A 123,948-nucleotide genomic window follows, 5' to 3' on the forward strand; every position below is an offset into this window, starting at 1 on the left:
ATGTGTCTCTCTCACATCAACGTTTCTCTCTCTCTCCCTCTCCTTTCCACTCTCCCTAAAAATCAATGGAGTCCAACCAGCGTGGCTCCGTGGTTGAGCATCGACCTAGGAACCAGGAGGTCACGGTTCCATTCCCGGTCAGGGCACATGACCAGGTTGTGGGCTCGGTCCCCAGTAGGGGGCGTGCAGGAGGCAGTTGATGGATGATTCTCTCGCATCCTTTTTTTTAAAAAAAAAATATATTTTATTGATTTTTTTACAGAGAGGAAGGGAGAGGGATAGAGAGTTAGAAACATCGATGAGAGAGAAACATCGATCAGCTGCCTCCTGCACACCCCCCACTGGGGATGTGCCCGCAACCCAGGTCCATGCCCTTGACCGGAATCGAACCCGGGACCCTTCAGTCCCCAGGCCGACGCTCTATCCACTGAGCCAAACCGGTTTCGGCATCTCTCTCATCCTTGATGTTTTTCTCTCTCCCTTCCTCTCTGAAATCAATAAAAACATATTTTAAAATAAAAACAAATGGGACAATATTATCAGTTGTCGATTTAAACACACACACACACACACACACACACACACACACTCCAAACAAACAAGTGAGAGATCTCAGGAAACCCCCCTGGGAATGAGCAGGCCTGCCGTCTTTATGAGGAACATTTCCCCGTGGGGCCGGGCTCCGTGTATATTCGACTTTGTGGCCACGGGCCTGGTTATCTCCTCCTCGGATCTCCCTTCCTCCCCCGTCAACTCCGGCTGAGTTCTGAGGCTCAGAAGTTTCAGGGAAACCGACGCTGGATAATGAGACCATGAAGTAACCTCCCTTTTAATGTCTGTTTACCGCCCGGCTGCACGTAGCAACGTCTGATCGCCCTACACACCCCGGGGCACGGACAGACTCACGGCGTGGAGTCATGTTCTCAGGGGATGATTCATAAAAACTCCGCTCGGTGGCGTATGTGTGGGAAAGGGGCCCCCATGAATGCATTTTTTAAAAGTACACTAGAGGCCCCGATGCACGAAATTCGTGCCAGGGGCTCAGCCCTCCGCAGCCCAGGCTTCGTCCGGAAGGTCGTCCGGAAGGTCGTCTAGCTGTCCCGTCTAATTAGCATATTATGCTTTTATTAGTATAGATATATTTTTTTATTGATTTTTAGAGAGGAAGGGAGAGGGAGAGAGAGAGAGAGAGAAACATCAGGGATGAACGAGAATCGTGGATCGTCTGCCTCCTGCACGCCCCCCTCCTGGGGATCCAGCCCGAAGCCTGGGCATGTGCCCTGAAGGGGAGTTGAACCCGCCACCTCCTGGTTCACGGGTCGACGGCGCAACCACTGAGCCTCGCTTCTTTCGAAGCGAGTCCCTCAACGTCAGTAAGTTCATCTGTAAATAGTTCCCGGTCCTGGTCCTTATCCGTTGTTGCTGGACACAGCCATGGTCTCGGAGGTCCTGATTCATGGGGCTGACACCTTGGGCTGGGGCCTGCTGAATGCTTCTCCCGCAGGTTCTGTCTCTCTCTCTCTCTCTCTCTCTCTCTCTCTCTCTCTCTCTCTCTCTCTCTCTCGTGCGCGGGTGGAGTTCGCCGGTGACTTCCTTGGGGCTGGACCGTCTCTGATGGCCTCGCTCACGGTCTGACCGTGGGCCGGGAAGCCTCGGCCTCTGCTTTGGGCTAGCTGGGGCTTGCTTCCCGCTGGCAAGAGGGGGCAGGCCCTGAGGGGCAAGGGCTTTGCAAGCCTCCGCTCGTGTCTTCTTTGCTGACGTCCCGTTTGCCAGAACAAGTCCTGTACAGCCACGCCCGGGACCCATGTGGGAGGATGAGAGAGACGGATGAGGACTTCAAAACGGGGGGAATCGCCCGGCCCGGCCTGGCCCGCGTGGCTCCGTGGTGGAGCAGTCGACCTAGGAACCGGGAGGTCAGGGTTGGATTCCCGGTCAGGGGCACACGCCCGGGTTGTGGGCTCCATCCCCGGTGTGGGGCGTGCAGGAGGCGGCCGATCCATGATTCTCCCTCAGCATTGATGTCTCTCTCTCTCTCTCTCTCTCTCTCTCTCTCTCTTTGTCTCTCTCTCTCTCTCCCCCTTCCTCTCTGAAATCAATAAAAATATATATTTAAAAATAACCGAACACTGATGGAACCAGCACCCCTTAGAATCAGCCGTGGGCAAACTATGGCCCGCGGGCCGGATCCGGCTGTTCTATCCGGCCCGTTCTGCTGTTCTATCCGGTTCTCTTGCTCTCCCCTCCGCTCCTTTACTTTGAATTTATATTAGTTCCCACAAACACTCCATCCGTGCTTTTGTTCCGGCCCTCCGGTCCAGTTTAAGAACCCATGGTGGCCCTCGAGTCAAAAAGTTTGCCCACCCCTGGGTTAGATGCTGGGGGGCGGGGGGCGGGGGGTGGGGGGGCCACACAGGGAACAGCTCCAGGGAACCTGCAGTAACACATCCAGACACCAGAGGGAGCCAGACTGCAGGTTCCCAAAAAGGGAACACCCAGCAAATCACACACACACACACCCCGAGAGGATGCATCCTTACAAAATATATTTTTTATTTTTTAAAATATATTTTATTGATTTTTTACAGAGAGGAAGGGAGAGGGATAGAGAGTTAGAAACAGCCAAAACCGGTTTGGCTCAGTGGATAGAGCGTCGGCCTGCGGACTAAAGGGTCCCGGGTTCGATTCCGGTCAAGGGCATGTACCTGGGTTGCGGGCACATCCCCAGTGGGAGGTGTGCAGGAGGCAGCTGATCGATGTCTCTCTCTCATCGATGTTTCTGGCTCTCTATCCCTCTCCCTTCCTCTCTGTGAAATATCAATAAAATATATTAAAAATAATAAAAAAAAAAGAGTTAGAAACATCTATGAGAGAGAAACATCGATCAGCTGCCTCCTGCACACCTCCCACTGGGGATGTGCCCGCAACCAAGGTCCATGCCCTTGACCGGAATCGAACCCGGGACCCTTCAGTCCGCAGGCCGACGCTCTATCCGCTGAGCCACACCGGTTTCGGCGAGGTGACGTCTTTCAAATGCACAAAACACGACAGGAAAATAAGGAGGCACGTGAAGGAACCGGGAAAGATGACTCCGTCCAAGCGACAAAATAAGTCCCCAGAAACCGATCGTAAAGACAAACAAACAAACGAAAAAAACAAGAGACCTAGGAACGATCGGACAAAAATTCAAAATAATCACCGTCCACTCCAACGCAGAACCCGGGGAGGCAACGGCACTAAACCAGGGAAGTGAGGCACGAGCACGGGGAGAAGGTGGGCCAGGAGCAGGGCCACCTGTCTGCCGCCCCGTGACACGGCCTCGGCTCACTCTCCTGGTACAGGCGACGGTCCCCCCGCTTCCATTTAGGGGCTCAGCTCTGAGCCGGCTCTGCTGGCTGGCCGGCTGGCTGGCTGGCCTTTAATCCCCTGTGAGGTGGCTCCAAAATGCAGGACGCTTACGCCTGGGGATGGGCAAGAGTAATACCACTGCGGCCTCGGGGACAGAAGGGTCCCGGGTTCGATTCCGGTCAAGGGCACGTACCTCGGTGGCAGGCTCCATCCCCGGCTCGGGGCCGTGGTCGGGGCGTGTGCAGGAGGCAACCCATCGATGTGTTTCTCTCACATCGATGTTTCTCTCTCTGTGTCTCTCCTCTCTCTCTTCTCTCTCTAAAAAAATCTATGGAAAAAAATCTATGGAAAAAAATCTACGGAAAAAAATGTATGGAAAAAAAATCAGAAAACAATGACAACTGTGTTACAAAAGCCATATGCGCACACCAAGGACATGTGAGGAACAAATACGCATAAAACATAATTTTTATTTTATTATTTTTTTAAAAATATATTTTATTGATTTTTTTACAGAGAGGAAGGAAGAGGGAGAGTTGGAAACATTGATCAGCTGCCTCCTGCACACCTCCCACTGGGGATGTGCCCGCAACCAAGGCACATGCCCTTGACCGGAATCGAACCCGGGACCCTTCACTCCTCAGGCCGACGCTCTATCCACTGAGCCAAACCAGCTAGGGCTAAAACATAATTTTTAAAAAGCAAATATGCATGTATCACAGAAGCATGGCCAAAGAATTAAAAATGTATTAAGCCTTGCCCTGACTGGTTTGGCTCAGTGGATAGAGCGTCGGCCTGCGGACTGAAGGGTCCCGGGTTCGATTCCGGTCAAGGGCATGGACCTTGGTTGCGGGCACATCCCCAGTAGGAGGTGTGCAGGAGACGGCTGATCGATGTTTCTCTCTCATCGATGTTTCTGACTCTCTATCCCTCTCCCTTCCTCTCTGTAAAAAATCTTTAAAATATTTTTAAAAATTAAAAAAAAAATGTATTAAACCAGGCCAGCGTGGCTCAGTGGTTCAGCGTTGACCTATGAACCAGGAGGTCACGGTTCGATTCCCTGCAGGAGGCAGGCGATCCATGATTCTCTCTCATCATGGATGTTTCTCTCTCTCTCTCCCTCTCCCTTCTTCTCGGAAATCAATAAAAATATATCTAGTTCATCTCATCGCCGCCGAATCAACACTTGGGGGTCGTGTACACGTGATGGCGGGAGGAGGGAGCTGTGAGCCGAGGCCGGGCCTGGGTGCTGATTTGGGCCGGTGCTCATGTGGGTGCGGGGGGGGATGCCTCTTTGGATTCCCAAATCCCCCCCATTTGACCCCCCCCCCTCTGCAGCCACCGCTTTGCCAGGGGAGATTTGCTTTCCATTTGCTAAATCGGCGCCCTCTGCACCTCTGGGGGAGGAGGGATTACGGCTGACGACAGATGTTATAGAAGGACGGGAGTCGGGCGGGCCGGGCCAGTGCGACGCCTCACGGGCTGACCAGCTGCAGCCGGCCTGGCCCCAGGCCCTGGGGCATCCTTGTCCGGCGACCAGGGGGCTGCCCTGGCGGGGGGTCTGGCCCTGCCACCCAGGGGTGCAAGGAGACAGTCATGGTGCAGAGAAAGATGAGCAGCTCCTTCAAGCGGGGCTCGCTCAAGAGCTCCACGTCGGGGTCGCAGAAGGTGAGTGAGCCCCGGCCCGTGTGGCTCTGTGGGTAGAGCGTCGGCCTGCGGACCGTGGGGTCCCGGGTTCGATTCCGGTCAAGGGCACGTCCCTCGGTGGCAGGATCCTCCCGGCCCGGGCCCTGATCGGGGACTGGTGCAGGAGGCAATCCATTGACGATGTGTCTCTCTCACGTCGATGTTTCTCTCTGTCTCTCCCTCTCTCTTCCAAAAAATCAACGGAAAAATATCCTGGGGTGAGGATTAAAAAAAGGAGGAGAAGGTGACTGAGGGCAGAGGGACAGAACGCAGGGGGACCCTGGTGGGGAGGGGGTGTCCCGCCTTCAGAGCTGCTGCATCCGAACCCCTTCTCGGGGGGAGGTCCCCCTTTCCTGCCGTTATGACCAACCTCTGTGGTCTCTTGGCTGCTCCCACCCTCGCAGACGTGGCCCGTGGCCCTCACCGGATGCGTTTGGGGGCCACCTGGCCCCCCCACCCCCAGAAGTCCTGGGCTCGCCTGATCGCTTCTCCGATGAGGATTCTTCCCGCCCCCTGAGCTCTCTGCCACGGGACCCCTGGCCCCTTCTTTGGTCCCCATCACATGTTGCGGGGAAGCGCCATGCGGGGTCTGGGAGACCCTCAGCGAGGGTCAGGATCACCGCTGAGCCCCTGCGGAGGGTCAGGCAGCTCCCGGGACTCGGAGCAAATTGAAACGGGTGGCTGGTACCCCGCCTTGTGCCGTCGGCGGGGTCTGGGGGCAAAGAACGCAACAAGAGGAGAGCAGGGTCGGAGACTTCAACGTTGGTCAGGATTGCAAACCAGCCGGGCCGGCGTGGCTCAGGGGTTGAGCATCAGCCTAGGAACCAGGAGGTCAGGGTTCGATTCCCAGCGAGGGCACATGCCCCGGGGTTGTGGGCATGACTCCCCAGTAGGGGGGGGGGGGCGTGCAGGAGGCAGCTGATCAGTGCTTCTCTCTCATCATGGATGTTTCTCTCTCTCCCTCTCCCTTCCCCTCTGACATCAATAAAAATAGGCTTTTTAAAAAAGAGGTTTGGATCACAGAGGGGACGGGGAGGGAGAGCGAATGAGCTGATCCCCCGCTATCCCTGGCCCAGGACGGGGCGCGGCAGCTGGCGGGGCTAATGCTCCCTAATGTGTGTTCTCCTGTGATTAATGGCCCCGGATAAAACCTTGAACCCGGGGAAGCAGGCCCGGCCGCTAAGCCTCCAAGAGCCGCACTGTGGGTTATCCTGGGGGCCCGCGAGGCCTTTTAAGCGACTTACATTTTTAACGCGACCGTTTGGGGATAAGCCGTCCTTTTTAGAATCTGGGGGAGAATAATAAAGAGATGGGGAACCAGCCCGGCCGGCCTGGCTCAGGGGCTGAGGGTCGATCTAGGAACCAGGAGGTCACAGTTCGATTCCCGGTCAGGGCACATACCCGGGTTGTGGGCTCGATCTCCAGTGGGGGCGTGCAGGAGGCGGCCGATCCATGATTCTCTCTCAGCATGGATGTTTCTCTCTCTCTCTCTCTCTCTCTCTCTCCCCCCCTTCCTTCCACTCTCTCTAAAACTTGATGGGAAAATGTCCTCGAGTGAGGATCAACAACAATAACAAAAAACAAATAAGGCTCCACAGCCTCAATAAAATAAAACTAAATAGAAAGTGGAGCTTATCGGAAGCCTGAGAATCCACAACTGCGGCACCCTAAAATAAAATTAAATAAATAAGGCTGGGGAGTGTTGGGGAGGCGGGGAAAGAGATCAACCGAAGGACTGGTATGCATGCATATAAGCACAGCCGATGGACACAAGACACTGGGCGGGGGGTGGGATGAGGGCATGCGATGGGGGGTAGGGGAGGCTGGGGGAAGGTTAATGGGGGAGGGGGAGAAAGGAGATATATGTACTACTATGTGTAATACTTTAAACAATAAAAAATAATATAAAATAAAAAATAAATAAATAAATAAAATAAAAATAATATAAAATAAATAAATAAAAACAAAACAAATAAATAAATAAAATAAGTAAAAAACAAAATAGTGAAATAAGAGATGGAGAACAAAACTCCTGATGAGCCCGAAGAGGAAGACAGGAAGGAGATGGGCTGAGCCTGGTGTTGGGGTGTGAAAGCAGCTGGGGACCCCAACAGCCCTCTCACTACTACACATCCCCCCCCATCTCCCCTGCACTCACACTCCCTCCCTTCACCTCCTGGACCAGTCCAACTAGAGCAAACTCCAGCTGTGGCCAGGAGGGGGCAGCAGAGAGCTGAGCTGGCAGGGCCCCCGGCTCCCCAGAATGAGGGCCCTCCTGTCACATGGCCCCACCGGGCAGAGAGCTGAGCTGCAGAGCCGGGGACCCCTTAGTGGACAGAGCTGAGGGCCCGCCCAGGAGGGCGCTGTGGCTGGGCTGGGTTCTGCTGTGCGTGGCGGTCGGGCCAAATGGAAACTTGTTTCGACCCTCAGGAAAGCCGAGAGCGTCCAGTGGTGGTTGCCGGGTTTGGGGGTAAATGGGAGGGTGTACGGTGAGCAAGCTTGGTGGTTACAGTGATAGCTCTGTCCTGTACGCCTGAGGGTTGCTCAAGAGAATAGATCTTTTTAAAAAAAAATGTGTGTGTTTTTTATTTTTTATTTTTTATTTTTTATTTTTTTAAAAAACCTCTCCAGGACCCTCACACTTGAGCCCTTTTTTGCTTTTCTTTAATGTATTTTTATTGATTTCAGGGAGGAAAGGAGAGGGAGAGAGAGAGAGAGAAACATCAATGAAGAGAGAATCATGGATCGGCTGCCTCCTGCACACCATCCACTGGGAATCGAGCCCGCAACCGAGGCATGTGCCCTTGACCGGAATCGAACCTGGGACCCTTCAGTCCGCAGGCCGACGCTCTATCCACTGAGCCACACCGGTCTGGGTAGTGTGTGTGTGTTTTAAATTGATTTCAGACAGAAGGAGAGAAGAGAGAGAGAGAGAGAAGCATCCATGATGAGAGAGATTCACGGGTCGGCTGCCTCCTGCTCACCCCGTCCTGGGGACAGAGCCCACAACCTGGGCGTGTGGGAATCAAACCGGTGACCTCCGGGTTCGCCGGTCCATGCTCATCCAATGAGCCGTGCCAGCCGGGAAAGAACGCAGACACCTTAAAGCAGGCCTCCTCAAACTACGGCCCGCGGGCCACAGGCGGCCCGCCAAGGACATGGATCCGGCCCGCCGGGTGCCGCTGCCTGTCCTGCTTAGCAGCCGACGCGTCCCGGGCCCGCAGTGCGCATAGGAATTTGTTCATAGTTTTTTTTTTTAAACTATAGTCCGGCCCTCCAACAGTCTGAGGGACAGGGACCTGGCCCCCTGTTTAAAAAGTCTGAGGACCCCTGCCTTAAAGGAAGAAGGAGGGATAGAAGTAGGCGGTCGCCGTTCTGCAGCCCGAATGACCGTGCACACGGGGCACACGCAGCCCCCAGCGTGGCAGTGTGGGACGGCCGAGGATGCGGGTCCCACCGGCTGCTGCCGGGGGAGGGCTCAGTGGGGATGCTCTGCACCCGGCGGAGGACGAGAGTCAGGTGCATTCAGGGTGGCGCTCACCTTGACCTCTGACCCAGCCGTCATGAGGAACCGGATTATCCCGACGGTCTCAGTTATGCAAACCACACTGACCTTTTCAGCCAGGGGAGAGCGGGGGGGGGGGGGGGGGGGTCACTTCAAAGGGGATGTGCCCGCTCCTTCTTCTCTCCCGGGTCCCCAGGCAGTTTTCCTGGGTGCCACATGGGGCGGCCTGGGAGCGAGGGAGGTCACGGGGCCGCGGCCTTGCCGGGATCACGGGGACGGGACACAGGCGCTCACATGCCGCTCATGTGGACGCTCTTAAAGGGAGGGCACTCCGCAGCCAGCTTCCTGCCCCGGGAGGCCAGGCTGCACCCTCCCGGCTCCGCCACGGGCCCAGGTAAGCTCGGGGCGGCTCTGCTCGGCGAGGGCTGGGTCCCCAGCGGTCTCGAGCTCCTCTCCCGCAGAGGTGGGCTGCACAGGGGTCTGTGGGGGAGGCCAGGGGGACCCATGTACGGCCCAGGGGGTCCTGGATGATTCCCTGAGGGGACAAGCCCTGTGTCAGCCGGCCACCGCCTGGCTCCAACGAGCTGGCTGCTCAGAGAGGAAGGGAGAGGGAGAGAGAGACAGAGACATCCATGCTGAGAGAGAGTCATGGATCGGCTGCCTCTTGCATGCCCCACACTGGGGGTCGAGCCTGCGACCCGGACGTGTGCCCTTGACAGAAATCTAACCCGGGACCCTTCAGTCCACTGAACCAAACCGGCTAGGATGACTTTATTGATTTTCTATCACCAGCTGAGATCAGCTAGTTTACCTTAAGCTGATTAAATCCTGGAGGAGGTTAACGAGATTGAACTAAAGTGATTAAATCAACCGATGAGATCAGCTACATTGGATCAGCCTGTTTTACATCAGCAGGTGGGATTAGCTAGACTGGATCAGGCTGTTTAAATCGGTAGGTGGCTAGATTGAATTAGGTTAATTGAACCAGTGGGTAGGATTAGCTAGATTGGGTTAGGCTGGCTAAACCAGTAACTAGGGCTAGCTGGATTGGATCAGGCTGGCCAAACCAGTAACTAGGGCTAGCTAGATGGGATTAGAGCTGGCTAAACCAGTAACTAGGGCTAGCTAGATGGGATTAGAGCTGGCTAAACCAGTAACTAGGGCTAGCTAGATGGGATTAGAGCTGGCTAAACCAGTAACTAGGGCTAGCTAGATGGGATTAGAGCTGGCTAAACCAGTAACTAGGGCTAGCTAGATGGGATTAGAGCTGGCTAAACCAGTAACTAGGGAGAGCTAGATGGGATTAGGTTGATCAAATAGATATATGGGGTAAGACAGATCGGTTTAGGTTGATTGCATCTGTAGAGGAGATGAGATTTTTGCTGAGTCACGGTTTTGAATTTTTTGCTGAGAGACGCCATTGATTGGTTGCCTCCTGCACACACCCCAACCGGAGCCAGGGATCGAGCCTGCCACCCAGGTACCTGCCCTTGACCGGGAATTGAACCTGCCTCTCTTGGGGTGCCGGGGCAGACGCTCTAACCAGGGGTCCTCAAACTACGGCCCACGGGCCACATGCGGCCCGCCAAGGACATGGATCCGGCCCGCCGGGGGCCGCTGCCTGTCCTGCTTAGCAGCCGACGCGTCCCGGCCCTGCAGTGCGCATAGGAATTTGTTCATAGTTGTTTTTTTTTTTAACTATAGTCCGGCCCTCCAATGGTCTGAGGGACAGGGAACTGGCCCCCTGTTTAAAAAGTTTGAGGACCCCCCCCTGCTCTAACCACTGAGAAACACCGGCCAGGGCGGACGCTCTAACCCCTGAGCCGCACCGCGGATCCCGGGGCGGTGATTCTCTGTCTAAAAGGGTCAGACCAAGTCCACGTGTGGCCACCGGCGGCCGCAGGGTGACAGCGCGCTGGAAATAGACCCAGCAGGCCCGCGGCGTCTCCTGGCTAAACTGGTCCCCGGTCATTTGGCTGCGGGTGGGGTTTGCTGTTAATGTTGGCCCAGAGGCTCAGGGCACAGCAAACCAGGCCCCGCCTTGCAGAAGCCGCTTCCGAGGCTGCGAATGCCCAGGCCCCAGGCCACGTCCTGTGGTCCGGGCCCCGCCCCCCCCTCTGGGTCCCCCCCCACCACCACCCGGTCACTCCACCGCAGCCCCAGCCTTCCCCGCCCTCCCACACCCCTCACTGCAGGGTCGTCCCCACAGAGCGGGCGTGGTCCGGAATGTCAGATCCTCCTGACCCCCGGGACCGCGTCTCAGCTCCCCGTCCATGGGACGCCGCGCCCGGGCTCCGGGCTGGCTGTCCACCCACTCAGTTCCTGCCATCAGAATCCACATAAAAGCCATCTGGCCGGTGTGGCTCGGTGGTTGGGCGTTGACCTACGAGCCAGGAGGTCACGGTTCGATTCCCGGCCAGGGCACGTGCCCGGGTGGCCCGGGGGCAGCCGATCCGTGATTCTCTCTCGCCACTGATGTTTTTCTCTCTCTCTCCTTCTCTCGTCTCCTCTGCGATCAATAAAAATGTATTTAACAAGAGAAGCTCAGAGAACAACTGGACAGTGAGCATGTGGGTGATCGGTCATGTGTGTAGCAGATGTGTGTGTTTTTTCGTCTCTTCATGAAAAAAAAAAAGAAAGAAAAAAGATCTGGAAGCCCCAGTTCCTGTGGCTGTCAGCCCAGGGCCCTCTGACATCCCTGCACAGCCTGGCCAGGCCCCTCACGGATAGGTGGTCCTTGACCTTGCGTCTGTCCTCCGTGTCCCGGCCCTTCTCCCGCAGCCCCCGAGGCTCAGCTCTCGGCCGCGTTCACTTTTCCTTCACGGAGAGGGAGAGGGGGAGAGAGAGAGAGAGAGAGAAACATCCATGATGAGAGGGAATCCTGGATGAGCTCTGCCCCTGCACACACCCCCCCCCCCCCCGGGGGATCGAACCCAGGACCCTTTCTGTCCGCAGGCCGACGCTCTACCCGCAGAGCCACACCGGCCTGGTCTGCTCAGATGTTGTGGGCCGCCGTCCTGCGGGGGCAGGTGGACGTTACGAAAGGGAGAGGGTGGCTCGGGGAGACCTGGGCCTTGTGCCCACCTACCTCCTTGTCTTCCAGGGACAGAAGGCGTGGATTGAGAAAACCTTCTGCAGGCGGGAGTGTGTCTTCGTGGTCCCCAGCACCAAAGACCCCAGCAGGTAACCTGGGGGCCACAGGAAGCCAGACCCGCCCCGGGGCCCACCAGTCGCCTCCCCCGAGGATATTTTTTTCCCGTTGATGTTCAGACAGAGTGAAAGGGGGAGGCGGGGGAGAGAGAGAGAGAGAGAGAGAGAGAGAGAGAGAGAGAGAGAGAGAAACATCGATGTGAGAGAGACACATGGATTAGCTGCCTCCCACACCTGCCCCTACCGGGGCCTGGGATCCAACATGCCCTTGCCCCCCCCCCCCCCAAGGAAAGAAACACCAGGACAAGGTCATGCCAGGGACCCCCAGTCCTCACGTTGCTGCACCTCAACGTCCCTCCTTCACCGCAGGGGCGCCTGGGCCTCCTTCACGGACACCCTCGAGGGCGCCCGCACGGACACGTGGCTCAGCAGGAGGAGAAACGGGGGAAGCTTTGTGGGCTCACACACCGCCCCCCCCCCCCCGCCACTTCCATGAGTGCCGTGCCTGCTCGGACCACAGTCCGAATGAAAACCAGGGTGGGGCGTGCAGCAGGCAGCCGGCCCATGACTCTCTCATCATGGATATTTCTCTCTCTCTCTCTCTCTCTCTCTCCCCCTCTCCCTTCCTTCCTTCGAAATCCATAAAAACACCACAGGCCCGGTGCACGGAAATTAATTAGAGGAAATACGTTAGAGGCCGGGGAGGGTCCGGTCCGCGGGAGGGCTCCAGGGGCGAGTCCGGCCCATCTTGCCCAGTCCCCATCGGCCAGACCCCAGCCATAAGCTAACCTACCAGTCGGAGCGTCTGCCCCCTGGTGGTCAGTGCGCGTCATAGCGACTGGTCGAACGGTTGGAGACGTAGTGTGTTAGGCTTTTATGATATAGGATATTTAAAGAGAGAGCGCGCGCGAGAGAGCGAGAGCGAGAGAGAGAGAGAGAGAGAGAGAGAGAAGACTGTGTTTGCCTTTGTATTCAGGTGTTGCTGTGGCCAACTCATCAACCTACATATCCCGCCTCTGCCCAGCATGACATCCGCCAAAAATGGGGACGAGAGCAAAGAGCTGGAGGCTACCCCGGAGAAATGGTCCGTGGGCAGACACACCCAGGCCTACCCGACCGATGCCTACGGGACGCTGGAGTTCCAGGGCGGCGGATACTGCAACAAGGCCATGGTGAGACGGGCCTTCGGCGGGGGCGTCACCCAGCCCGCAGCCCCCGTCGTCGGAGGCCCGGCCTCCCAGACCCCCAGACGTGGGCACCTGGCTCTTCTTCCAGGGGCATCGCTCCGTCTTCCTAGATGGTCCCTGGCAAAGACAAGAAATAGACCTGGGTCCAGCCGGCGTGGCTCCGTGGTTGGGCGTCGACCTAGGAACCGGGAGGTCACGGTTCCATTCCCGGTCAAGGGTACAGGCCCGGGGTGCGGGCTCGATCCCCAGTGTGGGGCGTGCGGGAGGCAGCCGGTCCATGATTCTCTCTCATCATGGATGTTTCTCTCTCTCCCCCTCTCCCCGCCTCTCTGAAATCAATAAAAATATATTTTTGTAAAAAGAAATGTATCTGCATGCTCAGCATTTTAGCCATGAGATTTAAAAAAAGACTATTTATTTTATTTTTATTTTTTAAATATATTTTATTGATGTTTTACAGAGAGGAAGGGAGAGGGAGAGAGAGTTAGAAACATCGATGAGAGAGACATCGATCAGCTGCCTCCTGCACACCTCCCACTGGGGATGTGCCCGCAACCCAGCTACATGCCCCTGACCGGAATCGAACCCGGGACCTTTCAGTCTGCAGGCCGACGCTCTATCCACTGAGCCAAACCGGTCAGGGCAATACTACTTATTTTAGAGAGAGACATTCATTTGTTGTTCCACTTATTTAATGTTTTTATTTTATTTTTATTTTTATTTATTTATTTTTTTTTTAGGGAGAGGAGGAGAGAGGGAGGGAGAGAAGCGTCGATGTGAGAATGAAACATCGATTGGTTGCCTCCCGCACCTATTCCAACTGGGAAGCGAACCCCCGACCTGGGTGTGTGCCCTGACCGGGGGATCGGACCCACAACCCTGGCGTATCGGGACGACGCCCTAACGCCCTGAGCTCCCCAGGCCGGGGCTGAGCGTAGCCGTGTGGTTTAGACACGGGGTGCTGGGATACGGAACGTGCGGTGCCCCTTAAACCCGCACCCACACTGTGAACCCGCAGAGCGTGCTTTTGGCCCACACCCTGCACGCTGATGTCTCATCCCGTCCCCCCACAGGGGACGAGGGAGGGGTTACGGGATGTGTTGGTGGGGCTGTCTGGGTCGTGTTTTGCTCTGCTTTCTGGCCGGGGACCTCCCACCCTCCTGAGACGGGGGGGAGGGGCGTCTGGAAGCGATTTCCCTCTGAAGTCCGTCCACGGCCTCCCTGGCCAGCGCCCAGCTGGCCGAGGCCACCAGGACCTCTCCCCTGTTTGCATGTGACCCCGCCGCCGAGCCCCGCCAGAGAGGGGGGGGTGAAGCACAAGGCTCCCTTTCAGCCACGCCGACTAACTCCCACGTGCCCAGTCCGGCCATGTCTGCAAGCTCTTTTCTTCTTCTTTTTTTTTAAAAGAAAACCACAATGTACCACTTTATTATTATTAATATATTTTATTGATTTTTTTTTACAGAGAGGAAGGGAGAAGGAGAGAGAGTGAGAAACATCGATGAGAGAGAGACATCCATCAGCTGCCTCCTGCACACCTCCCACTGGGGATGTGCCCGCAACCAAGGTCCATGCCCTTGACCGGAATCGAACCTGGGACCCTTGAGTCTGCAGGCCGACGCTCTGTCCACTGAGCCAAACCGGTTAGGGCTATTATTATTATTATTATTTTTGTTGTTGTTGTTGTTGTTAACCCTCACCCTAGACAATTTTGCCTATTGATTTTTAGAGAGAGGGGAAGGGAGGGGGAGAGACACAGAGAGAGAAACATCGATGTGAGAGAGACACATTGACGGCTTGCCTCCCCCACAAGGACTGAGTCTGCCCCCGAGGTACGTGCCCTTGACCGGGAATCGGACCCGAGACCCTTTGGTTCACAGACCAACGCTCTATCCACGGAGCCGCACCGGCCAGGGCCCCCAAATATTTCCTGTTGCTCAGATCAAATTCAAATGTGACGGGGCGTCCTGCCGTTTACTGGCTCAATCTGGCAAACCACACCCCCCACCCCCACAAAGTTTCCCCCCATCTCTTGGCCAATTTTTTTTTAAATTGATCTCAGAGAGGAAGAGAGGGAGGGAGAGAGAGAGGAACATCAGTGAGAGAGAGAATCATGGATGGACTGCCTCCTGGACGCCCCCTATTGGGGATCGGGCCCACAACCCGGACATATGCCCTGACCGGGAATCGAACCCTGACCTCCTGGTTTAAAGGTCGATGCTCAACCATTGAACCACGCCGGACGGGCAGGAGGGCCCCTGCTTGGACATGAGCGACAGCCCCGGCCCCCGGCCCCGGGACGCACGCTCAGCGTCACGCCCTCTCTTGCAGTACATTCGCGTGTCCTACGACACCAAGCCGGACGCGCTGCTGCACCTCATGGTGAAGGACTGGCAGCTGGAGCTCCCCAAGCTCCTGATCTCGGTGCATGGCGGCCTCCAGAGCTTCCAGATGCAGCCCAAGCTGAAGCAGGTGTTCGGCAAGGGCCTGGTCAAGGCCGCCGTGACCACGGGCGCCTGGATCTTCACGGGGGGCGTCAGCACGGGTAAGCGCACGGCCCCTCCCCGGCCGCGGACACACCGACCCCGAGCTCATGGGCCCCAGGGAGCTTGCCGAGAAGGAAAAACCACATGTGGCCCTCACCGGTGTGGCTCAGTGGATAGAGCGTCCGCCTGCGGACTGACGGGTCCCAGGTTCGATTCCGGTCAAGGGCACGTACCTTGGTTGCGGGCACATCCCCAGTGTGAGGTGTGCAGGAGGCAGCTGATGGATGTTTCTCTCTCATTGATGTTTCTAGCTCTCTATCCCTCTCCCTTCCTCTCTGTAAAAAAAAAAAATCAATAAAATATATATTTTTTTTAAAAAAAAGAAAAACCACATATGTTGCACCCCGAGGTAGCTTTTTGTTTTTTATTTTTCAAAATATATTTTTAAGAAACAAAGAAAAAAAATATTTTTATTGCCCGAGCCGATTTGGCTCAGTGGCTAGAGCGTCAGCCGGTGGACAGAAGGGCCCCGGGTTCCATTCCGGTCAAGGGCACGTACCTCAGTGGCAGGCTCCTCCCCGGCCTGGGCCCTGGTCGGAGAGTGTGCAGGAGGCAACCCATCGATGTGTTTCTCTCACATCAATGTTTCTCTCTGTCTCTCCCTCTCTCGTCCACTCTCCCTAAAGATCAATGGAAAAATGTCTTCAGGTGAAGATGAATATATATATATATATATATATATATTATTGATTGCAAAAGGGGAGAGAGAGAGAGAGAGAAACATCCATGAGGAGAGAGAACCATGGATCGGCTGCCTCCTGCACGCCCCCCACTGGAGATGGAGCCCACAACCCGGGCCTGTGCCCTGACGGGGATGGAACCCTGACCTCCTGGTTCACAGGTCAAGGCTCAGCCACGGAGCCACGCCCCCAGAGCCGGGGTGCCTTCTTTCAGTGACGGAGATCCCCATGTCTCCACCTGTTCCCCAGGGAGCGGAGTGGCCCGGAGAAGGGGTCCCCCCGCCCTCCCCCTCGCCCCCTGCCCCCCGCCCCCCGTCCACAGCAGTGACGTGAGGGGAGGGAAGGGGCCTTCCTCACGGGCCTCCTGGGGCTGCCCGCAGGGGTCATCAGCCACGTCGGGGACGCCCTGAAGGAGCACTCCTCCAAGTCGCGGGGCCGGGTCTGCGCCATCGGCATCGCCCCCTGGGGCCTGGTGGAGAACAAGGAGGACCTGCTGGGGAAGGACGTGAGTGCCTACCCCCCCTACCCCCCCGACCCCCCCCCCCCCCCCGACCCCTCACACACCGGCCATTGGTCCCAGATCATCGTTGTCGTTTTCGGACGCCGGCGACTTACAAACAATCCAAGTCTTTCCTCTGAGCGGGTGGAGGGTCCCCCTGGGGTTGCACGGAAGGAGGAAGTGGGGCTCCCGTCTACCCCTTTTCCCTTTCTGCCGCCTCGCGAAGTGGACAGGACGTCACAACCGGGGCCTTTTTATTCCATGTGGTTATTTGCTTATTTATTTAATGTATTATTATAATTTTTTTTTTGAGAGAGAGATGAAAGGAGAGACATAGGGAGAGAGAAACATCCATGATGAGAGAGAACCATGGATCGGCTGCCTCCGGCACGCCCCCCCGCTGGGGATGGAGCCCGCAACCCCAGGCATGTGCCCTGGACCGGGAATCGAACCCTGACCTCCTGGTTCCTAGGTCGACGTTCAACCCGTGAGCCATGGAGCCGGGCTGCATATACGATTTTGTGTTAAGATGTGTTTTCATTTCTTGGCGTCAATGCCCAGGAGTGCAATGGCGGGATTGGCATTATCTAAAATAATTGATGTCTCAGCCCGGCCGGCGTGGCTCCGTGGCTGAGCGTCCACCTAGGAACCAGGAGGTCCTGGTTCGGTTCCCGGTCAAGGGCACGTGCCCGGGTTGCAGGCTCGATCCCGGTGTGGGGCGTGCAGGAGGCAGCCGGTCCATGATTCTCTCCCATCATCAACGTTTCTCTCTCTCTCTCTCCCTCTCCCTTCCTCTCTGAGATCAATAAAAAAACAATGTAACGTAGACATTTTCCAAAGAGAAAAGTCCATCGCGAGAACGGGTGGGAAAGGCACCGTGAGACGGAGCATTGCTACCGGCGCCCCCTGCGGGCGTGACCGCGTGCGGCTGCGGCTCTGACGGGGGCGGTGCCTTTCGTCAGGTGACGAGACTCTACCAGACCATGTCCAACCCCCTGAGCAAGCTCTCCGTGCTCAACAGCTCCCACACGCACTTCATCCTGGCCGACAACGGCACCCTCGGCCGGTACGGCGCCGAGGTGAAGCTGCGGCGGCACCTGGAGAAGCACATCTCCCTGCAGAAGATCAACACACGTGAGTGCTGGCCACGGCCACGCCACGGTCACGCCATGGTCACGCCATGGCCACCGCCATGCCACCGCCCCCGTGTGGAAAGCCTTAACCTTGCTCCTGTTAGATCCACAGAAGATGACTTGATTTGATCCTCTTCCTCCCTTCCTTCCTCCCTCCCTTCCTTCCTCCCTTCCTCTCTTCCTCCCTTCCTTCCTTCCTTCCTCCCTCCCTCCCTTCCTTCCTTTCTCCCTTCCTTCCTCCCTTCCTTCCTTCCTCCCTCCCTTCCTCCCTTCCTTCCTCCCTCCCTCCCTTCCTTCCTTCCTTCCCTCCTCCCTCCCTTCCTTCCTTTCTCTTTCTTTCTTCCTTCCTTCCTTCCTTCCTTCCTCCCTCCCTCCCTTCCTTTCTCTCTTCCTTCCCTTCCTTCCTTCCTCCCTCCCTCCCTTCCTTCCTCCCTTCCTTCCCTTCCTCCCTTCCTTTCTTCCTTCCTTCCTCCCTTCCTTCCTTCCTCCCTTCCTTCCTTCCTTTTCTTTCTTCCTTCCTTCCTTCCTCCCTTCCTTTCTTCCTTCCTTCCTCCCTCCCTTCCTTCCTTCTTTCTTTCTTTCTTCCTTCCTTTCTTCCTTTAAAAAATATTTTTTTATTTGATTTCCGAGAGGAAGGGAGAGGGAGAGAGAGAAACATCCATGATGAGAGAGAATCGTGGATGGGCTGCCTCCTGCACGCCCCCCACTGGGGATCGAGCCTGCAACCCGGGCACATGCCCTTGACCGGGAACCGAACCGTGACCTCCTGGCTCCTAGGTCGACGCCCAGCCACGGAGCCACGCCGGCCGGGCCCTGGTAGGGTTTCCGTGAAAGAACCTGGGAAATGAAGGACCGTCAGAGCGACAGTGCTCGGCGTGGGGGTGGCCGGCCGTGACAAGGGGCGGGTTTCCGGGAACCAGATCTCCGCGGGCAGCTGGCTGGCGACGGAACGGTTCCTTCTCCCGTGTTTGCATCCTCCCGGGCTCGCCCGTCTAGCGTCCGGCTCCGCGTGGCCCCGGGGCTGCTGGGCTTCCCTTTGTCATCCTTCGCCTCGGGCTCTGAGCGGGGCAGGGACAGCAAAGGGGCGCTCGGCTGTCCCCTCTCCCAGCGCGGAGCTTCGGGGGGCGGGAGGGGGGGTCCGGCTTAAACCACGAGGAATGGATCCCACCCTGTTGCTAGAGGAAGAAGGGGACGTGGTCACCAAATTCCGGCCAAGCCCATCTTGGGTTGAAGACTCAAAGGCAAAGTGGGGCCATGTCATCTGGGTCCATTTTTTAAAATATATATATATTTTTTATTTCAGAGAGGGAGGGAGAGGGGGGGAGAGAGAGAGAGAGAGAGAGAGAGAGAGAGAGAGAGAGAGAGAGAGAGAGAGAGAGAGAGAAACATCCGTGATGAGAGAGAATCATGGACCGGCTGCCTCCTGCACGCCCCACACTGGGGATGGAGCCCACAACCCTGGCCTGTGCCCTGAGGGAATTGAACCCTGACCTCCTGGTTCCTAGGTCGACGCTCAACCCCTGAGCCACCCTGGCCGGGCCATTCCCCCCCCCCACCCCAGTTTCTCTTAGCCAGGGCCCGGCCCAAAACAGACCCTCAGATGCACATTGGGCGAACGGAACCGAACTGAGATGATTCGGGTTAAGAGTCGGTCAACGTCTTTTAGAGTTCCTGACTGCAGAGACGCATCATGGGGGCCAACCGGAACCGCTCAGCCCTCCCTCTGGAAGTTCTCGGATCCCCTCACGTGTCCGGGGGGATTTCGTCCGAAGGAAGGCCTTCAGAACTCCGAGACCAAGGACATGCCTCCTACTTGGCGCGGGTTGATGTTAATCTAATGACTCCTGAGGTGGCCCTGGCCGGCGTGGCCCAGTGCTGGGCCTTCGACCCATGAACCAAGAGGTCGCCGGTTCGATTCCCGGTCGGGGCACGTGCCCTGTTTGCGGGCTCGATCTTCAGTGGGGCGGGGGGTGGGGGGCGTGCAGGAGGCAGCGGTCCATGATTCTTCCCCATCATGGATGTTTCTATCTCTCTCTCCCTCTCCCTTCCCCTCTGAAATCAATAAAAATATTTTTAAAAAATAAAATCAACACCCTGGCCGGTGTGGCTCAGTGGATAGAGCGTCGGCCTGCGGACTGAAAGGTCCCAGGTTCGATTCCGGTCAAGGGCACGTACCTTGGTTACGGGCACATCCCCAGTAGGAGGTGTGCAGGAGGCGGCTGATCGATGTTTCTCTCTCATCGATGTTTCTAGCTCTCTCTCCCTCTCCCTTCCTCTCTGTAAAACATCAATAAAATACATATAAAAAAATAAAAAATAAAATAAAATAAAATCAATGCCCTGACCGGTGTGCTCAGTGGCTAGAGCGTCGGCCTGCGGACTCAAGGGTCCCGGGTTCGATTCCGGTCAACGGCATGTACCTTGGTTGCGGGCACATCCCCAGTAGGAGGCGTGCAGGAGGCGGCTGATCGATGTTTCTAACTCTCTCTCCCTCTCCCTTCCTCTCTGTAAAAAAATCAATAAAATATAGTTTAAAAAAATAAATAAACAAATGAGCCCTGGCCAGTGTGGCTCAGTGGATAGAGCGCTGCCCCGCAGACGGCAGGGTCACAGGTTCCATTCGCAGTCAAGGACACGGCCCGTGGCTGGTGGCTGCAGGCTCGATCCCCTGGACACACCCATGGAGGTGTCTCCCTCACATCGATGTTTCTCTCTCTCCCTCCCCCTCCCTCCCCGTCTCCCTGACAACCGATGGGAGAAGACCCTCCAGGGGAGGAGGACTCAGCACCACGGACACGGGCACGGGGAGCGGGCGGTGCCGGGACGGCGCGGTGATGGGCGGCCGTCTGTGTTGCAGGGCTGGGCCAGGGCGTGCCCGTCGTGGGCCTGGTGGTGGAAGGAGGCCCCAACGTCTTCTCCGTCGTCCTGGAGTACCTCCGCGAAGAGCCCCCGGTCCCCGTGGTGGTGTGCGACGGCAGCGGGAGGGCCTCGGACATCCTGTCCTTCGCCCACAAATACTGTGGGGAAGGAGGGTAGGATTTCGGACGGGGGTGCGAGGGGTCGGGGCAGGGCACCTTGGTCAGGGCTAAAAAAAAAAAAAAGGTTCAGGAAGGAATGTGTTGTAAATGTATTTTCCTTGATGTCAGAGAGGAAGGGAGAGGGAGAGAGAGAGAGAGAGAGAGAAACATCCAGGAGGAGAGGGAATCAGGGATCGGCTGCCTCCTGTACCCTCCCCCCCCCAACTGGGGATGGAGCCCGCCACCCGGGCCTGTGCCCTGGACCGGGAATGGAACCGTGACCTCCTGGTTCCTAGGTCGGTCGATGCTCGGTCGCTGGGCCATGCTGGCCGGGCTCAAGAAGGAATCTGGACTGGGTTCTCCCGTCTCCCCAGGTCGGCATGGGAGGGAGCTGTGGAGACCGTGGGGTTGCTTCCAGAATTCTCCCCCTGGGGGGACACCCTCTCTCCCAGCTTCGTTTCCCCGTCTGACGGGTTTCAACAAGCCTAGGGCCGAGGACAGGGGTGAAGGCAGGTCCCCTTTCTTTCCGCTTCTATCCCGGGAGCTCCTCAAGGGAGAAAGTTTCCAACCAGAGATACCAGGTGGCCCGGGCTGGCCAGTGTGGCTCAATGGGTAGAGCATCATCCCCCCAGACTGAAGGGTCCCGGGTTCGATTCCGGTCAAAGGCGCATACCTGGGTGGCAGGCTCCTCCCCGGCCCGGACCCTGGTCGGGGTTCACGCAGGAGGCAGCCCATCGATGTGTCTCTCTCTCTCTCTCTCTCCCTCTCTCTGCCTCTCTCTCTAAAAATCAATGGGAAAATATCCTCGGGTGAGGATTCACAAACAAACAAACAAACAAAAAGATTCCAGGTGGGCCTGTGGCCGAGGTATCGATTCACAGGGACAGGCCTAAGCCGCAGGGGTCCTCAAACTTTTTAAACAGGGGGCCAGTTCACTGTCCCTCAGACCGTTGGAGGGCCGGAGTATAGTTTAAAAAAAGAAACTATGAACAAATTCCTATGCGCACTGCGGGCCCGGGACGCGTCGGCTGCTAAGCAGGACAGGCAGCGGCCCCCGGCGGGCCGGATCCATGTCCTCGGCGGGCCGCATGTGGCCCGCGGGCCGCAGTTTGAGGACGCCTGGCTAAGGCGAGCTGTTTCTCTTCTCTTCCGCGTCTCCCTTGAACAGGGTCATCAACGAGCCTCTCAGGGACCAGCTGCTGGTCACCGTCCAGAAAACCTTTAACTACAGCAGGACCCACGCACTGCAGCTGCTGGCAGTCCTCACCGAGTGCATGAAGAAGAAGGAGCTCGTGAGCGTCTGTGTGTTTTTTTTTGTGTGTTTTTTTTTTATTAATCCTCACCCGAGGATATTTTTTCCCCCAGTGATTTTTCAGAGAGGGTGAGAGAGAGCGGGAAAGGCAAAGAGAAACATCGATGTGAGAGAAACACATCGATGGGTTGCCTCCTGCACGCGCCCCGACCGGAGAGGAAACTGCAACCGAGGTACCGTGCCCTCGACCGGAATCGAACCCGGGACCCTTAGTCCCTGGGCCGACGCTCTAGCCACTGAGCCAAACCGGCTAGGGCTGAAATCAATATAAATGTAGTAAAATAATCGATATATATATATATATATATATATATATATATATATATATATATATGCCTAAGCAAGCCAACAACCTCTCAACCGGTCGCTATGACGCGCACTGACCACCAGGGGGCAGATGCTCAATGCAGGGGCAGTGCACACCCACAGCCAACCTCCCGTGGTCCCTCCCCGGGGCTGGCCCACCACCATCGGCCGGGAGATGCCCCGATCGCCCCGATCGCCGGCCAGGCCAAGGGACTCCACCTGTGCATGAATCCGTGCACCGGGCCTCTAGTAATATTAATGAAAATGAGATGGTTTTGCTCTCAGAATCACTGCACGGCGGACGTGTCGGTCTCTGTTGTCCTTTGTCAAAAAAAACCCCAAACCTCCCTCTTGCCTCCAACGTCCCTTGACCCGGTCTTTTCGCCGCAAACCCGCTTCCAGGTCACGGTGTTTAGGATGGGAGCCGAGGGCCAGCAGGACATGGAGATGGCGATTTTGACCGCCCTGCTGAAAGGTGAGCTCTGGGGAGGCGGCGACCTCCGGCCTCTTGGTGCTGGCCTGGCCTGGCCACCCTCTCCATCTCCTGCCGGGAACGGCATCTGGCGGTGACAGAGCCGCGAGCCAGCCAGCTGCCGGGCCGTCTCAGTATGCGCCAGGCTCTGTGGTTTGAGCGTCGACCTGTGAACCAGGAGGTCACGGTTCGATTCCAGGTCAGGGCACATGCCCGGGTTGCGGGCTCCATCCCCAGTGGTCGGGGGGGGGGGGGGGGAGTGGGCGTGCAGGAGGCAGCCGATCCATGATTCTCTCTCATCATGGATGTTTCTTTTCTTTTCTTTTTTTTTCATTGATTTTTTTATTTGAGAGAGTGGAAAGGAGGGGGAGAGACAGAGAGAGAGAAACATCGATGTGAGAGAGACACATCGCTTGGCCGCCGCCTGGCCAGGGATCGAGCCTGCAACCGAGGTACGTGCCTTTGACCGGAATCGAACCCGGGACCCTTCAGTCTGTGGGGCCGATGCTCTACCCACTGAGCCAAACCGGCCAGGGCGGATGTTTCTGTATCTCTCTCTCCCTCTCCCTTCCTCTCTCTGGAGTCAATAAAAATATATATTAAAAAAAAAAAAAAAGCCCTAACCGGTGTGGCTCAGTGGATAGAGCGTCAGCCTGCGGACTGAAGGGTCCCGGGTTCGATTCCGGTCAAGGGCATGTACCTTGGTTGTGGGCACATCCCCAGTAGGGGGCATGCAGGAGGCAGCTGATCGATGTTTCTCTCTCATCGGTGTTTCTGACTCTCTCTCCCTCTCCCTTCCTCTCTGTAAAAAATCAATAAAATATATATATTAAAACAAAAACAAACACAGGAAGAGGTTGCCTGCACGCTCCTCCCGGACAGCCCTGTGAGGAGATGGAGGTCTTAGCTGAGAGAAAAGGCAGCGACGCTTAGTTCGAGCCCCGTTGGCGGGGCGGGGGGGCCCAGCTCACCGCCCAGCACCCGCGGGCCCCGGCGGTCCAGGCCCGGAGAGAGCATCTCCTGCTCCCTTGCCTTCCCAGGAACCAACGCGTCCGCCCCGGACCAGCTGAGCCTGGCGCTGGCTTGGAACCGCGTGGACATAGCGCGGAGCCAGATCTTTGTCTTCGGGCCCCACTGGCCGGTGAGACTGTCTCCCGAGTCATCCCATCCCTCCCGACCTGGTCCAGACGACGCACAGTCGGCGCTCTCCCCCCCCGCCCCCCCCCCCGCCCCCCACCGTCAGGCGGTCCTCGGGGGGGATGGTCCGCCGCGAGATGGGCTGGGATCGGGAGGCATTGCTCTTCCACCTCAAGGAACTGGGGGGGGGGGGGGGAGGAGGAGCTCCCAGCACTGACCTCTCGGAGAAATGACCACTCGCTGTGTCTTTTCTTAAAATATATCTTCATTGAGCTCAGAGAGGAAGGGAGAGGGGGAGAGAGAGAGAGAGAAACGTCCATGATGAGAGGGAATCATGGATCGGCTGCCTCCTGCCCACTCGATATTGGAGCGTGGCCCGTGAAAAGGGGGGCTCACCCTTTTAAAGAAGAGGAACGAGAGCTCAGCCGGCGTGGCTCCGTGGCTGAGCGTCAACCTGTGAACCAGGAGGTCAGGATTCGATTCCCCATCAGGGCACAGGCCCGGGTGGTGGGCTCCATCCCCAGTCGGGGGGCGTGCAGGAGGCAGCCGGTCCATGGTTCCCTCTCCTTATGGGTGTTTCTCTCTCTCCCTCTCCCTGCCTCGCTGAGATCAATAAAAATATATTTTAGATTAAAAAAAAAAAAAAAGAGCCGAAACCGGTTTGGCTCAGTGCATAGAGCGTCAGCCTGTGGACTGAAGGGTCCCGGGTTCAATTCCGGTCAAGGGCATGTATCTTGGTTGCGGGCACATCCCCAGTAGGAGGTATGCAGGAGGCAGCTGATGGATGTTTCTCTCTCATCGATGTTTCTAACTCTCTATCCCACTCCCTTCCTCTCGGTAAAATATCAATAAAATATATTTTAAAAAAAAGAAAAAAGAAAGAAAGAAAATAGCTCCTTAAAAGGAAACACAGTGATTGTATTGAGAGCACTCGTTTTCAAGCTCCGTTCCATGGAACCCCGGAGGCCTAGAGAAACTGTGTGTGAGTGCGCACACATGTATGTGTACTCGTGTTCTCACGTGTGTGTGCGTACGTGCGTGTGCTAACGTGTACGTGGGTGCACATGGGTGCATGCGTGCAGAGGTCCTGCACGCCCCCTACTGGGGATGTGCCCGCAACCAAGGTACATGCCCTTGACCGGAATCGAACCCGGGGCCCTGCAGAGGGTCACCTCGGGACCGCCGGGTCTCACGTTTGCTTTCTCCCCGCCCCATTTCTGTGGACGGCAGCCCCTGGGGAGCCTGGCCCCCCCGACGGACAGCAAGGCCACCGAGAGGGAGAAGAAGCCGCCCACGGCCACCATCAAGGGCGGCCGGGGGAAAGGGAAAGGCAAGCGGAAGGGGAAGGGGAAGGAGGAGGTGGAGGAGGAGACCGACCCCCGGAAGATCGAGATGCTGAACTGGGTACGTGGGGAGTCCGGTTCACGGCCCTCCCTCCCGCCCTCCCTCCCTCCCTCCCTGTCATTCCTCACCCGAGGATATTTCCCGTGGCATTGATTGTTAGAGAGAGTGGAAGGGACGGGGAGAGACAGAGAGAGAAACATCGACGTGAGAGAGAGAATCATGGATCGGCTGCCTCCCGCACGCCCCGTACTGGGGATGGAGCCCGCAACCCAGGCATGTGCCCTGACTGGGGATTGAACCCTGACCTCCTGGTTCCTCGGTCGATGCTCAACCACTGAGCCACGCTAGTCGATCAAGGATATGCTTGCTGATTTGGGTCGGGGAGAGAGAGAGAGAGAGAGAGAGAGAGAGAGAGAGAGAGGTAAGAGAAACTGATCCGTTGCCTCCCGCGTGCACCCCGCATGGGGATCGCACCCACAATGTGGGTCTGTGCCCTGACCGGGAATTGAACCTGCCACCTTTCTGTGTACGGGGCAACGCTCCGTCCAGCTGAGCCCCCCGGCCGGGGCCCATTGCTCATGAATGGCTGGGACGTAAGTGATCAACAATGGTCACGGAGGCAGGACAACCCACCACCTCAGAACACACTGCTCCTGGGGGGCGGGGAGGGGGGGGGGGGCGCATGCGGAGATCCGAGTCCCGCTCCCAGTTTTTTGTTTTTTTTTTTTAAATATATTTTATTGATATTTTACAGAGAGGAAGGGAGAGGGATAGAAAGCTAGAAACATCGATGAGAGAGAAACATCGATCAGCTGCCTCCTGCACACCTCCCACTGGGGATGTGCCCGCAACCAAGGTACATGCCCTTGACCGGAATCGAACCTGGGACCCTTCAGTCCGCAGGCCGACGCTCTATCCACTGAGCCAAACCAGTCAGGGCAAGGCTTAATACATTCTTTTTTTAATTTTTAAAAATATTTTTTTTGATTTTTTACAGAGAGGAAGGTAGAGGGACAGAGATTTAGAAACATGGATGAGAGAGAAACATCCACCAGCCGCCTCCTGCACACCTCCCACTGGGGATGTGCCCGCAACCAAGGTACATGCCCTTGACCGGAATCGAACCCGGGACCCTTCAGTCCACAGGCCGACGCGCCATCCACTGAGCCAAACCGGTTTCGGCTCCCGCTCCCAGTTTTATTTTGAAAAGAACGTGGCAACCTCTGTGGGTTTTCCTTCTCGTGTTTCCGTGAAAAGCAGCAGCTAATAAACGATTTTAATTAAAAACAAACCCGGAACCCGGGGAGGGCAATCCGGGCGATTCTGAATCACCTCCGATTGGTTTCGAAAAGCAGAAAATCGCCCTGGCCACGGCGCGGCGCGTTGGTCAGAGCGCCGGCCTGTCCACTGAAGGGTCTCGGGGGTCAATTCCCGGTCAAGGGCGCGTGCCTGGGCTGCAGGTCTGATCCCCGGCCCCGGTTGGGGAGGCGGCCAGTTGCTGAGTCTCTCTCCCTCCCTCCTTCCCTCCTACTTTCTCTGCACATCAATTGGGGCCCCAGCCAGTCTGGCTCAGTAGTCAGAGTGTCGGCCCGAAGACTGAAGGGTTGAGGGTTCGATTCTGGCCAAGGGCACTGTACCTCGGTGGCAGGCTCCATCCATCCCCGGCCCTGGTTGGGGAGCGTGCGGGAGGCAGCCAGCTGATGTGTCTCTCTCACATCGACATCTCTCTCTCTCTCTCTCGGTCTCGCCCCGTCCCTCCCTCCCTCCCACTCTCTCTGAAATCACTGGGGGGGGGGGTGGGGAACATCCTCGGGGGAGGATTCACAGCGGCAACAAAATCCATGGGGGACCATGAACCACAAAGCAGAGGGGGTCCTCGGGCGTCATCCCCCTCCTGCCCACTGGGCTGGTGGGTCTGAGACCGAGAGGCCAACGCCATGAGCGCGGGGAGGGGAGGCGGGGCGCCCCGCTGCACGGGGTGGGGACGCTCTGGGGCCCGGGGGGAGCGGGGATCAGGATCCGCTCCGCGAGGTGGTCCCCGGCCCGCCTCCCCTTCCCCCCCCTCACCCGCCGCGCAGGTCAACGCGCTTGAGCAAGCCATGGTGGACGCCCTGGTCCTGGACCGCGTGGACTTCGTGAAGCTGCTGATTGAGAACGGGGTGAACATGCAGCACTTCCTCACCATCCCGCGGCTGGAGGAACTCTACAACACGGTGCGTGAGCGGGGCGGGGCGGGGGGGGGGGACGGGGGGGGGGCGGGTAACCTCCCCCCTAGACCCCCATGCCCTCCCCCTCCCGCCAATGCCACCGTATGCCCGTGGTGGACGCGTCCTAACCACCGCCCGTCCTGTGTCGGGAGAGGCCGGCCGAGGGCGGGTCCCTGTCCCGCGATCCCGCGGACCGGGAGCCGCAGTCACGGGGGCTGAACGCTTGCCTTGCAGAGACTCGGTCCGCCCAACACACTTCACCTGCTGGTCCGGGACGTCAAGAAGGTTCGTCTGCTCTTCCCTTCTCCCCGCCCGTGGGCGTAACACGTGGCCTTGTGGGGGTGGGTGTGTTTTGGTTCACGCTCGCTCGAGGATATTTCTCCGCTGATGTTTAGGGAGAGGGGGAGAGAGAGGGAGAGACAGAGAGAAACATCGATGGGAGAGAGACACATCGATGGGTTGCCTCCTGCACGCGCCCCCATCAGGGCCCCGGGCCTGCAACCGAGGGACGTGCCCTTGACTGGAATCGAACCCGGGACCCTTCGGTCTGCAGGCCGACGCTCTATCCACTGAGCCACACCGGCCAGGGCCCTTTTTTAAAAAATTTACTTTTATTGATTTCAGAGAGGAAGGGAGAGGGGGAGAGAGAGAGAGACATCCACGATGAGAGAGAATCCTGGACCAGCTGCCTCCTGCAGGCCCCCCCACTGGGGATCGAACCGTGACCTCCCGGTTCCTAGGTCGACGCTCAACCACGGAGCCACGCCGGCGGGGCCTGAGCGCTGTTTACCGCCCCTTTGCTGCACGGCACCCACGCGGCGGCCAGGAGCGACCGCTCGGGCCCCAGGGGGGTGGGACGGGGTCCTCGCTTCTCGCGGGGCCTGAGACGCAGCCTCTTCCCTCGCAGGGCAACCTGCCGCCCGATTACCACATCAGCCTCATCGACATCGGGCTGGTGCTGGAGTACCTCATGGGCGGCGCCTACCGCTGCCACTACACCCGCAAGAGCTTCCGCACCCTGTACAACAACCTGTTCGGGCCCAAGAGGGTAGGACGGAGTGACGGTGCGCGGGGCGTTCCGGGGGGGGGGGGAGGGGGGCTCCTCGCTGCCTTTTCTGACCACGGCCTGTTCCGGGCCAAGTTCGTCACCCCGCCCCCAGCACACCAGCTCTTCTCCTCCTTCTCCTTCTCCTTCTCCTCCTTCTTCCTTCTTCCTTCTTCCTTCTTCCTTCTTCTTCTTCTTCTTCTTCTTCTTCTTCTTCTTCTTCTTCTTCTTCTTCTTCTTCTTCTTCCTCCTCCTCCTCCTCCTCCTCCTCCTCCTCCTCCTCCTCCTCCTCTTTCTCCTTCTTCTTCTCCTTCTTCTTCTTCTCCTTCTCCTCCTTCTCCTTCTCCTCCTTCTCCTCCTCCTCCTCCTCCTCCTCTTCCTCCTCCTCCTCCTTCTTCTTCTTCTTCTTTTTAAAAATATATTTTTATTGATTTTTTACAGAGAGGAAGGGAGAGGGATAGAGTTAGAAACATCAATCAGCTGCCTCCTGCACACTCCCCACTGGGGATGTGCCCGCAACCAAGGTACATGCCCTTGACCGGAATCGAACCTGGGACCCTTCAGTCCACAGGCTGACGCTCTATCCACTGAGCCACACCGGCCAGGGCTTCTTCTTCTTCTTCTTTTTTTTTTTTTTAAAAAAACACGTCTTTATTGCCTCCTGGGGATCAAGCCCACAACCTGGGCGTGTGCCCTGACCGGGAATCGAACTGTGACCTCCTGGTTCCTAGGTCGACGCTCAGCCACTGAGCCACGCCGACCGGGCCGTCTCTACCCTACGACCCATGAACTACGAACATCCGTTCCCTGTTGACACTCATTTTTCTCTCTCTCTCCCCTTTCATGATGCAGCCGAAAGCGCTCAAACTTCTGGGAATGGAAGTAAGTCGGTGTGTGTTCAGCGGTTCGCGATAGTTTGATCAAACGTATGTGCCATCTTCGTCTCGTGTGGTTTAACGTGAAATCGAACGTGTTTGTTTTCTTTCTGTCTATTTTTTTTAAAATTTATTTTTATTGATGTCAGAGAGGAAGGGAGAGAGAGAGAAACATCCATGAGGAGAGAGAATCACGGATCGGCTGCCTCCTGCACGCCCCACACTGGGGATGGAGCCCGCACCCCGGGCATATGTCCTTGACCGGGCATCGCACCGGGACCTCCTGGCTCACAGGTCGAGGCCTGACCACGGAGCCGCCGGCCGGGCGGAGAGGTCTCTTCCTCCTCCGGTCGTCCCGAAGCCCTCGGTCGCCCGTCGGTGGTGGAGCGGCGGGAAACGCTGCTTCTCTGCCCGCAGGACGACGAGCCTCCCGCCAAAGGGGGGAAGAAGAAGAAGAAGAAGAAGAAGAAGGAGGAGGAGGCGGACATCGACGTGGACGACCCGGCCGTCAGCCGCTTCCAGCACCCCTTCCACGAGCTGATGGTGTGGGCCGTGCTGATGAAGCGCCAGCGCATGGCCGTGTTCCTGTGGCAGCGCGGCGAGGAGAGCATGGCCCGGGCGCTGGTGGCCTGCAAGCTCTACAAGGCCATGGCCCACGAGTCCTCGGAGAGCGAGCTGGTGGACGACATCTCCCAGGACCTGGACAACAACTCCAAGTGCGTGGCCCGCGGGGCGGGGGCGGGAGGGGCTGCGGTCCGAGTCCTCGTCTCTCTGGGGTGGGGAGGGGTTCCTTTTTAGCACCACCCCCTTTTTTTTTTTTCATTTTTCCTTTTTTTTGGTTAATCCTCACCCGAGGATATGTTTCCATTCATTTTTATTTTACTTTATTATTATTACTAGAGGCCCGGTGCACTACATTCGTGCACTGGGGGGTGGCGGGGGTGGGGGTGGGGGAGGTGTCGTTCAGCCCAGCCTGCGCTCTGGGGCAGTCCGGGGAGCCTTCGGGCGATGTCCCAAGGACGGCTTAGCCAGGGGTCCTCAAACTACGGCCCGCGGGCCACATGCGGCCCGCCGAGGACATTTATCCGGCCCGCCGGGTGCCGCTGCCTGTCCTGCTTAGCAGCCGACACGTCCCGGGCCCGCAGTGCACATAGGAATTTGTTCGTAGTTTTTTTTTTAAAAAACTATAGTCCGGCCCTCCAACAGTCTGAGGGACAGTGAACTGGCCCCCTGTTTAAAAACTTTGAGGACCCCTGATATAGGATTTTAAAATATTTTTTATTGATTTTTAGAGAGAGAGGAAGGGAGAGGTAAAGAGGGATAGAAACATCCATGAGGAGAGAGAGAAAATCATGGATCGGCTGCCTCCTGCACGCCCCCGACTGGGGATGGAGCCCGCAACCTGGCCATTGTGCCCTTGACCGGGAATCGAACCCGGACCCCCTGGCTCACGGGTGGGTCCTCAACCCCTGAGCCACGTCGCCGGGCCCGCACCCCCCATCCTCCCGTGCAGAGACTTTGGGCAGCTGGCCGTGGAGCTGCTGGACCAGTCCTACAGGCATGACGAGCAGGTGGCCATGAAACTGCTCACCTACGAGCTGAGGAACTGGAGCAACTCGACCTGCCTCAAGCTGGCCGTGGCGGCCAAGCACCGGGACTTCATCGCGCACACCTGCAGCCAGATGCTGCTCACCGACATGTGGATGGGGCGGCTACGCATGCGCAAGAACCCCGGGCTGAAGGTGCGTGTGCGTGTGTGTGTGTGTGTGTGTGCGTGTGTGTGTGTGCGTGCGTGTGTGTGTGTGCGTGTGTGTGCGTGCGTGTGTGTGTGTGTGTGTGCGTGCGTGTGTGTGTGTGTGCGTGTGCGTGTGCGTGTGCGTGCGTGTGTGTGTGTGTGTGTGACGCGCGGCCGGGCGGGTAAGGATGGGAGGGTGATGCATGACCTCGGGGAGCCCGTGCCCTCTGCCTGGCGGAGCGAAGCGCTCACTGTGGATTTTTTTAAAAAATATATATATTAAAAAGAAAAATTTTAAAAATTGATGTCAGAGAGGAAGGGAGAGGGAGAGGGAGAGGGAGAGAGAAACATTGATGTGGAGGGAGAATCATGGATCGGCTGCCTCCTGCATAACCCCCTCTACTGGGGATCGAGGGTACAACCCGGGCATGTGCCCGGACCGGAAATCGAACCGTGACCTCCTGGTTCATAGGTCAATGCTCAACCCCTGAGCCACGCCGGCCGGGCAAAAGGAAAGAGGTTTATTCAGGTGCCAGGACCTGGGAGGGTGGCTGACTCCCGTCTCAAAGGCCAACCCCCCCCTTCGCCCAAGCCCTCGATTCTTACAGGGAAAGGGAGGGGGCGGGGAGGGCTCTTTCCTTCCTTCTATCCGACTGTCCCGCTAGCCCAGCCTTGGGCAAACTACGGCCCGCGGGCCGGATCCGGCTGTTCTATCCGGTTCTCTTGCTCTCCCCTCCGCTCCTTTACTTTGAATTTATATTAGTTCACACAGACACTCCATCCATGCTTTTGTTCCGGCCCTCCGGTCCAGTTTAAGAACCCATGGTGGCCCTCGAGTCAAAATGTTTGCCCACCCCTGTGCTAGCGTGTGGCATGCTCGGGCCCTGTCCATTCATCTTCCTGACGCTTGGCGAGCAGCCCCCCCGCCCCGCCCCCGTGCCATCGTGGAAACGCTTTAACATCCATGCTTCCCCCGCCCCACCTGCAGGTCATCCTGGGGATTCTCCTCCCGCCCACCATCCTGTTTCTGGAATTTCGGGCCTACGACGACTTCTCCTACCAGACGTCCAAGGAGAACGAAGACGGCAAAGAAAAGGAAGAGGACGCCACGGTCAGTGTCGCCCGGATCGTACGAGCGCCCGTTGGCCCTCCTTCTCAGAATCGTTCCGGTTTCTCTTCCCCCCGAACGTAGACAGGGCGGCCATGGGGGGCGTTTTGATGCCTGTGGAATACGGGGGTGGGGGGGGTGGGGGAGGCTGCCTTTCCCACGCGGCACCCTGCCTGCGTTGTTTCCCAGGACCCGGGCGCGGACGCCGGGTCGAGAAAGGGGGACGAGGAGAATGAGCACAGGAAGCAGAGAGGCATCCCCATCGGGACGAGGATCTGCGAGTTCTACAACGCGCCCATCGTCAAGTTCTGGTTCTACACGGTGAGGCCTCCCCGTAGCATCTGCCGCGCGGCCTGTTCGGAGCAGGGAGAGGTGTGGGAACCCGGAAAAGTGTCGAGGCGGGGGGGGGGGGGGGAAGACGAGATTTCGGGTGGCGAGCACACGACAGAACGTGCACCTGAAATTTACATCGTGCTGTTAGCTGATGTTACCTCAAAAAAAAAAAAAAACCACCTCGGCCTCACCGGTGTGGCTCAGTGGATAGAGCGTCGGCCTGCGGACTGAAGGGTCCCGGGTTCGATTCCGGTCAAGGGCATGTACCTGGGTTGCGGGCACATCCCCAGTAGGAGGTGTGCAGGAGGCAGCTGATGGATGTTTCTCTCTCATCGATGTTTCTAGCTCTCTATCCCTCTCCCTTCCTCTCTGTAAAAAATCAATAAAATATATTAAAAAAAACACACACAACACCTTAATTTTTAAAAAATAGATCCCGGCCGGCGTGGTTCGACGTATGAACCAGGAGGTCAGGGTTCGATCCCCAATTAGGCCACATACCCGGGGCTGTGGGCTCCATCCCCAGTGTGGGGCGTGCAGGAGGCAGCCGGTCCATGATTCTCTCTCCTCATGGATGTTTCTCTCTCTCTCTCTCCCTCTCCCTTCCTCTCTGGCATCGATAAGACATTAAAAAAAAAAAAAATCAGCCTGCTCTATTTGGTCAACCATTTCCTGAACTCGCCCCTCGTGCCTGGGCAGGGCCCGACCCCACCCCCGTGTTAGAACTCGGGGTCCAAACTTCCTTCCGGAGCGGGCTGTCTCCCCGGAGGCGGCTCACCGGCTCTCCCCTCTCTCAGATCTCGTACCTGGGCTACCTGCTGCTGTTCAACTACATCATCCTGGTGCGCATGGAGCGCTGGCCCTGCCTGCAGGAGTGGGTCGTCATCGCCTACATCGTGACCCTGGCCCTGGAGAAGGTCCGCGAGGCAAGTGCTCCCACGGCCACGGCCACCGACGTCAACTCAGCTGCAACTTCCTTCCTTCCTTCCTTCCTTCCTTCCTTCCTTCCTTCCTTCCTTCCTTCATTCCTTCATTCCTTCCCTCCTTCCCTCCCTCCCCCCTCCCTCCTTCCCTCTTTCCTTCCCTCCCTCCCTCCTTCCTTCATTCCTTCCTTCCTTCCCTCCTTCCCTCCCTCCCTCCTTCCCTCTTTCCTTCCCTCCCTCCCTCCTTCCTTCCTTCCTTCCTTCCTTCCTTCCTTCCTTCCTTCCTTCCTTCCTTCCTTCTCTCCCTCCCTCCTTCCTTCCCTCCTTCCCTCCTTCCTTCCTCCCTCCCTCCCTTCCTTCCTTCCCTTCTTCCTTCTCTCCCTCCTTTTCTCCCTCCCTCCCTCCCTCCCTCCCTCCCTCCCTCCTTCCTTCCTTCCTTCCTTTCTTCCTACCTCTTAATAAATAATACACTGAGTGGCCAGAGGATGATGATCTCTGAACGCATAATCATCTGGCCACTCCGCGTCTACCCTATAGAATAAAAGGCTAATATGCAAATTGTCCCCTCCACCAGGAGTTCGACCAGCAGGCAGGCCGGCCAACCGCCCATGTCCCCTCCCCCTGGCCAGGCTGGCCGGACCCCACCCATGCACGAATTCATGCACCGGGCCTCTAATACACACACACACACACACACACACACACGGAGTGGCCAGATTATTATGTGTTCAGAGATCATCATCATCTGGCCACTCAGTGTATGTATATTTTTATATTGATTTCAGAGAGGAAGGGAGAGGGAGAGAGAGAAACATCAATGATGAGAGAGAATCATGGATTGCCTGCCTGCTGCATGCCCCCCCCACTGGGGATCGAGCCAGCAACCTGGACATGTGCCCTTGACTGGAATTGAACCTGGGACCGTTGGGTCTGCAGGCCGACGCTCTATCCACTGAGCCAATCCAGCTAGGGCAATAAATATATTTTTATTGATTTCACAGAGAAAGGGAGGGAGAGAGAGAGAGAGAAACATCAACGATGAGAGAGACTCATGGATTGCCTGCCTCCTGCACGCCCCACCCCAGGAATGGAGCCCGCAACCCAGGTGTGTGCCCTGACGGGGAATCCAACCGTGACCTCCTGGTTCGTAGGTGGACACTCAAACCCGGAGCCTTGCTGGCCGGGCTGAAGTAGTGCTTTTTTCAATCAGCGATTTTTCAAAGGCCAAGAGCTCATGTTGGAGAGCTCAGGCTTCCCTTGCCTCTGCCTTCCGCTATCTAAGTTGCAAAGAGGAATCCTGGCAGCTCAATATCCCGCCCCCGGTTCTGTCCTCGCCACTGGGTGGCCTCCCTCCGCGGGACCACGCGGGCCCATCTCCGCTCCAGACTTTCCTCCTGGAACGTCCGCTCGCAGGCGCATGTCCAGAGGATTAGAAAGGACATCAAGAGGCAGCTGCCTTCCCTGCAGCCCCAGGGTATCATTCCCAAGGCATTTCCTGAGAGCTTGCGAAACACGGGATCGAGGAACAGCAGAGGATTCCGTGGAATTTCCCTTCCTAGAGATCTTTTTATTTTTTTAGAAATGTTTTTATTGACTTCAGAGAGGAAGGGAGAGGGAGAGAGAGAGAAACATCCATGATGCGAGAGAATCAGGGATCGGCTGCCTCCTACACGTCCCACCCTGGGGATCGAGCCCGCAACCCGGGCATGTGCCCTGACCGGGAATCCAACCGTGACCTCCTGGTGCATAGGTCAGTGCTCAACCACAGAGCCACGCTGGCCGGCTGCTTCTAGAGATCTTTGCCCGCCTGAGAGGACTGGTGTTGTGAGGTCCCAAACAGGAAAGGGCACCACATCCCTGGAATGTCCCGACGCTCCCGTGGGCCTCGGATTCGTGGAGGACGAGGCCTCCCAGATGGCACTCCCCGCTCATCGCTCCTCGGCGTCCGTTTTCAGATCCTCATGTCGGAACCGGGCAAACTCAGCCAGAAGGTGAAGGTGTGGCTCCAGGAGTACTGGAACATCACGGACCTGGTGGCCATCTCCGTGTTCCTGGTCGGGGCCGTCCTGCGCCTGCAGCGGCAGCCGTACATGGGCTACGGCCGCGTCATCTACTGCGTGGACATCATCTTCTGGTACATCCGGGTCCTCGACATCTTCGGGGTCAACAAGTACCTGGGGCCCTACGTGATGATGATCGGGAAGATGGTGAGTCCCGGGCCCGGAGCCCCTGCAGATGCCGCGGCCGCACCTGGCGCCTGGCTTCCTTTCATTTCATTTGGTCTTTCCTTTGTAGTTGGTTCCCTCTTCCTCCTCCTCCTCCTCCTCCTCCTCCTCCTCCTCCTTCTTCTTCCTTTTCTTCTTCTTCTTCTTCTTCTTCTTCTTCTTCTTCTTCTTCTTCTTCTTCTTCTTCCTTTTCTTCTTCTTCTTCTTCCTTTTCTTCTCCTCCTCCTCCTCCTCCTCCTCCTCCTCCTCCTCCTCCTCCTCCTCCTCTTCCTCCTCCTCCTCCTTCTTCTTCTTCTTCTTCTTCTTCTTCTTCTTCTTCTTCTTCTTCTTCCTTTTCTTCTTCTTCTTCTTCTTCCTCCTTCCTCCACCTCCTCCTCCTCTCCCTCTTCTACCATGGATTTTTAGAGAGAGAGTGGAAGGCAGGGGGAGAGACAGAGGGAAACATGGGTTTGAGAGAGACACATCCATGGGTTGCCTTCTGCACACACCCCGTCCAGGGCCAGGGATTGAGCCTGCAACTGAGGTACAGGCTCTTGACCAGGAATCGAACCTGGGACCCTTCAGTCCATGGGCCAATGCTCTATCCACTGAGCCAAACAGACAAGGGCTCTTCTTTTTTTTTTTTTTTTTTTTTAAAAATTATTGTTATGGATTTCAGAGAGAAAGGGAGAGGGAGAGAGAGATAGAAATATCAATGAGGAGCCCTGACCGGTTTGGCTCAGTGGATAGAGCGTCGGCCTGCGGACTGACAGGTCCCAGGTTCGATTTCGGTCAGGGGCATGTACCCTGGTTGTGGGCACATCCCCGGTAGGGGGTGTGCAGGAGGCAGCGGATCGATGTTTCTCTCTCATCGATGTTTCTAACTCTCTATCCCTCTCCCTTCCTCTCTGTAAAAAAATCAATAAAATATATTTTAAAAATAAATAAATAAATATAAATGTGGTTTTCTTTAAAAAAAAAAAAGAAAGAAAGAAATATCAATGAGGAGAGAGAATCATTGAGCGGCTGCCTCCTGCACATCCCACACTGGGGATCGAGCCCACAACCGGGGCATGTGCCATGACTGGGAATTGAACCATGACCTCCAGGTTCATAGGTCAATGCTCAACCACTGAGGCATGCCGGCCAGGCAAAGAGGCTTTCTTTGTCCTTGTGGAGCACGGATGAAGTCTTTGGGTTGAGCAAGATCAGGAACCATGTGAACTTGAGACCATCAGAGACCCATTTCCTTGGATGGACAGATGGTTGACACGCTATACTTTGATGGACAGGCTGAACTTTGATGGACAGATGACTGACATGCTGCACTTTGATGGACATGCTGCACTTTGATGGACAGATGATTGACATGCTGCACTTTGATGGACATGCTGCACTTTGATGGACAGATGACTGACATGCTGTACTTTGATGGACATGCTGCACTTTGATGGACAGATGATTGACATGCTGTACTTTGATGGACATGCTGCACTTTGATTGACAGATGGTTGACATGCTGTACTTTGATGGACAGATGATTGACATGCTGCACTTTGATGGACAGATGGTTGACATGCTGCACTTTGATGGACAGATGGTTGACATGCTATACTTTGATGGACAGATGGTTGACATGCTGTACTTTGATGGACATGCTGCACTTTGATTGACAGATGATTGACATGCTGCACTTTAATTGACAGATGATTGACATGCTGCACTTTGATTGACAGATGATTGACATGCTGCACTTTGATGGACAGATGGTTGACATGCTGCACTTTGATGGACATGCTGCACTTTGATGGACATGCTGCACTTTGATTGACAGATGGTTGACATGCTGTACTTTGATGGACATGCTGTACTTTGATGGACAGATGACTGACATGCTGTACTTTGATGGACATGCTGCACTTTGATGGACAGATGGTTGACATGCTGCACTTTGATGGACAGATGGTTGACATGCTGCACTTTGATGGACATGCTGCACTTTGATTGACAGATGATTGACATGCTGTACTTCGTGGTCATCATGCTGGTTGTGCTGATGAGCTTCGGCGTCGCCCGCCAGGCCATCCTGCACCCCGACGAGGAGCCCTCCTGGCGGCTGGCCCGGAACATCTTCTACATGCCCTACTGGATGATCTACGGGGAGGTGTTTGCAGACCAGACAGACCGTAAGACTAGAATTCATAGTAAGGCTTGCTCCGCTGCTCCCCCGGCAGGCGGTAGGCCACGCTCAGGGAGGGGAGGGCATGTGCGCACTGGGGGGCAGAGCAGTTCTCTGTCCTGCGGGGATGTCACATGGTTTTTGGGAAGTGAGTGCAGGGGACCAAATGGGGATATTTTTGTTGTTGTTGTTAATCCTCACCGAGGATTTTTAGAGAGTGAAAAGGAGGGGAAAAGAGAGAGAGAGAAACATTGATGTGAGAGAGACACATCGATGGGCTGCCTCCTGCACGTGCCCTCGACCGGAAGGAATCGAACCCGGGACCCTGCGGTCCATAGTGAGCCATACCGGCCAGGGCTCTGTCTAGCTTTTATTACGTGATTCAGAACATGTTACTATCACCGCTATCTCAGAGTCCATGACTGGTAAGCCGGAACATTAAAAGCTAATTTAGTTCCGAAGAATATGAGCTAGGTAAACATAAAATAGAACAGTAAACATAAATGCTGCAAGTCCCTGGATCCAGACGTAAGTTGTAATGTTTTTATTGGTATTTTAAAAAATTAAATTGGGTCATGGGAGAAGGTAGGGGTAAACTGGAAGCTACACTATTTTCAGAGAGAGAAAGGGAGAGAGAGAGAGAGAGAGAGAGAGAGAGAGAATAACCAAGGATGAGAGAGAATCAGTCGCCTCCTGCACGCCCCCTACTGGGGATGGAGCCCGCAACCTGGGCATGTGCCCTGACCGGGAATGGAACCGTGACCTCCTGGTTCATGGGTTGACACCCAACCACTGAGCCACACCGGACGGGCTGGGTTTTTGATTCTTGATCTGATGACTACATACTTATTTTGTATTTACTTGTGCCTGTGAGGTGTTCGGGTTGGGATCCTGAGGGTGCCTGATTGGCTAACCTGCACATTAAAATGATCCTCTGCCGATAGCCTAGTATCTTTCTCGCAGTGTTTTTAACTGCTGAGCTTTTGCTATTGCTTATGACACGTGATAAAGAAAATATGCATGAAATACATACATATATACACACACACACACACACACACATATATATATATACATATATACATATATATATATTTCCTAGGATTAATAATGCGGACAATTCTTCTAAACAGACCACAGTTTCCAAGCGTGAATCTGTAGTTCCAGAGCATGAAGACTTTGCATGTCTTGCCTTGTTAATCATTTTACTTTTCTCTCAACTGCCATCTTATTTTTTTCCCCCCTCAATCGCCGTATAGTCTACGCCATGGAAATTAACCGTAAGTTTACACAAAATTTATGACTCTACCAGGGGTGGGGAATCTTTTTCCCGCCAGGGGCCATTTGGGTATTTTTATCCCATCATTTGCGGGCCATACAAAACGATCCACTTAAAAATTAGCCTGCTCTGTTGGCTCCAACGTTTCATTACCTCGCCCCGAATGCCTTGGCAGGGCCAGACCAAACAATTCCTCGGGCCTTATCCGGCCCGGGGGCTGGACGTTCCCCACCCCTGTGCCTAGTGCCCATGGAGTGTGCGTATTCGTTAATTAATTAGTCTCTTCCTTAGCGAATTACGGATGGCTTTATCCTGGGTGCAAATATTTCTCTGGTTTTCTGGTGTCAATAGTTGTTTTTTTTTTTTTAAACTGTAAATAAATGAGAAGTATGTAGGCTAGAAATCGATGGAGATTATGTCACTAAAATGGCTGTTGGGATCACCCTATCTTTTCTCCACGAAACAGATCCCATGTGACCAAAGTGGCATTTCAAATGAGCAGAGAAAGGAAAGATTATGTGCCTTTTAAAATAGTTGTTGTATTGATTTGAGAGAGAGAGAGAGACGGGGAGGGAGAGGGAGAGAGCAACGTCCGTCGGCTGCCTCCTGCACGCCCCCTCCTGGGGATCGTGCCTGCAACCCGGGCGTGTGCCCTTGACGAGGGATCAAACCGTGACCTCCTGGTTCCTAGGTCGACGCTCAACCCCTGAGCCATGCCAGCCGGGCCCTTATCTCCTTTACACGAGTTGCTATTTTTCACAGGAAAAAAAAAAAAATCCAATTAAAAAAAGACATAGGTCACACAATAACCTCGGCGAGCTATTGATTCTTCTCCTTCTACGTCAAAGCGAGCACAGAATGACCCACTTCCGTTTCAGCTCCCTGCGGCGACAACCAGTATGATGAGGAAGGCAAGCGTCTCCCCCCCTGCATCCCGGGCGCCTGGCTGACCCCGGCCATCATGGCCTGCTACCTGCTGGTGGCCAACATCCTGCTGGTCAACCTGCTCATCGCCGTCTTCAAGTGCGTGTCCCGGCGGACGAGCGCGTGCTTGTTCCTTATCGCTCTACACGCAGGCGTCCTCAAACCGTGGCCCGCGGGCCACCGGCGGCCCGCCGAGGACGTGGGTCCGGCCCGCCGGGGGCCGCTGCCTGTCCTGCTTAGCGGCCGACGCGTCCCGGGCCCGCAGTGCGCATAGGAATTTGTCCATCGTTTTTTTTTTTAAACTATAGTCTGGCCCTCCGACGGTCTGAGGGACAGGGAACTGGCCCCCTGTTTAAAAAGTTTGGGGACCCCTGCCGGGTTTCAGATCCCTCGCAGAACTCCCCCACGCTGCTGCGCCGTTACACAGAATGTCACTGGGGCTTGGGAAAGGGTGGGATTTTTTATTTTTATTTTTATTTTTTTAAATATATTTTATTGATTTTTCTACAGAGAGGAAGGGAGAGGGATAGAGAGTTAGAAACATCCATGAGAGAGAGAGACATCGATCAGCTGCCTCCTGCACGCCCCCTACTGGGGATGTGCCCGCAACCCGGGCACGTGCCCTTGACCGGAATCGAACCTGGGACCCTTCAGTCCGCAGGCCGACGCTCTATCCACTGAGCCAAACCGGTTAGGGCAAATATTTTTTTTTTTTTTAATATATTTTATTGATATTTTACAGAGAGGAAGGAAGAGGGATAGAGAGCCAGAAACATCGATGAGAGAGAAACATCGATCAGCTGCCTCCTGCACACCCCCCACCGGGGATGTGCCCGCAACCAAGGCACATGCCCTTGACCGGAATCGAACCCGGGACCCTTCAGTCCGCAGGCCAACGCTCTATCCACTGAGCCAAACCGGTTTTGGCCTTTTTTTTTTTTTTTAATCTTCACCTGAGGATATTATTTTTCCATTGATTTTTTAGAGAGAGAGGAAGAGAGAGGGAAAGACGGAGAGAAATATCGATGTGAGAGAGTCACATCGATGGGTTGCCTCCTGCAGGGCCTGGGCCGGGGAGGAGCCTGCCACCGAGGTAGGTGCCCTTGACCGGAATGGAACCCGGGGGGGGGGGGGGAGGGGAGGACCCTATGGTTCGCAGGCCGACGCGCTATCCCCTGAGCCACACGGGCCAGGGCCAGTTCGTTGAGTCTTGTCGTTTCACGTTAACGCTAACTGCTCTGGGAAGATCACGTAAGCCAGTGGTCGGCAAACTCCTTCGTCAACGGAGCCAAATATCAACAGGACAACGACGGAAATGTCTTTGGAGAGCCAAATTTTTTAAACTTAAACTTCCTCTAACGCCACTTCTTCCACATAGACTCGCCCAGGTTGTGGTATTTTGTGGAAGAGCCACACTCAAGGGGCCAAAGAGCCGCCTGTGGCTCGCGAGCCGTGGTTTGCCGACCACTGACGGAAGAGATCCTCCCCCCCCCCCCCCCGCCCGACTGACGGAAAACGTCTCCTTTTTTAAAGCAACACCTTCTTTGAAGTGAAGTCCATATCCAACCAGGTGTGGAAATTCCAGCGGTACCAGCTCATCATGACGTTTCACGACCGGCCGGTCCTGCCCCCGCCCATGATCGTGCTGAGCCACGTCTACATCATCGCCAGGCGGCTCAGCGGCCGCTGCCGGAGGAAGCGGGAAGGCGACCAGGAGGAGCAGGACCGCGGACTGAGTAGGTGCCCTGCCTTCCGGAGGGCCCACGTCCCGCCCGTCCCCCTCCCCCCGACCCCGCGGGGCTCCGTGGTTGACCGTCGACCTAGGAACCAGGAGGCCACGGTTCGATTCCCGGTCAGGGCACCTGCCCGGGTTGCGGGCTCCATCCCAGTGCGGGGCGTGCAGGAGGCGGCCGGTCCGTGATGCTCTCTCCTCACGGATGTTTCTCTCTCTCTCTCTCTCTCCCGCTCCCTTCCTCTCGGGCGTCCATACAAACGTATTAAAACACAAACGCACGCGTGCTGCCCAGAGCTGTTTCTCAGCGACGAGGAGCTGAAGCGGCTGCACGAGTTCGAGGCTCAGTGTGTGCAGGAGCACTTCCAGGAGAAGGAGGACGAGCAGCAGTCCTCCAGCGACGAGCGCATCCGGGTCACCTGCGACAGGTGGGCCTGGGTGTGCGGGGGCCCTCCGCCCCGCTCTGAGGGGGCCCCTCCGCCCCGCTCTGAGGGGCCCCTCCGCCCCGCTCTGAGGGGCCCTGCCCAAGTTCATCTGATATGCACTCCCAGCCCTGGCCGGTGTGGCTCAGTGGACAGGACGTCGGCCTGCGGACCAAAGGGTCCCCGGTCCCAATCCGGTCAAGGGCACGTACCTCGGTGGCAGGCTCCTCCCCAGCCTGGGCCCTGGTCGGGAAACGTGCAGGAGGCAACCCATCCATGTGTCTCTCTCCCATCGACGTGTCTCTCTCTCTCCTTCCCCTCCCTTCCACTCTCTCTAAAAAATCAATGGAAAAAAATATCCTCGGGTGATAACGGGTTAAAAACCCCCACGTGGCTCCAGAGTTTAACCAACAGCGTGGGTAGAAGGGCGAGCGAGCGAGCGTGGAGAGGCAGCTAGCTCATCGTTATAGCCCCGGGCGCTCAGAATTACAGGTTCCTGACGGAGACACCTGTGTTTACGGATGAACATAAAAACACGGGAGGGCCTCAAAGAACAGCTCAGCCGAGTCCCAGTCCAGGGCCCAACGATCAGAGCAGACCCCGGCGATTCTCCTGGCGTCGCCCTGGTGCACACTCAGGCCGGCGACTCGCGCTCGGCCCCTGGCAGCGGCCGGTGGCCAGGCCTCTGTCCCCTTCTAGACCCGGTCACCTTGTAATGCAACCGGCCAAACTCCAGGGTTGTTTTTTTTGTTTGTGTTTTTTTTAAATATATTTTATTGATATTTTACAGAGAGGAAGGGAGAGGGATAGAGAGCTAGAAACATCGATGAGAGAGAAACATCGATCAGCTGCCTCCTGCACACCTCCCACTGGGGATGTGCCCGCAACCAAGGTACATGCCCTTGACCGGAATCGAACCCGGGACCCTTACAGTCCGCAGGCCGACGCTCTATCCACTGAGCCACACCGGTTTCGGCCAAACTCCAGGGTTTTCACACCATCCTTTGGCCTTAATGAGGTACATTTTCTTTTTCAAAAATATTTTTTTTATTGATTTCAGAGACGAAGGGAGAGGGAGAGAAGAGAGAAGAGAGAAACATCAATGAAGAGAGAGAATCATGGATCGGCTGCCTCCTGTGCGCCCCACACTGGGGATGGAGCCCGCAACCCGGGCATGTGCCCTTGACCGGAACGGAACCCGGGACCCTTCAGTCCGCAGGCCGGTGCTCTAGCCGCGGAGCCATACCGGCCAGGGCTTTGAGGAAACTTGGGAACGCTGCCTCGCTCTTTGAAATGCGATTCCTGAGCTTTCCAGATCTACTCAGTATTTCTTCGTGGACAGATGAGGCGGCCCCGTGTCGGTGATGGGAAATTTCCACTCTTCGGTTAGACGCGGACTCGGATTGAGTCACAGCCAGTCGAGGACAATGGAAATGCTGTTCCGTCCCCCGCCACCCCCGCCACCTCTCCCTCGCCCCCTCCCCCCCGGCATTGCTGGGATTTTTGCCATTCTTGGACCGGGCCTCCAGGAATGTGATGATCAGATGGCTACCAAATTGCATTTTCCCTCCAGGGGTTCTGTGCGCGCACGCAGTGGGAAGGCATGCGTGTGCCTGGCAGGAGACACAGGCCCCTTTCCTGTTTCCCTGCCCTGGGAACGCCTGGGATGGGAGCACATTCTTGCCCGTCCCATTGTTCCCTTGCTGGGCTGAGTCACAGGTGAATGCCGGGGACAGAGAGGAGGAGGGTTCCGGAGACGCTTGGCCAGGCCAGCTGAGGAGCAGGGAAATCGCATGAATTGTTTTCACCTCGTTTTTGGCACCGGGGATGACTCTAAAATCGAACCTTTGAGGCTGCAATGTTTCTTCCATTTCTATAACTTTATACATAGATGCATTTAGAAAACATATTTTGATTGATTTCAGAGAGGAAGGGGGGGAGAGAGAGAGAGAGAGGGAGAGAAACATCAATGGTGAGAGAGACTCATTGATCAGCTGCCTCCCGTAACACAGGAACTCGAACCGTGACCTCCTGGTTCCTAGGTCGACGTTCAACCACTGAGCCACGCCGCCTGGGCTTCATATATTTTTATTGATGTCAGAGGCGAAGGGAGAGGAAGAGAGAGAGAGAAAAACATCGGTGATGAGAGAGGATCATGGATCGGCTGCCTCCTGCACGCCCCCTACTGGGGATCGAGCCTGCATCCCGGGCATGTGCCCTGACGGGGAATCGAACCGTGACCTCCTGGTTCCTAGGTCGACGCTCAACCCCTGAGCCACGCCGGCCGGGCATGGGTTCCATAAGTTCTTGCCAGGTTTGTGGATCTGGGTTAAGGTCTTGGGTTTCCTTGAGGCTTGATAGGTGACCAGCAACTCGTGGCCTTGGCATCTTATTGGACAGTCTCTGCCCACGTGACCCGGAAGAGCAGATGCTGGGAACAGAGGCCCTTCCAGGAAAGATCGGAAGGCGAGACATGAGGTAGTAACTGGAAGAGGCCCCGAGAGAGAGAGAGATCCGCACCCACCTCATCGAAAGGAGGCGGGTGACGCTCGGCCGGCGTGGCTCGGTGGTTGAGCGTGGACCTAGGAACCAGGAGGTCACGGTTCCATTCCCGGTCAAGGGCACAGGCCCCGGTTGTCGGCTCGATCCCCGGAAGGGGGCGTGCGGGAGGCGGCCGATCCAGGATTCTCTCTCATCGTGGATGTTTCTCACCTCCCTCTCCCTTCCTCTCTGAAACCAATAAAAATATATAAAAAAAGAAAGAAGAGAAAAGGGGCGGGCGATTCCTCGGATGGAGAGAAGGAGGTAGGAAGACAGACAGGCAGGGATGGAGGAGAAGTTTGGGGCGATCCCACGGGGATGTCTTGAGCTTTTACGTTCACAGGGGGTCAAAGTCACTTGCCTGCTGGGGGATGGGTTCAGTCCTGGAGTCTCGGGGTGCCTGGTGAATGACATTTTTGTTCCTAACCCGGCTTTGCCAGCCAATCCAGAGAGAGGTACAGGTATCAGGTAGATAGAGATTAAAAAAAAAAAAAAAAATCCAGCTTTGTTAGTCATTCATGTTGGGCGTACAGGGTGCGGTTCCGTTCTTGCCGGAGACACACCCCAGAACGAGACACACCCACTCAGTCGCAGGCAGCATCAGGCCTGCCATCTCACAGGGCCTCCCCTAGCCGGCGTGGAGCACAGACAAGACAGAGGGAGCCCAGCCCGGCCTGGCTCAGTGGTTGAGCATCCACGTACGAACGTAGGAGGTCTCCGTTCGATTCCTGGTCAGGGCACATGCCCGCATTTCGGGCTGGATCCCAGTATTGGGGGGGCGGGGGGGGGTGCGTGCAGGAGGCAGCCAGTAGAATATTCTCTCTCATCATGGATGCTTCTGTCTTTCTCTCCCTTCCTCTCTGAAATTAAAAAAAAAAAAGGAAAGGTAATCATTAAAAAACAAAGAAAAAAAAATCAATAAAAAAACAAACAAAGGAATGAGAAAGCCAGAAGATTTAAGACTCACAAGTCACGTTCTTGTGCAATCTTTCGCACGTACGTAAGCCCGGTCGGGCTCTGCCCTGGGCTGCCTCCCTACAATTTACTCAACTTAAAAGGCAGCCCCGGTGAAGGAGTCGGCGGCGACGGAAAGGGCTGGGTGGAAACTCGGGTCGGCGGCGACGGAAAGGGCTGGGTGGAAACTCGGGGCTGGATTAGGTGCCTTTTTGATCTGCCGACCGGGAATGAAATGACAGGGCAGGGCCTGGTCTCAGGACGCGAGACAGAACGCCGTGGGATCGTGAGTACCAACCGGGCCCAGGACTCCCACGGACCACGGTGACCTTGTGGGAGCAGTTAGCTCTGTCATTAGGGAAACGCTCCCGTATACCGTATCATTCCCGGGATGCCTCGCAGGCGAGGGGGGGGATGGCTGTCCGTGAAGAGCTGACGGCGTGTGAAAGGAGGGGTCCCAGCTGGCTGACTGCACAGCTCCAGTGTCGGAGCTCTGGCCTTGGACACGCAGGGACTCTCAGCACGAGGACTTGAACTTGGACCTTGGGTGTTGTAACAGAGAAGCGTCTATGAAAGGCCAGTGCTCGTGGGTGTTCTCTGGGAAGCTGCTCCAGAAGTCCCTACTATGTGAATGCAATGGGAAGCGTTATGTACGATGCTTTCAATCTAATTTAAACATTTAAATGTAGCCCGGCCAGGGTGGCACAGTGGTTGAGCGTCAGCCTAGGAACCAGGAGGTGCCAGTTGCATTCCTGGTTGCGTTGCGGGCTCCATCCCCAGTAGGGGGCGTGCAGGAGTCAGCCCATCAATGATTCTTTTTTTTTAAATATATTTTATTGATTTTTTACAGAGAGGAAAGGGAGAGGATAGATAGCTAGAAACATCGATGAGAGAGATACATCGATCAGCTGCCTCCTGCACACCCCCCACTGGGGATGTGCCCGCAACCAAGGTACATGCCCTTGACCGGAATCGAACCCGGGACCCTTCAGTCCGCAGGCCGACGCTCTATCCACTGAGCCAAACCGGTTCCGGCAATGATTCTTTCTCATCATTGATGCTCCTCCCTCTCTCTCTCTCTCTCCCCCCACCTCCGGTCCTCTCTGAAAGCAATATTTTTTTAAAAGAAGAAAGACTGTAAAAACTTCTACACTAATAAAAGAGTAAGATGCAAATTGACCGTACCTTCACGACGCCCACCAGCCAATCAGGAGTCAGTATGCAAATTAACCCAACAAAGATGGTGGGTTAATTTGCATGCACAGGCGCCAAGAGGCTGGGGGCGGGGCGGGATGCTTGTGTCATCGCCACGGCAACGATGCAGGCATTCAGCGCCCGCTCCAGGCCTCTGGGCAGCGTGGGAAGGCCGAAAGGCAGTGCCGGCGGCCAGGGGAAGGCAGGCCCGTGCTTGCACGAATCTTCGTGCATCGGGCCGCTGGTGTGACCGTAACACAACGGTACTTCTTTGTTGAGGGTTCGTCTTCTCAGCTGAGTAACCCCATCCTTTGGTGTTGGCCAGGGTCGAAAACATGTCCATGCGCCTGGAGGAGATCAACGAGCGGGAGAGCTTCATGAAGACGGCGCTGCAGACGGTGGACCTGCGGCTCTCGCAGCTGGAAGAGCTGTCGGGCCGGATGGCGAGCGCCCTGGAGGCCCTGGCGGGGATCGACAGGCCGGAGCTCGTGCACACGCGCTCCCGCGCCTCCTCCGAGTGCGAGGCCACCGCCACCTTCCTGCTGCGGCAGAGCAGCGTCAACAGCGCCGACAGCGCCGGCGGGTACCGCTTCCACTTCCCCGCGGAGGAGCCGGGCGACGGCGCCTCTCTCCCCCGGCCGCCGGGCTCGGGGTTCGGCAGGAAGAGAGCCTGCTCCTTCCGTGGGAAGGGAGAAAAGGACCCCCAGGTGCACCTGGTCCCGGGGCGGCAGGGCAGCCTCCGCCTCGCCCCGGGCAGGAGCGCCCCAGCCACGCCGGGGGGCAGTCGACTGGCGTTGGACAACATCGAGGACCCGTCGGAGCCGAAATCAGGCCCAGAAGCAGGGATGTATGCGGGAGGGGACGAAAGGCAGGCGGGCTGGGGGAGGGGAAGGGAAGACGCGAAGTCCCCCAGTGTCACTCCCGCAGAGGCCCTGCCCGCAGACCAGAAATCGGATTTGCTCACGGCGGGAACGGCCGCGATGGAGGGGGCTGTGCCCGGCCCCCCCGGAGACACGGAAAGGCCACGCTCCGACCCCGACGAGGCGTTCCGTGCCTGTCAGACCCTGGAGTCCGCCAGCCTGGTGTATTCCCACGCGAGGAAGCTGGTCGGCGGGGCGAGCCAGTGGGGTGCGGGGCGCGGGTCGATCCTGGATCAGGCGTGGACCACGGAGTGGAGATACCAAGTCCACAAGATCACGCGGTCCCGCAGCACCGACATCCCCCACGACGCCGTGTCAGAGGCCGCAAGGCTGGCGGAGCGCCAAGACCCATTACAGACAGACACGGAGGAGGCTCGCGGTGCTTCTCGAGGGGTCCCCTGGACGCCTCGCCTGTCCCTGGCCGTGACCGAGCCAGCGGAGAAGGGGAACCTGCTGACCGTGAGCGCAGGCCAGGCCCCGGGGTTCCCGTCGTGGAGGTCTAAGAGCTTACACGGCCGCCCCAGGGGGGCTCCGGGCGTGCGGGGCCTGTTCGACGCACCTGGGCACGCCGGCAGCGTGGGCAGCCTGGTCGCCGCGACGGGAAGGAAAACGGAGGCCGCGCACGAGAAGGCTCCCGCCGAAACGGAATGCTGATGTGCTTGGCTTCTCCAGCTTTTGAAATCAAAGCCGCAGCGGGCCGCCACCCCCTTGGCCGTCCGATCGATCGATCCATCGTCATCAGGTTCCGAAAACGCTGGCCTGAAAGGCATTCGGCAGCGTGGACGCGGGATGGAAGTTCCGGGCACGGCGCTGCTTCCTCAAAGGCGCTGTGGGATCCCTTGTGTCCTCCCCAAATTCCTCCCTTGGAACCCTGACCCCCGTGTGACTGTCTCTGGAGACACGGCCGTTAGGAGGTCATTACGGATAGATGAGGCCGTAAAGGATTAGGGCCCTGATGAGAAGACACCAGAGCCTGGCCGGCGAGGCTCCGGGGTTGGGCATCGACCTGGGCACCAGGAGGTCACGGTTCGATTCCCGGTCAAGGGCACGTGCCCAGGTGGCTGCCTCGATCCCCAGGAGGGGGCGTGCAGGAGGCGGCCGGTCCCTGATGCTCTCTCATCGTGGATGTTTCTCTCTCTCCCTCTCCCTTCCTCTCTGAAATCAATAAAAATCTATTAAACAAAAAGCTCTTTAAAAATCAATAAAAATATATTTAAAAAGAAGAAGATACCGGAGTGCTCTCCAGCACTGACGAGCTCGCTCCCTCCCTCCCTCCCTCCTTCCTTCCCTCCCTCAACAGCCCTGTGTGGACACAGCCTCTGTGTTGCGAGCCAGATGAAGCGCTCACACCAGACACCTGCCTTGATCTTGAACTCCCAGCCTCCATCCAGAACGGTGAGAAACCCGTCTCCGTGGCTGCAGCCGCCCCGCCCGCCTGCGGTGGTTTTTGGCGGCAGCCCAAGCGGGCCGACACACCGAGATCCCCGACACGGTCGTAAGGTTTAGCGTCCGGTCAGAGTTTTCCCGCTTTTCAGCCACGTGGCCACCTAGGACAGTGATAGGGCCGAAGCAAACCTGTTCGGGGAAAACCAAGAAAACAGCCCGGCTGGTGTGGCTCAGTGGATAGAGCGTCGGCCTGTGGACTCAAGGGTCCCGGGTTCGATTCCGGTCAAGGGCACATGCCTGGGTTGTGGGCTCGATCCCAAGTGGGGGGCGTGCAGGAGGCAGCCGATCCATGATTCTTTCTCATCATGGATGTTTCTCTCTCTCCCCCTTCCCTTTCCTGTCTGAAATTGATAAAAAAAAATAAAATATATATATATATATATATATATATATATATATATATATATATATATATATAAATAAATAAAAAAACACGCACATATTGATGGAAGAGTATGTGTGGATAACAATACATTGCTTCCCGGCTTTATGGAGATGTAACTGACATATGTCACTGCATAAGCTTAAGGCGTGTAGCGTTATGATTTCACTGAGATTGAGACATGGTGACCACAGTAAGTTTAGTTTGCATCCATCATCACATGGATACAATGAGAAGAAGCCAAAATAATTTTTTTCCTTGTCATGAGAACTCTTCAGATTTACTCCTTTATTTATTTAATTGTTTAAAGTATTACAAACAGTAGTACGTATGTCTCCTTTTTTTTTCCCCATTGACCTCCCCCCCGGCCTCCCCTACCCCCTAGTACATGGCTTTACCTGCCCCCCACCCCCAGATTTACTCTTTTAACAACGTTCATATACACCACACAATCATGCTAACTGCAGCCATCATGTTGTACGTGACACCCACAGGACTTACTTAGCCCAGTTATGCATTGGGAGGTCGGACCGGTTACCCACATTTCTCCCGTTTCCCGCTGCCCCCAACCTGGTAGCCACAAAACTGATATTTTCTCTTTGTTTTGTTTAATCCATTTCATGTAGATCCATCACTAACTGTTTATTAAGAAAGACGTTTAATGTATGTGCACAATACTGCTTTTAACACCTATAACCCAATGGGTTTAACAGTTTTTTTAAAATATACTTTTATTGATGTCAGAGAGGAAGGGAGAGGGAGAGAGAGAGATAGAAACATCAATGATGAGAGAGAATCATTGATGGGCTTGCCTCCTGCACATCCCCTACTGGGGACCGAGCCCACAACCTGGGCCTGTGCCCTTGACCAGATCGAACTTGGGACCCTTCAGTCCACAGGCTGATGCTCTATCCACTGAGCCAAACCGGCTAGGGCGGGCTTAACGTTTTAAATCACAATCTTGGTTCCTGTGCCAAATGGAGTCGTGTGTCACGCAAACAAGTTCCCCAGAAGGACCAGTAGGGTTCTGAATCCAGAATACATTATTTTCAGGAGGAGGAGGAGGAGGAGGAGGAGGAGGAGAAGGAGAAGAAAGAAGGAGGAGGAGGAGGAGGAAGAAGAAAGGAGGAGGAGGAGAAGGAGGAGGAGAAGGAGGTGGAGGAGGAGGAGGAGGGGGAGAAGGAAGGAGGAGGAGGAGGAGGAGGGGGAGGAGGAGGAGGAGAAGGAGGAGGAGGAGAAGAAGAAAGAAGGAGGAGGAGAAGGAGGAGGAGGAAGTGGAGGAGGAGGAAGGAGGAAGGAGGAGGAGGAGGAGGTGGAGGGGGAGGAGGAAGGAGGAGGAGGAGGAGGAGGAGGAGGAGGAGGAGGAGGAGGAGGGGGGAGGAGGAGAAGAAGAAGAAGAAGAAAGACAACCTTTGGAATTTTAGTTGAAAATTTTTAAACATTTCTGTTAGCAACACTTGTCAGGACGATTCCCATGGCCACCCTGGCGTTACCCTGGACGTGAATGGTGAAGCGGATCAGGGTTTTTTTCTCCAAAGCCTGAGAAGGGTCTAGTCATCTAGTCTCCACTCCCAGGTTCACCAAAATGTCACTCCCCCACCTCCCCCCAAGGCTGCTCCAGTTCAGGCCCCGTTGAGTTCAGTCATGCCCGATGCCCGGTGCGCGGCGTGGGGAAGCCCCTGTGCTCTGGGCAACGACTGGTCCATGGCCTGTGGGAGCCCCACTCCGCGAGGGGCGCCGGCCATTCGGCTTGCCCGCTCACACCTTTACAGTGCGATGAGCAAGGAAAGGAGGCAGCTTGTTTCACATCTTTTCCCGCGTTGACGTTTAATACAAGGAGGGGGGAAGTCAACAAACGAGATGGAGGGGTCTGCGTGCTGGGCCTAAGTCATCATCTGTCAGTAGACCCCGCATCCCCGTACCCCATCTTCCCGGGGAGTGGGGTCTCTGAGGGGCCTCCACCTGCAGCCCGACCGCGATGTGCTTTGGAGACGGGTCCCCTGTCCCGGGCTGCACCTGCCCCTGTCCTGGGCTGCACCTGTCCCCTCTACCGGGCTCACCTGTCCTCTCTCCCGGGCTGCACCTGTCCCCTGTCCGGGGCTCACCTGTCCCCTCTCCCGGACTCACCTGTCCCCTCTCCCGGGCTGCACGGGTCCCCTCTCCCAGGCTCACCTGTCCCCTCTCCCAGGCTCACCTGTCCCCTCTCCCAGGCTGCACCTGTCCCCTCTCCCGGACTCACCTGTCCCCTCTCCCCGGCTCACCTGTCCCGGGCTGCACGGGTCCCCTCTCCCAGGCTGCACCTGTCCCCTCTCCCAGGCTGCACCTGTCCCCTCTCCCGGACTCACCTGTCCCCTCTACCAGGCTCACCTGTCCCGGGCTGCACGGGTCCCCTCTCCCAGGCTCACCTGTCCCCTCTCCCAGGCTGCACCTGTCCCCTCTCCCAGGCTCGCCTGTCCCCTCTCCCCGGCTCACCTGTCCCGGGCTGCACCTGTCCCCTCTCCCCGGCTCACCTGTCCCGGGCTGCACGGGTCCCCTCTCCCGGGCTCACCTGTCCCCCCTCCCAGAGCCTACCCCTCCCACGCTGGGCTCCACTCCACGACTTCACACAACAGTGATCGCGCGAACGGGGTGACTACTGGGCGGCACCCAAGGGAAGAGGGTCCCAGGAGAAGAGGGACAGACGCGACAGAGGAGGCCCCGGGCCACGGTCACGGGCCCACTCCCGCTGTCGCCGTAGCTCCCAGGGGGCCGGCGAGACCTCCGCGGGCCGCCGTGACCCCCGCGGGCCACCGTAGTTCCCTGGGGGCCGCCGTGACCCCCGCGGGCCACCGTACGAGCGCCCTCCCCCCGGCCGCGCGCCCAAGATGGCTGCCGCGCGCCGCTCCCCCCCTGCGCCCTCGCTGAGGAGGTCCCGGCGGCGGGTGCGCGGCGCTGGCCCCGCGTGACGGCGCCGGCGAGGCCTAGAGGCCCAGAGCGCCCGGCCGCCAGCCCCGCGCGCGCCGTCTCTCGGGGCGGGGCGCGGGGCCCCTTCCGGGGATGGGCCCGGGCGGTCGCCGTCGGCCCCGTCCCGACTCTGCCCCGGCTCCTCCCCGCTCGGGCGGGCGCTCCGCCGCGTCCCCGCCCGTCAGTGCGCCGGGCCCGGCTGGCCGCACGGGGAGCGCTCAGCCCGCGGCGGGTCCCGGCTGGCGAGCGGGCCGGGGCGGGAAGGCGAAGGCGAAGGCGAAGGCGGCGGCGGCGGCACCATGTTCTCCCTCAAGCCGCCCAGACCCACCTTCAGGTCCTACCTGCTGCCGCCGCCCCAGGTACACAGCCCCCTCCCCACGCGCGCTCTTCTCCCCCGCGCTTCCGGGGAGCCGCCGGGCCGGGCCGGCCCGTGGGAGCTGGGGACCCGGAGGCCACCCCGTCCCCATGTCCCCTGGCCCCCTTGGCCCCCCCCCTGTTCCTCGGTCCCCCCGTCCTCCCTCCCGTCCTCCCCTGTCCCCAGCCGCGCGGGTGCCAGAGCCCCCACTCACTCGGGGAAAACTTGTGAAACTCCGCCGGCCGCTGCCATTCGGCGCCCGGAGCTACGAGCCCAGCGACCGTCCCGTCCCGTCGTCCCGTCCCGTCCCGTCGCCCCCAGGGCGGCCGCCCACGTGACTGACCGCGGGGCTCGCGGGCACCTGATGGGGTTGGGGCACCTGCCCGTCGTATGATGTCTTATTGTCCAACTCCCGAGGCGATCTTAAAAAGAACTTGGTAAAAAAAAAAAAAAAAAAAGGGAAAGGATTGAAGGGGGGACGGACGGATGGACGGACGGACGGACGGACGGGACGGGTGCGGATCGGGGTCCGTCCCATAGGGCCACCGCGTGGAAAGCAAAACGTGTGGGTTTGGTGTCTGTCTTCCCGGGGCGGGGGGGCGGGCGGGGGACCTGTTGAACGGTGCTGTTTTGCGCCCCGTGTTTCAGGCCGAGGACAAGTTTGATTCGGAGCCGAAGATTAAGAAGCTGGAGCCGGTGCTGCTGCCAGGTGAGCGTTGGGGGTGGGGGTGGGCCCCCTGAGTCTGACAGGTCCTGGCTCGCGGAGGGAGGGAGGGAGGGAGGGGCGTGTGTGGGTCCCTGCGGGCCGCTCTCTCCTCCTCTTTTCACTCTTCAAACTTTATCGGGTTAAAAAAAAAAAAAATCTAACCAGCGGGGGGGGGGGGCGGGTGTGGGGGGGGCGCAGGAAAAAAAAGTTCTGCTTGGAACCGAACAACATCATCGGAAAGGGATGCTTCTATTGGGGTTTGTCCTTGAAAACGGAAAGCATCCTAGAAAATGGCCCAGAATGTCAGCCCTCTTTCCTTGTCTCTTGAAATGCCCCTTTTTTTTCTCCTTTTTTTTTGGGGGGGGGGGTAATCCTCATCCAAGCATATTTTTTTCGTTGATTTTTTTTTTTTTTTTTGAGCCCTTGACCCGGAATCAAACCCGGGACCCTTCAGTCCACAGGCCGGCACTCTATCCACTGAGCCAAACCGGCCAGGGCCCATTGATTTATTTTATTTTTATTCTTAATATATTTTTTATTGATTTCAGAGAGGAAGGGAGAGGGAGAGAGAGAGAGAGAAACATCCATGATGAGAGAGAACCGCGGATCGGCTGCCTCCTGCACGGCCCCCTACTGGGGATCGAGCCCGCATCCGGGGCATGTGCCCTTGACCGGGAATCGAACCTGGGACCCTTCAGTCCACAGGCTGACGCTCTATCCACTGAGCCACACCGGCCAGGGCCCATTGATATTTTTTAGAGGGAGTGCAAAGGAGGGGGACAGATAGAGAGAGAGAAACACCCCTGGGTTGCCTCCCAAATTCATCCCAACAGGGGCCGGGGATGGAACCCGAGACCCTTCAAGTCCTCAGGCCGGCACCCTAACCACGGAGCCACCGGCCGGGCTGAACCCGCTCTTTTCCCCAAGCAGCCTCTGACGGCTGAGGTCGTGGGGTGCTCTTTGCCTGCCTGCCTGCCTGCCTGGCCGTCGCTGTAACAGCACAAAAAGCACCTTTTACTGTGCCCGGGTCTCTGGAAACCAGTAACAGCTCAGTGACCTTTGAATTCCTGACTTGGCGATGGTTGTTTTTGTGTTGTTTTTTCCCGGAGGTGTCAGCTGTATCTGCAGAGGCACGCGTTTCAGTCTAGAAAGGCCAGGGCCTTCCCCACAGAGGCCCTCTGGACGTTTGGGGGCCCGTCATCTTGTGGGAGGGGCTGTTCTGTCCTCTGCAGGGTGTTTATCCACATCCCTGGCCTCCACCCGCTGGGGGCCCCCCTCTTCCACCGCCTCATTGAGACAACCAGCGAGTCTCCAGCGTCCCCCAAACTGCCCCCCAACCCCCACCTTCCCGTGGAGACTCACTGGGTTAGAACAAAACTTACCTTCGAGGCCCCTTCATTGTTAGGATTTGACTCCAGTCCGTGACATGGTCTCGGCTGCAAACGCAGGGCTGGGTTTTTAAAACCTCGCTTTTACATCTAAGACAAGCTTATGGGAATGTTAATATCAACAGGCCTGAGGGACTTTCCCTCGGGGGTCATCTGTTCTGCAGAATTAACCTAAAAGCTTTCCTTTCTGCCTAAAAGCCACAGGTTTCCGGGGAAGCTGTGAGCCTCTGACTGCGCGTGGCTTACTTGTCCGCGAGGCGCAGCTAAGTCTGGCCCTTCCGACCCGTGTTGATTCTTTGCGGTGGCTCTGAGCTTGCACGCGTGGTGGCCCCGGCGTTCTGTTTGCACTTAGCCTAGTCCTTCCAGAACTTCTGGCCAACCCCAAATTAGAGTGTCTGCCGCCTGCCTTCTCATCTGTCCTTCCCACACGCTTCCCGGTTTCTTTCTGCCTGGCCACCCTGTCGTGGTCTCCGCTTCCTGCCTCGCCTGTCACGTCACCTCTCCCACCTCGCTGCTCCTGCTGTGCTCTGCAGCCTCCCTGTGAATCGAGGGGACGAGTGAAGTGCGTGAAGCAGCGATGGCCCGGCCTTCAGCAGTCAGAAACCACGGGGAGCCGTGGCGGGTCACCTGTGGCTTCACACGGCACCCGGGACAAGAAGCCATTGTTCCCCATGCAGTTTCGCATGTTCTGCTTTGGCACAGCGCCTGGGGTTCAAGGATATCCTACCCCCAGTGGCCCAGAGCTTGAACTCGTAATCCAATGAGCAGATGAGAATCAGAACACAAAATCCTTGTTTGTGTACGGTTCCCGACGGCTCCGTTGGAACGTAAACCTGAATGTAAAAGGAGCCTCATTTTATGAAGCGGAGAGAAGAGAACAAAGAAGAACCTGACAAATAATGTTGTTGGGCTGTGGGGTGTGCTGTAGGTTTCAGCTCGCCTCGGTCCTGAAGCTGCTTAAGCCGGAGGCTGGGCCTAAGTCACGAGCAGGTGTGCACGGGGATGTGGTGAGCGGAAGCGGGTGGGACACAGCCTTGCACCTCGTCTGGAGGCGGCGTGGAGTGGCCCAGGCCTCGCTGGTGACGTTGGTGACCAGGCACGCCGCTCTGCTAGCACGTTCCCCGTCTGGCCCCAGGCTCACTGCCCTGCAGGTACCGAACCCGTGGTCCTTGCTTCAGGCCGAGGAGTTAGAAGCCGGAGGGGAGAGGGTCCTGCCCTGGACAGTGTCAGTTCGTTGGGGAAATGCTCCCCGGGAGGAAGGCAGAGGCGGCGAGGGCGCAGGGGAGGCCGATCGGAAGGGCTCCCGCTCGGCGCCTGAGTGCCCGCCAGGCCTCGGCCCCTGCTCCGGCTGCGCGTCGGCTCCCTCTGTCCCTCTTCCCCTCTGCGGGGCCAGCGGCATTTTCATGATGAGTCACCAGTCCGTTGATAGTGAGTGCACTGATTGTCAGAGGCTTTTGTAATCGATCAGGGAGGCACACGACCGTGGGCCGTCTGGAAATGAAAATAGCCCTTGTTGGGCGGATGTCTTGTGCGTCTCTGTTCATCCTGGTGGCACGCTCGGCCCGGGATGCCCGTGCTCGTGTTCTGCCACGCTGGAAGCTGCTTCACGTGGGCTCGTGCATCCCTTAGGAGAGACCCTCTCTCGGATGCGTTGTGTGGTGCCGACCTTTCCGGAGTGGCTCTGAGGGGACTGCGGGCTGGCGGTGTAGTACGTGGACGCACGGGTCCATTGCTTTAGGAAGAGCAGACACGTGGCGTCGTGAGCCGTGCAGCCAGCTGCAGCGCCTCAGCATCAGGCTGTGCCTCCCCTGGACCATGGGAGGGGAGGGTGGGCTCACCACCTGGGCTGCGCTGCCGGGCCCAGCCAGCGTTGGTCCTCACGTCCTCACTCCCACCCTCAGTCTCTGCGCCCTGCGGCTCCTGCTCAGAGACTGTTCGTGAAGCTCTGTAAGTAAATGCGCTTCCACAGGACCAGCTCTTTCACCTCCTTGGTTGGCTAATGCTCCACCCTGCCGGCCTCCGCACGGGCTCTCTGTACAGGGCCCCCCCTCGTCTGTGCTTTGCTGTCCGCAGTTTCAGCCACCCGTGGTCAGCCACAGTCTGAAAATACTACATGGAGCATTCCAGAAGTAAATAAACAATCCCTAGGTTTTCAGTCGTGCACCCGTCTGAACAGCATGGTGAAATGTCGCGCTGTCCGGCTCCTCCGGGACATGAATCGACCTTTTGTCCGGCGTCCGCCGCTGTCTGTGCGGTAGTCGCGTGGAGAGGGTTGTGGGGCCTGTGACTGGGATCTTCGGACGCGGTCGGTGCTCGGGGCTGGTCCGCCAGCAGGTTCTGTCTGTGTCTCTTAGCGGTGTGGATCCTCAGGAACAGACCAAGCGGATCCGCACCCTGACCGCTCGCTTAAAAATGGCTCAGCGTCGGATGGAGCTTTGGACCTTGAAATTTAGAATTCATGATAACCAGGCTTCAAATAGTTGTGGGAAGTTATTCTTCTGAAAGCACAGTTTCCCTTTTCTTTTGGTTTCTTGCTTTTCTTTAATCTTCCCTTTTAACTCTAAAATGATATTGTAAAGTTTTACCACCAACAAAGGGGTCATTTGCGTGCAGAGGGACTCGGTTTGGATTTATGGAGTATGTGTAAAATAAATAGATGGCAGTATCACTTTTGAGGTTAAAGCTGAACTCTTTCTCATTTCTTAAAAAATAAATCAAAGACATGGGTTTGGGAGATCTAGCTGCGTGTAATGAAATACAGGTATTCCATCAAATGACACGGCGGAGGAGGGGGTGTAGTTGGCTTCCTCTCCAGATGCCTTTCAGTGAGGAGGGGCAGAGTGCAGGCCCGGGTCCGCCCATCGGCTGAGCCTCTCCGACCTCCCGCTCACCGTGCCCCGTGTCTGGGTCTGCCAAGTGGGGCGTAAGCCTCGTCGACACTTCCTGTTGTGAGGGTGCAGGTGCTCACGGTTCTTCCTGTCGCCATCCTGACATAAGTCACACAGCGCCTGCTGACACGTTACCGTGGAGAGGTAGTGCACACAATGATGGCTTTCTTTTTTTAAAGGAGAAATTGTTGTGAATGAAGTCAACTTTGTGAGAAAATGCATTGCCACGGACACGAGTCAGTACGATCTGTGGGGAAAGCTGATATGCAGTAACTTCAAAATTTCCTTTGTTACGGACGACCCGATGCCATTGCAGGTGCGTTCTGTGTGTATGCCGTCTGTGCCCAGGCCTTTGACACAGAGGAAGTTAAGGCTGATAGAACCAGTGCGAGGTTAATGGGAAAAGAATTAACGTGACCGTAACTTTGTATTTCAGAAATTCCATTACAGAAACCTTCTTCTTGGTGAACATGATGTCCCTTTAACGTGTATTGAGCAAATCGTCACAGGTACACATTATTCTTTTTATGTGTATACTAGTGGCCCAGAGCACAGATGCATGCACATTGGAAGCAAATTAATTAAAAGAAATTGGGCTCCCTCCTCTCTGGTTCTGGGGCGAGTCACCCAAGAACCGCCGCTCCCGAGTCACCGCAGCTCGGCAGCTCCTGCATTGAGCGTCCGCTCCCTGGTGGTCAGCGTGCGTCATACGTACCGGACAGTCGGACGGTCACTTAGCCTTTTATATATATAGATACCTATGTACGTATTTATTGATTTAAGAGAGAAAGGGAGAGGGAGAGAGAGATAGAAACATCAATGGTGAGAGAGAATCATGGCTCGGCTGCCTCCTGCATGCCCCCTGCACTGGGGATGAACCCACAACCCAAGCATGTGCCCTGACTGGGAATCAAACCACTGAGCTACACTGGCTGGGCCATATTATTCTTTACTTAGTCCCTAAAGCTGATTCTGCCCTGCAAGAATTGCTTGAAGATACTTGGGTTGGAAGTTTATTTCTGTAGGTATTTCTCCTTTTTTTTTTTTTTTTAAGTCCCAGTAACATTCATGAAAAACAGGTAAAATAATTAATTTAAAATGGAGCTATAAAATGAATCACTTTTTATATTTCCTAGTATTTGTCCTCTTTTAAATTAAAATTTTAATTATAAAATGTATCTAGATGGTGGTGGTTGGTGTGCCAACAATCATTTGAAATACCTTCAAAAGCAAAGTTAAAATCGATTCCCCGAAGTGCGAGGACGCACAGATAAGTACTGTGAGGGTCCAGGGAGGCGGTGCTCCGGGGTGCGTGTCCTTCAGTTGGCATCACTCAGCACGCGTTAGGGTGCTACAGCGAGAGAAACAAGACATAACGTTCTCACACTGTAATCTCTTCTCTTTTAGTAAATGACCACAAGAGGAAGCAGAAAGTCCTGGGCCCCAACCAGAAACTGAAGTTCAATCCAACCGAGTTAATCATTTACTGTAAAGACTTCAGGATCGTCAGATTTCGCTTTGATGAATCAGGGCCTGAAAGTGCCAAAAAGGTAATGATTTGTTTTGTTCTTGGTTCAGCTTGTCCTGGGCTGTGCACCATCCTGATCCATTTCAGTTCTCTGTGGAAGTTTGCATTTCTCAAGTGCCCAGGTTTTTTTCTTTTCTTAGGGGAATTTGTCAGATACCTTCCTAAGTAAATTCAAAGCCAGGGATGTCCATAGAACTGTTTTCTTGGACTCTTTCGCTGCTTTAAAATATTCTTTCTACTTTTTTATCAGCTCCTAAAATAGCACAAAGTATTGTGGAGATGAGTGCATCTTTTACAGAAGGCCATTCCGGTTGGTTTCTTTCTTTTAAAAGATTGAAGAGATGGAGGTGTGTTGTCTGAGGTTTGGTCAGACCTCAGAACTTGCTCAGCTAACCGGAAGTTGGACTTAGGTACATAAATAAGGGTTAGGCCCATGCAGAGTAGTGGGCGGGGCGTACTAAGTCTTAGTGCTTTACGGAAAGCTGCTGCATCCTCGTGAGTGACCTTCCACAGGGCAGCTGACAGCGAGGGACTTGCATTGTCTTGTTTTCGCCGGCCTCGGGGGGATGGGCACTGCCTGATCGTGGAGGGAGCAGCCAGCGCAGAAGTCCCCACTTGGATCCCACGTTTTGGCTTTTGCCGAGATGGGGCCTGTGGGCCCGGTGCCTCCTGGTCCCGTCTGTAGGGCGGCACGTGCAGCGACGAGTAACGGGTCCGAGGAGAAGCCTGCCCGTATCTGGGTGGAGCCACAGGCTCCCCGTGCGGCAGGAAGGTGTGTCCTCAGGAGTGCGGCCGCCTTGGCACCCCAAAACTGGGTGCGCCTGCTTTCCAGGACCCGTAGGCTTGCGGCAGTACATGTTCTGTTGATATCAGAAGGAGGCGCCAGAATGACCTCCAGGCCGCTGCCGGCATTTACTTTGGTCGGGAGGGCGTAGGTTTATTTTTAGAATTAGCATCAACAGTGTCTTCACAGGAAGACGGCAAGCAAGACGTGAACGTCTGAAAGTGCATGGCCACTGGGACCAGAGTGTCTAGCGACCTGTGGCTGCAAGTCTGCACGTGGAGTGTGGGACCACCTGTCGGCAGGCTGCATTGTTGGAAGCTCAGTGAGGCCACTCTGAAGGCCCCTTTTAGCAAGTTGTGGTTTTGGCATTTTAATCTGACGTGCCTATTCTTATGTAGGAAGACTTAGAATTAATCAGGTAGGAGACTGTATGTAAAATGTTTAAGCTAAGTTACCTTCTTGAACTTAAATATGTGCTAGTGATTCAATCGATTGAGGATCAAGGTTCTGTTGATGAAAACCCTGACTTCAGCCAAAACCAGTTTGGCTCAGTGGATAGAGCGTCGGCCTGTGGACTGAAAGATCCCAGGTTCGATTCCGGTCAAGGGCATGTACCTTGGTTGCGGGCATATCCCCAGTAGGAGGTGTGCAGGAGGCGGCTGATCGATGTTTCTCTCTCATCGATGTTTCTGACTATCTATCCCTCTTCCTTCCTCTCTGTAAAAAATCAATAAAAAAAAAAAAATATATATATATATATATATATATATATATATATATATATATATATAAAAGAAAACCCTGACTTCAGAGCGTAGAATGTCGAGACTAGTGACAGCACAGAACTTAGGAGCCTGACTTAGAGCAGGATTATTTTTTAAAATATTTTTTCATTGAATTCAGCGAGGAAGGGAGAGGGAGAGAGAGAGAGAAAAACATCAATGATGAGAATCATGGATCGGCTGCCTCCTACACGCCCCCTACTTGGAACTGAGCCCACAGCCCAGGCATGTGCCCTTGGCCAGAATCGAACCTGGGACCCTTCAGTCCATAGGCCGACGCTCTGTCCACTGAGCCACACCAGGTAGGGCTGGGACAGGATATTTTTAAAGAAAGAACTTGATACAGTGGCCCAGCATTCTTCCAGAAAGTTTACATTGCTCCCACTCTCGACCGGATCTTTCAGGCGACACTTCCGGTGACGGGGAATCATAACGGTCTGGCCTGCTCCTGAGCCGTCCAGAGGCCTCGCTGGCCGTTGTTGATGTCAGAGCAGTGTGCTAGGTCTAGTTGAGAAAATAAAGCACCAACAAATGGGAATTAAGTCACAGTACAAAGTAGCGACATAAAAGATGTTCCCACATAAAGGACCAGCTGCCAGATGGATGACAGAGTCAGGGTGTCCCTTGTCCGCTGGGCGGCTTGGAAGTGGGGGGCACATTGGACCATCCACACACGCCAGCCAGGCCGGCTTTCTAGGCCCAGGACCCGTTTCTGGCACATCTGAAAGCGTGCTGCCGCAGACGCAGTCCTTTTGTTGGTCCTGGGGCGGGGCGTGCAGGGGAGAGAAGGCGCTGGGAATGTAAAGAGAGCACTTTGCCCTGATTTGCTCGTCTTCCAGCACGGGGGGTTACGTCGCATGTGGCTGCCAGAGCTCCATTCCTTCGTGAGTTAAGAACAAAAATTCTAGCTCACTTTCGTTTCAAGGGAAGGTTTCACCTAAAGTTAGGTGAGTGGGGAAGCGCCAGCCTGGTGTTCTCTCCTGGAAGCGCAAGTGCTGCGTTTTCCCTGGGAATGCTGACTTAGTGAGTGGTTTGAAAATCACAGGTTCCGAGCTCTCTGCGGGGCAAACCGTGTGATGCTGAGGGAGGACATTGCATCATGAGAATAATTACGTATGCAAATGAGACCTACTTTTGAAAGTCCTCCAGACTTGGTGATGGGAGCCAGGCGTGTGGGCGGAGGCTTTTAACAGAGAGAGTCCGGGAAAGCCGAGGGAAGTGGGTCCCTGGCCCCCTTCTCTGAGCGCCCGAGACCAGCACCCGGAGCGCAGCCCAGGGCACACGTGTAGGTGCCTGTCTGGCTCCCAGGACGCCCTCGATCAGCCCCAGGAGCTCTGCACTCTCGTGACCCCTCCACCCAGCACCCAGCTCAGCCGGGCCCCCCGCGCCCAGTCCACCACGTGCGCGTGGTCAGACTGCGCCTGCCTCCCCGTGTTTTACAGTCCTCTCTCCTGCCCGTGCTCTTCGACGTAACACTTGTCTCCTAACCCTTCTGTGTGAGGTGCCGTGTTTAAGGGCTCCTAGGATGGGCTGTGTGGGGTTGGGCCTAGCAGATAGTTCTTGTTGGTTTCTGCTCTATGGCCATCCAGCCGTGGGCAAACTACGGCCCGCGGGCTGGATCCGGCTGTTCTATCCGGTTCTCCTGCTCTCCCCTCCGCTCCTTTACTTTGAATTTTTATTAGTTCACACAAACACTCCATCCATGCTTTTGTTCCGGCCCTCCGGTCCCGTTTAAGAACCCATTGTGGCCCTCGAGTCAAAAAGTTTGCCCACCCCTGCCATAGAAGCACACTCTAACCCAGGCGTCCTCAAACTACGGCCCGCGGGCCACATGCGGCCCGCCGAGGACATTGATCCGGCCCGCCGGGTGCCGCTGCCTGTCCTGTGTAGCAGCCGACGCGTCCCGGGCCCGCATTGCGCATAGGAATTTGTTCATAGTTTTTTTTTTTAAACTCTAGTCCGGCCCTCCAACGGCCTGAGGGACAGGGAACTGGCCCCTGTTTAAAAAGTTTGAGGACCTCTGCACCAGTGGCATGTGACTGCTTTCTGAAGTCTGAGAGCGGCACAGAGCCGCTGGCCGGAGCATCTCCTTGTTATATCACTAACTCGTTTTGTCAGCTAGGACTTCCAGCGCAGGAAGCTCTGCCGAGATGGCGAATGCGGAGTCGCCAGGTCTCGCTGGGGTCTGCAGTGAGGGCCCGCTCGCTGCCTCTCCATCGCTAACCTGCCCCGTCCTCCCCACTGCGCGCTCGATGCCCTCCTGCTGGGTTCCCGGCTCCCGGAGCCCTCAGAATGCTCTGACTCCGACTTGCCTCATTCTCTTATTGACTGTCTGTCTCCCCACTGGAACCCACGCTTAGTGAGGACGGGTTGTGTCTCTCTGGCTCACGGCCGCCTCCCCAGGGCTAGGACGGGGAGGCTCGGTCCCTGGCGGCTGGGTGGGTGAGGGATGGGCAGCTAGCCTGAGGAATGGACTCGCCGCGGGAGGAAGACACAGCCCGTGTCTGACGTTTACTGTCTCTCGCAGCTCTGATGGGACGACCTTGGTGGGGGGCGGTGGGGAGCGGTTCCCCGCAGCGTGTGGCAGGGAAGGTGGCTGGGCCAGGTCAGACGGAGCATGTGCCGAGCCACTGAGGGGATGCTGGGAAGGCGAGGGCTGCCTGGGAGAGGAGAGCCGGCGTGTGGAGTCAGGGAGGTGACGTTGCTGTGGAGGGTCTGGGAGCCACAGCAGGTTACATCCCGAGAGCAGAGTTGTGGGTGGGCATCCACCTCCGGGGGGGGGGGGTTCCTAAGCGTTGGGGATTGTTTTCAGAACGAGGGAAGCCACAGGGATGCCACCAGGTGGGCGGAGCTCACAGATGTGGCTGAGGCCGTGCGGAGGAACGGACTGAACCGGAAGACAGTCGTGAGAAAAGCGCAGCAGAGGACCAGCAGCGATGGGGACTGTGGAGGGCGCAGCGCGCAGTAGGTTTTGCCAGAAGCAGTGCTTCCAGGGAGCTGCTGGGCAGCTGCGGGCTGCGTGCACGCAAGAGCGCCTGCGTGCTGTTGGGGACTCACAGGGCTGGGCTGCGGGCCCTGAGGACAAGGAGATGTTCTTCACGTTTCAGGAAGTTGGTGCTTCTTGTTTTGGTCAACACCAAAGCGAACAATAACCTCCGTCTTCTGAGCTGTGTGTGAGCAGGGCAGGAAGCGTTCCGTCGGAAGCTTTTTCACTGTCTCTTAAGCCAGAAGCTGACACACCTACCCGTTAACAGAACCTGCATCAGCCCACCCCAGGCTAACAGCTAACAACTAACAACGCCCTTCTTGCTTGCTCGCTGTCAGCTGTGTGTGCCGGCTTCACGCTTTTCCTGCCGGGCGACCTTGACTCCTTTTCAGTGAGGGCTCTGCTGTCCTCTCCGCTTGCGTCGTCTTCCGCTTCTTCCTTCTCGCTCACCTCAGTGTTTCCTCCCACCTTCCAGTCCAGGCCTCGGCAGCACAGGGCATTCTACCCGCAGCAGCTGCGAAGGATGAGCAGCACGTTTCAGGCCTGACCCTCCCCGGGGGCCACGCGCGCATGCGGGCGAGCGGTCCCTGCCCGGCTGCAGCTGCGTCTCCATTTTGCAGACGCGCTAGCCGAGGCTTTCTCTCTTTTAGGGGTGGGAGTGTCACTGCCTTTGGGAGAATGCTTCTCTGGTTTTCAAGGGTCACTTATTTGAATGAAATTACTTTCCTGTTAAAGTTCAACTCAGCAAGCACTTGCTGAATGCCGTCTGCTCACTAAAGATTAAACAGGGTCTTGGGGTGCAGCAGTGAGTGAGACACCTGGCCCTGAGGGGTCTTCCACATTCCAGGTCCACAGAACAGCATGGAAGTAAGTCCCTCTGGTCCCTGCCCCAGGATGCGCCCATAGCCAAGGCCCTAATGTACATTTCGTTTGCCTGCGTGTGTTAACATGGAATTCTAAATGTAGAATCTTTCCTAGGTATGCCTTGCCATAGCTCATTATTCCCAGCCAACAGACCTCCAGCTACTCTTTGCCTTTGAATATGTTGGGAAAAAATACCACAACTCAGGTAAATATGAAAATGTTCCATATTGTGACTGTCCCTTTGCATTGTGTCGATTTTATTCTCATGTTCCTCAGAAGCCGCCTGCGGCTGCGCCTTGGGGGCTGTGGGATCGCTAGCGTCCCGCCGGGAGGGAGGGCCGGTCGGTGTTCCTGAGGCCGCGGCAGGCACGGCCTGAGAGCCGCTGTCACAGGCAGCGGGCCCACGTCCGCACGGCCTCGGCTTGTGTTTGTGACGGGGATGGGTGCACTCTCCCTCTTCTAACGGGAGCTTCAGTTACCCTCATCTCTTAAGAAACCTGGCCGGAAATGAAGAGCTGTTTGAAACGCATAGTCTTTTCTGGCAAGGGGTGATTTCAGAAACAGGTGGTGACACTTTTCAGTGGGCTTCACAACAGAACGAGATTGACGGAAGGAAGAGGCGGGGTTTGTTTTATTGATTCCATAGAGGAAGGGGGAGGGGGGGAGAGAGAGAGAGAGAAATATCAATGATGAGAGAGACACACCGATGGGTTGCCTCCTGCATGCACCCAACCAGGGCCAGGGATCGAGCCTGCAACTGAGGCCAACACCCTTGACCGGAATCAAACCCGGGACCCTTCAGTCTGCAGGCCGACGCTCTATCCACTGAGCCAAACGGGCTGGGGCGAGGCCGTTTTTATAAATGTAAAATAGTTCTGTCCACATACCTGTGTCAGCCATGACATCACCAAGGAGAAGTCCAGATGGTCATGTAATTCTGTACATTAGTTCTATATACTAATGTAATTGTAATCAACCATTTCTTAAAACCTCATAAAAGAACGGAGAGAAAATGAAGAGGTCATCCCTTATATCAGCCCCTTGTGGGCTAGCGACCGCACGACCGCTTCTTACTGAGTCACGTGGTCGCCCCCTCTTCACAGAAGAGAAATAAATCAGTTACATATTTATAATGAAAGGTCCGTTCACCCCAGCATGGTCTGGAGGGAATCTTATAAATTATTAATTGTGCTGGTCTTGACGTTTTGTTGCCTCAGCACATGTGGTAGTGATTTAAGTGACCTGCGCAGTGAAAGGTATTGCAGTGCCACTGGACTGTAAGTGCACTACGATGGGACCAGTACCTGCACTGTGCGGCATGCGGGCAGCCTCACTGCTTTGGAAGACACCGGGGAAGGATCTTCCGTGGAGGACACGTGAAGGTCATGCTTGTCAGAACGGAGCTTTTTCCTCGTGGCACAATGTTTGTGGAGTATGACAGTTTCTTATCAAAATGTAACTGTAATCTAGACTGGAACAACACAGTTGATGTAAGTTCACTTCTGAACGTAAAGAAACTCCTTATTGTGTAAAAGCAGCATCGGTCCTGACTGTCAGTCAGGAGAGTCTCCCTTTGGGTCAGCCCCGAGCTGTCGATGTGATCATCGGGGTCACGGTCCAGGTCACGGTCAAGGACAGCAGCTGGAAGGGATGTTTCAGGGGTACAGGAGTTGTAGGACAGTCTCTGGTTCCCGCTTACGTTTCTTTATGATCCAGGCCGGTTCTTGCTGATGCTGCTTTTCTGGTAGAAGCGGCGGGGCCCAGCGTACAGGTCCTCGACCTCAGGCTCAGGAGCTTCGTTCTGCATTGGCTGACCTGCTGCTGCTTCACTTCCTTTCAGTTTTCTTCCTCCAGTCCCGGGGGCCTCTCTGGGTTAATAGACCTCAACTAGTTTATTCAGCCCAGACTCTTCCCCTGAGTTTCCTTGTGCGCATCAGTCCGTTCTCTGTATCTCCTTACGTCTAGCTTGTTGATAGCATCGGTACGTGATACTTAAAGCGTTCAGGAGCATTTCCTTTACATCCTCCTCCTCCTCTGACAAGTACCTCATAAGCGTGACACTTGGCCAGTGTTTTGTGAAGGTTCCTCAGAGCCTTTGACGCCCTCCGTGCTGTTGCAGAAGCATCAGCGGCTTCTTCGGGGTCTGACGGAGCCTGAGAATCCCACACGGTGCGGTCAGAGGCCACGACTGGGCGTGAGAGATGCCCAGTACCCCCCTGGGCCTCTGGATGGCATCTGGGCTCGGGCGGGTTAAAGAAGTCCTTTTTGCAGGCAGGGCGGTGACAGAGCTGTTGGCACCAGGAAGGCCTGAAGGCGGAGGATGTCCCCGCCGTTCTCCGAGAGGAGTCTTAGGCGGTCCTGGCTCTCACTCGGAGCTGTTCCCCCACATGGCGGCAGTGACGGAGGCGGGAATGAGCGCAGAGCATCTCCGAGGCGCTCCGCAGTCACCCGGCCCTTCTGTGCGGTCCTGGAGCTCAGCGAGCTGCCCGCACCCCCAGCGCACGCCGCTCGTCCCCGCGGCCGAGGGAACAATGGTGCCTTTGAACTGGAAAGAAGCCACGAGGCTGTGTTCCTCAGTCAGCTGATGAGTGGGCAAAGGCTGTCCAAAAAGCACAGACGCATCCTTGTTACAAAGCGATAAGGGGTCATGCGTGACCTTCGGCCTCAGCCAGCAGCTCTGGTCCGCGGCATACTCAACTGCTGTGGCCTCCCAGCGGGACAGCTCGATTTCAGTGAGGTTCGTCTTCTTAACATGGTCTCAGGGTTCCACTCCCCTCGGGTGCTCGTTGGAAACTTTCACGCTTAGGGGACCAGCTCACTGGAGACGGTATAGGGACTCCAAGTTTGTTCTTCTCAGTCTTTGAGATCCCCAGTGCAGCTGTCTCCTGCACGCTGGAGGTTCCTAACCCCCCACGTGCATCCGAGGCCCTGGCCCGGCCCCAGGCCCCCAAGTTCACGGCCCGGGTTCGAGCCCCTGTGCTGACTCACCGCCTCGAGCATCTGAGCGGTCACAGCTCTGCTTTCGCCTTTTCCGCGGCATCTAATTCCGCAGCGTCATCGGAGGGACGGGCTTTCTTTTCGTCCAGAGGTAGCGAGTTCTCAGCCTGGTGCGCTGAAGCCTGTCATTTCAGAGCCCTGAACAGGGTTCGGTTTTAGACTCTCGGCTGGGAGTGTGCTGCCAGCCCGCTGCCGTAGCGCTCACAGAATTGAGTGTGAGCTTCCTGCTTCCGGTTTGGTGGCGATGGTCTCGTGCGGCGAGGACCTCGGGGCCCTCAGTGTTGGATGGAGGTAGTGACAGGCCGTCGTCTGTTCCTGGAGCTGGTCCGGATGCTGCTTGCTGTGTGTTTCTGATAAATCCCTCTCTCAGGTGAAGCACATTCCCTTTGGTTCCCATTTGCTAGTTGGTGGTTTTCCATCGCAAGCAGGTGCTACACTCGGTCAGGCGTTCCCTGCACGGCAAGCCCATCCCGTGGGCCCCCCTCACCTTGGTCGCTTGGGTTTTCAGTATCGAGTCTCTTTCTGTGGGATGTGGTTCCCGGGACCTCTGTCCGCAGCGGGCCTGGCCTGGAAGTCCGTGCAGGTCCTGCGTTGTGGGGAGGCGCCGAGACGGGTGGTCTCCAGCGTGCGCGCTTAGGGTTAGCGCTTCCGTTCTCAGAGTCAGAACCAGTGGGCAATTCGGGGCACTTCCTGCGGGGGTGGGGACCTTCTCCTGCCAAGGGCCATGGGGCACTTGTGACATCATCTGCGGGCATACGAAACTGTCAGCTTGGGAATTAGCCTGCGCTGGGGGTCAGTTAACTCACCCCTGCTGCCTGGGCAGGGCCAGACCGAATGCTATCCTGGGCCTTCTGCAGCCGAGGGCTGGACGTCCCCCCCTAATTTACGGGATAGAATTCCAGATTCCTCGCCCGGCAGGAAGACCCTTCATAACCCAGAGTCGCCTGCTCAGGGAAGACAGTGTTGGAATGGGCGTGGCCTCTCCATGGACGAGCGAGGGTTTTCATGGCTGTACCGAGAACGGGGCCAGGGAATGGTGGGAAAGCCAGGTCAGGCCGCTGTTGACAAGTGCAGCGCAACAGTGTCGGGGGCGTCAGCTGCGAGGCCTGCCCCCGTGCACCCCGCCCCGGAGACGCTGGACCAGAAAGGTGTGCCCTCTGCCACCAGACCGGCAGGAGGCGGGGCTGCCTGGTGGGCCCTCTTCCCGGGGTGGTCGTGCTCCGGGGAGAGCAGTGCTCCCGGGTAGCGAGGGCCCCTGCTCCGGAGCTTCAAGCCCGGCCTTTCTGCCAGTGCCGTAGGGCCCGGCTCTGTGGTGCAGGCGAGGGGTCCCTGTGGGCTCCACTCAGGAAAGCAGTGGGTGGAGAGGGCGGAACTGTGCGGTGAGCCGCGGCAGCGGGGGGAAGTGCTGTTAGAAGGTGATGGTTTGAGGGCCTGGGAGCAGAGGTGCCAGTTGGGTGGAGAACAGGAGCAATGACCTGGATTTCGCCACAATTTGGGGCAGAGGGATGAGGGAGGCTCGTGAATGGCTTCCGCAGAACGGCAGGGGTGGGAGACAGTGGATGCTAAGGAGACAGTAAAGGGCGAGGAAGCGCTGGGGCAGGTGGCCAGGAAAGAGAGGAGGGAAATGCTGGCGTGGTCCAGAGGGACCAGGGAGGCGCTGGAGACGGAGCCAGGACAGGGGAAGGTGCTCAGGAGGGGACGGCGAGGACAGCACGGAGTGGTGCTCTGAGGGAGGGCGCCCGGGGCAGGCTGCCGGGAGGAGGGAGACACGGGGAGAGACTCACCGGACAAGAGGGAGGAGGGAGACACGGGGAGAGACTCACCGGACAAGAGGGAGGAGGGAGACACGGGGAGAGACTCACCGGACAAGAGGGAGGAGGGAGACACGGGGAGAGACTCACCGGACAAGAGGGAGGAGGGAGACACGGGGAGAGACGCACCGGACAAGAGGGAGGAGGGAGACACGGGGAGAGACTCACCGGACAAGAGGGAGGAGGGAGACACGGGGAGAGACGCACCGGACAAGAGGGAGGAGGGAGACACGGGGAGAGACGCACCGGACAAGAGGGAGGAGGGAGACACGGGGAGAGACGCACCGGACAAGAGGGAGGAGGGAGACACGGGGAGAGACGCACCGGACAAGAGGGAGGAGGGAGACACTCGGGGAGAGACGCACCGGACTAGAGGGAGGAGGGAGACACGGGGAGAGACTCACCGGACAAGAGGGAGGAGGGAGACACTCGGGGAGAGACGCACCGGACTAGAGGGACGAGGCGCCACCTGAGGGTGTTGGCGACAGGAGGGAGGACGGGCACGTTGGAGGCGGGGCTGGGAAAACAAACCCACTGACACTGCTTTTCCTCGTAGCCAGCACACTCAACGGGGTCCCCACGGGCGGTGGCGGCGGGGCTGGCAGCAGCCAGAAGACGCCCCTCTTTGAGACGTACTCCGACTGGGACCGCGAAGTGAAGCGGACAGGCGCTTCCGGGTGGAGAGTGTGCTCCGTTAACGAGGGCTACATGATATCCACGTGGTGAGTCCCGGCACATGCGTGACAGCAGGCTCTGCGGGCACGGATCACTTCCAGCTCTGGTGCACGGGTAGTGTTAATAATGCTTTAATGGCTATTTTATAGTGACGATAGGGCTTTTTTTAACGTAACGATAGCACCAGTCTCCACTGAAAGAAATTGGCAGGCCTTCCTGCTGTCGTGGGTAACGCAGTCAGTGTGTGGGGGTTGCATCTCGTAAATGTCTTAGGGGCAGTTTGTCCAGGTCAGGAGCCCAGTGACCTTGCTTGGGAGGACTCTCGGCCTTTAGACGGATGACAGCCTCCGCCCACCCTGTTACCTGCTATTTTTTTCTTTCCAAAACCTGGTCGTTTGTTCTGTAGAATTTTCCACTTTCTCGATATTGCTGGTTTTCCCAGCGGTGCCCTTCAGAGTGTTCCTCTGTCTCCTGTCCCTCCTGTGACACGTCGGCTCCACCCAGAGCTTTCATCGGGAAGTCATTAGGTTCAGGTTCAGGGTTCTGGCAAGGGACTCGCTCAGTGCGAGGCGCTTTGCACCTCCTGCTTCACCCCGCGGGTCTGGGCGTCACTGTGATGTGACTGGCGGGGACCCAGCGGCAGCCAGCCCGGCCGTGTTGAGAAGCACCTGCCTGGGCCGGCGCGGCCTGCCTGTCCACCTGCCGGCCGCGTGGAGGAGAGAGAGGAGGTGTCTTACGTGGCCCGGGCTGCCCACGAGTAACTGCTGTCGGGTGGGGTCCTGGAGTCGGCCTGTCTTTGGATGGGGGGGCGGATGGAGGAGGGAGTGGGGAGGGCGCTGCAGCTTCTTGGGAGATTTGTGGGTTTGCTTGGCTTCACGTGCCTTAGCCGTCAGGAGAACAAAGGTGGGTATGCTTTTAAATCCTGTCTGCTTGACAGTCGTTCTGGATCACATCCCCAATACCTCCTTCGGCTTTTCCCTGCTGTCATGGGACGGTCTGGTCCTTGGCCACATCAGACACGCTTTAGGTCGAGATGTCTGGGAAGGGCAGTGTCCTCACGGTGTCCGCTGGATGGCTGCGGAGTGGGGTGCACATTCCGGGGGGAGGAATGGGTTTGATGACACGTGGGGTCAAAGGGCACCCTGACCCTGCCCAAAGCCCGGGGCCTGATGGTGTGGTTTGCTTCCCCCTCAGCCTTCCAGAATACTTCGTGGTGCCCAGCTCCTTGGCCGACCAGGACCTGAAGACCTTTTCCCACTCTTTTGTCGGAAGAAGGATGCCGGTGAGTGACAGCTGATGGGCTTCAGAGCACGGATGCCCGTCTCCCGCCCGGTCCCGCGAGGCCCCGTCTCCCGCCCGGTCCCCGTCTCCCGCCCGGTCACGCGAGGCCCTCTTCCTTCCAGCTCTGGAGCTGGAGCCACCCGAACGGCAGTGCCCTGGTGCGGACGGCCCTCGTCAAGGACCTGCTGCAGCAGCGGAAGATCGACCAGAGGTGCTCACCACACAGTGCCCTGCTGACCAGCTGACACTAGTGGGACTGGCTGGTTGTGTTAGCTCGCCCAGGCCTAGGGAAGAAGCTCAGAGGCCCCATCAGCTCATCACGTCCAAGACCATCTCCAGACACGGCCACCGCGCCTCCCCCAGCTGCTCTCAGAACCTGGGGTCCCTCCCGACACCTTCCTCTTTCTCTTTCCTTCCTGCGTCCGAGCCACACCTCCTCCTGTCACTTCACACACGTCCTCTCAGCGGGGTCCTGCCACAGGCCCTTGGCACCAGCTGTCCGTCCACCTAGACCCTTCCCCCAGGTCTGCGATGGCGCCTAGTCTTCTCGGGTTTGGCTTCAGCATCAGCTACCCGGGGCTTTTCTAACCACAGGGCTCACCTGAACACACCACCCTCAGGGCTCACCACAGCCCGCTAGTTCCTCATTTACCCCACCTCCCCCCAGGAAGGGAAAGCCATGGAGGTGGAGGCCTGGCCTGTCACGTTCATCTCTGTCCCCAACGCTTAGGGCAGTGATTGGTTCTGGGAAGTGTTCGGGAAATGCATGTGGAATAAATGAGTGACCAGTGACTAACGGACTTTGTCTTCATTAGGATTTGTAACGCCATCACTAAGAGTCACCCGCAGAGGAGTGATGTTTATAAGTCCGATCTGGATAAGACCCTGCCCAACATCCAGGAAATACAAGCGGCTTTTGTAAAGCTTAAACACCTGTGTGTTAACGGTAATGTCTTTTTTATTATATATATATATATACACACATACATACATATATTTGTGTGCGTAGTGAGTGGGGGAGTACAGCATTGTATGAGGCATGTCAGGAAAAGTGATATTCCTTAAAATTGTAGAAATAGACTTACTTAAGTAGAGGTTTATGGAAATGTTTGTACAAATTATTACTGGATAAGAAGGTCAGGGGCGCTTAGAGAGTGAAGTGCAAACAAATGCTTTCCGTTTGGGAGGGAAGATGAACCCAGTAAATCACCTTCAGATCATGACAGGTAGGGTGGGTGGGGTGCTTTTAGGAAAAAACCACTTGCTGCCGTACAGACTCACGGAGACTTAAGCCACTTTTAAATATTAAAAATGACTGACCACTTAACTCTGGTGATAATCATGTAAGATTAAGCTGAAAATGCCTGAAAGCATGTCTGTGTGTGTGTGTGCGCGTGCACGTAACTGCATGCCGATATAATGGTGTGTTATTACAGAGCCTTTTGAAGAAACCGAGGAGAGATGGTTATCCTCACTGGAAAGCACTCGGTGGCTAGAACATGTGAGGTTTGTACAACTACCTTCCTCTTTTTCTTTGACTTTATATTTTGAAACTAGGGGCCCAGTGCACGAACTTGTGCACCTTGAAAGGAGCTGTGGGCCTCGAGGCTGAGGTGGGCACAGGGGTGGGTCTCGGCCAATCCTCTGTGCCCCCACCCAGCCCCTCCCACCGCGGCCCCCCGGTCCCCTGTCTGCCAGCAGACCCACTCCTGCCCCCGCCGCTCCCGTGTGCTGACAGTGCCGGCCCCGCTTGCACCCACTGACGGCGCGGAGCGATTGGGGCCGGTGCCAGCCGCGGGCGTGAGCGGGGCCAGTGCCGTCAGCAGGTGGGAGCGGCGGCTGCTGCCCCGATCGCCCCTCAGGAGCAGGGGTTCAGAGCACGTGGTTTTAGCCGCTCGCACCCGCTGCCATCAGGACTGGGGCCGGGCGCTGGCAGTGGGTGTGAGCGGCGGCTGCCAGCCCCGACCACCCCTCAGGAGCGGGGGGAGGTGGAGAAGCCCTGAGGGGCAATCAGGGCTGGCAGCCGCCGCTCGCACCCGCTGACGGTGCCGAGTGATCCGGCTGGCAGCAGGAGCGAGTGCTGGGTGGGACCGCGGTGTGCAGGAGCAAAGCATTTTCAGTAAGCACCAGAGGCTCGCCCGGTAACAGTAACTGGCGCCCCGCTCACCTGCTCCACCATCCCTCTGGGGCTGACGCCTGCCATGTTCCGCACACGCCCCCTGGTGGCCAGTGCACATCATAGCGACCGGTTGTTCGGTTCTGCCGTTGGATCCGTTTGCATACTAGGATTTTATATATAGAGGATTACAGACTCACAGGAGGTGCAAAAACTGTTCAAAGAGCCAGCATCTTCCCCAGCCTCCCCATGGCCGCATCTTACGAAACGCGGCTGTGGTGCGGCAGCAGGAAATGGACGGGGGACAGGCTGCAGGCGTCCTCACTACAGCAGTTATACATGCTCGGGGCGGGGGAGGGGGGTTGGGGGGGTTCTGGGCGGTTTTATCACATGTCTACATCCCTGTGACCACCGCCACAGTCAAAGTACACCCCCATCACCACAGGCTCCCTCCTGCCCGTTCAGAGTGGCACGCCCACGCCCTTCCCACCCCATTCCCTGGCAGCCCCTGATCTCTCTCCATCTCTGTCTCTCATCATTTCAAGAAAGTTGTCTAAATCAGCTCTTTCCTTCTCTAAAACGTCAGTGAGTTTCCCTGATAGAAAAACCAGACTGTCCTCTGTTGAAGAATCACATAAATACTGATGAAATTCACAAAGGTTATTGAGAATACAAATGTGTATAGTGAAAGATTAGATTTACTTGATTTCAAGGCCTTTAAAAAAAACCTTCATAGTGGAAATGGGCTTTTCACAGTATTTTTTCTCTCTGCTTCCCAGGGCATTCCTGAGACACTCGGCAGAGCTTGTGTACACCCTAGAAAGCAGGCGGCTCTCTGTGGTCCTCCAAGGTAACTCCCTGCTGTGGTGCGTCACCAGCCAGCGTGGGCACCACCGTCCACGTTCAAGGCCGTGTCTTTAATCTCAGCCATCTCTTACTGACGACTCCGAACACACTCCAGGTCGCACACGTTGGAGCGAAACGGGCACAGAGACTGCACGTGGGAGAGCAGGAGGGCGGCAGCTTCCTGCCCGGTGTGCGTCTTCCTCCCTGCGCTGGGGAAGGCGCTCACAGTCCTTACTGGGGTCACGCGTGTGTCAGTCTTGGCCAAGCATGCTTTCTCTAATCCTGCCATGTGCCTCACTCATACCGATTGGGGGGTAAATGCTCCGGCTCCGGCTCGGTGTGCCTCTAAAGCAGGGGTCCTCAGACTTTTTAAACAGGGGGCCAGTTCACTGTCCCTCAGACCGATGGAGGGCCGGACTATAGTTTAAAAAAAAAAACGATGAACAAATTCCTATGCGCACTGCGGGCCCGGGACGAGTCCGCTGCTAAGCAGGACAGGCAGCGGCACCCGGCGGGCCGGATCCATGACCTCGGCGGGCCGCGGGCCGTAGTTTGAGGACGCCTGCAGAAACAGTTTGGTGTCAAGAAATTGACCTATGCGGATAGCCAGCAATGTGAATTCTGTCTACTGGTTAGCAGGAATAATTGCAATATAAAATCTTTCCGTTAGCAAAACGTACTTATGTATTGAATGACTCCATAGCTGACAGAATTGCTAAGCTTATGGATAAGGTTTGATAAACCACGAGCTTCCTGATGATACGCTAAATTCACATCGCGTAGGATGTGAACGCACAATGCTGCCGCAGCTCACAGAGGTATTTTTGCCAGCTCTCAAATGCCACGACGTCAGTAAAGATGTTTAAAAGCCTCGGGGAGCCATAGTAGTGCGCTCTTCCCAGTCGTGGTTGGCGGTCCAGTCAGTGTGAGCGCGGAGCCCAAGGGAGTGTCTCGCTCGCTGGTGGGCGGACAGCCGCTGCAGGGTTCCTCTCGGCACGTCCGCAAATGGCCCGCACCCTGCTAACACTGCCTTACAGATGTGTTCTCTTAAAGTTTATGGAGGTACAGCTTACATGCTGTGAAATTCACCCTTTCTGCACGTGCAAGTCCATCACTTTTAGTGAGCACACAGTTTTAGAGGGTTTTTTGTTATTCATTTATTTAAGAAAATTGTTTAGGCTGACTGTTTGAGAGTTGCTGACACCTCACAGCACGCACTCGCCCACTCTCCCTTCTTCCCCGTCCTCCGCGCTGTTCGGTGTCCTCATTTCTCTCCGTTTATCTGACAGAGGAGGAGGGCAGAGACTTGAGCTGCATTGTTGCGTCTCTTGTGCAAGTGATGCTGGATCCCTACTTCCGGACCATCCCCGGCTTCCAGAGTCTGATACAGAAGGAGTGGGTGATGTCGGGTTACCAGTTCCTGGACAGGTGCAACCACCTGAAGAGGTCGGAGAAGGAGGTAACGCAGCTCGTGCTGACGCCGTCTGCGGGGGCGGGGGTGTGCCCCTGGGAGGGACGGGGCTTTTTGTTATTTTTAATACATTTTTATTGATTTCAGAGGGGAAGGGAGAGGGGGGGAGAGAGAAACATCAGTGATGAGAGGGAATCACGGATCGGCTGCCTCCTGCACAACCCCCACTGGGGATCGAGCCCGCAACCCGGGCGTGTGCCCTGACCGGGAATGGAACCTGTGACCTCCTGGTTCCTAGGTCGACGCTCCACCGCTGAGCCATGCCGGCCGGGTGACGGGGGCACTTTTTAAATGCTGCACGTAACACGGCGCAGCTCGTAGTCCGGGGCTGACGGGTGGACTCGCGCCCACGTGGGTGATGTGCTGAAGGTCCTGTCACTGCACAGTGACATCTGAGGAAGGGGCTGCGGAGTCTCTAAGGTGGAAATACTTGAAGAGATGCGGTCACTCTTCCGCAAAGCAGGTGGCCAGCACGTTAGATTGTTGAAAACCCCGCTCTGCAGCGTCACATTTTCGTACCGTGGGCGCCTGTGTTACGAGTGGGGGGCTTGTCGCAGACGCACTGCGCCCGGCCCAGTCCCGGGCGGGGCCTTTTTCCTCTGCCACAGAAATATGCCAGGCGCTGTGACCACCTTGTCCGGTCAAGGGCGCTGCCGCTGCCTGGGGACACAGTTAAAAACTGGGGAACCAGAATGGACGTGCAGGGGGTCGTGCTGGTCACGGCGGGGGGGTCAGTGCCGCCTCGGGTCCCTAGCGGAGCCGCCAGGCTGTTTCAGCAGGAGGCACCGCTGGCTGTCCTTGGGGCACGGCCTGTGGCCTGGGATGCCAGGCATTTCCTGAAACTCGGGGACGTTTCTGGAAGCCGCGCCTGCAGGGTCAACCAAAAGCTATTTACAGAAGTGGGTTTGGGTGGGATTTCTGTGGGTCTCTATGTGCTTAACCAGTGTGTCCAGGCGCGGCTGCGGCACGCTTCCCTGTCCCCGTCCTACGGGCAAACGGCCTGTTGGTGCGCTCCCTCCGTGTCGAGTGCGGGCTGCGGTGCCCGTCCCTCCAACGAGCTTCCCGGGTGTGACGCGAGCTGTTTCATCCGCCCTCAGACCCTCAGCTCGGCTGGGGCCAGGGCTCTGGGCCAGGGGTTCTGTTAGTCGTGTCTTCCTCACGTCAGTGATGAGTTTGTGTGAAGCCGAGGACGCGGTTAGTAACCCCACTTTTGGTTCCACGGGCCAGTCGCCGCTGTTCCTGCTGTTCCTGGACGCCACGTGGCAGCTGCTGGACCAGTACCCGGCCGCCTTCGAGTTCTCCGAGACCTACCTGGCCGTGCTGGGCGACAGCACCCGCATCTCCCTGTTCGGCACCTTCCTGTTCAACTCCCCGCACCAGCGGGTGAAGCAGAGCACGGTGAGGACGGCGGCCGGGCGGCCTGTGGCTAACGCTTCGCTGAGATCGGCTCGAAGGACGTGGCTGTGCACCTGAAATACGTCCTTTAAAACTAGCCCCGCCTGCTCCTGGGCCGGGGTCCAGGCACTGCGCTTACTGGACAGGTGGTGTGGGCTCTCCCCTTAGATAGATGGCAGCGCTCCATCCAAAGGCCGTTTTAGTTTTAATCTTTCATTTTTTTAAGAAATTGTATTGTTAAAAAAACCTGTGTTGTTGAAATATTACATATGTCCCCCCTTTCCCCCCATTGAGCCCTCCAGCCACCCCTGCCCCAGGCCTTCACCTCCCTGTGTCCATGGGTTATGCATATATGCACGTCAGCAAAGACAGTTTCATACCTGACAGGCGATCGCATCACGTACGGTCATGGGCTTATGGGGTAAGATGCTGCAATGGTAAGACAACGTGGGCGTGTGCGGTAGCACGTGCGTGAGATCTGACTTCTCACAGAACACGCCTGTGGCCCAGGGGCCAGCGTCCTTCCGTCTTCAGGAGGAGAATGCGCTCGCTCACGCAGGCTGTGACGTGTCCTCGGGCCGAGGTGCCCGCGTGTCTCTTCTCCCGAGGGGAGACGTGCCGCGCTCGCGGGCTGCGTGGCCCTGGGTCTGACGGTCCACCTGTGTGGTGACGAGCGAGTGGCCCATCCAAAACCGGGAACTCACGCGAGAAAATCTTTGGTATCTTTTTCAGAGATTCAAACGTTTTATTTTGCAGGAATTCGCTATAAGCAAAAACATCCAGTTGGGTGATGAAAAGGGTTTAAAATTCCCCTCGGTGTGGGACTGGTCTCTCCAGTTCACCGCGAAGGACCGCACCCTCTTCCACAACCCCTTGTACGTTGGGAGGAGCACACCCTGCCTGCGGAGCAGCTCCGTGAAGTCCTTCAAACGGACAAAGGTAATGGCGTGCTCTCCCAGAAACTCCCTGTCCGGGACACAGGGCCTTAGAAGTCCGCTCCCTCCCGGGACGAGTCTGCAGGGCAGGCTTTGCGGGATCACGCACTGTTTACCCGACTTGACTTTCCTCCTGGGCACCGGAGGCCCACGGAGCCCTGGGCAGCGTCTGAGAGTCAGCAGGTCACAGCTCTGAGCCTGGAGGCCCCGCTCCTGAGAGCCGTCCGCTCTGCCTATTGTTCCTTCTAGAATCAGCCAGGTTGGATTTGTTCCAAGCCAGAAAGCTTAGAAATTTGCACTTAAGCAAAGTAAGGGCTGGCTGTCAGCTCCCACCCATGCGGGCTCGTGGCCTCAGGCCTGGAAGAGCACACCGCGGTGGAGGAGGGGTGGAATGAGCAGTGCAGGGCGGAGCACGGTAGGGTTTACTTGCCCTCGCCCTCGGCTGTCTTTCTAAAGGGAAGCCGGGCCCCCATGCTAACCTCTCTCTCCCGCACAGAAAAACTACAGCTCCACCCTGCGGGGGATGCCGGCCTCCCTCAAGAACGGACTCCTCAGCGACCCAGAATCACTCCCACGGAGGAACTCGCTGATCTTGCAAGTGAGGCCAGACCCGCCTCCGCACGCCGAGGGCCAGGCCGGCGGCCTGGAGCAGTTCTTCCGCGAGTGGCTTTGCAAACCGGCCGACCTGCACGGCGTGCTGCTGCCCCATCTGTCGGGCACGCACATAAAGCTCTGGAAACTGTGCTACTTCCGCTGGGTCCCCGAGGCCCAGATCGACCGCGGGGGCTTCATCACCGCCTTCCACCGGCTCTCGCTGCTGGCCGACGAGGTGGACGTGCTGAGCAGGACGCTCCGGCAGCACCGCGCCGGCCCGCTGGAGGCCTGCTACGCGGAGCTGGACCAGAGCCGGATGTACTTCCGGGCCCGCAGCCCCCACGACACCTCGGGGACGCCGGAGTTCCTCTCCTCCTCGTTTCCCTTCTCCCCCGTCGGCAACCTCTGCAGGCGAAGCATTTCAGGAACACCCCTGAGCAAGTTTCTAAGTGGGGCCAAAATCTGGCTGTCCACGGAGACACTGGCGAACGAAGACTGAAAAGGAGTATTTTGTGAACGTTTTGAGGAGCTAGGAACGCTTTTCCTCTGAATTAAGTTGCTAACCTAGGCGTTTGAAGCCCCAATAACTTTACGCGTAAGAATAACCGTTGAGATTTGCACTAACGTTGGAAACGTGCTGATTGGCTTCCCTCACTGTTTCTAGGAGATAGGCATTCATCTGGGTCTCGATGTCCTTTTCCTGTTGTTCTAGGTCCGGCTCACTGCTGATCTGCAGGCAGGCATCCCACACCTACTACTGTGACCACACGAATCAGGTTGTGTCCACACCCCTCTCCCGCCGCCTGGGAGGGTGCCTGACCCTCCGGTGAGCAACCAGAGACGCAGAGGCCAGGAGAGGACGAAGTTGGTGTGCGGCCTGTTTCCAGGGAGCATCGCTAACCCCCAGCAGCCGTCAGGAGGTAGTGGTGTCCCTCTCTGGTCACTTCCTATCGTCTCTAGTTGAACTCACCGGGGGGTCAGTGCTCAGCACTGTAATGTATTTCCATCGCTTTGGGACCGGAGATCACTGTGTCTTAAAACCGTGCGTTTGCCCTTACCTTCTTAGGACTAGCCTTAAAACGATATGCACTGTGAACTTTAAGAAGCATTTGCTGTGGATAATATAATGGAACTTGGAAGTGCCTTTGACGCTGTTAGGAAGGTGTGAGTACCACAGTTAAACAGGGTTTGTTTTTGCAGTCAGGGATCTCAAACCCCACTGCCTATTGAAACAGGCTTTCACACCGAGTTCATGCCAACAGGCAGGAGTCCCCAAAGCCACATTCCGTCCCTCCGGAAGTCCCCAGGGACAGCAGGTCTGTGGGGTCCAGGCCTGGGGCGAGGGGCCAGGCCATCCACACTGAGCCCACCCCCAGGAGGGCTTTCCCCTCCGTATGTCCAGTGTGGTCCCCTATGGACACTTCCTCTGGGAAATAACTAACGGGGTCATGAGTCAGGCCACCTGCACAAAAGTCCCTCCTCAGACAAAGTCCTTTTTTTTTTTTTTTTAAATTTTGATTTCAGAGAGGAAGGGAGAGAGAGTGAGCGAAACATCAGTGATGAGAGAGAAGCACTGATCGGCTGCCTCCTGCACACCCCCCACTGGGGATTGAGCCCGCAACCCAGGCATGTGCCCTTGACTGGAAGTGAAGCCGGGACCCTTCAGTCTGCAGGCCAGCACTCTGTCCACTGAGCCACACCGGCCAGGGTTCAGACAGAGTTCGTAAAACGCTTAGGAGTAGAGAACAAGAGAAGTAAAAATGGCCACCGGAATCCTGCCACTTTATCAAATAGCAAGAGGCCTCCACACCCCCCTCCCCGGCTTTTGGTAGAGTATCCAGAGGGGGGGGCGGAGGGGTGGTTGGTCTGAAGCTCCCTCGTTCTGAGATTGTGCACAAGAGCCAAAGCCGAGTGGCCAGAGCCCGGCTCGCCGGCGGTGACGTCAGCACCAGGGCCCCAGCACCTCATTCTGCTTAAAGGGTGCGTGTTTCCAGGTTTGGCTGTTACTCCGTTAAAACTGCCGTCCTGAGCTTTTATAAATTTTTTATAGCACAGCGTCTGGTTCGCTGGTGTCCTTTTCTAAAACAGGTTTTTTCGAAAGTATGTTTTACCTTTATACGTCACGAATAGCCGTTTCTATTGAATTATCTGCCTTTTATAAATTGTTAGATAACGTGTCTGGAATCAAAGGGACGGACGTTCCTACTGTGTCTTAGAACAGTGGTCGGCAAACTGCGGCTCGCGAGCCACATGCGGCTCTTTGGCCCCTTGAGTGTGGCTCTTCCACAAAATACCACGGGCTGGGCGAGTCTATTTGGAAGAAGTGGCGTTAGAAGAAGTTCAAGTTTAAAAAATGTGGCTCTCCAAAGAAATTTCCATCGTTGTCCTGTTGGTATTTGGCTCTGTGGACTGATGAGTTTGCCGACCGCTGTCTTAGAAGATTCATCTTGTGGACACACCCGGTGTTCCTGCCAGTCCGTTGCCTAGAGAAAAAGGGCTTTTCTCCGTCGACGTCCGTAGCCGTCATTGCCATTGAACACTTCCTAGTCCTTTTTGGGAACCTGTCCCCACCCCGTAGGACACACAGCGAACGCCCTGCCGTGGGACACGACTGATTCTTCCTGTCATGAAGCTGCTTCCTTAGGATGACAAAGCGTGAACTTGTTACCTCTGGAGAGGGTTCTGATTCTCACTTCTCACTGTCTTCCTTCACTCACTGATTTCAACTCCTTCAGTAATGTTTTGATTTGTAACTTAAAAACCAACTAGGTACTGTTAATACTGTTTCAGAGAGGAAACGTGTTTCTGTGTGATCATCAAATGTAAAGGATGGTTTTTCATTGTATCTTGCTGGACAGTTGTGTCATGATTATTGTGCCACAGCTCACTGGGCATGATACGAAGGACAACTGTCACAGCCTACGTCCTGGCCCTCGCCGCTGCGGGCACCGCGGAGCAGCGCCGACGGGGCGACAGGTCCCAGGGGGCTCCGTGCACCGCGCCATCACCCAGCCTGGACTCGGTAGGAACTTAAAGATGTACAGTGTCTTACTGTTATTTCGTGGTGAAACCAGTTTTAAAACCAAAAACGTCTCACTTTATTTAAGAGCAGTATGTTAACCTGGGCCAACGGGGGGTGGGGTGGGGGGGGGCGTGCACCGTGGAGCCACCTTCAGCGGCCGGCCTGCTGTCACGTAACTCAAGCCGCTAAACTGGACTCGGCGAGAAAGCTCACGCCTTTGTGCCCAGAGGAGACTGACGGGAGGGGAAGTAGAGGGGCAGGAAGGGAGGCCTGGTTCCACAGCGGGAGTGAGGGGAGTTCTGACCGCGAGTAAACTCCACAGAACTGCTGGTCTGGTGTCCGTGTGGCGTCATCGCGAGGGCAGTGGCTCAGGAAGCCAAGGCATTTCCTTCCAGCCGTCTGTGTGTGCGTGTGCGTGCGTGTGTGCGTGTGTGTGTGCGTGCGTGTGCGAGTATGAGAGAGAGGGAGAGAGATGCACTCGGCACTCCTGCTTCTGAAGCTGTGATCACCGACATGTTTAACGCCACTTCAGAACCGGCTGAGTGAAGGCCATGTGGTTATTAACGGACCATGGCCTGACTTGCCATTCCATCTAATAAATTAAAAGGCTGGAAGTAACATTCCCCTGTGGTCCCAGGACTACTGCCTCTTGAGCTGCCGTCTGACACGTCGCCTGCCTTACACCTCCCCAGTCTGAACCCAGCTGGTTTGGCTCAGTGGATAGAGGGCTGGCCTGCAGACGGAAGGGCCCCGGGTTCAGTTCCAGTCTGCACAGAAAACGGCCCCATCCGGTCACGAGGGCTGCCCCCAGGAAGGACGGACAGGGACTTGCCCCTGATAAAGACCGGACACTCCTTTGGCGACGCAGGCCCAGGGAGTAAGAGTGAGCACTGACCGATGTACTGAGGAGCTTGCTCAGAATCCGTGTTCTAACTGCTAAAGAAATCAGAGTGTCCACTGCTACGCCCTTCTTGGGTAATGAGAAGCGAGGAGGAGACCTGGTGCGGGCTGCTTTTATAAAAGCTGTGAGTCCTCTCATTTGTTGGTGTGTTTTTTTTTGTAACTTAGATGTCTCCAATCCTAAAATGGCCACCAAGGTTTTCATCTTTTCAAAAGTTCAAGACCTGCTGTGTGGAATCAATGCGTGTATTCAAGCCAGTACCAAGTTTACCATCAGTTTTATTAGTGACAGTACCAACATCAAAATTAAGTGCAATTGATTACACATGCTTTTGAGAATCTTAGACCCGCGTGTGACCAGAGACCCCACCCCCCAGTTCTTAGTTAAGGCCCTTTGCTCTTAGCTCCAACTGCCGCGACGTGGCAGACCTCGACGTCGGCCCCCAGCCTCTGCAGCTCGTCCAGCCAGACCATCTGCTTATGTGAAAGGCGGTCATTGGGGCCCTTGACTTCCACCAGCTGCAAGCAGAGTTTTCAGGTATCAGTCTCTACGGAAACGAACAGCCAGCAGACAAGCCGGAGTGGTTTCCACTGGGTATTTAAACGGCTCATCCCACTACAGCGTCGACATTTAAAACCCCCTGTTCTTAAGAAGACAGTATTGAGAGAAAGAAGAAACAAGCCATGGGCTGGGGCGAAATATATCCGATAACGGACTTGTATCCAGAATGTTCGTTCTGTCACAAAACTCACAAGAAGGCAACCGAACCTGTGAGGAAGGGAGGTGCCGCGCCACAGGAGGTGCTTCACACAGTTCCCCAGCCCCCTGGCCCCGTGTGCACCCCCCAGGGGTCTCCCTTGAGTGTGGGCTGTCCCTGGTGACGCGCTTCTACTGATAGAACACAGCACAACGGATGGGGTGGAAGGGGGACCAGGTGGGGAGAGACTGACTGTGTGCGCGCACACGCTGCCCCATGGAGAGGCCCACGCGCAAGGAACGGGCGGCCTCCACCACCCGCCACCGAGGAGCCCTGGCCCTCAGTCCAGGAGTTCTCTAGGGATTCAGTCCGGCCAACAGCCAGGCGAGAAAAGGCTCGATTGTGGCCTTGGATGAAGCCGCTAATCGAGTTACAGATACGACCTTCCATTCTGGCTCCACTGACCTTGAAGCGATGATCTCGGGAGCTCCACACCACCAGGTCGGGGAGGCCGCCCCGGCAGTGTCGGAAGTCCTCGGCCAGGCGCCGGCACACCCCGCTGAGGATGGGGCCGCCCAGGCAGGAAACGAGGTCCTGAACACAGAACACATGGGTCAGCAGCCCCTCCCCGGTGCCCCAGGCCCTGGAGTCCCCCCAGTGATCCCGAGACGGGAGGACTCGGTGGAACCCCACTGGTGGAAATCCCCCAGCAGCTCTGCGAAGTCAGCTTTCCTCTGTCAATTACCATCCTCTGTCCGCCGGGAAAATCCTGGGAGCAGTGAGGAAGCCATTTGGAATATGACAGCGATGCCCTGCAGAGGCCAGCAGCCACAGGGACTGCGTCCTCACTGCCGGGGCCAAAGGTCAGACAAAGGGAAGCTGTCAACTCAGGGAGAAGGCATAACCGGGGCTTGGTGTCCTGACATGTCCCCATTGATAACTGTGGCATCGGGGCTGGGATACTATCCTATACACACATGCACATATGCATGTGTGTATACAGATACATGCATGCAAGCACACATATACACATCCGTGTGTATGTGTGTCTTGCGTGCAGACTTTCACCTGAGCTTGCTGCAGAGAAGTGAAGCGGTCCCAGCTGACGACGGACGCCGCTCTGCCTTCCTGGGCCTGCCACGTGGCCGCCACCCAGGCTCGCAGGTGCTCCGCGGGGGCCGCGTGGATCAGCTGCAGCCTGGCCTCGATGGCCGGCCGCCTGCTGGCAAAGAAGCTGTCTGTACACAAGTCCAGCGGGAATGCCTGGTGAGAACCGACGCATCAGAGACCATTTCACGCGTGACATCCGGACACGGGCGAAGCCGGCGCGTTCTTTTTCTCACGAGGCATGCAAACAACATGGGACTCTGGGCACAGGCGACGCAGCACCTGGGACGGCACCTGGCGCACCCCTGGACCCTGAGGGGCTCAGGAAGGTGGAGGCGGCAGACCCACTACTGTTTCTAATGGGACGCTGAGGGACACTAGGCTTCGAGTTTCACACTTGACTGGAGTGAGCACCACGACCGGAGACGAAACAGGCCGTTTCGGTGGCCGCCGACACCGGGCCCAGGCGGGCGTGAATCACGGGCGTGCAGACGCGTCTGCTCACCCAGAGGGCACCCCGGGCTAGAGCTGGACCGCTACCTGGTAGGCGTTTCGGAAGACGTCCGCGATCCCGTCCATGAAGATGACGTCCCACAGGAGGAGGCCGAACAGCGTGATGAAGGTGGAGCCTTCCCCGTGAATCCCTGAGGAAGCCACACACACAAGACAGACCCGTGTTGTCCTCTGGGCTGAAAAACCACCACCATCACCTGCCTCCTCGACTCTAAGGGAACCACAGAGCCATCTCGGATTCAGATGCCACTTTCATGCCGTTCCCGCTTTTCTTTTTTTCAGTTGTATTGATGTCAGAGAGGAAGGGGAGGGAGAGAGAAACAGCAATGATGAGAGAGAAGCATTGATGGGCTGCCTCCTGCACGCCCCACACGGGATCGAGCCCACAACCCGGGCCTGTGCCCTGACCGGGAATCGAATTGACCTCCTGGTTCCTAGGTCGACGCTCAGCCACTGAGCCACGCCGGCTGGGCTCATTATATTCTGTGGCTTACCCGCGGGAGCCAAGGCGAGTCTCAGTAACCCTGGGAAAGTCGCATGCACACGTCAGAGCCGTAAAGAAGTGGTTCTCAAAGTGCAGTGCCGCGGAGCAGTGGGGTGATGCCACCCACTTCTTGGAAAGGGAGACGGAGAAAGCTCTGCTGGTCACTGACCGATGCCCCGCCTCACCTGGGAGGAGCGAGCTCACTCTACAAGGAATGCAAGTCCCTGCTCTTTCTACACCTTCTCTGGTGCCCTGAGCTGCCACCCCAGGTCATATCTGTCCTTCAGCCTGACCCAAGGCCTGCCTGTTGGCGGCGGCGACAGGTGGTGGGCGACAGCTGACGTCACGGTGACCGGAGGCCAGGAGAGAGGCTGTGCGTGTTACCTTGGTCGAAGCCGCTGCGTCTGTAATAGTCCAGCGCCAGCTCCTCCACGGAGCACAGGACTGTGGCAGGGGCGGCGGGCCCCCCGGCCTCCACCACAAACACGGACTTGCCCATCCCGAGCTGCGGGCACAGCCGGCCCGTGATGGTCACCTGAGACGGCGACAGAACGGCCATGAGCCTCCCTGCAGCTGCAGGGTGCAAACCTGGGGACCCCCAGCCCCACACGCCCCCCAAGCCACCCATTCTGAGGCCGGGTGACCCCCACGGTGGCACCTGCCAGGTCACTGCCTCGGCCCGGGGGAGATGTGGGCCCAGAGCTGCTCTCCCGGCGCCCTGACCGAGAAGGTGACACCGGCAAAGGCTGTGAGCTTCTGACCCCGGAGATTTCTAGAAAGTCGCTCGACCCAGGGCCTGAGCAAGCCTGCCAGCCAGCCCGGCCCGAGGCAGGAGGACGGGTGAGGACGGAGCGGTGGCCTCACCCCTGTCCACTGCGCGCCAGTCGCCTAAGTCTACGAGACGGGGACACCCGAATGGTTCCTGGCTGCCTTCACTGGGGAAGACCCCCAGGACGGGGACTCACGTGCTTCACGTCCTGCACGGTGACTTCCGGCAGCTGCTGGAGGAGGTGCCGGTACCTCCTACAGCTGGGCGACGCCCTCAGGCGCACGGCTCTCTGATACAGCGAAAGGCGATGCCCCGTCCTCACCTCGGGGTCTGCCAGCCCTTCTGCGATGCACTTGATAGCCTAGAACGAACAGGGTCCCGGAGGGGGCGGGGGACAGCTGTCAACGCCTGAACCTCTGTTACAATGAGAGCAGCAGCAGCCTCAGCACAGCCTCCCTCCCCGGGGCCTGTGGGCTGGCAGGTGCTGTCTGCTGCTCGTTTGGCTGAGTGGCCACCGAGGGGTACAGAAGCACCGCGCCTCTTCCCGGAGAGAAAACAGCTTCCCCCCCCCCCCCCCCCGACGCTCTTAGCCACAAGGCGCCTCTGCAGCCGGAGGCAGTGGAAACGCTCCATCCTGTCTCCATGCCCAGGGCCAGTCTTTCCACCCCATGGCACCCTGACTCACTTCATGTGCTGCCGGGAGACGCAAGAGCTCCCGGGGGCCCAGCCCTCCATTCATGGCCAAGGCCAGGCTGGCATGGAGGCGGGCAGGGCTCGGGCAGCCACACAAAGGGCCACTGTTGCCACCGGGCAGGGGCGCCGCTGCCGCCGCCCTCGGAGGCCCCACGCTGCTTGGCGCAGAAGGTCCCTCCACGTCCAAGCTCCCCGCCAGGAACGCCCGCGCCCGGAAGAGAAGGCGGCCTGCTCGGAGGCGAAGCCCGCTGCTCCCCAGAGGCAGCTGTTCATGCAGTGCTCGCACAGACTCCCAGCTCCTGGAGGCCCCGTGCAGCCGAGGAACAAACCCCCGTTTCCAAGCAGAAAGCGCCTGCTGAGGGCGGAGGCCTCCAGCTCTCCTGGCCCCTGATTAACCCGAAATCCCAGCACAGGTCCCACTGCCAGCCCCGCTCCCTTCGTTGTCATGCTTGGGTTAGCGACCTTGTTCTTTCGGACAAAGGTTTAAAAAATGAGTGTCCAGTGCCGGGGGCGGGCTAGAAGGGGTCAATGGAAAAGGGGGGACATAGGCAATACTTTCAACAATAAAGATTAAAAAAAAAAAAAAGGATGTCCTGCCTGGCCGGTGTGGCTCAGTGATTGAGCATCACCCATGAACCAAGAGGTCACAGTTCGATTCCTGGTCAGGCACAGGCCCGGGTTGCGGGCTCCATCCCCAGTGGGGGGCGGGCAGGAGGCAGCTGATCAGTGATTCTCTCTCATCACGGATGTTCCTCTCTCTCTCTCCCTTCCTCTCTGAAATCAATAAAAATACCAATTCAATATAAAGTATTTTTAAACACTAATGTCCTAATACATTTTAAGGTGTTAGTTGTTGGCTATCCCGTCTAGTGACTGAGTACCGGTTCGAGGCGTTTCAAGTGCTGGTGGAGGTTGAGAGCCAGCCGGTCCCACCACCGGCCTCTGCTGTCGGGACAATAGACGTTCTGGGACAAAAGGTCCTCCAGTTCCCGGACTGCTTCCTGTTGGGACCACAAAGGACGCTCGTTAGACGCGCACCAGAAGCAAACAAGGCCGGCAACGGATGTGCACTGAGCCTGGCTCCATCCTGCAAGGAGGCCGAGGTCGCCCCGGAGTGGCCCGAGCTCCCCGAGGCTCCCCTCTTTCCACCCGGTCCCCTGCCGCCTGTGAGCACTGCACGACATGGCTGCACGCAAGTCACCGGCGGGGCCACACGGGATCCGTTCCAGGCAGCGAGCCCTGGTCGGGTGCGATCCCACCCGATTCCTGGAACCCAGCAGGTCACGCTGGGAGGAGTTTGGGGCGGGCAGGATCCCCCAGCAGGGAGACTTGGGTCTAAACGTACACAGATTGTTCCGGCATTATGCTAATTCTGTGTGGTTCATGGATCTCTTCGAAACGTCCCGACTCCCCTCCGAAAAATGCACGAGCCCCACATACACACAAGAAGTGTGGGGTCCACAGACTCCCCAGAGCCCCTGCCACAGATCCTCCTGGGATTCCGGGACTCAGGTCAGGAACCCAGCTTTGGCACAACCTCTGAGAAACGCCCTTTTCCAGTACAGGATGCCAAACGTGACGGAAGTCACCTTGAGCCATCGCACGCGGCTTGGCATAACGAAGGACACGACCGTGTTTCAGATCTGTGACTCAGTCACATCCAGACGGTCCCCGACAGCTGTCCGGGAGACACAGCAGAGGCGGGGGCCCCCCTCCGAGCTTGCTGGAGACCTCCCCGGTGCCACAGGGGCTCTGCGTGACCCTCCGGCCGGACCGGGGCACGCTCGTCAACGCGCGAAACAGCTGGCCACCCCGCCACGTTCCCACTGGCCCAGGAGCCCCAGGCCGCCCACACGCGTGTCCGTGGGAAATGCCCTCCGCAGCTCGCCGCGGACACGTCCCCAAAAGCCGGGCGGAAGTCCGTGTTCTCACCTCGTACAGGTGGAGTCGCTGCAAGATCTCCACGGCCCGAGACAGGATCCTGGTGTACACCCACCCGACGGTGAAGCAGCGCAGGAAGAGCGGCAGGTCCTCGTGGCGCCTGCGGGCAACGGGCACCGTGGCTTGGTAACCGGTCCCTTTGCTGGGAGACGGGCAGAAGCTCACACAGCGGGCTGAACACGTGTCTTTCAGGAAAAGGTTTACTCGCGATACTGTGGCCGGGGTGCAGTGCCTGGCTCTCCAGCTCCACCCCCAGGAGGGGCGAGCGGGAGGCAGGCAGGCAGGCAATGTGCCGCTCTCACGTCAGTGTTTCTCTCTCCCTCTCTCTCTGCCTTCCTCGCTCTCTAAAGTGAATAAATAAAAATAAGAATAAAGGATCGTGTGCTGTGACCCTGAAATTTGGAAGAAAATGTTCAATTCAGTTTCTATATATATACCAGGAGCCCAGCGCACGATTTGAAATTGCGTGGCACCACCCACCCTTGAGTTGCCGGTCCGGCCCTGCCTCCCTCTCCAGCCCTTGAAGCAGCAGCGGCCGCTGCTGATCAGGCCCTCCCCCAGCACAGGTGCGTGGAGGCCCCCTGCCGCCCCACCCCAGATGCTGCATACGCAACCTCCTCCTGTCTGGTCGGCCCGTTACGGCATCCCGGTTAATTAGCATATTTCTCTATTTTATTTTTATATATATATATATATTTCAGAGAGGAAGGGAGAGGGAAAGAGAGATAGAAACATCAATGATGAGAGAAAATCATGATCGGCTGCCTCCTGCACGCCCCCTACTGCGGATGGAGCCCGAAACCCAGGCACGTGCCCTGACTGGGAATCAAATCGTGACCTCCTCGTTCATAGATGGATGCTCAACCCCTGAGCCACACCGGCCGGGCCAATACAGTTTTCTTTCTCAGAATAACCCATGTTTGAATTTCCTTTGAGAGAACAGGTGTGGCACACGGGGCTTCCCACGACATCTGTCCGCTGGGTTCCGTGCACACTGAGGTCAGCTGAGCAATACTTGGGGAAGCCGGCACCCCGGGGATGGCCACCGACAGCCCCCTCCCGCCCGGCCCGTGTGCTCACATGAATGTGTGTTGCACAGGGATCTGCATCACAGGAAACCCCCCAAACTCACAGACCTCTCCTTCTATGGGTTCTGGGCCGAGCAACTGGGAAGGGCACCTCCACAGCAGGTCTGACCACAGAACAGAAGCAGAAGGTTCTTCAAGAAGAACATCACCCCACGTGGCAGGAACAACCCGGTCAGTGAGTACCTTCCGACGGGCACGTGCGAGAAACCCCAGACCTCACCTCAGGGAAGGGTGGTGTTTCAGCTCCTCCCAGTCCCTCCGGGCGCCTTGACAGAGCGCGTTAGCTTCCTTCCAGTTCCCGGCGGCCATTGCGGCGGAAACGTCACTCAGCGTGTGGGCGGCGGCTGCGTACCTGGGGGAAGACCCCACGCCATCTCCGTTTCAGATGCGAATGAGCATTCACGGGGAACACTGGCACCTCCTCCCACTGGACCCAATTCAGAAGGGCAAACGGGTGTCTTTAAAAAGAATGGAAAGGATTTAAGTTTTATTCCAGTAATCATTGAACCTGTCGCTTCCCAGGAGCGGCCTAAACGAATACAGGGGACTGGAAAGAGAACAGGATTCACACCACGCGGTGACGTAACCTGTTCCATCGTCTGAATGCCACCCTGATGGGCCTCTGTCACTCAGAGGACACGGGGCAGCCTGGAGACCTGCTCTTGCCAGTCAAACCAAATGTCCCCGCCCTGGCCAGTTTGGCTCAGTGGGTAGAGCGTCAGCCTGCAGACTGAAGGGTTCCGGGTTCGATTCCGGCCAAGGGCACATGCCTGGGTTGCGGGCTTGATCCCCAGGAGGGGGCGTGCAGGAGGCGGCCGCTCAATGATTCTCTCTCATCGTTGATGTTTCTATCTCTCTCCTTCTCCCTTCCTCTCTGAAATCAATAAAGAAATATATTTTTTTTAAAAAACAAAAGTCCCCTAAACCCACGGACCAAAGCAGACCCCGGGAATTCCTATCTGCCACGGGCCCACGTCTAGTATAAGCACCTAAGTCGGAATCAGCTTTGTCTGAAGCCTGATTACCAGGAGGGCATTCACCTTCTGCTTCGTTTATGCCAACAACAGTCACAAGGCAGGTTTGTTCCAATGTCTACGTTTTTAAAAATGCTCCCTGCCAGGGGACGGGGGCACGTCTGCAGCTCTAACCAAAACTCCCTGGTTTTGGCAACTGTAATCTAAGCACATTTCTTTAAAAAATACACACACACACACACACACACACACACACTCACATACACTGAGTGGCCAGATGATGATGATCTCTGAACGCATAATAATCTGGCCACTCAGTGTATATCCTATAGAATAAAAGGCTAATACGCAAATTGTCCCCTCGACCAGGAGTTCGACCAGCAGGCAGGCCGGCCAACCGCCCATGTCCCCTCCCCCTGGCCAGGCTGGCCGGACCCCACCCATGCACGAATTCATGCATTGGGCCTCTAATATATATATACGTACACTGAGTGGCCAGATTACTATGTGTTCAGAGATCATAATAATCTGGCCACTCAGTGTGTATGTGTGTGTATATATATATGTTATATCAATATGTTATTGATTTCAGAGAGGAAAAGAGAGGGAGAGAAAGAAACATCCATCAGCTGCCTCCTGCATGCCCCTACTAGGGATCAAGCCTGCAGCCCTGACTGGGAACTGAACCGTGACCTCCCGGCTCCTAGATTGGCACTCAACCACCTCAGCCACACGGGCCGGGCTAAGCACATGGCTACAGTCTCTGCAGAGTCTTAGGGACGTATACACTGTGAACGCGGGCTGGCGGCGCGGCCGGCGGAGGAGGGAGGTAACTTGCGTGAGGGCGAAGCACCCAGCTCTGACCTGAGGAGGTCGTCTCTGTCCTGGAAGACCCGGGCGTGCCGGCTGACCGTGTACTGAGGGAAGGCCACGCGGCCCAGGTTGACCAGCAGCACCGCGGAGAGCTGGCCCTGCCCCCCACAGGCGGCGTCCTCCTCTTCCGGGGAGTCGGTCAAGGAGAAGAGCAGCAGGGCCCGGGAGAACACGGCCCGGGGGCCTCGGCACACTCTCAGCGACGGGCCGGCCAGGTCCTTGGCTCTGAGACACAGAGGATGACACCGGGTATCAGGTGATCTTCAGATACAACAGAGCTGGGGGCGGGGCGGGGGGGTGTCTCGCTGTTCTCAGCCTCCAGGCAACCCACCCTCCTGCTGTGTGACCCTGGGGCTTGTCTTCGCCTCTCTGGGGCCCAGAGCCCCCCAGGGCCTCGGGGAGGCCTCAGCGACATTTCCTTTCCCAGTGGTTTCTCGCACCGGGGGCTCCAGGAGAGGCCTCTGGGGCTGACGCTGGTCGGGAATGTGTGAACTAGCAGGAAAACGCGTGAAAGTATGGCCCGTTTGACATTAGCGATTCTCACTTGTGACTCCAGGGACAGTTTAGACCAGTGGTCGGCAAACGGTGGCTCGCGAGCCACATGCGGCTCTTTGGCCCCTTTGAGTGTGGCTCTTCCACAGAATACCATGGCCTGGGCGAGTCTACGTTGAAGAAGTGGCGTTAGGAGAAGTTTAAGTTTAAAAAATGTGGCTCTCCAAAGAAATGTCCATCGTTGTCCTGTTGATATTTGGCTCTGTGGACGAATGAGTTTGCCGACCACTGGTTTAGACTAAGCATTATGCTTAATGGAGAGTCCCCCCTCGGTAAAAAAATTGACTGACTAGTTTACTCTTACATCCCGCGAGAACAGCAGTTAGAACTGCATTTTTCTTGAATAAAAAATACTGGGATTTAGCAGAGGCCTGTCGCCTGTATTCTCTCGCCTCCAGATTCTCCGTGGTCACAGACATTAGGATGGTGACACAGGGATTACGAGTAACGAACCACGGAGGAACCCAGGCTCGCGGGATGAACGAGGGCTCTCCTCCCTCCCCAGCCGCACTGCACGTGAAATCAGCGATTCCAGTCCAAAGGCAGGTGCTGTCTACGACACGTTAACGGGCGCGACCGGTCTTTTTAAATGCTTTCACGGGGACAGGAGCCAGCCAGACCTTCTCAAGATCACCGTCCCGACTCCGGGCGGGTCCTTCTTGCCCCAGGTGCAGACGGCGGGCTGCCGGGCCAGTTTGAGCAGGGCCTCGACCAGATGCTGCCTTTGCCCACTGGGGTGGCCCAGGTGGAAGGTCTTCGCCAGGGTCCTCAGTTCGGGAGCGGAAAGCAGTTCAAGCACTTCGGGGAGTTCTTGCAACTCGGATTCTGAAACGGTTTTTAAAAAAGGGAAGTTTTTTTAAAAAAATATATTTTATTGATTTTTGTACAGAGAGGAAGGGAGAGGGATAGAGAGTTCGAAACACTGATGTGAGAGAAACATCGATCAGCTGCCTCCTGCCCACCTCCTACTGGGGATGTGCCCGCAACCAAGGTACATGCCCTTGACCAGAATCGAACCTGGGACCTTTCAGTCTGCAGGCCGATGTTCTATCCACTGAGCCACACCGGTTTTGGCTAAAAAAGGGAAGTTTTAAAGAGTCATATGTAGTCCTAACCGGTTTGGCTCAGTGGATAGAGCGTCGGCCTGCGGACTGAAGGGTCCCAGGTTCGATTCCGGTCAAGGGCATGTACCTTGGTTGCGGGCACATCCCCAGTAGGGGGTGTGCAGGAGGCAGCTGATTGATGTTTCTCTCTCGTCGATGTTTCTAACTCTCTATCCCTCTCCTTTCCTCTCTGTAAAAAAATCAATAAAAATATATTAAAAAAAAAAAAAAAAGAGTCATACGTAGCATGTTCTCGCGTCATTTGCTCTAAGGAAGCGTAGTTAGGTGCACGTGAAACGGAATTCACTGTAGAAATGTCAGTTTGCCCAACCAGTTATCTCGGGTTTGGAAAATAGAGGACTCAGAGAAGGTATGACAGACCTACTTCTCACTAGAAAGGAACAGCCAGAGATCTGCCCTGGCTGATGTGCTCAGTGGTTAGAGCAGGGGTCCTCAAACTTTTTAAACAGGGGACCAGTTCACTGTCCCTCGGACCGTTGGAGGGCCGGACTATAGTTTAAAAAAACAACTATGAACAAATTCCTATGCGCACTGCGGGCCCGGAACGCGTCGGCTGCTAAGCAGGACAGGCAGCGGCCCCCGGCGGGCCGGATCCATGTCCTCGGCGGGCTGCATGTGGCCCGCGGGCCGTAGTTTGAGGACGTCTGGGTTAGAGCGTTGGCCCGCACACAGAAGGGTTGCAGGTTCGATTCCTGGCCAAGGGCATGTATCTCTCTGGGTTGCAGGTTGGATCCCCGGCCCCAGGTCGGGTACATGCAGGAGGCAACCGATCGATGTGCCTCTCTCACATCAATGCTTCTCTCTCCCCCCCTCCCTCCCTCCCTCCCTTCCAATCTCTCTAAAAGTCAATGGGAAGAATATCCCTGTGTGAGGATTAGCAACAACAAAAAAGAAAACGAGTGCAGACTCTCTCTCATTACCCTGAAGGCAGAGAAATGCAATTCCTCGTGTCCTGTTTCCATCTTACGTTTCCTTGGATGGATCGTACCTGTCTGCAGAAAGCCGGCTCGCTCCAGTTCTCCAACCACAGGCGCTAAGTCGGGGGCGATCTCTTCATATTCCAACTTATGCCTCTTAATCCAGCTGAACTTACGTTGGAAAAGTCTGACGTATAACTTCTGACCACTATCTGCAAGCAGGTGACGGAAAAGAGGGGCAAATGTGTTACCTTTCGTCTCCAAAACGAAGCACGGGTTTATCATTTACTTTTTAAAACCGAGGTAACAGATACGCTGCTAGAAATACCTATGTGCCTCCTCAACTGATCTCCCCCCCGGGAGTCTTTTCTTCCTGTGGAAGATGGAACGTGTTTGAGACAGAAAGGCCCCAGGGGGGAATGTCTCCTTGCTTGTGTGCTTGCCCCCCCCGGGGACGGGGAGATGCCCAGATGGAAAGCCCGGGGCCCGTTCTGCCACTTGTGGGTTGTGTGGTACCCTCCTGAGACTTCATGTTCTCTCCCACAAGAGGGAGGGGGTGGCCCTGGCGAGTGTGTTGCTCAGTGGTTAGCGCAGCGGCCCGCACACCGAAGGGTTGGCGGCTTGATTTCCAGGGGGAGCACATGCAGGAGGCAACCAATTGATGTGTCCCTCTCACATCGATGTTTCTCTCTCTCCCTTCCACTCTCCTTTAAAAAATAATGGGAAAAATATCCTTACGTGAGGATTAACAACAACAAAAGGAATTCCTTAATAATGCCACTGTGTGAATTTAAAACAAAAACCTTTCGCCCTCACCGGTGTGGCTCAGTGGATAGAGTGTCGGCCTGCGGACTCAAGGGTCCCGGGTTCGATTCCGGTCAAGGGCATGTACCTTGGTTGCGGGCACATCCCCAGTGGGAGGTGTGCAGGAGGCAGCTGATGGATGTTTCTCTCTCATCCATGTTTCTAACTCTCTCTCCCTCTCCCTTCCTCTCTGTAAAAAATCAATAAAATACATTTTAAAAATAATAAAACAAAAACCTTTCACTTTAACATGAGTAGTAACGCTCCGGGTTTTTGAACAGCTAAGAGAAGTCAGACCTGACTACGTAGCACCCAAGGTCAGCGTGGCCTGCTCACAAGCTGTTCCTGCCTCGGGGGGGACTCTGGTTCCACCTCGGCCCTCTGGGTAAACAGTGAGGCTGTCACAAGGGCGGCTCTTGTTGCAAACCTGGACCTCTGGCCTAGAGCCACCGCCGGCTGCCAAGGAGCCGAGGCAGACTCATATTTTCAAATGGACCCATTTAGCTTGGACGCTTCCATTTCCTCCACGCCCAGACTTTGAGAGGCGGAGTCCAGGAGCCTAAAATACGGCTGGGGGGAAAGTCTGCTCTTTCCTGCTCTTTCCTTCTGCTTTCGTTTCTGAGGAGAGGCTGTGCAGGAACAGAACAGCCCGCCTTGGCCCGAGTGACGGCTCAGAATGCCAAGGGCGCTGTGCGAAGGCGCCCTGTCACTGTTCCTTTTTAACCCAGAAAAGGCCGTTTGCCACCTGTCAATACCATCAATAAATTCTGCGACTTTAAGGGGAGAGCGTAACACAACCAATGTCACCGCAGGATAACTGGTATACATGAGAGTTTGGTTCCTATGGCCTCTCATCAGTATTACAATGAAAAGATGATGAACAGCCGAAACCGGTTTGGCTCAGTGGATAGAGCGTTGGCCTGCGGACTGAAAGGTCCCAGGTTCGATTCCGGTCGGGGGCACGTACCTTGGTTGCGGGCACGTCCCCAGTGGGAGGTGTGCAGGAGGCAGCTGATTCTCATCGATGTTTCTAACTCTCTGTCCCTCTCCCTTCCTCTCTGTAAAAAATCAATAAAATATTAAGAAAGAAAGAAAGAAAGAAAGGAAGAAAGAAAGAAAGAAAGAAAGAAAGAAAGAAAGAAAGAAAGAAAGAAAGAAAAGATGATGAATAAAACATTATTGGAGCCTGGCCGGTGTGACTCAGCGGTTGAGCATCAACCTATGAACCAGGATCCTGGTCACGGTCCGATTCCCGGTCAGGTGCCCAGGTTGCAGGCTCGATCCCCCAGTGTGGGGCGTGCAGGAGGCAGCCGGTCCATGATTCTCTCTCATCATGGATGTTTCTCTCTCTCTCTCTATCCCCCTCTCCCTTCCTCTCTGAAGTCAATATAAATATGTTAACACACAACATCATCGGAGGACCTGCCGTATACACGTAAAGGCAGGATCCTACAGGCACAGACATTACAGGGCACAAAAATGTCGCCTCTTCTCCATACATATCCTTCCCTAGAGGAAGCCATCAGAAGGCTGGTTCCTCCGAGCCCGCCCCGGTTGATTCTCAAAACCACACTGACTCCTTGTGGCCGCTGGACTGCTGCTGGTCACGTCACGGCCCGGGTCCGGCCAGCAAACGGGAGACGAAACCCCGGAGGAAGCACGTGCTTACGCTACCTGAGAGCTGATGGAATTTAGTGACCATCCCCTTCTCCTGCTCATCGAAGAGCATCCTGTCGTCCTCATTCTCAAAGACGGCTCCCAGCACCGCCAGGAAGCTGCGGAGGTAGTAAGGGTGGCGGGGCGGCGGCGCCGGCTCCGGGGCTGCCTCACCAGGAACGCCACGGCTCCACCCCGGCCCCGAAGGGACCCCGCGAGCCGTTTCCTCCTCTAAGCCGCCGCCGTCACCTTCCAGAGGGACTTTCTGGAAGTCCCTCCACCCGGGAGCGTCGTGCGGAGAACTGCGAGGTTGAGCCTCCTGGTGGGGCAGCTGCGTTTCAGATTGCCGAGCCTCCGTCACCCCGACTTCTTCGCCGAGACCCGCCTCACGCGTTCGGGCACCTTCGCCATCACCTTGTTCCACGGCCTCCTGCTTCGCCCGACGGTCCCCGGGAGAGGATGGGGTTCGTTGGGGCGCTGACACGGGCGCGTTATCTGGGAAGGCGGGAGCAAGGGTGGGCCGCCCCCGGTCCTGGGGAGGCTTTGGGGTCGCAGCTGCCGTTAAAGCGGCGCCTTCGACGGTGTCCGGCTCCGGAAGAGAGTCACAGGAAAGCATGTTTTCCTTTTGGGAATTGCTCCCCGCACCCCCATCCTCGTCCTCCGCCTCCGCAGGGCTCTCCACCATCCTGACCGCGGCCGCGGGGGCTCGCGGGGCAGGGTGACCGGCCACGGCCTCCTTCTTCTCCACGGCTCCTCTCGCCTGCACGCATCTTCTGGATAACTTAGACGCCAGGCTGCCCAAAGGAACGACTCGGACGTCCCGAGATGTCAGCTCAGCGCCTCGGCTTTGGCCCACGCCGTCCCCGCTGCCTTTAAAGTAGGGGCTGGTCCGCTTCTCGACGCCCCTCGTTGCCGAGTCGCTTTGGTCGGGGCTTGAGTTTGTCTTGGATGGTGACTTCTCCGGTGGTCCCCCCGCGGCAGTACCGGTTACTTCTACAGGGGCCACGTTTGAACTCGTGACGCCGCCCGGCCCGGGGGCCCCTGGAGCCAGGTCATCGTGGTGAGCACACAGGTCATCAAGGTGCCGGTTTAAGTCGTAGCGGGGCACCAGCTGACGACACACGGGGCAGGCCAGTCTGGCAGGTGGAGCATTGTTGAAACACAAGACAATGGACTTGGATTCATTTTTTTTCGTTCTGCTGCTTGACAGACTTCTACGGGGCCTTTTCCTCGCGGGCGAGTTCCCTCCGGGCATCACGAGGACCGGGGGACCCGGGGAGGGGGTGTCAGGCAGCAAAGCAAAGGAGGTCCCTGGGCGAGGGGAGCAGTGGTTTCCCTGGACCTGGCCTGGCTGCACAGAGGAAAAGGCGGGCTTCCGTGGGGCTTCATACTATTCGCTCAGCAGCTTCCCTCCTGCAAAGTAAGGCACGTGCGGCTCAGAGCGGCCCCAAAGCACGCACCGGGCATCGCTGAGGACCAGCCTGGGACGGACGGGGCTCGGGGGACCCCCCCCCCCGGACCTCGCTCGCTTTGAGCCCCCCAATTAGGTTTTTAAAAAGGGACGATGTGACCACACCCGACCCCTTCTGAAAACCAAGGCGTCGGTAACTGTCTCCGGGAGAGAGGACGGCCCGGGTCCCTCCGGCTTGGACCCCGGGCGCGGCCTGAGCCCGGCCCTTCCTTCCTCGAGGGCCGCGTCCGCGCACCTGGGTGCACGCCTGGGGCTTCGCCACCGCGCGGGGGCCTCGCACGCTTCCGCCGGCCTCCCTTCCTCCCTCCGAGGCCGGCCCCGCCGCGCCCCCTGCGCCCCCGCGCCCCCGGGTCCCGGCGGCCCGCACCTCCCACGGGGCTCTGCGCGCCGCGCCCAGGCACAACCAGTCGATCCCCGCGTCTCGGCGCGCACAGGCTCGCCCAGCGGAGGCCCGAGTGATCGATCCCTCCCCTCCTCCTGGAAGGCTTCCCTCCATCCCGGGAGCAGAGGGCTGTGGAGCCCGGAGGAGGCTGAACGTGCGTGCGCTCCGAAGGAACCCCTTTCCCGATCGGGGCGCAGGCTGCTTGTTGGGGGAGCAGTCGGTGTGAAAGTGAAGCGAGTTCCTGGGATGAGACAGAGATGGGCGCCACTCACCCGGCTCTGCTGGGCTTTCCCATTCCAGGAGATGTAACCTCAAGCGCAAAGGAATGATACAATGTAGCCGGTCAGTACAGCGCCCCCCCCCCCCCTTATTCCTGGGGTACGTCCCAAGCCCCAGGCGGATGGCTGAAACCGCGGATAGTGCCGAACCCTGCGTAGACTTTCCTACAAATACAACCGGATGACTGAGTTTCATTTATAAGAGATTGACAATAGCTAATAACGAAACAGAACCCTGGTAACAACATGCTGTACTGGAAGTTAGGCGACTATGACCTCTCTCAGATAACCGATCTGGTAACGGAGACAGCTACTCCGTGCCCGATGGGCGGGGCGCGTCCACAGTGCGAACACGCTGGACAAAGGCACCCTTCCCTCGGGTGAAGTGACCAAGTCACACAGAATGGCAGGCGATTTAAAACATGAATTATTCCTGCCATTTCCCACTTCACAGGTAACTAAAACGGTGGAAAGGGAAACGGCGGATCAGGGGGGACTAGTGTGACTAGGGAGGGATGAGGTTGGGGTACTTATCTTTAGTCTAGCCGTGAGGTTATGAATTTCATGTCTAATATGGCTGTGTCTGAGAAGTGGCTTCATCGGCGGCTCTGCAGCACTGACGCCAGCTGCCTCCAGCACCCCCAAGAACGACCGGCACGCAGGCTTCCTCAGCCCGGCCCCCCTGCTGTCCTGGGCCGCTCACTGCCTGCCACACGGGCCAGCGCTAACTACTCCCTTCACAAATGGGTTGCATGAACGAACAGAGAAAGGGACACGAATAGGGAGTCCACCATTCAGTACGTAGCGAGTGCCTCCCTCGAGTGAGGTGATGTCCAATGGGTGTGGGGAATCCCGGCCTTCATGGAGAGTACATTCTGGTTGAGGAAGGAAGAGGGAATATAGAAATGTATGTTACGTAGCGCAGTGGTCGGCAAACGGCGGCTCTGTTGACTAACGAGTTTGCCGACCACTGACGACGTAGAGAATCAGAAGACAAGTCCTTTGGAGAGAAAGGCAGGAGCATTGGTGAGGGCGGGAGGGAAGTTATAGTTTGAAAGTGTGGGAAGGAAAGACCTCACTGTAAAGGAAATAACATTTAAAAATATATATATTTTTTTATTGATTTCAGAGAGGAAGGGAAAGGGAGAGAGAGAAACATCAGTGATGAGGGAGAAGCGTGGACTGGCTGTCTCCTGCACGGCCCACACTGGGGCTTCCAAAGGCAGCCTGGAGTTTCTCTTTACGACGGGGAATTCTCAGACACCCGCCGCCCGGGCCAAGCAGAGTTCTCAGAACACTTTATTTATAAAACAGAAGGATGACTGGACATAAACTTACATTCCTATTTACATTACAGTCCAAATATATTACAGCTTCAGTTTGTGAACAGAAATGTCCTGTCGTTTCTTCTTTTTCTTTTCTGTCTTCTTTGCGTCGCTGATTTGCATTTTCACTTGATCTTGTAACTTAGAAAAGAAGGCTTGAGAGGACTTTAAGGCTTTGTCCTTACCTTCATCCTGCAATTAAAAATAACACGTGCTCATGTACAAAAAGTGCCCAAAGCGAAGAACCCCAGTGACGACAACATCCTGTCAAAACACAAATGGATCCCTGGCTGGTGTGCACAGTGGTTAGAGAGTCAGCCCCCGGACCGAAGGGTCTCCGGTTTGATTCCTGGTCAAGGGCCCGTACCTGGGTGGAGGTTTGATCCCCGGCCCCGGTGGGAGGCAACCAATGGATGAATGTGTCTCTCACATCGATGTTCCTCTCCCTGTTCCTCTCCCTCACTCTCTCCCCCTCCCTCCTTCCTTCCACTCTCTCTAAAAATCAATGGAAGAAAATATCCTCGGTGAGGATAAAAATATATATGCATTTTATATATATACCCAAACACACACCTATATATAAAAATTAAAAAAGGACTAGGCGAACTTGTGAAACATTCAACCAGTCAGCACAGAGATAGTCTACATTTGACGCTGCTCTAGTGCTCCTGAAACTTAAGGGGAGAGGGAGTAGCAAGAAGTGCAGTGAGGAGCAGGGTGTGAGGCTGTGTTCCGGTCACCGGGGCCTCTGCACCCGCAGGTGCGCGGTGCCGCCGGCTGGGCTGTGCCACCCAGTGGACAGGGTCACCCGCATGCTGCCACGCGCCTCCCTGCGGGCCTCCGGCGCCTGCTGGCTCACCTGCAGCAGCGAGGCTTTGCCGGCTTTGGTCAGCTGCTTGAGCTTCTCGGAGGCCGCGGCTTTGCTGAGCTTCCCCGTGGGGGCGGCGCCGCCCTTTTCCAGGAGCCGCCTCCGCCGCTCCTTCTCCTTTATTTTCAGGCGCTTCCTGAACTTCTTCTTCCTCCTTTCTCGTTTCTTGTCGGTGGCTGTTTTCTCGGCCGCGGTTTTTATGTCTCCAGCTTTATTCTTCTCCTTTTAAAAAGTAACCACCAACATACTAGTTAGTCAGGCCGCCGGCACGGGGACCTGCCGAGGTGGCCCCAGTGTTACGCGGCTGATGCCGGCCACTGGGCTGGGTGCCGGGTCTCAGAGACAGGAGATCCTCCGGGGCGCTCAGCCGCCTCACTCTCCCCAGCTCCAGCCCCCGGCAGGGTCTGAAGCGGGGTGTGGGAGCAGCACAGCCTGCGAGGGGGAGGGGCTGTGCTGCCAGGAAGACAGATCTTACTGCGCCAGGATGAGCGCCCGTGTCCACAGGCAGCGACCCCCTGCCCTTGGCCTGGCCAACCTCTACCGACACCCACGGCTCATGTGCTAGACCCCGACCCACTCCCGATAAGCACTTAATGGGTGGAGTGAGGGGCAATGCTGACGTTGAGATTGCTAGTATAATGCAACATATGCAATTTGTTTGAAGCCTAGCCCTGCTGGATTCCCGTGGACTAGGACAAGATACTGATACTGGCTATTTACCAACAGCTTTTGTATAAGTCTCACACCTGCAGATCGTAATAACAGCTGACTATAGGAGTCCGGTGTTGGAATATTAAATACCATTACAACACAGTTAATTTGATTATACGTGGGAACTGCTGGGATACGTTAGACTGAAAACTACAAGCTCCGGGGGAATGGCAACCAATGGAGATCTGGCTGCGAACAACTGCTTATCAGCCGATCCTGCGCGTTTCACCGGCTCCTTACCTTGACTTCCTCTGGGGCCAGGAGAGCTGCGTCGCTGACACTCACGGGGGCGACTTCCTCCATGGTGATGGCCGGCAGGTTGGACACAACTTTGATCTCCGGGACAGGCTGGAAGAGAGGACACGTGGTTAGGAGTAAGAAGCAGTCCGCACCTGAGGAGTGGAGTTGTGAGCCCAGTAATTTAAGGTCGGACCCGTGAAATGCTTGCGGGAGGTTAACACGTGAGCGGTGAGAGGGCGGGAGCCAAGCTGACCGGGCAGCCCTCAGGGGGTCTCCTGTCTCAGCGCTGCCCCGGGGGCACCCCGTCCTACCCCTCTGCGGGACACCTCTGCCGGACTCACACACCAGTTCTCTCACCTGCGACTGAACCATTCCCCTCTCCCATGCTCGTGTACGTTCTCAATCTTACCTGCTGTTTAATAGAGCCTTTGCTTTCTGTACATATTACCTTGCCCTTGGTTGGGGGGTAGGGGGGGGGCTCACTGAAAGAAATATATGGAGCCTGGCCGGTGTGGTTGGGAGTCGACCCGTGACCCAGGAGGTCACGGTTCGATTCCCGGTCAGGGCATATGTCCGGGATGCAGGCTTGATCCCCAGTAGGGGGCGTGCAGGAGGCAGCCGATCCATGTTTCTCTCTCATCATTGATGTTTCTCTCTCTCTCCTTCCCTCTCCCCTCCTCTCTTTGAAATCAATTAAAAATGTATTAAATAAAAAAGAAATACATGGGGAAAGATACAAGGAAAAATGTTCACTGGAACAAATGAGTCAAAATAAACTATTTAATACGTTTTCTCATTTTCCAGCTCCTAAAACCAGACTCTGATAACAGACACCGAACGAAGAGCTAGTCTCAGCCAAGCTCAGCAAGGGGCGGTGATCACACCTGCTCTGTGTACACGCAGGAGGGTGAGCACACTCACTGGTTTGGGGATGAAGTGGAAGTTGGAGAGGGCGTCCAGTTTTAAGAAGAGGGAATCCATCATCTTCTGGATTTCCACGTGCTCTGGGTTTTCTTCTTCTTCTGTTTTTTGCTTAGAGAGGAAGTTTAACACCATCAGACTAAGCGGCTGAAGGGGCGTCACCGGACAACGCCCCATGGCCCCTGACTGTGCACCGAGCCTCCTAGCTCTCCACCTGCGAGGACACTGCCGGCTCTTGCTGCTGAAGGGGCATTAATTAACCCAGCTGGTGGGACTCTTAACAGTGTCACCTCATCCCCAAGCACAACTGGCCGCGTTCCTATCAAACCCAATGTAAAGGAATAGTTGACAATTATTATGTTGGAAACTGGACTTTGTCCTATTTAAGAGATATTTTTTAAAGAATCTAAGTAAAAAGAAAAACCGAAAATACCCACCAGACCTAAAAGTAGGAATGGATTCACTGATAACCTTATAAAACACACCAGCGACTTCTAAAGTATGAATGAGAAATGATTTAAAAATTGTAGCACTGACTGCCCGGCCATGTGGCTCCGTGGTTGAGCGTCGACCTATGGAACCAGGAGGTCACGGTTCGATTCCCCGTCAGGGCACATGCCCGGGTTGCAGGTTCAATGCCCAGCGTAGGGCGTGCAGGAGGCAGCCGATCCATGATTCTCTCTCATCATGGATGTTTCTCTCTCTCTCCCTTCCTGTCTGACATCAATCAAACACACCGTTTTCACTTGTAGCATTACTGTAATGTAGCTGGAAACTACGTTAATCCCTAGCTGTGAAGTATCCGGTGACCACTGTGAACTGCAAGTCCACCCTCCCTCTCCCCTCAGTGGGACCATTATAACCCACCATTCTGAGCGTGCTCGGAGCCTCGCACTCAGACCAGGGACCGAGCGCCCGCGGTTTGTCCCATGAACTTCGGCCGTCACGGAAGTGGCCCTCCCGTCCCCGCACAGCAGCTGTGCCTTCGCGGCCCTCACCTGGCTGAGCCTGACGTACTCCTGCTCATAGATCTCCGCGAGGCTCTGCTTGCTCTTCTCGTGGTCCAACGTCAGCCGCTTCTTATATTCGAACGCGTCCTCCTTCGGCTTCTCCTTCCGGACGACATCGTCCCACGCCTGGAATGGGCGGGGCCGGGGCACACGCACTCACCAAGCGTCCTTTCCGCCCAGGCTCGCTCACGACCTGCCCCCACGGTACCTACCGCCACCCCAGGGGAAGCAGCCTGTCGCCAAAGGAAGTAACTCCCAACCCCGAAACGACTGTTCGCCGCACAAGGGGAAGTCTTATGGAAAGCAGAGCACACGGCTGACACTCACGCCGTGTTCCAAGTGGACAAAAGGCCAATTCCGCAGCAAAAGCTCTTTGCTAGGTTTTTAACATTGGAATAAAAACGGACCCCTCGTCTGTCACATCAGATACTGTGCCCGGACCCCGGGTCCCGGGTGTGACCACATCGAGTCAGAGGTCAGTCACCACACCCGCCACCAGCTTCACCCCACACCACCCAACGGGTCGGCACGGCGAGGGGACCCTGGCCCCCTCTCTCCTCTGGCACCACACCTGTACCCCCGGGGCACGTGAGGACCGCGCCTCACACCGCAGACGCTGAGGACACCTTCAGTGCAGACTCAGGGCTTTTACATGAGCAACCGACATAAAATTCCCATGAAGACAGGGCGTCCTGCCTATTCCCACGCCCGCCAGCGTTAAACGAAGCGCAGCCTCGCTCTTACGGACCTGGTCTCGGATCCGCTGCTTAATGAGGTCTTCCAGCTGGAGGGTGGTCTCCTCTGTGATCACCGGCGCTGGAGGCAGGGACACGGGTGATTAGGTGGCTCTAGCCCAGGCCAGTGGGTCTCAGAGGGCGGGCCTCGGCCGGCGGCATCCACACCCGGGAACGGAGAGGGATGGGAGTTCTGGGGCCCCACCCGCCCCTCCCGGACCGGGCGGGCACGCACCCATGCGCACGGCGTGGTCGAAGTGCAGGGTCTCCTCCAGCAGGCTGTTCTCCGGGCGCTTCTGTGCCGTCACTTCCCCCTGAAGCTGCCACGGCTTCTTTTCCAGCAGCTCCTTTTCCAACGCCGCGATTTTCTCATTCATCTGAGAGAGAGAGGAAGGGAGAGAGAGGGAGAGAGAGAGAGAGAGGGAGAGAGAGGGAGAGAGAGAGAGAGAGAGAGAGAGAGGGGGAGAGAGAGAGAGAGAGAGAGAGAGAGAGAGAGAGAGAGAGAGAGAGAGAGAGAGGCGGAGTTACCACATACTTAGGAAACAAAACTGGACGTATAATTGAGTAAAAGAACTATTTTTATTTTTATTTTTTAAATATATTTTATTGGTATTTTACAGAGAGGAAGGGAGAGGAATAGAGAGCTAGAAACATCGATGAGAGAGAAACATCAATCAGCTGCCTCCTGCACACCCCCCACTGGGGATGTGACCGCAACCAAGGTACATGCCCTTGACCGGAATCGAACCTGGGACCCTTCAGTCCGCAGGCCGACGCTCCATCCACTGAGCCACACCGGTGAGGGCAGAACTACTATTTTTAAAAGTGGGAAAGAAATGCACGGCTCCTGACAGTGGTGACGTCCTATTCCTGCCTGTGGTGGGGTGGGGAGCTGCGATATACTAACCCCCACCCCCATCTTCCTCGCTGAATTGAGATGCCAAGTCTGTGATACACTAAATCCCCCCCCGCAGCAGCTGGGTGTATTTCTGGGCTCTGCGGTCACATCCTCTATCTAATTCACAAGCCACCGACAACGTTCGTTATCAGAGCATTCCAAGATGAAGTCATGTTTCCATGACAACATCAGTGTCTGACGGAGCCTGACCCTGGGACTCTACAGGGCAATCCAAGTCATCGCTGACTTCCAGAAGACAACGCAGTGACCGAGCCAAATAACTGGAGCCTGGCTACATTCCTGCCAAACGGCGTCTTATCTCCTGGAGTCGGGTGGCCTGGGAATCAACTTCATCAGCCTCGGGAGATGTGCGTGAGATGGCATTACGTACAGCTGTCTCAGGGGCTCTTACGGAGGCCGCATGCGTAAGAGCAGCCACAGTTACCAGGAGGTTCGCAGGCCAGCTAATGAGGAAGGAGATGCCACGGGTACAAAGGCAGCAGGGAGGAAGGCAGCAGGTGTTTACAGCGGCGCCACAACGGAGCCAGGGGCCGGGATCGTCAGCCCCGTTTTCACACGTGAGCGGCTTTGCACATGGGCGTCTCTGTGGAGTGAGCTGTACAGAGTAGCAAGATGTGGTTTTTTTTTTAAAGGATAATTCAGCATGCCACCAAGAGACACAGGAGAGGAGTTAGCAGTCTGCAAGTTCCAGTCAGGAAAGCATCTGACAAATCCCTTACATTCCTATCGATTACCTTTTCCTGTCTTTTTTCAAAGGAGGATTTAACTTCAGCAGGATCTCTCTGTGCATTTAAGACACTTGTCTCTTCCGTAACCTCATCATCTCCAGATTCCTCGTCATCTGGCAGGGCGAAGGTCACTCTCTTGGAGGTTTCTTTACGTTGTTTATTGTCTTCGGTTTCTTCAAGGTCATTCTCTTCATCCCTATGATATCAAAACACTTACGGAAGGAAAAGCACCCCTTTCTCATTAGGGAAACAAAAAGAAACACATTTTCTCATCATGCAAGTTCTCTTCTGTATACCTAATGCAACTCAATATCCAGAACTTCTAAAGGCATTCCGCTATTAAGGAATGACAGAAGGAATTATTTAGGTGAAATAGAACAGAAAGTGTCCAACATAAAGAGAATAAATTACTGCCCTGGCTCAGTGGTTAGAGCGTCGGCCCGTGCACCCAAGGGTTCCAGGTTCCATCTCTGGTCCAGATCGGGGTGCAGGTGGGAGGCAGCCAATCGATGGTTCTCTCTCTCCCCCTCCTTCCTTCCCTCCCTTATGTTCTCTCTAAAAAACTCAATGGGAAAAATATCCTCAGGTGAGGATTAACAAAACAAAAAAAAAAAGGAAAAAAAATTACACATCGATCTATAATACAAAGTTAACTCACACAAATAACTATAGTTTATCTTTATTGGCACAAAAAAAACAAACCAAAGCTCCTTGCACTAAAGGCTTCACTGACCCTCATCAGGTGAACCCTAACGCCCTTTTAGGTGGATTGTCTCTGGCTCTCTGGAGACGACATGATCCCCGAGAACCTCCTAACTCCTCAGGCCCATGAAGCTGAGCATGCGCACGACGGGCCCCGCCATGCCTGCGTGAAAGGGTCACTGAAAACACTCACGTGTCAGAGAGGCTCTCCTCGCCGCCTCGGTCAGCAGGTCCTCCCTCTTCTGCATCGGAGCCCAGGCCCTCATCGGGAGCACCTGCCGTGTCTTCATCACTTTCCACCGGGTCAAAGAAATCTCTGTATTTCAGGTTTCTGGAACTTTTACCTAACTGAAACAAAGACACTTTTCATGAAGGACAGGAACGTGCGTTAAGCCACGCTTATGTGAGTGTATTAAGTAACGTATAGGGAAAACGGGCCAGCTAATGACACTACCAAGAGACCCTGAGAACGACCCAGGGGTCCTCAAACATTTTAAACAGGGGGCCAGTTCACTGTCCCTCAGACCGTTGGAGGGCCGGACTATAGTTAAAAAAAAAAACTATGAAAAATTTCTATGCGCACTGCGGGCCCAGGACGAGTCGGCTGCTAAGCAGGACAGGCAGCGGCACCCGGCGGGCCGGATCAATGTCCTCGGCGGGCCGCAGGTGGCCCGCAGGCCGTAGTTTGAGGTCCTCTGGAGGCTATAGCAAACTAAAAGGAGGAATCCTTTATACGCTATTCCTCTCTCTTCATCTTCTAACTACAATGATTTCCAAAACATCCCTGCCTGGTAACGTACACAAATGCCTTCCTGTCACTATTATTTGCGGTGCTTGGTGGGAATACATGTTTGAGGGGAAGTGCTGAACGTCTCTAACAGGTGTCATGATGGCTACTAAGCTAACAGTGGCCTACGATAAGGCAATGGCGGCTCCGGTTTAATTTTTCGTCCATTTCTTTGAGCCGATCTAAATATTTCACTTATGCCCTGGGGAGTTTGGAGGTTATGTCCACCTCTTCTGGAAGAAACAGAACAGAATGCAATTTGAGGAGGGTAGAAGGCACTCTTTCCCTCCTCTCCCAACACGTTACCTTAGGTTTCCGACTTCCGAACAGCCCTCCCTCATCTCCATCAGAATCCAGGTCTTCAAATAAGTCAATCTCTTCGTCCTCGTCGTCCTCTTTTCGTTCCTCTTCTTTTTCCATGGTTTCTAAAAAGCTCTCCATTTCAGAGAGTTTGAAGAATTTATCATCCACCAGGGACTTCTCCCTGGGTTTCTGGGGCGTCTTGCCTGGCACCTTGCTCTGCTGTTCCAGCTTGCCGATATCAAAGTCAAGGTCAGAATCCTCGTCGCTGAAAACGGGGCTTTTCCTCAGACCGCCGTTGCCGGGGTGTTTGGTTGTCTCCTCTCCTTTGGGATCATCACCACTCAGGTCTGACCCTTCCTCCTCCTCCTCCTCCTGGTCCTCCTCCTGCACATCTTGTTCTAGGCCCTCCTGGCCCTCCGCCTCCATCTCTGAGCCATCCTCTTCACCCTCCAGCTCTTCCTCCTCCGGGAGGAGACTGAGGCCTTCCTCTTCAATGGCCTCACGGACCGCATGCTCCAAGTACCGCAACGCCGGCCCATTTTGCAGTTCCAGTTGTTGCCAAATCTGCTCGTCGTCAAAACCCTGTACCACCAGCTTCCGTAAAGGACTCCCGTGGATCCTGCCGCCCTCCAGGATTTTATTAAAGTCATAAAGTACTTTGGTTAAGGAAGTGAAGTTTGATGCCAATTCATCTTGAATCCTAGCGAGGGAGCAGGGGAAGAATTTAAATAAGATCTTTTTTTTAAAAAATTTATCTTTATTGTTTAAAGTATTACAGACGTCACCTTCCCCCCTCCGCAGTGACCCGCTCCACCTCCCATCCGCGCCCCACCCTATCCTTCCCCGTACTACTGTCTGTGTCCATGCGATACGTATATACACACATAAGGACTTTGGTTAATCCCTTTCCAACCCCCCCACCACGCCCCCTGCCTTCGCTCTGAGATTCGTCAGTCTGGTAATAATTTCGCAGTCCTCTTAAATTAAAGGGGGGGAAATAAGGCCCCAGTCTTGTGCAAAATCCAATTTGAAGGAAATGTCAATTTTAAGCATAGATTCTGGTCCCCAAGAATCTGGACAATCTTGCCGATGAGCCACCTTAATACATACAAGTGTGAACTCAGTATCTGTGAGTCTGCACGCGACTGAAATTTTGACAGGCTAAGGGGGCGGAAACGATCTGAAGTTTGGGGGAAAGAGATCTACGAGTCCCGTGAGCTTCCCTCCATTCCAGAAATTGACAGGGGCCTGCGGCCCGCGCCCACCGGAGACCTGGGCCCAATCCCGAGCCCGGGCTCCGCGCACTTACGTGAGGAAGCTCTCCGGCCGGCTTGTGTTTTTGCTAAGCTCGTCCAGACACCGCTTCAGAGTCCGCTGACGCCAGACCGGCGGGGCCATGGCTGTTTAAAACTCAGCTCGCGGCGCCGCATGCCCAGGAAGTAGGGTGCCCGGAAACGCGCCGCAGAGATGCGCCCCGCGCAACCTGGAGCGCAGAGGGAAAGGTTCCGCCGCACACAAGTTCCGGACCCACCCCTCGCCCGAGCCAATGGCCGCGCGGGAACCGTCGCTGCGCTTGCGCAGGGGACGGCGCAGGGAACGGAAACGAGCCATTGGTGGGCTCCGGCGCCTTTGAACGCCTCCAAAAAAATCTGTTTTGCATTCCTGAGGGTCCCACAGTGCGTGACGCCTTCTCCTTTTCAGTGTCCGCTTTCGATGCACTAGGTGGCTTCACAGCACAGTGTATGGTAAAGAAGAGCGGGTCCAGGACGCAAACATTTTTTGTTATTATATGTTTATTTCTAGTCTGCAGAGGCAAGATTTTTTAAAGGAAAGAAATGGCGGAAAAAATAGATACAGAGGCAAAAAAAAGCATTGAACACACTATCAAACTACAGCGGGAAGGCAGGGGAGGTTTGCGGGGGGGGGGGGGGGGGCTGTAAGAGATCAACCAAAGGACTTGTACGCATGCATATCAGCATAACCAATGGATACAAGACACTGAGGGGGGGGGCAGGTAAAGGCATGTACTGGGGGGAAGGGGAGGCCGGGGGGAGGTCAATGGGGGGGAAAGGAGACATATGTACTATTATTTGTAATACTTCAAACAATTTAAAAAAAGAAAAAAGAAGAGCGGGTCCAAACCCAGCACCCCGCGGGAATTCTGCAACACTCGCCACGCCCCCTAGCGTTGGAGGCCCGCCCCCGGCATCTTGCCCCGCCCCTCCTCGGGCACGTAGCCCCGCCCCCTTAAGCGCCCAGCTCCTCCTCTGGCCACGTTGCCCCGCCCCTCGGCCGAGCCGCTGACGCCCCGCCTGACGCACGTCGCGGTGTAGCCCGTCGCTTCCCAAGATGGCGCAGGTGCTGAGGGCGGCGGCGGCGGCGGCGTGCGCAGGAGGTGACTACCCCGCGCCGTCGGGGTTCGCCGTGGTGCGGGGCTCAGGGGGCGGGAGGCCCGGAACCGAGGCGGGGCGGCCAGGTGGCGCGGTGCGAGGCCGCCGTCCGCACCCTGAGGCCGAAGGTGGCTTCCAGAAACGCCTCAGGTTAGCGGAGGGGGTGGGGGCCTCCTCCTGGGGGCGCCTCACAGCCACCCTGGAGGGTGTGCCGGGACGGCGCCCCGTTTTCACGAAGCCCCGAGAGACAACGGGGAGCCTGTCCTTGGGGACAGACAGCGGGCCGGGTCAGAAGGCCACGGCTGAGGGGCTGTGAGTGTGTTGGAGGGCGCTCCTTAGAGAAGAGACACCAGAAGGAAGGGCGGGTCCCGTTCGAACAAAAACACACAGAAACGGCCGAAACCGGTGTGGTTCAGTGGATGGAGCGTAGGCCTGCGGACTGAAGGGTCCCGGGTTCGATTCCGGTCAAGGGCATGGACCTTGGTTGTGGGCACATCCCCAGTGGGAGGTGTGCAGGAGGCAGCTGATCGATGTTTCTAACTCTCCCTTCCTCTCTAAAAAATCAATAAAATATATAAAAACAAAAACAAAAAAAAACACAAAAACAGACACGTGAGTGAGCCCGGCCGGCGGGCTCAGTGGTTAGGGCAGGCCCGAAAGCGTGCGGGAGACAACCCATCGATGAGTCTCTCCCAACTGCCTCCCTTCCACTCTTTTTTTAAAAAATATATTTTATTGATATTTTACAGAGAGGAAGGGAGAGGGAGAGAGAGTTAGAAACATCGATGAGAGAGAAACATCGATCAGCTGCCTCCTGCACACCTCCCTACTGGGGATGTGCCCGCAACCAAGGTACATGCCCTTGACCGGAATCGAACCCGGGACCCTTCCGTCCACAGGCCAACGCTCTACCCACTGAGCCACACCAGCTAGGCCCTCCCTTCCACTCTTAAAATATATATATATATGTATACACACACATACATACACACATGTATATAGGTCCTCAGGTGAGGATTAACCAAATAAAAACAAAACAAAACCGTGAGCTGGTCTCCCAGCCCCCCCTGCCCGCCGGGAGCCCCTGAAGGTCAGACGTGGACAGCGGCTTGCGTCCCCCCACTCCCCCATCCTGGACAGCTGACCCTCCCAGCACGCCCTCCCCCATCCTGGATCGCTGCTCCCTGTGTGTAAGCGGGAAGGAGGGACGCGGGTGCAATGCTAGTAGGTGCCTTGGTTCTCTGCGTCTCCCTTAAAAAAAAAAAAGGCTGCCCCACGGGCCGGCCTCGGACCCAGGAGCTCAGGGCACATCCCGGGGTGCGGGCTGGACCCCCAGGAGGGGGGGCCGTGCAGGAGGCAGCCGGTCCCTGATGCTCTCTCATCATGGATGTTTCTCTCTCTCCCTCTCTCAAATCAGTAATAAAAACATGTGTTTTTATTTTATTTTTAAAATGTATTTGTTTATTGATTTCAGAGAGGAAGGAAGAGGTAGAGAGAGAGAGAAGCATCCACGATGAGAGAGCATCATGGACCGGCTGCCTCCTGCACGCCCCCCAACTGGGGACCGAGCCCGCAACCCCAGCCTGTGCCCTTGATCAGAATTGAATCCGGGACCCTTCAGTTCACAGGCCGACGCTCCATCCACTGAGCCACACCGGCCAGGGCAGTATACTAGTATTTTTATTGATTTCAGAGAGGGAGAGAGAGAAACATCCATGATGAGAAAGAATCATGGATCGGCCGCCTCCTGCACGCCCCCTCCTGGGCATCAAACCCGGGATCCCTCAGTCCGTAGGCCGTCGCTCCATCCACTGAGCCAAACCAGCTAGGGGGATCACTGTTGTCTTTAAAAAAAAAAAAAATTTTTTTTAATCCTCACCCAAGGAGTGAGGATATTTTTTTCATTGATTTCTAGGGAGAGTGGAAGGAAAGGAGGGGCGGGGGGAGAGAGAAACATGGGTGAGAGAGACACACATCGATTAGTTGTCTCCCACACATGTGCCCTGACCAGGACTAGGGATCGAACCTGCAACCCAGGTACACGCCCTTGACCGGGAATCGAACCCGAGACCCTCCCGTGTGCGGACCGGCGCTCTAACCATTGAGCAACTCCAGCCAGGGCGATCACTATAGTCTGTCTTACCCGTCTGTCCTGGCTGAGTGCTGAGCCCCAAGGAGACAAGTGCAGAACAGGAGCCTCCGCACATGACCAGTATAAAGAGGTGCTACACGTACGTGAAAAAATACTATAACCCGGGGGTCCTCAAACTACGGCCCGCGGGCCACATGCGGCCCGCCGAGGACATTTATCCAGCCCGCTGGGTGCTGCTGCCTGTCCTGCTTAGCAGCCGACTCGTCCCGGGCCCGCAGTGCGCATAGGAATTTGTTCATAGTTTTTTTTTAAAAACTATAGTCCGGTCCTGCAACAGTCTGAGGGACAGTGAACTGGTCCCCTGTTTAAAATGTTTGAGGACACCTGCACCAAAGTCTGGTTAAAACGAATCTCTAATGAGCAGGTGATAGGCAAGTTTTGCCACGGACACGCCCTCCCAGGCCCTCCTTCCTCTTCTCCGTAAAATTACGAGTCAGCATCTTACCGCACACACCATTGCAAGCTGCCCTTTGCCCCGCACCCCCCCCTAAAAAAAAAAAAAAAAAACCACCAAACTCATAAAAGAGTCATCTTGTCTCTCAGAAAGCCATCTCTTAGCCGAAACCGGTTTGGCTCAGTGGATAGAGCGTCGGCCTGGGGACTCAAGGGTCCCAGGTTCGATTCCGGTCAAGGGCATGTACTGTGGTTGCGGGCACATCCCCAGTGGGGGGTGTGCAGGAGGCAGCTGATCGATGTTTCTAGCTCTCTATCCCTCTCCCTTCCTCTCTGTAAAAATATCAATAAAATATATTTAAAAAAAAAAAAAGAAAGCCATCTCTTAGCAAGTCGACACGGCTCATGGAGCATACACTAAAGACACTAAAAACTGAGGATCAGAAAGGAGGATGGAGCATTTCAGAGGAACGAGAACGCTCAACATCACGGTTTAACAACACTGACCTTGATGTCAGACAGACCTGGGCTAATGTTAACGGGGGAAATTTGTAAGTCAGTGTTACTGCATCAAAATGCAAAAAGAAGACGAGGCTTAGAATACCACCAGGGTGTCAGTAGTCGGCAAACACTGAAACCCTACCAAGCACGTCCTACAGTCAGAGCCCTGTGACCTTTTCCAGAGCGAAAGGAGAGTACTGGCCAGAAACCAGTAAGTTGTGGCCGAAACCGGTTTGGCTCAGTGGATAGAGCGTCGGCCTGCGGACTGAAGGGTCCCGGGTTCGATTCCGGTCAAGGGCATGTACCTTGGTTGCGGGCACATCCCCAGTGGGAGGTGTGCAGGAGGCAGCTGATCGATGTTTCTCTCTCATCGATGTTTCTAGCTCTCTATCCCTCTCCCTTCCTCTCTGTAAAAAAACCAATAAAATATACTTTTTTTAAAAAAGAAAGAAAACAGTAAGGTGTGGATTCATGGGATGATCCGGGTGTGCCAAAGCATGGGCCAAGTGCAAGCAGTCTTTAGTTGTGGAGTGAGATTTTTGGGGTTGTTAGTCCTCAGGATATATTTTTTTTCCATTGATTTTCTTCTTAAATATATTTTTATTAATTTTTTTACAGAGAGGAAGGGAGAGGGAGAGAGAGAAACATCGATGAGAGAGAAACATCCATCAGCTGCCTCCTGCACACCCCCCACTGGGGATGTGCCCACAACCAAGGTACGTGCCCTTGACCGGAATTGAACCTGGGACCTTTCAGTCCGCAGGCCGACGCTCTATCCACTGAGCCACACCAGGTAGGGCTTCATTGATTTTCTTAAGAGTGGAAGAGAGAGACAGGAGAGAGAGAACAAAAAACACAACAGAAACATCGATGGGGGAGAGACGCCTGCCAACCTCCTCCAGCTGTCTCTTCACTTGCGGAGATGACCCGGGTGGGGAGATCTTTGCTGCTTCTCCCCCCAACAATGAGGTATTCTGGCTGGTCGACAGACATTCAAATAAAACGCACATCAAAAAGCACTGTATGGGCCCTAGCCGGCTTGGCTCAGTGGAGAGAGCATCAGCCTGCGGACTGAAGGGTCCGGGGTTCGAGTCCGGCCAAGGGCACATGCCTGTGCTGAGGCCTGATCCCCAGTGGGGGGTGTGCAGGAGGCAGCCGATCTATGATTCTCTCTCATCGTTGATGTTTCTATCTCTCTCCTTCTCCCTTCCTCTCTGAAATCAATAAAGAAATATATTAAAAAAAAAAAAAAAAGCACTGTATGGTCAGGGCTTTCATGGACTTGTTACAGACTGTAAACCCCAAAAACCGGTTATAGATCAGGAACAGAACTGTTCTGGTCGGGAAGTGTGTTCCTTCACTGTCACATGCAAGCTTGTCTGTGCGGAGTGCCGAGAACAGCAAGTCGTTCTGAGTAATGGCAGCCACCCTCCCTTTACGTGTTACCAGTAATCGTAAGCCATTATGGAAGAGACCATTCTTTGCTCTGGATCTAAAACAAAATAGCTCAGAATTAGCTTTTTAATTTCAGGCAGTTATTGCAGAAGGGAGTGAGTACTTCCGTTTAGGGATAGTTCTGTACGTGCACGAATGTCAGAGGGAGGATGTCAACGACTGTTCCGTTTTCCAGGGCTGCTGTCACGACTTCAGGCCCCCGTTCCCGCAGCGAGAGCCCCTTCCGCCTCCCAGGCCTCCCGCGGTGTGGCAGGTGCCGCGTGGGCCCTGGGGCGGCTCAATCACGTGGCCATAGCAGTGCCGGACTTGGAAAAGGCCAGGGCGTTTTATCGGGACGTCCTGGGGGCCCAGGTGAGCGAGGTGTCCCCTCTTCCCGAGCACGGAGTATCTGTTGTTTTCGTCGACCTCGGAAACACCAAAATGGAGCTGCTTCACCCGCTGGGAAATGACAGTCCGATTGCGGGATTTCTGCAGAAGAACAAGGCCGGGGGGATGCACCACGTCTGCATTGAGGTATTGTGGATCTTACATTTCTCTCTCACAGAAGGTCTTTTGCTTCTCGAGACTGATACGGTCACTGTCATCAGAAATTTTGTATGCAGGTCTTTTTTTTTTTTTTTTTTTTTTTTTTTTTTGCTAATCACCTGCAGATATTTTCCCATTGATTTTTAGAGAGAGTGGAAGGGAGGGGAAGAGACAGCGAGGGAGAAGCATCAATGTGAGAGAGAAAAAGAGACTCGTCGATTGGTTGCCTCCCACACCCCACACCCTGACCAGGGCTGGGGATGGAGCCCGCAACCGAGGCACATGCCCGTGACCGGAATCGAACCTGGGACCCCTCAGTCCTTGGGCTGACGCTCTAGCCACTGAGCCAAACTGGCTAGGGCATGAAGTTCTTTAAAGGGGAAGAGTGGTATTATTGGTCCCACTCAAAGATGGATCTATAGATATATTTTCTCTTCCTCTAGAAAACTGCAAATAATAATATAGTCTATCAAATCTGGACTCGACAGCTTCTACAAAAGACTCTGAAGCCTAGCCAGCGCGTCTCAGTGGCTGAGCATCAACCTACGAATCAGAAGGTCCCGGTTCGCTTCCCAGTCAGGGTACCTGCCCGGGTTGTGGGCTGGATCCCCAGTGGGTGGCGTGCAGGAGGCAGCCATTCGATGATTCTCTCTCATCATTGATGTTTCTCTCTCTCTCTCCCTTTGCCTCCCTCCCTGTCTGAAATAAATAAAAACATTTTTTTTTACAAGTCACCGAAGTTGGCCAAACAGATTTGAGTTTCCACTCTGATTTATTGATCACATGTGACCTCCAGTATAACAGGAATGCAGCTGCTCTCACTCCCACAAGGCAGTTAGAAGCAGCAGTGAAAAGACCTGATGAAGTGAGAAGTCCCGTATTCATGCTGAGTATTCATGCTGGTTTCCTGTCCTGAAGGTTCTGCAAACTTCTTTCTTACTACAAAAGCAACGCATTTTCAATTGTGTCTGCTAACAGTTCCTGAAGAACATGGCGTGTTAGCCTACACCTTCCTCCTGGGAGCCTTCATCAGTAGAGGCTCATGCTCAGATGACTGCCTTTTTGGAATATCAGCAACAGCCATTACCCTCCAGTTTAATTTCTTCTGATAGGAGGAATGTCACAGTTAGGCCTCTCCGAATCCAGAAGAGAGGCGTGTTGATTTCAAGGACTGACTCGGTTCGCATCGCAGACACACTAGCATTGGAGAGCCTACTGTGTGCGCGCTACTGAGGACTTGGTTCTGCAGTGAACGGGACGGACCGTGCCCACCGTGGGGAGGGGCAGCCGTAGCAGGCAGTCTGTCCTGTGAGAAGCAGAATTCACGTCCGCGTCTCCTCACTCACAGACGAGGGGAAGGCTGACTGCTGGTGGCAGGCCGAGGAGGTGGGAGGGCATCTGAGAAGGGATTCCCCAGGGGGACGAGGAGGAAGCCCTTCCGGGCAGAGGGAGTAGCAGGGGAAAGGCAGAGAGTTATCGAAACAGCGGCCCGTCCAGCAAGTGCGCCGCCCGCATTATTCTCTGCATTTCTTACAGCTACCCCAGGAGGGCGCCGTCCTCCCCGGTGAGGAGGCGGACTGAGACTAGCTTGCCCATAGCCACACGACTAGTGAGTGGCAGGCTGCTAACCAGTTTTGTCCAAACCAGATTTGTTCTGATTCCAGCATCTGCACCGCTAGACGGTGCCGATGGCCCTCATTGTATGAACTCAACTTAAAATCCGAGGTGGGGGCCATAGATGTTAGGCAGGGAACTTATAAGGCCTAACAGTTCGCCGTCACCCCGTCTTAGAAGGTTAATTTTGGCTGCGAGTCTTTATTGCATGGACTTGGGGTCTATCTGAGACCCCCAAGGATGACAAGCAGGATCCCCCGCCTTTGAACCCGCGGTCCCCTGTCCCACACTGCGCTGACTGGGTCCTACATCAGAGCCCAGGCCTTCAAAGGAGCCGGTGTGAGTGAGAAGCGCAGTGAGGTGGGGGTAGTGCGAGCTCAGGAACCAGCAGTGGATTTAAGAGTGGAGATTGGAGGGAGGTGAAAATGTGGTTCAGTGTAAAACGAAGGTGGGTGACGGGAAGTTGTGGAAAGTGGTGGGTTAGTCCTTATGTTAACATGAGACACCATCATTAGTCGCTGCTCTCCGTGAAAAATCGAGTGGCTTCCCTAGGCGAACAGTCCTCGGTCCGAGAGGGAGCTGTCCCCGGCGGAGGGGCTTACTCCAGTCAGCTGGTTTAAACAACCTTGATCTTCCTCAGAATCTGACGGGCTGTCTTGGGACTCGGCCCCACAGATGCCCTGGTCCAGTGGTCGGCAAACCCATTCGTCAGAGCCAAATATCAACAGGACAACGATGGAAATTTCTTTGGAGAGCCACATTTTTTAAACTTAAACTTCTTCTAACGTCACTTCTTCAAAATAGACTCGCCCAGGCCGTGGTATTTTGTGGAAGAGCCACACTCAAGAGGCCAAAGAGCCGCCTGTGGCTCGCAAGCCGCAGTTTGCCGACCACTGCCCTGGTCAAAAGCATCGTTTGTTCCAGGGTGATGGCCTTGAAATTGTCACTGACCACATATGGCGTGGGTTACATCACTGCCAGTGCTGCTCGTTAGAAACACAACACAAGCCCTATAGATTATTGTATTTTTGTATATTTGTTTGTTTTAAGTATATTCTTACTGATTTCAGAGAAAGGGAGAGGGAGATAGAAACATGGATGATGAGAGAGGATCATCTATTGGCTGTCTCCTGCACCCACTGGGGATCAAGCCCGCAACCCAGGCACGTGCCCTGACCGGGAAACCAACCTTACCCTCCCCGTTCCTGGGGCTCAACCGCTGAGCCCCACCGGCCAGGCCAGAGAGACCATTTTAAATTCACGGGTGCTGCCACGAGTGCTTCCCCTCTGCAGGCCGCCCCCAGGGGGTGGGTCTGGGGTCGACTGGACCGAGCCGTGCCTTCCCTAGACCCCATTCAGGCAGCGAGGCTCTTGATGAAAACGGTGAAAATCTCAGCGTCGTGGTTGCTCACCCAGGAAGATGCCGCAGCGTCTTTTCCCTCCGCAGTGGAGCTGATGTTCGTGTGGCTTCACAAAGGCTCTCCTTGGGCGGCGGAGAGAGCCGTGAGCGGGGCTTCTCGTCTCAGGACCCTGTGAGGTGGTGTCCCCATGGTCTCCCATGCGCTCTTGTGTCTTCCTCTCCAGGTGGATGACATAAACGCCGCTGTGATGGACTTGAAAGAAAAGAAGATCCGCAGTCTAAGTGACGAGGCCAAAATAGGGGCCCACGGGAAGCCCGTCATCTTCCTGCACCCCAAGGACTGCGGGGGCGTCCTGGTGGAGCTGGAGCAGGCCTGATGCGTGTAAGACGCTGCGTGATGACCGGGAAAGCTCCTCAGAGGGCACCTTGGCTTTGAACCCGTCGCTCCTTCCGTCACTTCAAAGCTGAAAACCAAATTACAGGCTGAGATTCAAAAAATTACATATGTGTGTATATGTGCTACTATACTCAGCGTGTGTCCCCAAAAATGTATACACCCTTTGGATAAGTAACAATTCCAATGGGTTAAATCTGAAAAGAAAGACATCAATTGAGCTATCAGCTAAATGCATATGCATTTTTGGGGGGACACACTGTGTGTGTGTGTGTGTGTGTATTAATCACTTGGGGCTTTATTTGGAGAAAATATTTATCACTGAATGCCTAAGGAATATTATTAAAATCACATTCATAGGAATAAATTCTTCCTGTTCTAAAATGGGGTCGTTTCAGACAGTACACCAGCTGTGTGAAAGGGTGTGTGTGAGAGAGAGAGAGAGAGAGAGAGAGAGATGAGGCGGGATGGGTACACAGAGGAAGTATGGCCTCCGACGTTTGGCTTTTCTGGAACAACTCTTGTTCACAAGCCCCTCGGGGCAGGTGTTTGGGGTGCTAAGTCCTACACGTCCGGCGGGAAGGTTTGTGGAGAACTGGGTGCGAGCTCTGGGCTGCACAGTCGGCCGCATTTGTAAAGATCAGTGGACGTGGGGGGGGCAGTGCGTGTGGAGGTGACCGTCACTCGGGTGCCGGGACACAGCAGCCCTGAGGGATGTGCGGAAGGATAGAACCCTTGCTGAGGCGCTCGCGGTCCGCGGGAAGCGGCTTCGTGAAATAGATGTGAACCGTTACAAAGCGGCGTGGCCGAGGCGGGAAGGGAGGGAGCGAGCTCTCAGAGGCTGAGCGGCAGAGCAGGCCTTGGGCCGGACTTTCTTCCTCTTTAAAAATTCTTTGTTGTTCAAAGTATTACAAATGTCGTCCTCACCCACCAGTGTCCTCTCCCAGTCTGCCCCCGCCCCCCAGCCCCAGCCTCCACCCCTCCCCCCTCCCCCATTGTCTGTGTCCACTGGTTATGCCTCTAAGCATACAGGTTCTTTGGTTGATGTCTAACCCTCCCAACCGCCCCCCCCCCACACTCCCCCCGCCTTAAACAAGTATCGAGTGACTTTCCCGAATCTCCAGTGGATGCATAGAATGAGTGCACGGTGTGTGGGGAAGTGTTAACATCTTACAGCTCACGGATAGTTGGGTGCTGAGGTATGTACCCATTGAGCCTGCTGTCAGGGAAGACAAGCGGAGCATTGAGTTGTTACTTAAAAGTTAACAGCAATGCCCTAGCCTGGTCCCCGGTTCGATTCTGGTCAAGGGCACATACAAGGATCAACCAGTGAATGCATAGGTATGTGGAACAAAAGTCTCTCTCTCTCCACCCTTTCCCTCCCTTCTCCCCTCTCTCCACCCCTTCCCTCCCTCCCCCCCTCTCTTCACCCCTTCCCTCCCTCCCCCCTCTCTCTTCACCCCTTCCCTCCCTCCCCCCTCTCTCTTCACCCCTTCCCTCCCTCCCCCCTCTCTCTTCACCCCTTCCCTCCCTCCCCCCTCTCTCTTCACCCCTTCCCTCCCTTCCCCCCTCTCTTCACCCCTTCCCTCCCTTCCCCCCCTCTTCACCCCTTCCCTCCCTTCCCCCCTCTCTTCACCCCTTCCCTCCCTCCCCCCTCTCTCTTCACCCCTTCCCTCCCTCTCTTCACCCCTTCCCTCCCTCCCCCCTCTCTTCACCCCTTCCCTCCCTCCCCCCTCTCTCTTCACCCCTTCCCTCCCTCCCCCCTCTCTCTTCACCCCTTCCCTCCCTCCCCCCTCTCTCTTCACCCCTTCCCTCCCTCCCCCCTCTCTCTTCACCCTTTCCCTCCCTTCCCCCCTCTCTTCACCCCTTCCCTCCCTTCCCCCCTCTCTTCATCCCTTCCCTCCCTCTCTTCACCCCTTCCCTCCCTCCCCCCCTCTCTTCACCCCTTCCCTCCCTTCCCCCCTCTCTCTTCACCCCTTCCCTCCCTTCCCCCCTCTCTTCACCCCTTCCCTCCCTCCCCCCTCCCTCTCTCTAAAATCAGTTCTTTTAAGAAAGGGGACTGAGAAGTGTATGGCCTCGTAGGTCCTCTCTGCTTGGATGCCACGCTCAGCTCCCAGTGACAGGAATAACGGTTTCTGTGTCTGGAGGTGACCTGCGGATGGGACCCGGGCTCCCGCAGCCAGGGGGTGAGTGCGGATGGCGCCACCCTGCCGGGTTCAAAGCCAGAACAGCGGTGAGTTCTGCGCCCTCAGCCTGGCACCCGTGTTTCCTGTGCCTTTGTGTTCAGAAAGCTGCCTCTCGCTGTCATTCACATCTGAGTTGTTGGGAAGACAAAACGCACCCTGCACCTTTATGAACGGACAGAACGGCTTGTGTGAGAGGAAGGCTGCCGAGAGGCGCCTGCTGAGGACTTGGAGATGAGGCGCGTGGGGCTGCCCTGGGCCAGGCGCACAGGCCGAGGCCACGGGCGGTGGGCGGGGCTGGCCGTCTCCCAGGATAAGCCACGAGGTGGTTTCAGGTGCACGAAGAGGCGGATATCCCCAGCCCTTCTCGAGGTGATCGGAATGGATTTGAGCTCAGAGGAAAACAGGCGCCAACTCATTTGCTAATGAAAATTGTGATTGTTTGCAACAAGGCTGTGGAACATAACGCGGGTGACTGGGAACCGAGGAAGGGGATGCCCCGGGAGCCGAGGATGGCAGAACCTGGTCCCCATGCCAGAGTGTAAAACCACCCCCCTCCCCCCCCCCCAGCTCTGGTGCTGGCCCCAGGGCTGGCTGGTTGCTGTGGCTGAGCATGAAATTAACGCCTGTTGTCATTCCTGTTCCTCCATGGAAGGCCCAGCCTATCTTAAGGGCAAGAAGCTAATGGTTGTCATGGCAACAGTGGAAAACACACTTGAGCTCCCCCACAGGCCTGCCTCATCTTCCTTCAAGTTGCACAAGCCAGAGACTGAGGTTGAATTCTGACACGGCCTTGCCTCCAACAATTGTACACACATGCACACGCACACACAGCCCTCACAAAGGCCTCTTTCTTCAGCCTGGCAAATAGCTCGGGTCCATCTGCTGCTCCCCCCGCCCCTCGTCTGGGCTCCCTGCACCCACTCCCATCCCCCAGACCTCTCTTGGCAGCCAGAGCCCGTGCGTGTGTATGTGTGTGTGTGCGTGCGCGTTTGAGATACCATTACCATGTTTTATGACACACCTGTAGTCAGGTCAGCGGCTACTGCCCACGCCAAAAGCATCTCAGCCTCACGCAGAGCACGGGCGGGTAACTTCAGTTCCGTCAGATGCTCTCGCAGACCAAGACCTGCAGACCGGGGTCCACGTCCGGAGGGAAAGGCTGCTCCACGGCTGGCAGCCCAGGCGGCCTTCCTGGGAGCGGACGGGCCAGGGCGGCGAAGCTGCCAGGGCCGCGCTGGAGCCCGTGCCCCCAGGACGCCGGCTTGGCGCCAGAGCGGCCTGCACAGAAGCTTCCTGAGAAAGCAAGCCCCGGGCCAGAGAGGGCGACGCTGCCACCAAGAAACAATACTCCCATCCCGCCTCGGACGCCAGGAGGCGGCCTTCCGGTTCTAGGCATCCTTCCAAGGCGGGTAGGCGGCCGGGAAGGGAGCCAGGAGCCCACAGTGGTGGTGGGAGCTCGGGGGTGGGGGAGGGAACAGGTGCAAGGCGGCCGCAGGAGCAGAAAGATCCCGAATGCCCTCCCTGCAGCCCTCCTCACCAGGGCACCACCTCTCGTCTCCTCGTCCCTAAGGCGGTGTCTGTCTGTCTGTCCGCGCTGTCCTGTGCCTTGGCAGGTGCTCCGCGGTGCTGCGGAGAGGAGGCTGGGACGGCCGCACACGGTGCTGGGCCAGCAGTTGGCACTTGTGTGTGTGTTGGGGGGTCAGCTCCAGGCCTGGGTCTGGGGTGCAATGACAGGGCCCAGGCATCACCGGGAAAATTACCAAGTGCCACTGCTCTGCCCAGGAGCGGCCAGCAGGACCACGGGGGGCAGGGGAGGGGCTGCGAGGAAGACCCCACCTCCCTGGGAGGGACCCAGAAGCTGGTCACAGCCCTGCCACTGTCTGGATCTCTGCGTTCTCAGAGACCATAGACATCGAGCAATGTGTTACATTCTTTTTAATACATATTTTTATTGATTTCAGAGAGGAAGGGAGAGAGAAATAGAAACATCAATGATGAGAGAGAATCATTGACCAGCTGCCTCCTGCTGGGGATGGAGCCCACAACCCTGGCTTGTGCCCCCGACTGGAATTGAACCCGGGACTCTTTAGTCCCCAGGCGCACACTTTATCCTCAGCCAAACTGGCTAGGGCTGTGGCAATGCTTTTTATTGCTTTAAGTCATTCCCCACTTGTGACGAGCTTTTATATATTTACTAGTGGCCCAGTGCACGAAATTCGTGCACATTAAAAGGAGATTAATTAGAGGAAATATTTAATATTGCTATTTGCCCTTTCTCTATAATAGAAGTGTCAGAGATGAAAGAAAAGTAGTAAAATGTGTATGAAAATCTTCCTCCTGTCAGAGTCTGGGGTGCACCACAGGACCCAGAGTCAAGTCCCCACCTCAAAGTTGAGTGAGACCCAGACCTGGCTGCC

The 123,948-nt window shown here is 56.2% G+C and overlaps 5 protein-coding genes across 18 annotated transcripts; 3 read left to right on the forward strand and 2 right to left on the reverse strand.

Moving 5' to 3' along the window:
• Positions 1–4,941: 4,941 nt before the first annotated feature.
• Positions 4,942–49,065, forward strand: TRPM1 (transient receptor potential cation channel subfamily M member 1; the record flags this gene model as incomplete). The annotated part of the gene is made up of 27 exons (XM_080651580.1): positions 4,942–5,013; positions 11,640–11,719; positions 12,663–12,858; positions 15,205–15,418; positions 16,480–16,604; positions 17,561–17,732; positions 20,589–20,763; positions 21,917–22,040; positions 22,769–22,841; positions 23,879–23,979; positions 25,206–25,379; positions 27,398–27,532; positions 27,761–27,811; positions 28,434–28,574; positions 29,424–29,453; positions 29,864–30,162; positions 30,960–31,188; positions 32,170–32,292; positions 32,479–32,610; positions 33,420–33,548; positions 35,501–35,752; positions 37,761–37,953; positions 39,188–39,208; positions 40,086–40,230; positions 41,665–41,867; positions 42,159–42,291; positions 47,300–49,065. The coding sequence occupies 27 exons, from the start codon at positions 4,942–4,944 to the stop codon at positions 48,546–48,548; spliced, it is 4,971 nt and encodes a 1,656-aa protein (XP_080507706.1). The 3' UTR covers positions 48,549–49,065.
• Positions 49,066–52,828: 3,763 nt separating this feature from the next.
• Positions 52,829–81,912, forward strand: MTMR10 (myotubularin related protein 10). Of its 3 annotated transcripts, XM_080651806.1 has the most exons (16): positions 52,829–53,024; positions 53,669–53,729; positions 58,182–58,318; positions 58,439–58,511; positions 59,410–59,552; positions 65,061–65,151; positions 70,311–70,476; positions 71,624–71,711; positions 71,833–71,921; positions 72,526–72,656; positions 73,147–73,216; positions 74,606–74,676; positions 75,962–76,131; positions 77,371–77,541; positions 78,295–78,477; positions 78,970–81,912. In XM_080651806.1, exons 1-16 carry the CDS (start codon positions 52,965–52,967, stop codon positions 79,564–79,566), a joined length of 2,301 nt encoding a protein of 766 aa, XP_080507932.1. In that variant the 5' UTR covers positions 52,829–52,964; the 3' UTR covers positions 79,567–81,912. The 3 variants fall into 3 exon arrangements, with proteins under 3 accessions (XP_080507932.1, XP_080507934.1, XP_080507933.1); XM_080651808.1 differs by lacking the exons at positions 52,829–53,024; positions 53,669–53,729; positions 65,061–65,151 and having other exon boundaries at positions 58,252–58,318; XM_080651807.1 differs by lacking the exons at positions 52,829–53,024; positions 53,669–53,729; positions 58,182–58,318; positions 65,061–65,151 and having other exon boundaries at positions 58,450–58,511; positions 70,315–70,476.
• Positions 81,913–83,251: 1,339 nt separating this feature from the next.
• On the reverse strand, positions 83,252–99,059 carry FAN1 (FANCD2 and FANCI associated nuclease 1). 11 transcript variants are annotated; one of them, XR_013959708.1, is made up of 14 exons: positions 99,021–99,059; positions 97,201–98,595; positions 94,794–94,934; positions 93,302–93,506; positions 92,121–92,354; positions 90,503–90,634; positions 89,186–89,294; positions 88,135–88,254; positions 86,757–86,921; positions 86,176–86,326; positions 85,335–85,578; positions 84,756–84,950; positions 84,153–84,281; positions 83,252–83,508 (listed from the first exon to the last, which is right to left on the reverse strand). XR_013959708.1 is itself a non-coding variant. In XM_080651804.1 (14 exons), exons 2-14 carry the CDS (start codon positions 98,435–98,437, stop codon positions 83,483–83,485), a joined length of 2,904 nt encoding a protein of 967 aa, XP_080507930.1. In that variant the 5' UTR covers positions 98,438–98,595; positions 99,021–99,048; the 3' UTR covers positions 83,252–83,482. The 11 variants fall into 11 exon arrangements, 8 of the variants coding, with proteins under 8 accessions (XP_080507930.1, XP_080507927.1, XP_080507925.1 ...); XM_080651804.1 differs by having other exon boundaries at positions 84,756–84,906; positions 85,335–85,438; positions 99,021–99,048; XM_080651801.1 differs by having other exon boundaries at positions 85,335–85,438; positions 99,021–99,048.
• A 1,344-nt stretch (positions 99,060–100,403) lies between these two features.
• MPHOSPH10 (M-phase phosphoprotein 10) lies at positions 100,404–110,046 on the reverse strand. 2 transcript variants are annotated; one of them, XM_080651824.1, is made up of 12 exons: positions 109,871–110,037; positions 108,565–109,261; positions 107,665–107,819; positions 106,776–106,965; positions 106,466–106,636; positions 105,358–105,499; positions 105,137–105,204; positions 104,377–104,514; positions 103,379–103,489; positions 102,458–102,565; positions 101,498–101,728; positions 100,404–100,830 (listed from the first exon to the last, which is right to left on the reverse strand). In XM_080651824.1, exons 1-12 carry the CDS (start codon positions 109,957–109,959, stop codon positions 100,681–100,683), a joined length of 2,250 nt encoding a protein of 749 aa, XP_080507950.1. In that variant the 5' UTR covers positions 109,960–110,037; the 3' UTR covers positions 100,404–100,680. The 2 variants fall into 2 exon arrangements, with proteins under 2 accessions (XP_080507950.1, XP_080507951.1); XM_080651825.1 differs by lacking the exon at positions 106,466–106,636 and having other exon boundaries at positions 109,871–110,046.
• An 835-nt stretch (positions 110,047–110,881) lies between these two features.
• Positions 110,882–119,732, forward strand: MCEE (methylmalonyl-CoA epimerase). The gene is made up of 3 exons (XM_080651607.1): positions 110,882–110,956; positions 115,628–115,965; positions 119,176–119,732. The coding sequence occupies exons 1-3, from the start codon at positions 110,911–110,913 to the stop codon at positions 119,326–119,328; spliced, it is 537 nt and encodes a 178-aa protein (XP_080507733.1). The 5' UTR covers positions 110,882–110,910; the 3' UTR covers positions 119,329–119,732.
• The last annotated feature ends 4,216 nt before the right edge of the window (positions 119,733–123,948 follow it).

The sequence above is a fragment of the Plecotus auritus genome, assembly GCF_963455305.1.
Source record: "Plecotus auritus genome assembly, chromosome: 15".
Lineage (NCBI taxonomy): Eukaryota > Metazoa > Chordata > Mammalia > Chiroptera > Vespertilionidae > Plecotus > Plecotus auritus.

What these genes read in the sequence shown, in the direction of transcription:
- MTMR10 (XM_080651806.1), top strand. Translation starts at nt 52,965, where the DNA reads ATGTTCTCCCTCAAGCCGCCCAGACCCACCTTCAGGTCCTACCTGCTG. An exon ending in TATTGAGCAAATCGTCACAG is followed by an intron (nt 58,512 to 59,409) that starts GTACACATTATT and finishes CTTCTCTTTTAG; the next exon opens with TAAATGACCACAAGAGGAAG. An exon ending in GAAAAAATACCACAACTCAG is followed by an intron (nt 65,152 to 70,310) that starts GTAAATATGAAA and finishes TTTTCCTCGTAG; the next exon opens with CCAGCACACTCAACGGGGTC.
- FAN1 (XM_080651798.1), bottom strand. Translation starts at nt 98,437, where the DNA reads ATGCCCGGAGGGAACTCGCCCGCGAGGAAAAGGCCCCGTAGAAGTCTG. An exon ending in TAAATTCCATCAGCTCTCAG is followed by an intron (nt 94,935 to 97,200) that starts GTAGCGTAAGCA and finishes ACCTGCTTGCAG; the next exon opens with ATAGTGGTCAGAAGTTATAC. An exon ending in AGCCGGCTTTCTGCAGACAG is followed by an intron (nt 93,507 to 94,793) that starts GTACGATCCATC and finishes AAACCGTTTCAG; the next exon opens with AATCCGAGTTGCAAGAACTC.
- MCEE (XM_080651607.1), top strand. Translation starts at nt 110,911, where the DNA reads ATGGCGCAGGTGCTGAGGGCGGCGGCGGCGGCGGCGTGCGCAGGAG. An exon ending in GGCGGCGGCGTGCGCAGGAG is followed by an intron (nt 110,957 to 115,627) that starts GTGACTACCCCG and finishes TCCGTTTTCCAG; the next exon opens with GGCTGCTGTCACGACTTCAG. An exon ending in TGCACCACGTCTGCATTGAG is followed by an intron (nt 115,966 to 119,175) that starts GTATTGTGGATC and finishes CTTCCTCTCCAG; the next exon opens with GTGGATGACATAAACGCCGC.
- MPHOSPH10 (XM_080651824.1), bottom strand. Translation starts at nt 109,959, where the DNA reads ATGGCCCCGCCGGTCTGGCGTCAGCGGACTCTGAAGCGGTGTCTGGAC. An exon ending in CGGCCGGAGAGCTTCCTCAC is followed by an intron (nt 109,262 to 109,870) that starts GTAAGTGCGCGG and finishes CTCCCTCGCTAG; the next exon opens with GATTCAAGATGAATTGGCAT. An exon ending in TGGCCCCAGAGGAAGTCAAG is followed by an intron (nt 101,729 to 102,457) that starts GTAAGGAGCCGG and finishes ACTTTTTAAAAG; the next exon opens with GAGAAGAATAAAGCTGGAGA.